The sequence below is a fragment of the Cinclus cinclus genome, chromosome 2, assembly GCF_963662255.1.
Source record: "Cinclus cinclus chromosome 2, bCinCin1.1, whole genome shotgun sequence".
Classification (NCBI taxonomy): Eukaryota; Metazoa; Chordata; class Aves; order Passeriformes; family Cinclidae; genus Cinclus; species Cinclus cinclus.
In genome coordinates, this window is record NC_085047.1 from 15,731,395 (window position 1) to 15,875,573 (window position 144,179).

At 41.5% G+C, this 144,179-nt stretch overlaps 2 protein-coding genes and 1 non-coding gene across 3 annotated transcripts; 2 read left to right on the plus strand and 1 right to left on the minus strand.

Moving 5' to 3' along the window:
- Positions 1 to 29,457: 29,457 nt before the first annotated feature.
- Positions 29,458 to 29,661, plus strand: LOC134041474 (U2 spliceosomal RNA). The gene has a single exon (XR_009933016.1). It is a non-coding gene; the product is annotated as a U2 spliceosomal RNA (small nuclear RNA).
- Positions 29,662 to 63,854: 34,193 nt separating this feature from the next.
- On the minus strand, positions 63,855 to 77,737 carry THAP12 (THAP domain containing 12). The gene is made up of 5 exons (XM_062511791.1): positions 77,649 to 77,737; positions 69,415 to 69,535; positions 67,885 to 67,992; positions 66,900 to 66,936; positions 63,855 to 66,639 (listed from the first exon to the last, which is right to left on the minus strand). The coding sequence occupies exons 1-5, from the start codon at positions 77,735 to 77,737 to the stop codon at positions 64,694 to 64,696; spliced, it is 2,301 nt and encodes a 766-aa protein (XP_062367775.1). The 3' UTR covers positions 63,855 to 64,693.
- A 13,747-nt stretch (positions 77,738 to 91,484) lies between these two features.
- On the plus strand, positions 91,485 to 131,785 carry EMSY (EMSY transcriptional repressor, BRCA2 interacting). Its single transcript, XM_062515350.1, has 20 exons — positions 91,485 to 91,577; positions 94,976 to 95,075; positions 95,716 to 95,790; positions 97,989 to 98,164; positions 99,414 to 99,566; positions 103,631 to 103,890; positions 108,295 to 108,559; positions 110,576 to 110,854; positions 112,946 to 113,095; positions 114,791 to 114,964; positions 117,223 to 117,359; positions 118,870 to 119,043; positions 119,946 to 120,144; positions 121,432 to 121,596; positions 121,875 to 122,030; positions 123,039 to 123,051; positions 124,805 to 124,991; positions 126,422 to 126,985; positions 127,841 to 128,353; positions 129,969 to 131,785. The coding sequence occupies exons 1-20, from the start codon at positions 91,508 to 91,510 to the stop codon at positions 130,161 to 130,163; spliced, it is 4,005 nt and encodes a 1,334-aa protein (XP_062371334.1). The 5' UTR covers positions 91,485 to 91,507; the 3' UTR covers positions 130,164 to 131,785.
- Positions 131,786 to 144,179: the final 12,394 nt, after the last annotated feature.

The window sequence follows — 144,179 nt, forward strand, 5'->3', positions numbered from 1 at the left end:
TTCTATTTCCTCATTTTTCTGCCTTGGAAGCCCATAAGCTCATAAAACCTTCAGACTTCCATAAAGAAAATGATGGATTTGGAAAGCAAAAGTCATGACTGGAATGAAGACCCTAGAAGAACAAGTGAGTTATTTTTCACATAATTAGTGGCTTAATGACATCATGACATGCCAAAGAGGTATTGCCATCAGCATTCAGAACTACACCTCGTTAAGTTCCTATTCACTCTGTTTCTTGATGGCAAACAAAAGGCCAGCCCCACTCTGTGCATATCTTGTCTATGGGGTGAATTTTACCCACTAATGAACTACACTACATTCTTTCTTTGGACAGCAGTGCCACAGACAATGAGTCACTGGTCAAGGAATATAAGGCCAGTATTTTTAATTTGGTCTGTGTTGTGGTTTGATACTGGCCAAACACCAGGTAGCCATGAAAGTTTTTTGCTCACCCTCTTCTGTTATAATTGGGCAGAAGAGAGGGAAAGGCAAGAATAATGAAGAAAAGATTATCTCATGGTCTGAGATAAGGATTGGGAGGAAAAAAATGCTCAAAGGGAAAAATAGGTTCAAATTTTAAGGTATAAAATAAAATTAGTAATAAGGGAGTCAGAGGACGATAGTGAGAAATAGAATAAAATAAGCCTTTAAAACACTTCTTTCACTTCTTTCCCCCCCTCCACCCCATCCCTTCCCTCCTTCCCACCAACAGCACAGGAAGACAGGGAATGGAGGTTTTGGTCAGTTCATCACTCAAGATCTTGTGTTCGCTCAGGGCAAGGAGTCTTCTCTCTGCTGTGCTGTTGAGTCCATCCCACAGGCAAACAGTCATCCCAAAACTGTTGTGGCATGGGTCATTTGTCCATGGGGTGCAGTGTTTTAAGGATAGACTGCTATAATTTGGAAGCAAGGACCCTCCCTCTCTACCTAAGAAGCGAGGGCCCTCTCTCTGTTTGGATCTCCCACTGGATCACAGCTTTCTCTGGCATCCACCTGCTCCAGCATGAGCACTTTTCCCATGGGCTGTGAGTGGATCTCTGCATCCCCTGTGGACTTCATGGATTACAGGGGGACAGTTTGTTTCACCATAGCCCTCATAATGGCTTGCAGAGGAATTTTGGTTCTGTCACTTGAAGCATCTCCTCCCCTTCTTTCTTTTTCCACTGACCTTGGTGCTGCCATGTTGTTTCTCTCACACGTCCTCACTTCCTCCTCTTCTCTGGCCAGAAGAAGAACTGCTGCTCGTAGGTGCCATTGCCATCAAGTTCCACCAATTCAAAGGTTCCTACAGGATCCCGCAGTGCCGAGAGGTCGATCTCGTTTGGGTTCCATGTTGGGAGCCGCTCGCCTCCATCGCGTGGGCAGCGGCAGCCGGCGCGGAGCTGGCGCTGTTGAACGCCTCTCGCCATGTGGGGAGTGGGAAGGGGAAGCTGCCAGCGCCACCCCTGCCCTTCTGCCTGCAGGGGACGGCTGGGGGCGGCCAGGCAGGCAAGGCTGGACACGGGTCACACTGGCATGGTGACGGCCACCGCGGCGCCTCGAGACCCCTGGAAAAAACTGTGCATGCGCTCTTTTGATTTTCCTCTTAAATATGTCATCACAGAGGGGTTACCAGCCCCTCCAGTTGGGCCAGCACCATGTCCATCTTCAGAGCCATCAGAGATTGGCTCTGCCAGACATGGTCACAGCTTCCAGCAGCTTCTCACAGAAGCCACCCCTGTGGCCCTCCCCCATTACCAAAAAAACCAGGCCGTGCCAAATCCACACAGCCTGAATTTAAACGGCTTGGGTTTTCACAGGTGACAAGTGCCAGCACCACCTCCAAGGTGCATCACTGCAAGCTTGGAAATCATATTTTCTATTGCTGTAAATGCTCAAATAACAAATATTTTATCTGGATTTCATCTTTCAAAATCATGATGAAATAATTATTTTCATCTATTAAAACTTATGATAATATGTTATTAGTTCCTGGCCAGAGAACACACTCAGACAAACGCAATACTTAAGCAGTGCCAATTCTTATGATTTTTATCTGGACCTTTATTACATGTTCTAAAAACCCCAGACTTCAGATCAGGGGATTAGATATGTATCTCAGGTTCCTCATCTTTATTTTTCTTTTTAATACAGGGAAAGAAAGAAAGTCTGAAAAGTTTTTTAAGTCTATTCTATTGATTCAAAAAACAAATGAAACACTGATTGGCAAAGAAAAGGAATTTAAATTTAAATTTAAATGAAAATTGGTAAACAATACTGTAAGTATTTAAAGAAACAAAGGCCCACAGCAGAAAGAGAAGAAAAAGCTAGGGTTTTATTTTTTTAAACTCCTTTACAAGGGCAGTGTATGCTGCTATGGAAAGAATAATAAAACTCCAATATGCAATAACCAGGGTAGTTTAAAAGCCAAAATGAAAAATCTACAAAGTGTAGATATTTTTGGGTAGAGAAAGGGAGAAAGGAAAGATGGCACAATAAGTAAAACATCTTAATAAATACAAATCAGAATGAATCCTAAGTGTAATATTGGCTCATGGACAGACAGATAAATATAGAAAGACAGAACAGACTTAATAACATAATTCAGTAGCAATCAGTGTCTTCAGAAAACATTTTATTCCAGTTTGGGTGAAATATATTTATATTACACAGTGATGATTAAATACTTAACATTTAAACAGGAAAAAACACGTGAAAGGATACCTAATGATATCAGATACATAGATATCTGTGTAACTGGCAGCCCGGATTTACAGAAGAACCACCTAAGGACTGATATGTGCTGTTTAGTTTGAGGAGTAACTTGCATCCTGGGAACAGAAAGAGTCCTTCTGGGACAGAGAAACAAAATAACCTCAGTAAATTTGGGCTATCAGCCTAACTCCAGTCATGGAAAAAAACAGTGGAGTCAATGACATCACTGAAAAAAATAACACTGATCCACACAGAAAACAAATCACATAAAGCCAATCTCATATAAGTTGTGATAGGCAAAATGACTGTATGGATGTAGCATATTTACACAGGAATACTCTAAATTACACCAGAACATTTCTCTTATGAAATTGGAACCACCAGATAATCAACATAACTTAAATTTGAAGGGATAAAAGTATCAGAAATGTCTGAAATGAGGGTATAAATGCTTAGGCACATCTTCATCCTAATACATTTAATATCTGTACTCCAGATGGATTTGTCTCTAGACTTACAAAATATAAGATTTTCATCAAAGGACAAGAAAAAGCCTGAAAATTGTAATGGATAGATATCGCAGATGACTCTGGGATTGGCAAGGGCAATAAAAATCAAGAGATTGCTAACAGAAGGCAATTCGCCATGGCTGATGTGAAAGCACAAACAAACTACTTTGGTAATTGAAAGTAAAAACTACTTCAGTAGTAGAAAGTTTGGTACTTTCACATGACCACATATAATTTTACTGCACACTAAAATGACATGACATAGGGTCATGATTTACAGGGTTGGGGTAGGACTTTCCTGGAAGTCAGCAATTCCAACAGGGATGTGCAGGTCCTGGAAGGTAATGGTTGAACCTGAGAAGTCCTGTGAAGCTCAAGTTACAAACAGGGGAAGTACACACCTAAAGTGGTGGGAGTCAAAGCTGAGGCTGCAAATTTGGCAAGGGTTAATAGCAGGGGGAGATAAGAGTTACTGTAGAAATGGGAAAATGCAGTCTCTGCATCAAGAACAATTCACAGCAGTTTTATTTTGAATACAGATGTGAATTAAAGTCAGTCTTGTGGTTCTGGCCCAGGAAAAAGGCTCACCACCTTAGAGATAGCTCCTGGAAGCCAGAAATGGGGGTGCTTAAGTTTCACATGAGCCAGCTCCAAATACCTGAGGTGTCTGAAAAGGTCTGGTCCCCAGAAAGTTTGGGGTGATCCTAGGGGAGGACTGGGTTCCTCAGTGCCCAGTCCATAGCACCTTGTCCCAGCCAGCTGGTGAGATGGTGATGGGGTGGTTTCCTTCAGCAGACAGCTGAGGTCACTCCAGTAATTCTCAAGGAGGATTATTTCTCTACCAGCCTACCACATGCTCACAGATTTTTACCTGTTTTTCTTGCAGTCCTGATGTCAGTCCATGGACTTGTTCTTTCCCCCAGACTTTTCCTGGATGGTATACGAATTTCAGGTAGCAAACCATCCCCTGTCCCATGCAACCTGGTTTCTAGGGAGAGCACCTGCCCGGACTCCCTGCGGTGGCTCCAGAGGAACCTTCTTAGGCTCTTGTTTCACCTTGAAGTTGTGTTGTCCTCTTCCCCTTTGAAGATCCAGGTCCTGACTAGCATCTGACACCTTTGGAAGGTTAAAAAAATTAGTACTTGAAAGAATCTGAGCAGAGCTGAAAATCTGAACCAGGTCTGGCTTCAATTACTCAGTCTGTGGAAGACTGAAGTCAGGGTAGGGCTGGAAAGTGGGAAAATCAGGGAGTGCTGGAAAGAGAATGCTCAACCCTTGGGTATTTTATGGGCTGGTGACATTCATCCTGTGCAGCCTGGGTACTCTGAGACAGCACAGTGAGGACCAGGGGAGAACAGCCAGAGGACAGAATAGGCAAAAGAGGTAGAGTTATGGTTGCAAATAGAATTATAGAACTATTTAGGCTGGAATAGCTTGGATTAGGTCTCTCCAAACAGGTGCTCAGTGTCTATGGATTGTTTTTTATTTCTGCTAGTCCCAATCACTGTTCCTGTGCACCTCTGTGCACTTCTTAAACCAGCCCTCCAGGAGATGCCTGTATACCAACATGCCACCAGAGGTAGAGCAATAGTGGGAAGGAGCAGAGGAAAGAGCTGGACATGAACAGAAGCCTCTGAAAACATCAGCAAGTGCCACGAGGTGAGGGAGGAAAGAATAGGCAAGAGGCCAAGTCTTTCAAGCCAATGGCTTTCAAGTGCTATTCCTTTCTCCTGCCTTTCACTTGACTGTCCTGATATAAATCCTGTGGGAAGGATTTGTCTTTGGTCCAGTGATGCTGCTCTTCACACTCATTTGTGCCCCAGCTGAAAGTGTAATAGACCTCCTTAGTGATAAAAATTAGGTAGGGGGATTTGTAAAATGCATGACACTGGGGATTTGGAACTGCAGAATACCTGTCTCTCAGCTTGGCAGCCCTTCTGCACCTCTGCTCTCCATCTGCATGGAAAATGAAGGCTCCAGGGAAAATAAAAGCTCTGCTCACACACTAAAGCAGCACAGCTTACTGGAGTGAAGGGGCTCACAGGAAAAAGTGGCAAAATTCTCATTGCTTTCAGAGAAGCCAGGACTTTGTTTAACACTTTTCATTGAGGTTTTGTGTATGGTTCCCACTGGTTTCCGAGTGGGACATAGATCTTTTAGGGTGAAAGAGCTTGTCAGTGATCCTGCAGCAAAAAGAAGAGAAGGAATGAAATTCAGTACAGGGGGTGTGATGGAGCTTGCTCAAATTCCTCTGAGGGAAGGAAAAGGTTTTATCCTGTTCCTGGGCATATGGCAACATAGCAGACCCCTTTCTGCTTGCTATATCATACGGCTAATAAAATTCCTGTGCTCCACACTCAGCAGATGGTTTTGTGGCTGATGAATGAACCAGAATGCGATCCTGTTCCCTTTCCCGCAGCTTTCCTGGCTGTGCAGTGCTAGAAGGAGCAAAGGTCACCTGTGAGTTGCTGTATCTGTCGATAATGTAGCAGAGCAGGGCTGTTAAACCTTGACAGCTTGAAGGAGGGATCATCGAGAGGCGGGGAAGAGAAGAGAGATGAGTGAGATTTCAAATGCTGTGTTGAGAGACACTGCAGAATCTTTCATCAGAAAGGAGAAGGTATTTTAAAAGCCGCTTCTGCTGAGTGAGCTTTTGCAGGACTGCAGTGACGTAGCAGACTCCGAGGCAGATCTTCCCAAACTGGCCTTTTCCCTGCACCAAAAATATTTCCAGACTGGACACGGAATCCCCATGCAGAAAATTGCATCTCCATAATGAGTGATCCACTTTTCTCAGTTTCCTTGTAGTGGCCATGGGGCACCAAAAGAGATCCTCCACTGATAGGCTGAAGTTCCTGGAGTCTTACTGGCTTTGCCAATCACTTTTACTCCCTATAGTTTAGTCACAAGCCATAATCAGCCTCATAAAAGTGCCTGGAAAACTTAACATGGAGTTATACATGGGGCAGAAGAAAGGTTTTTTTGGCAGCTTGAACCAGGACTGTATGTGCATAAATATACTAGAAATTGTTATCCCTTGGGGCATAAATTTGCCATCTCTCCATTTGCCATGCAGGAGAGAGGTCAGGACTATGTAATGTCTGAAGGAACAAACTGAAGACTTTCTTCATAATAAAGGTTGAACAAGAAAACACAAAGGGTGTAAACAGTGTAATGATGATTTCTGAGTCTGCAGTTTGAGGGTTGAGCAGTACCAGCTCACAGAGTGGTGGCTTCATGGGGTGCTCTTCATGACTTTACTCTTCACCTGTGATGTCTGTGTGGGGCAGGAAATTATAAGGATTCAAAAAAGCCCTGCAGAAAACCTGTGGAAAAGGAGAAGGAAGAATTCTCCACATTGCTGAAGCCCTCCCTGCTGCTTCCTTCCTCATTACTCCATTGTGGACTCCAATAAATAGCAAACAGCTGCTGGGGCTCATTCCTTGCTGTCATATAACAGTAAGAAGTGTCCAAATGGAGCTTAAAAAAAAATAAAATCTTCTAATAACAGCATACCTCAGCTAAACTGCTTCCAGCACAGCCATTCCATAAAAATCATCCCATAAACACTTTTTGAAGATCCCAGTAAAGCATGAACAGCCTCCACTGGTATTATTAGAGGACTCCTTGGAGTAAACTGAGAGCAGGCAGCCACTGCTGGTGCCAGCTTCTCATTGCTCCATTCTCTCTTTTTCTCCCACTCCACCAGGGTTTTTCATTGCTTCAGTTAGTAAAATGTGTCCTGTGATGCTGAAATTATCTTTGTATTCATCTGGTGACCTGCTCTGCCTGTGAAATAACCCAGGCTCCCTGCCAAGTTGGGACAGCTATTGCAAACCCCAAGCCCTGGCTCTGCAGAATAATTCTTCCCTGTGTTTCAGCAGGCATCACTCTTCTGGGCCGGGGCATCTGTGGGGGCAAAAGAAGACCCAAGAGATGGAAGTAAGCAGATGTTACCCTCCCTCTTCTATTGGTGCTAATAAAGACAGCCCTGTGGAGTCCACCCAATGTCTGACCCCTGTAAATAAGAGACTGAACTGCCATGGGTTGCCATGAGCACAGGAGAGATACTATTGGGATGAGAGCCTGGGCATGAAATCAAACAAGTGTCTTCAAAACAGAAAAGGAAGTCCAGCTTTCAAACTCAGCAGCTGCCTTGAAACAGCTGAGCAGGGAGGAAAGGGGGAAGGCAGCTTCCCTGAACTGGGAAGCATTGGTTTGAAAGAGGCTGCAGGGCAATAGGTAGGGAAGACAGGTCTGGCAGCAAGTGGGACCTGGTGCTGCAAATCATCCCCATCACCAAGAACCTGGGCCTGGCTCACATTCACTCATAGGCAACCACAGATGGACCTGATGGAACACATTTCTTGAAACTGCTGCCCTGACAAAAGGAGCTGATGCATGAGCTGCAGAACCTGTGCTTGTGAAGCTGGTGTTATTGCATGTCTCATAAATCTTAAGATTTGGCTGGAAGTTTTCCCATCATCAGTATATTTTTATATACTTTTTAAATTGTGATTATCTGCTGCTTAGTGACACAGCAACTTTGCTGCAGTAAATGGTGGATTCTCTCCCTTCCATCAGTTTTCACAGAATTTTCAAACTTCCCCTCAGTGAGTCCTTTTTTGCTCTGCCAGAGCTGGACCAAATGACCTTTGGGATTTCAAAGCTCTGCAGAGGGAGGCAAGTATACTCACATATTATATGATCAATAAACATAGTTTCCTTTGGAAATGCTGACCACACACATTGCTGCTGCACTCCATTTTCCTTCTTTTGCAGCACATTTCTGAAAATATCAGTTTCTGATAAAGGCTGTCTTTATTTAATCTGGTTAAAATAGTCCATGTGGAAGATTAGTCTGAAGCTGAATTATTCTTATATCAGTGTAAGCTTCATCATGAGAAATAAAATTATAAAATAAGGGGTTTTTTTTATATACTGGCATTTCCCAGGTCTTCATTTTACAGCTGTAAAGTTCTGTGGATGTAGTGTTATTTGTAACAAACACTGATGAGAATAAGAATGCAGGAATGACCTTTCTGGGACAGATCAAAGGGGCCATGTGTCCTGGCAACTCACTTCTGACATTGGCCCATGTTGAGGAAAAGGGTATTAGAAATCAGGGACCCTTCCCCCAGCTTTCCTTCAGACTTTCTCAGTTGCAACTTTCTCAGGTTGTATCCAGACCCGTGGACCAGCTCTCTATGTGGTCTTCTGTACCCTCTGCACAGGAACAGTGAAAACCTGGGCTTCATTTGAAATCCCAAACTCAAAAGCAGTTGGTTCAAAATGCAATAAATCACTGAAATTAGACAGCAAGTGTTGAGATTAAAAATTATCTAAGTCAGGCTTATAAGGTTTTACCTCTCGCTCTGCTTTCAGGTTTCAAAAGGATGTTTTCTTTCATCCTACAATATACATGTACTCTCAGAGTTTTATTGGAGAAGGCTTGGAGTAAATCTCTTTATTATTAAGGAGAGAGTGGGATTCAGGGCTTTGGATAGGGGAGATTTAATTCAGCTCCCTCTATCTCTGGGACACTGCTGCAGTTGCAGCATGAGGCAGAGCAGTTTTGTCTCCCATTTCTTCCTGGCAAATTGCTCCAAGAGGCGTTCACAGCTCAGCAGGACAGGCATTAGCCCAGGCAAAGGTCAGCAATGCCATCCTGACCCAACATGGGTGTGACATCCAGGAGCCTGCCTTTGACTAGGACCAGCACATGTATTTTCATGGGAAGAGGCAAGAAAGCATGGAATAACCTGCCCATTATGTCTTTATAAACATTAGTTTATTTCTAGCATCTAGTATCCAAACACTAGTGAGACAAAAAAAATATATTACTTTCAACCACGCATCTGGGGATCAGCTATGACTATTAAATGCTTCCAGAAGAAAATGAAAAAAGGCTGAAAAGCCAGCCCTCAAAAATGAGGAAATGTCATCTCTGCCCAGTTTCTCTCTCCTGGAACATGAACAGCAGGAGGTTTCAGGCCCCAAGGGAGTGCTGGCCCGGCAAACCACCATGGTCCCTTCTCAGAAACCTTTTCACAGTCCTCTGCTTGCCCTTCAGACTTCAGAGGTACTCACCCCCCAGCTGATCCAGTCTTGGGTTTTCTGGCAGAAGCAACTCCTACAGCTCCAGCTCTGTCACAGACTTTGTACATGAGCTTAAGCAAGATGTTGACTTAAGGAGTTCTCAGAACAGAGTACCATCACCTCCTTGGACCATTCAGTCCAACACAAACTGTATTTGCTTGTACAGTAGTAAATGGGGTTATATCTGCTCTTACTGAGGCCTAATGTCACACAAATAATAAAAATAATTCCACTTTTTTAAGTGGCTTATAACACAAAGAGTGATGCACAAATGCATAATTTAAAAACTAGGCAGATTATTTTGTTTCTCCTTTTCAAAACCTTGTTTTTCCTTTTCAAAGGCCATGGTAGACATGAAATCCCAGCACATAAAGGGGAGCCCGCTTGCCTAAACATTTTGTCTGCTTTACATTCACCACAGACACTGAGCAAATGCAGTAAGAAGATATGTACATTAAACTGGTTCAATTTTATCGTCTACCTATGACTTGCCCCTGGAAAAACCATTTTGAAAATCTTTGATTCAGATCTATGAAATGAGCCCTTGATCTGCATGAATCCTCACTACATGACTGTGGATTTTCCTCACTCTGAGATGAGATGCAAAGTCACTTGGAAACAACTCAATTTTCAGTCTAAATAAAAGTCAGAGACTTAATTTGCAGAGTCCTCCATCAGCCTGAAAGGTTTATACAAATGGAGCAACAGTTTGGACAACGTCTCAATCCCAGCCATAAATCATCAAGACATTAAAGCTCCACAGAGGCTTTTAGATCTTGCAGCAGGTTGAATGACATCTCATAGCTGCAAGGAGTCCTTTAGGGAAGACCAACTGATCAAATTGGAGATACTGAACATTCCCAAAGGATGTTGTCATTAAACTCAACCAGTTCTTAGACAACGGGACTGGCTGCCCTCCCAGGAACCCCCCAGACCTCAAGAGATTTAACACAGAAATGTGACGTTTCATGTCATGAGTGGAATAACCCCACACAGCAGCCCAGGCTGGGGCCAGATGAATAGACCCAAGGAGAAGGTACCCAGAAGCCAGCACTGTGCACATGCAGCACAGGATGATCACATCCACAGATCAACCAGCAGGCTGAAGAATGTAACTCTTCTACTTAGGAGATCTACTCTGGGTACACCACACTGTTATGAGAGAAAAAGGAATGGGTGTCTTGAAAAAGAAGTGTCAAAGAAAGCTTGTCAGATGAAAGGTTGAGATCACCAAACAGGATACAGGTGGTCTCTTGTCTAAATGGCACCAAAGGGGAGGACATCCATTTAACAGATAGGTGTGGGTTGGATTTGTTGTTTTTTTGTTAGAGGGCTTTATGGCTGTGACTGTTGCAGACAGGCAACGACTCGTGGCTTAAATTACAAAGGGGTCAAGTAAATCCTATACTTGAAGCTGCAAGTGCCCCCAGCCCTGGTCCAACAGAAGCATTCATTGCCTCCCACCTACAACTGGTGTCTTTCAGCACAACACATCTCTTACATGTACAGACAGGGAAACATTGCCCAACTCCACTGATGGCTCATAAGTCCAGGAAATGTCTGAAGCTGCTGTGTTCTGGACAAGGTGACCAGCTCCTTGGCTTTGTCCTGTGACTTTCCTAGTGTTCATGAAAAAATTAAATGCTACCCTACCTGAGAAACACATAATATATTCCAGCATAAAGGAAAACATCAGAAACACATGGAGATAATAACTCTTCCTTCATGAAGGAAATTAGTAACTCCAGAAATTATATACAGCTTCTTAATGCAAACAGATCTTTTCTTTGGATAAATATAAGTTTTGGGAATGGTTTTGACCTTGGAATGCTGTTTTTCCTTTAATCCACTAATCCCTGATCTCTCCTCCACTCTCACTTTCTTTGTATTGACTTGTCAGGACATGGATGATTTATACTTTATAAGTATTTTGCTGTGGTTTTGTATCACATTTTGGGTCATACTAGAGATGAGATTTCCAAATGGAAAGAAACTCACATCTTTTAGTAAGTTTTTCATATCAGCTGCCTGATATAAAGAGCTTCTTGCCTGGTGATTCCTGGGACAGCATTTCCAAACAAAGCAGGTAAAACCCCTTTCCCTAAGCTGAATGTTGTTTCTGTAAGAGTAGCTGTCTCCCACAGGAAGGTCTAACATGACATCAGAGCCCAGCATTCAGCTCCCCTTGAACAGCAGAGCTTGCTGAAGCCAGGAAAGTGGCAGAAGAAGAAGAGAGGCCCCAACATAAGAGGGACATGGAGCAAATCCAGAGGAGGCCGTGAAGATGTTCTGAGGGTTGGAGCCCTTCTGCTTTGGAGACAGGCTGGGAGAGCTGGGGGTGCTCAGCCTGGAGAAGAGAGACCTTAGAGTCTTGGGAACACCTTAGAGTCCCTGCCAGTGCCTAAAGGGTCTCCTAGAGCTGGAGAGGGACTCTGGAAAAGGGTCTGGACTGACAGGACAAGGGAGAATGGCTTCCCACTACCAGAGGCAGGGTTAGATGGGATATTGGGAAGAAACCTCTGGGTGCAAGAGTGGTGATGCCCTGGAACAGGTTTCCCAGAGAAGCTGTGGCTGCCCCATTCCTGAAAGTGTTCAAGGCAAGGCTGGACAGGGTTTGGAGCAACCTGGTCTAGTGGAAGGTGTCCCTGCCATGGCAGAGGGGTTGGAATGAGATGCTGTTGAAGATCACTTCATACACAAGCCATTCTGTGATTCTGTTTCAGGATTCCATGACTCATCCATGGCTGCTGCCATGCTCCCATCACAAGTACTGGCAAGGCACCAGCCAGCACCCAGCTCCTTGAGAACCAACTCCATGGTGAGACACTGCAGTCAGCTTCTGACCTGCTCCAACTTACTCAAGCTCCCACATATCTAACAGATATGCTTTTATTAACTGTTGTCCATCTAGTTGCCAATCTCCAGCCTGATTCAGAGCCCCCAAGACAAGAGAAGTCTCTCCTTGTCAAAATCTCTTTTGATGCCTCAGTCTCTCAAAATAATTCTTGAAATTTATTATTTTAATTTCATGCATTGTAAAAATGAATTATGATTTCCAATACATTTTGGAGAAACTCTGAAAAACATATGAAGTCACTGACTGAGATATAAATTATGTGTCCTTTGTTGCTGCTCTCAAAGCAAGATTTTATCAGTGTGCAATTTAGCTCCTTCCAGGCTAAACTGTTTTCACTGTGCTTATTCATGTGAGTGACTGTAAAGCAGTCCAGTTTTTTTTTTCTTTTTTTCTTGGAGTAGCTCTTTTTAGTGTAAACCAGTCATTTCCAATTTGGCCTTAACTAGTAAAGCATTTCCTCCAGTAATTTATTATTTATTTAACTTGTTAACCACAAGAGTAAAATCTGCTCCTCCAAACCCCATCTTTTTCTTCAAGACCTGCTCTGAAAAGCAAAATGTAGAGCCACAAGGGTCATTCATATCTGGTTTTCAACCACCTTGAACAATGTAATGTTACTTAGATGTTGCCTCCTGTTTTCCACAACTGCTCTGCTGCTCCAAAAATGAGCAACCCAGAGCAAGGGAAAGTGATCAGACACTGTTGTGCTGTGTCTTCCAAATACCCATGACCTCCACTGCTTTTTCCTTTTCACCCCAGCCATGAGCGAGGAGAAGATTTTGACCAGCCCCTGTCCCACAAGCAACAGGCTAACACCACCAATCAACAAAGAATTTTGACTGCTAGTTAAGAAATTTCAACATCAGTAACAGGCAGAATGTCTCTGACTGCTCTTGCTTGTTTTCAAGACAACTGCACATGAAATTAATTTGACACAACCAGCTGCACTTATCTATTTTCTTAAGTCAGGTTTGCTTCTCTGTTTCTGCTGCAGATATGGCTCTGACATTGTCTCCAAGCTTCTGATGCAAGGGAAAGTCCATGTTTTCTCCTGAATTATACAAATCTGCTTACAAAGAACAGTTTCTACATTCCTAGTGAGAAATTACAAGGTTTATCTCCAGCCACACACATCCATTCCCTAAAATTTTGTTACTTCATGTCAGACCCACATCTGCACATCATGGTGCACTCAACCCATTTCCATATTTGCTATATTAAATATAGGTGCATATGTGCCCACCTATACATACTAAACTTCTGACTGCAACGATATCTTGTGGTATGAGAATCAAGGGCTTGAGTTCCAGCCCCTTTGCTAAAAATAATGATGACTTCTGTGGCCATCCTCAGAGGTATAAAGATAACTCTCATTATTTGCCACTTAATTAACTGTTTTTCAAGTGCTGAGTATCGACAGATTAACATTTAGAAAGGTCTTATATAAGTGTTTAGAATCTGGTTTATAAATGCACACCTACTATATAGTTCCTTAAATATTAAGCTGTAACCAGGCTACAGGAAATTGTTAAGGCAATTGTAACAGGTAAGGTAATTATTATTATTTCCTATGGTGGTGATGTTTTATTACCCTAGAGGCAGTCAGCATTTGTATTAGATGTAGATCATAAAGAACTATGAACAGTAACCTATATTGTTTACTATGGCAGCTCAGGTATTCCCTTCAGCTTTGTCCTGCAAAGAAATGCACCACTTCCCCATCGAGGTGCCTGATGAATTGTAGCTCCACAGAGCCAATGCTGATGGAAATGATGTCACTGTTTACCCGGCTCGGTGGACCAGAAACTCCTCCCAGGACCAGGTCAGATTCCACAACCATTTACACCCAGTGTAAATCACACACTGATTCAGGCTGTACCTGAGGGGAGATGCAAGAGAGGGGCGCATCTTGTCTCTGCATTTAAGAAATCAGCTTTTCCCCACTGTGATGCTGCCTGCTCATGCTCCCCTTCCTTGAGGCTGGGAGAGCCTGAAGGATGAACCTGGGGCTTAAACAGCCTGCTCATTGCTGACCTGGGAAGGTGGGTAAAAGAGATTTTAATTATCTTTCCAGCTGTTGTTAAACCCAGAGGCAGTGTAAAGTTAAGGGGAAAGCAGGTGTTATTGCAGAGGTTGGCAGAACAAGCAGGGAAACAGCAGAAGTTGCTGCAGACTGGACAAAGACATCAGCAAAGAGCAGAAGACCCATCCTGCGTGCCTTGCATGGGGAGATGGGATCTGTTGTAGTATGGGTGAGGGACAGAATGCAGCCCACTGTTTAGGATTCCAGATCCACTGCTAGCAGGTGAAGTCAGTCAAGCTTTGGCTTTGGTAACAGTCATCACTCTCAATAGAAGCGTTTCCATGTGGGTAAGCTGCCATTTCTCTACCCTAGAAGCATTTCATCAGCATGGTGATCATACTACACAATCCCAGCCATGGGACAGCCTCTTCCAGTATCTGTGATGGTGGAAGAATATGCTCTTCCAGATCAATCACAGCTGCTCTACCTCCAGCCATCCAGGTCTATCAGTAAACCAGTTTTCTGGATGATCACTGACTTTTTTCCTACTCAATGCCTGCAGGTTTGCCACCTAGACACCTAGCACAGATACAGTCTCTGGGAATGGGGGTTTGGTGAATCTCTTACCCACAGATTATGGCGCTCAGGTCTAACACCCAGGATATGGGACAGAGAAAAGCAATTCACCTTTCTTTCTGCAGGATGTGGGAACTCCTGCACTCCTCCTCCTCCTCTCATCACACACCACCCATATACTGAAGATCACATTCAAAGCATAAGCAGTGGAATTCATCTAGAGAAGTCTCCCCAGATGTTAGATTGTTTCTTCACCCCAAGACCACCAGGCAAAGAAGGCCCAGGGAGCACAGCCATAGCAGAGAGAAACAGCTCTTCCCATAACCATTAACTGATTTGCCCTTTGGAAAGGAAAACTGATAATGTATTCAAAAGTGTTACAGGCTTTCTACAGAGTCATAACTTGGAGCCACTATTTACACCCTTACAGATGGCACATTTATCAGCTCTGCAGGCAGCCTTCCCCCTTTGGCCAACATAGTCAGAAAACCTCCATCTACAGCTTCTACTGATTTCTACTTAGATAATCTACTGCTTCAAGGCTTCTGTAAGACGCAGCAAAGCCATCAGCATGACCTTTGAAAACAGGTTTCATCTGCATCACATGAGGTTATTCCTTTCAGTGGAGACAGAAGGGAGCTTGACTTGGTAACAGGGGGGGATTCCTGATTCATGCCTTTCACACACCCCTCACAGCTGAAAAGATGACGAGATATTGAGAGCAAAGCACAAAGTTCATCTCAGGTCCTGGTTTGACAAGACTTCTCAGTACAGAGATTAAAGAGGAGAGTTGTGTGCCTCAGTTGTCCCTCAGCCTGAGACCAGCACCAGGTTTGGGCATGACTCAGTCCAAAAGGGATGTGAAGTAGGAAATATGAGACATACAATTAATCTGACGTACAGGAGAAAACTCTGGCTATGTCAAAAGTGATGGCAAATTGGTGCAGGCTCAGCTGTGCTGCAGACTGCACAAATTCCACCCATTCAGGGGCACCTGCAATGGCTTAAAATCAGCCTTGTCATGTCAGTAGGGTCATTTCTGCCTCCCACTGGTGCCCTTCCCATGAACAGCCCTCCCAGTGTGAGATGCTCACAGTGCCACTGACCTTGGCAATGGTGTGCACCATCAGGCCATGGCTACAGCAGGACACTAAGAACCCGTGAACTGTGGTTTTGCTGCATGGAGTGGCTGAAGAAAGCTGGGCTAGGTCTTGTGGCTTCCCAAATCTTCATCAATGTCTTTAGAGGGAAAGCAGTGAAGTTTAAGGGCACAGTGGGACTCACAAACAGTGCTGCAGATTCAGTCCCAGATGCTCAGCTCTGCAGTTCCACATTGTCCAGCACCTTATGCTCACTCTCACTCCTGTGACATTAAAAACCCTCATCTTAGTTAACTCTGTGTGATTCATATTGAGGAATGAGAACATAAAATTCTTTGAGTCTTCTCCTTTTCAGTTGCAGTCTATTTTCAGCTGAAATTCTCAACAGAAAGGTCAAGAACTGCAGATGTTTTTTTTCCTGTTAAAATTTCACAGAGCCTTTTGTCTGAACCAGCTGACAATATGTCAGTGGAATAGCTTGGGTGCGCTGGAGTCAGCAAATATTGGGGCTGGCAGGAGGCTTCATGGACTGTGGTGCTCATTGTAAACTAGTCTGAGGGATGGTGAAGTGACTTCAGACCATCAACTGCAGGGACAGCCATGATTCACTGCTGCTTTCATTTCTATCCTGATGCATTTTGCATAGTTGGTTTTGTCTCACTTGGGTGTGATCCAGGCACACATCCTTGAAATGAAGGAAGCCCACACTGAGCACCCCTTTGCTCTTGGGAACTGGGAGCCTGCTCTGCTCCACGTGTCATTTCGGAATGTGCCCAAAGATTTTTAACTTTTTAGAGCTCAAAGTGGGTATTAAGAGAAGACTGGAGCCAATGGAATCCTTTTGAAGGAGATGCCAGCAATGCTCCCCTCTGCAAACAGGCTGCCCTTGGCCACAAAGCCAGCACATCCTGCAGCTCCCACTAAGCTGGGTGGGCCAGGCTCCTGTCTCTGCATGCTCAAGTAACTCTTTCATAAGCAAAGTGTCACCTAATCTGCAGGGAATTTGCATTCAAATTACACAGGGCTCCTAGCAGCAAAGAGACTGCAATGGCAGCTGGCAGCCTGCTCCTCTGTCTGTGGGGACTTCAGTGCTGCAAATATGTTCCTCCCCATGCCAATCTGTGGCTTGTGGCTTCCTGCTGCTGGAATGACTTAGACTCCAGGCTTCCATCTGTGTCGTGTAAATATTGCAGCTGGCATAACTGCAAACACACACATAGATTAGGGTATAGCAGGTCAAGGGTGCAGAGCATCCTCCCCAGCTCCTACCTGGACTGTGCAGGACACCTTCTTTTTGCGTGTTGACACAAGAACATTGCTGCTCTCCCTGCTGCTAGTGCACTGCAGGTCAAGTCCTCATCCCTTTAGAAAAGCTTGAAACTGCAACATCAAGGTATTCTCCGGGGTTTATTCCAGCACTAAAAGACCCTGCAAGGGACCTAACCTCTTATTTGCAGTGCCGGACCCTTCAACACTGCTATGTATCCTCCAGAGAAGACAAAAGGCTCTCAGGAGCTGGCAGCAACCCTCATCTCATCTAGATCTAAGATATCAAGGACTCTTTTCACATCCCCCATTAAGACTGTACTGGTTACACTGCACATAAAGTATTTCTCTGACCCCCATCCCTCTACTCCTCCTCTGTGGCATAAGGGAGAAGGAGGTGAATAGATATTTCAGCCCAGGGAAATGAATGGTGAAACAGAGCCCCCATGGATGGATTTGATGGCAGAATGGTGGAGCATACAGAAAACTGAGCTTTCTGGCCCACCTCTCAGAATATCCCAAAATGCTGTCTGCTGGTAAAAGCATTTACCTGCAGTGCTGAGGCTGTGCTTCCAGCTGCTGGGGAAGCCTTCTGACTGCAGACACAGCTCGAGAAGGCCACATTAGGTCTTCAGGTTCTGGGTGAGACCATTGTGGGTATTTGAAGACTGGATGTTGATGGAGCTGTTCATAGTAACCAAAATGAGCTAGGTTCCCTCTCCTTAGGGCTTTGATAAGACAATTACCCACGAAGCCTGGAGGAGGCATTTTTGAGCCTTCTTGGCAAAAAGAACAATATATGAACAGTGGGGGAAAAGCAAACTCAACACTCTTCAAAAAAGGAAAGGAAGAGTGCAAGCTGAGACAATCCGTTATCCAAGGTAAGAGAAATTGTGGATTAAATGTATATCCTTATGTATTGCTGGTTTATCAATCAGATATCCACACGGAGTGGAAGGCAGCAGGAGGGGAGAAAGATTTCTCATGGCAGCTTCTCTGGCAGCCACTGACTGCTGTTTATGAACCCCTGAAAATGTTCAACACACTTTACAAGGCACATGTGCTGAGGGCTCTGCACCAGGGGTGGTCTGTGAATGTGGTTCCTAAAGGTCCTTTTGCTGCGGGACACCTGGAAATTGGTCCCACTAGCTGCAAGTGTGAGGGCTGTGGATCACAGACTCATTTCTGCAAGAGAGAGAAGAGTGAAATATCAGGAGCCCATTAAAAATATAGAAGCAGAGGGAGTGTGAAAGTGAAGAGCAGGTTAGGACACATTTAGCTCAAGTTACTGAATCCAAGGGCTGCTCTGTAAGCAAACAAATTCACCATAACTCATTTTTCAGTGGAAACCTTCACGTCATCCAATCTAGCCACTGAGTCCTTGCCTGGGTCTGGGCTGCTGACCCACACTGAGCATCTGAAAGAGGAGATACCAGAGAGGGTTTAATTAAAAACCTCAAGGAAGCTTGTGAATGCACTGATTTTTATCTTCAACCACCACTTTCAGGCTAGAGAAAGCTCGAAGGATGTATGTGACACCCCAGCTAGAAGAAATAGTGCAAGGCTTAATGATACAAAACTAGAGATGCCCTGAGAGAAGGCAGATGAAGTAAGGGGAAAGACCTGTTTGTTTTCAGGATTTTATTTAGATACCTCAGGGCAAAGCATAAAACTTAAACACTTTTTATTCTCAGGCCATTAGGGTCTGAAGTTTTGTCTCCTAACTGAGACAAATTTAGAAGAAAAACACTCTGGAATGAGTGTTTCCTCTAAGAAAAGGGTCACAACAATCCCTTTCTGCCAATAAGAAATGAATACTAATGGATGAAAGTGAAAAAAACCGCAAACGTTTACTGACAGAGTGCCCACGTGGCACTGGAAAAGGTAAATAAATGCTAAATATTGAACGGTCAGACCTTACTCCCCCACAAACATGCACACCAGAACAAAACCCCAAAATGCCAGGGAAAGAAAAAAAAAAAATAAAAAAAACAGTGGTTTGCCTTGTGGTGGGTAGAAAGTGTGGCGGGCTTTCAGGGAAAACAAACAAATGAAAAAAACCAGAAGATTCAAGCAACAGTTCGGGCAAAGAGATGTGAACATAGTGAATATCTGATGTCAGTGTCCCTGAAGACCTGAGGACAAAACAGAGCAGCCCCTCACCTTTCCTGCTGGTCCCAGCTGACTCCTGGTCATCCTCTCTGACCTCAGACCAAATCCGAACTGTCCAGTTCACTCCAAAAAGCCACTGAAGTATTGCTGCTGCAGCCAAGGCCAGGGAAGGGAAAAACAAACTTCTTGGCCAAGCTAACAAAAAACGAAGCTAGCCAAGCAAATACCCAGACCACACAGCACGCCGGACACCAGGCAAGTGAGGCTTTGACAAAAGCCCATGGAAAAGCCCAAGGCTCCCCCATCCCACCACCCCTCCCCACCTTAAAAATACAGCACCAATTTTTGGGTATAAAGCAGACGATCAGGGAGGAGGCTAATCATCATAAATAACCCCAAGACAGGTTTCAATTCAGAACCTTCATCTCATGGTAGCATTTATCTTTTCCAGCCCATCCCTCTGCAGAATACATTTTGGCATTTAACTGGCACCAAACACTTCCAGCATCTGACCTGAAGTAAAATATTAAGAATCAGATATGGCCAGGTTTGAAACACCACCAGCATTATTATAGCAGAAACACTCCCTGATGGCATTAACGAGCTCTTTGAAGGAGGCTACCAGCAGGATAATCCACCCATTCCTGCAGACATTGAGCCAGGTGAAGAAAAAAGATGTTTCAGCTTTTCCTAAGGAACTACTGCAAAGTGAGCAATTATCCACCAACAAAATGTGACAATGGCCAAGGGGGATGGTGGGTCAGGGTGAGGGGAGCTCTCATGTGATATTTCACATTTCCTCAGGCAGCAGTAACTAGATGCACATTTTTTGTTGCTGGCATTCAAGAGCCTCCAGAAGAGGGGATTATGTGGTAGGATAAGGCTTGCCTGCCTGTCTGATAAAGCCTAGCTGGAGATAAGGGCTCCTTACATGTCTAATTTTAAAACTGGCCCTATCATCCTTTGCTTCTCTTGGTTCAGAGCCAGCTGGTGATACCTAGGTAGCAAAAGAAACTGGGTAAAAGCTAAGAAATTTGCTGATAGGGACTGAGAATCCACCTCCTCCTTTCTACCCAGCCATGAAATGAGCCCCCAAAACTTGAAGTATATTGAGATGCCATGCTCTTCCACTTGAACAGCCACCAGAGTCAGAAAACTGTCTTTGTAGTACAGATGCCAGGCACTTGGGACTCTAGACCTGCCTCTTCCATACACAGCACCAATTTTTGGAAAGATAAGAAGCCTTGCAGAATACACACAAAAGGGATAGGCGGATGGGATCCTACCCAGCCAGCTGCTGATCTGTCCCAGATTCTGGTCATCTATGCCTCAAGACTTCCCTGTTACATTATTTAGTTTTATTTAGATTGCAATAGACCATCCCTTGCCATGGCTTGTGCTACAATACATGAAAGGATACGTCCCGCCCTGGAGCACATAGAGGCTTCTTCCAATCAGGCATTATTTCCATTCAGAGGTAGAGATTAAACTAAGCTTGTCTGTCCAAGCCTCAAGAATTGCCATTGATTTATTTACCCTTGCCTTAAGTGCCATGAAAGGAACCCTAATGTATCCTTCCCAGGAAAAGTCATCTCCCTGTCCTGACCAGCTTCAGATACAGAAAGGTTCATCCCATCATCTCCATCCTCACACTTGTAACACTCAGAGGTATCACATCACTCCTGAATATTATTGCATTGAAACAGGGAAGAGGGTGAGCTACTGCAAACCTGTACTGCCCTAGTGATAGAAAACCCTGATTTACACCAAAGAGACAACTGTCACCTGCTTTAAAGTGTGGTTTTGAGAACAGAGCTCTGACTCTTCTACATGGCTTGCTTTTAAGCTGCATTTTTTACCAACAGTGGTCAGGGAGAGGGAGAAGGGAGAGGAGGGAAGAAGAGAGGGAAATGAAAAGGAAAAAGGAGAAAGGAAATGGAGAAGGAAAGGTAGAGAGGAAGAAGGAAATGGAGAAGGAAAGGTAGAGAGGAAGAAGGAGAAGGAGGGGAAGGGGAAGGAGAAGGAGAAGGAGAAGGAGAAGGAGAAGGAGAAGGAGAAGGAGAAGGAGAAGGAGAAGGAGAAGGAGAAGGAGAAGGAGAAGGAGAAGGAGAAGGAGAAGGAGAAGGAGAAGGAGAAGGAGAAGGAGAAGGAGACAAGAACTCACAGTTAGTAAAGGTATGGTAAAGCAGGAAGATAGTAATACTCCATATGGCTCAGTTTGGAGAAGCCAGCAAGGACCCTGCTGTATATAAATCTCACCATGCCTGCCTCCTCATGCTTTGATCATCAAGTATGATTGCGAAAACATGCAAGCCACAAACTCCAACTTCCTGGCAATTTCGCATACCCCATTAACACCAGGTCCTGAAACTCAGATAATCCCTCAGTTGGAAGCAAAAGGAATGGAGGAAAACATTTAACCATCAGAAGGTGCCAGGAAAGCCCCATGGGGCATGCCACCCCAGGCTCACCATGTGGAAAGAGAAGGAGAAGTGAACTGGAGAGGAGATGGAGCACAGAGCAAGTGAAGGCAGCAAAGAGGATCTGGGTGACCCCAGATTGTGAAAGGTGATGGGATAGAAATATTGAAATTCCTACAGAAATCAGTAATATGTAAGAGATCCTGATCAGGCTGATGTGTCACCCCTGCCAGCTATTATGTGATGGCTGGTGGGACACCAAGCACATATTGAACAGTCTGGCACATTCATGGTCCAGGGGATCATTTGGTACATCACCTGCATGTACCTGCATACTGGGGTTTAGAAAGCCATGGCTTCTCCAATGGGATGCAATCCTAGCTCCATCAACTTGGGTCCAGGCTTAGTTGGGTCTACAGGAGCAATGTTTTGTAGCTTCCAAAATTTTAATTGCCTAGTTTTGGATTTCATCAGGATCCTGCTATGACCCCTGGCAGCAGCCAAGGCTTCAGCTTTGAATCACACCAACAGGGCAGCACTTAATGATGCAGTGGAGATCCCAAAACTGACTGTCCCAAAACCATGTGTTATGAATTTGATCACCAGCATAACTGTTTGCCATTCCTGCAGGAAGGGCTTTTATCCCCAGGTCTTCTGCCCCCAAAAGACCTTTACAAACACACTCACACAATTTCAGCAGAAACTGGATCAAAAGCAACATAAAAAAAGCAGTCATATATCCACATGAGTAAAGGAACACAAAGTAATACACAAGAGCAGCAGAAACTCATTGATCTGGAATGGTTTCATTTATAACTTTCCCATGCAAGCCTTCAAAAGAAAACCAGATTGCAAAGAATCGTGTCACGCTGACAAGTACCTAAAATGTGTCTGCTTCTCCAAATGATCCATCCAACTTAGTTTGGAAAAAAAAAAGAAATATCAGGGTACTTTAGGAGCAGTTATGCCACAATTTTCCACCACTATTTTGGCACTAACTCAAGGCTTGTCTTCTGATGGCTTCAAAACTTCCATTTTAACCTTTGAAAAGCAGCCCCGATGCATACTGCCAGCTCACATGGCCCTTTGAAAAGTTGGCCTCAGACTGGTCCTTCAGAGTATTTCCAGGGGGAAATACATTTCACCTCCTCTCATTCTTGCTGTATGGTTCTTTATTTCTTAGTTTGGTCTCCTCTCCAGATTTGCTGTGCTCTGTACAACAGAAAGCTGCCTTTGACTGATGAACAAAGTGACATTTGTGCATGAGAAAAAAAAAACCCTTTTGGGTTGTTTTGTGGTCAAGGAGGCTACAGGAGTCCAAAACTAGCTATTGATTAATATGATGGAGTCAAACCCAGAGTCCTTTCAAATCCCCCTGGTTTTCCATTACATTCCTTAATGAACCCACAGGATGGTCATTTTCTCCCTGTCATGCTTTCATTTGAAGACCTCCTAAGACAATTTGGGGAGGGGGAAGGAGGAGGGAAATGGTTTAGGGTTTTTTTGGTATGGGGGTTTCTTTTTGGTTGGCATCCCCACATGTCATCTTTCAGTCAATGTGAACCAACACAAGTCCCCAGTCCTCCACTCCAATACTACCTGGATCCAGCTTCTGGAGTCTAATGCAGCACTAACAACAAGGACTGAAAGCTGAAATCCTTTCACCCAAAGCAAACACAGCCTGGCACAGATTTTGTCATGAATGCCATAGATCTGCAGATTTTCATGCAGAGATGAAAAGAAGGCTTCTTTCCTCACCAGCTGCAGAGCCTTTTCATGGTCAGCACTGGATCTGCTCAGAAGGGTTAACAGTGCTGAGTGGAACCATGGTCATGGTCACATTTGTCTTTATAACGCTTAAAAAACAATAAAGTCTGTCTTTCCTTCTGTAGCCTGGACCTTGGAGCACTCAATGCCAAGCTGCAACAGGAAAGAAGAGAAGACATGGGATAATTGGACCATACACAAAAAAAAAAAATTAAAAATTACTGCTTTCAAACCCAGCACGGATATGGGGAGGCAATGGGATCTGGTCTCTGAAAGGATCATTCATGGTGGGTCCAATTCCATGTTTCCACACATAAGGAGCTTGATCGGTTTCCCAGTCATTGCCTTTATTGTGTTCATCTTTTTCAAAAGCTTTGACAAGACAAGCTGAAAAGAATCCCCCAAAAACACCTTGGAGAACAAACCCTTGCTTTTAAAATAAGATGAACGGAAAATCAACTGTGAGTAGCAATTCTGCCTCAGCAAAATGAATGGATCAAAATTCTCCAAGGTCTTTTCCAGCTCTTACTCCTGGGAGACTTGAGCCTAGGCCCCAGATGCTCTTAATATGTCCCATGCCATGGAGTCACATACATTTACCCTGGCTGAAGGTTTGGACCTTGTGTTGGAGAGCTGGCTGAGAAACGTGTCCTTTAAAGCACTTCACAACTTGTTGGTGTCACCACAGATGAGTGGGTCACAGTCATCCCTTGCTTTTTGGGATGGTGAGGTTCCCCCCCATTTTATAGTCCTCATTGAAATTTTTCTGTGTCTTTCTCAGTCTTTTTTTTTTTTTCTGGGGTAAGTGTTGATGGTGCATGTGTGAGGCCTACAACAGCAGCAGGAAGGGTATTACACCTTGTGCATTGACTTGCAGTGGAAATTTCCGTAGCTATCCCTAAAGTTGAAGGGATAGGAAAGTCAAATATGAACAGCAATATATAAGGGAGACAATCTTGACAATCAGACCACCCCAAAATTTTGTAATGTGAGTTGTGAAAATCTATTGCATAAATAAATGCTGCAATCCTCCTTTTTATAAGGAAATTGAACAAAGTGAAGCTTTTGAGATACTCACCAACTAAAAAATCTGCCTGAGGTGCTGCAAAGATGGCATGGGTTTCTTTCTCTTCCTACCTCTGCTCCCGATTCTTTCTGTGCCAGGCATTGCGCCACTAAGCATCTCCTCAATCCTCTGAGTGTGACTTTGCTGTAGGACCAGGGGTGCACTACTAGCCCCTCACATCCCAGTGTCAGTCATCCCATGTGCAAACCCTAAATGTTATCCCCAAGAGCAGTCATTGAAGCCAGATTCAAGACACGCCTTAAGACAGTGACAACAATGAAGGGGGTTCCAGATGGTTTACTGAATTGGAAATACTCCAGAGGTGCATCCTCAGACAAGGTGCTCTGGCTGACCCCCTTCACCTGAACTCCCAGATACCTACACACATCTTTGTTTATATTTCCCCTGATTTCTATCTCAGCTCAGTACCTATGCCAATAGGACTCATCCTCTTCCTTTGAAATCTCAAAGGGGACAAGTCTTGATTTATATGGGTGATGTTGAAAGGCACCAAAAAGAAGATCGTCATTTGGGTATTCTGAAACATTCCAGAACCCCACAGCCTAAATCGATCAAAAATTTACAGTGGTTGTACCAAAGAGGGCGCTTGGTTGGAGTTGCATGCCTCTGACTTGTACTGAATGCAGCCAGGGAGGGAAGAAGGACTCATCACGTGCTTACACTGATATTTGTTCCCAACCTGAGGAGTTTCCTGACTTTTGTGCTACACTCACCTACCCCTACTCATGCCAGATCGAGCTGTTTTGTATCAAGATCCCCAAATCTAAGGCCTTCTCTAGGTCACCAGGTTAAAATGTGTATTTCACTACAACAGGGCATGGGGATGCTCAAAGCAGGGATTTATCTTGGTCTTGTCAGAGGAAATAAACCAGCTTCAAGGTATTTTAATGTGTGTCCATCTATATTCACATATTCCTGTGCAAACACAGGAAAGAGCTGCAGCCCACACCTAAGCACAGTCCAATGAACACACAAACTCTGGTGTGTAAATTGGTCATATATGTAAGACATATTATTTCCTCACAGATAAATTAATTTTGACTTTCTGCTAACTGCTGAATGCTTTCTTGTTTTTGAGAAAGAGTTAGGACTTTATTTTATCCTGATGAAGAATATTAAACAAGGACATAGGTGGTGAATATTTTTCTCAAAAAATTTCCAGGCAAATGTCTCAAGCTTGTCCTCTGCACAAAGATTAGAAAAATGGGCTCATTCTGTTTCCTTTCCAGCTCTTATTGTTGTACTTCTGTTTGTGCTCTGCAGCCTCTAAGCACCAACAGGATAGAAGAGAATGATGCCAAAAGATGTGGAAGATGAAAGAAATAATCCATGGATGAGGGCATTAGAAATGATGAGTTCCTTCCTGGCAAGTGTTTATTATCTTGACGCTAAGTTTGTGGACCTGGGAGGATGTAGATGGGCAATTCAGTGCCCAGTCCAGCCATCAGGTCAGCCAGGTGCTTTGAAGTGGGGACAACAATTTACCCTCCACCCAAAAGCTGTGTGGACTGAGCTCTGCTCTGAGCTGGGCACAGACAGAGCCCTCCTTCACATTTCAATCCATCCTACCCCAGCAGGACCCTGTTTTGACCTCCTGACAGTGCCATGCAAACTGAGCTAAAGTGAGAGGGGCTGCCAGGAATGGATCAAAGCCTTGAGTAAATCCATGTCCTGTCTCAGACTCTGGCAAAGAACAATGTGTTGGGAAAACTGCAAAAAAACCAGAACAAGCAAATGTGGTTCAATAGCAGGAATCTCTTTCTAGCTTCCAGCAAATATTGACTTAAACTCCCAGAGCAGACATGGACAAATATTGCCTCATCAGACCTTTTGGGGACATTAAAAATGTCTTGTCAATGGAAAAAAAAAAACTACTCCTTTTTGTTTGTTTCTATTCAACCGTTCGGAGTTTTTCTGAAAGGAAAGCTCAAGTATTTTAATTTTTGGTCTCTCTTTTCAGAAATCCTTCTACCTCCCTCAGAGAAAAAGCATGACACATTAAAAAGAAAAGAGTAAAAAAGGAGTAAAATTGGAGTTTTGCATCAGATTTGTACTGGAGGCAAGATTCATCTCCCTTCAGCATCTCAGTTTTTCTTTTTATTGTAAAAGCAAATTATTTTATTTCCTGATGCTCTTGTTATATGCATAAACATGCACTGCCATGCATCATGGCATATTATTATAGTATGTTGTATTTTTTCTTGAGGCTGATAATCTCCTAAATAGCCAGTTCTGACATTTAAACATTTGTGGAAAAAAAAACAGAGAAAATCTGTCCAAAACTGAAGCTGGCTGAATAAACAGAGCAAGGCAAAAAAATCTTGAGGTGCAACAAAGACAAGACTGAAATAGAGAGAGGAGTTAAGTGGGTTTAACCAATAACTTATACATCTGTGTCAACCACATATAACACCAGAACGTTCAACTGCAGAAGAGTTAGCAATACACACCTGTGGCTGGCAAAGCCATCATCTTACCGCTATTCAGTTCTCATATCCCTCAGCTAGGAAATTCATTTAGCCTCTTTTTTAAATTCCCTGTATTCACCCTTGTCTGTGAATGCCAGGCAAGGCAAGTGTCAACTTCTGCCCCATCCCTTGCTCCATAATATACTTCTTCTCTCCTTCAGATAAATTACCCTCCACAGGATGTTGTGATGTGTGTGTCAGTCCTATGTCAACCTGCATATCTGTATCCAAAAATTACCACAGGATCACAGTATTGTTTGCTGGGAAATTAATCTCCAGTCCACTTTCTGGTAGGTCAGAAAATCACAGCCTTCGCCTATCCCTGTAGAGACAGTGAGATGACACTAAAACACTGGGAGAGCTGGGGCTGCTCTGCCTGGAGAAGAGATGGTCCCAGGCAGACCTTAGAAACCCTGCCAGTGCCTAAAGGGGCTCCAAGACAGCTGGAGAGGGACTCTGGACAAGGGCTTGGAGTGACAGGACAAGAGAGAATGGCTTCCTGCTGCCAGAGTGCAGGGTTAGGTGGAATATTGGGAAGAAATTCCTGGCTGTGAGCGTAGTGAGGCCCAGGCACAGGTTTCCCAGAGAAGCTGTGGCTGTTCCATCCCCGGAAGTGTTCAAGGCCAGGATGGATGTGGCATGCAGCAACCTAGGATAGTGAAAGGTGTCCCTGCCATGGGCAGGGAAGTTGAAACAAGACGCTGTTGAAGATCTCTTTGTACCCAAACCATTTGCTGGTTCCATGGAAACAGCGTTGCTCCCTTTCCCTCCAACACATTGCTGCTGGTTGTCCCCAGAAGTCAGGGGATTGGGCTACTGCATAGATGGAGGTACTGGTGAGTGATGGTCCTGGGTGAAGAAAGGCTACAGCACTGTCACTGCTCAGTGCACAGAGGGAGGCACATGTCTTCTAAACCATGCACTTCTCCAGGAGAGGATGGACAGGGTGATGAAGCAGAGACCATACACACGACACCCAGATATGAGCAGTCAGGTAACCTTGCAGGCACATCTCTGCAGTGGTGAACCACAGAGGTTCTCCACATCTGCTACCCCATTTGAGGCACAAAGCAGGACAGAAATCTTCACACCAGCTCTGCTGTAAGGGCAGCTCTTGATAGGCTGGGTTTGTGGCAGGAATAACTTCCCTTACACACCAATCTGCTACTCATTAGCAGGTAAGATTTCTATTACACCAGGTCTTCTGCAGGTTTGGAACGGGAGCAACAAAATTATGTGGTGGTTATACTCTGCTAGGAAATGCTCAGAGTTGAACAAAGTGTGTTGATTAACTTGAAGGAAAAATTACTTAGTTGCAAAGAGGGTGGTAAAATAGTTATCAGACCTTTTTGGGGGCATTAAAAACATCTTTTCAATGGAAAAACAAAATCTACTCTTTTTTGTTTGCTTCTATTCAACTGTTCTGAATTTTTCTCTTCTGATTTCCTATTAGGAAAAAAAAGATAAGAGTTTATCACTGGTGGGAAATGGAAAGCTTGATAGCTTCATGGAGAAAGAAAGGGTCTTTTATTTCTTAGTGAAAAAACAGTGTGAAGAAGAGAGAGAACAGAAAAGAGAAACTCATCATATGTCTTCTGACCTCCCAGACTTCAGTCATACTCTGGGTTTCCCCTATGGAATAAGTCTCACATCCAATCCCAAACTGGCACAAAACAACAACCAAAACAGAGAAAGTCTAATGCATTTTAGTTGTGTTTTAGATTACCTTTGAGCATTGCTATCTTGATTGTGTGTCTTCTGACATTTCCCAGGCTAGTTACTTATTTAAATTATTGTATTTATATGGAGGGTTTTTCCAACACTATTTGAAGACCCTCTCACAAGGATCCCAGGTAGCTGCCAAGGGTCTGGGGAAGAAATTACACCCGCCTGCTGCCTCCTGTGTCTTTATTTATGGTAAACTTTGAGGAGCTGAGCTGAAACCAAGCACCAGGCTGATACCTGACACCATCACTGTGCCAGATTCTGCCTGATTTACACTGAGGAACAAAGCCAAATGGAAATACAACTGTATGAGGAGAAGGAGTTGGAACTGCAGAATATGGATGTATGCAATCAGCCAGTATGTGAGTGGAGGTAATCCATTTCAGAGCAGTAATTTTGCTCCTTCTGTACTTTTTTTTATGTTGACAGAAAAACATCCAGTAGCTGCTACCTGCTGCTAAAACCTTCACATTCTTGCTGTCATGGAAGCAACTTAGTCTGGGGCAAGAAAGGTCAAAATGCTGCTTGGATTTGCATCCAAAATCTCCCATGAATTGGACCCATCCCAGCAAGGGATAGGGCTTGACATTGTACGAAAAACCCCAAAGATGAGCAAAAGGAGAACTGAAGTGGTTTTTCCTTTCACGAGCTCCAGGCTAAGAAATAACAAAACAATGATAAGATTGTCACCAGCTGGGTCATCTATATGCATCTATCCACTCTTTGAAGGAACCATGCAAAAAGAAAGGGTGGATTTGGTCTGCTGGTGTTGGCCAAGTGTAGCATCTGATCTTAAAAGTTTAATATCTGATATGCCCTTAATAAGAGGATTTTATATTAAACAGGCTAAATAATTTTATATTAAAATTTGGGGCATAGGAGTTGGACCTGGAGCTTGCTCTCTCTGCTTCATGCATTGCCCCAGAATTGCAGTGACTCTGGGAATGGTGAGCTGATAGGTTTGAGTTGCACCAAAAGAGAGGTGGCCAGAAGGTCAAAGAAGGTGAATTTTTCCCTTTACCCTGCAAGAGGAAGAAAGCTGGCAGGAACTGCAAACCACATTGACAAAAGGACTTCTGAGGCACCACAAGGAGTTGTCTGGGTCACAACAGGCTCTACCAGGTCCTGCATTATCCATCAGCACTGCAGGAGGTCTGGGTTCCTGGTGTGTTGGCATGAAATGTCAGACTGCATTCAGGACGAGATGGCCCAAAGCATGGCACAGCAGTGCTGCCAGGACCACGAGGTGTACTGACTTCATCTCCAGATTAGTTAATGTGCCGTGAAATGCCTGGTGGCAGTGCTGAATGATGATCCTCAGCAGAGAAAATTTGATATTCAGTAGGTGAAAACACTGATTTCAGCTTGGCTGAGATTTGCCATGCACAGTCCCAAATATGTCTATAATATAAAAGCAAATAGCAAGGGGAAAAAAAACCCCAGACCACTTGCCCACCACTCCTGCAGCCCCCTCTACAGTCACCTTAGTTCATCTCAGAGGGAGGTCGTTCAAGCCTGCCTTTCATTATAAAAATGATTAATCTCCATTCTTGCAAAGAACAAAGGGGGCTACAAGGGGCTTTGCATCAAGCAAGGAAAATCAAGGAAAAAAAGAAAAAGAGTAATATTTAATTTTATTCATCATCAGTCATAGGCTACTAGTTTTTGATAGAAGAGCTAACAGCAGCTGTGCCAGACCCAGAAGGGACTTGCTGCAAACACAGCTTCTTAGAAATGACCAGGGAGCTGTGAAAACTCACCTCCTTTGAAATCAGTATGAAACAGTTTGATTTTTCGCTCCATTTAATACAGGCTCAGCAGGAGCTGGAGATGGGTGCCAAAGTGTAGCCAAGCAAAAATCACTCAGATGAGCCTTCCCAACATCTCTGCTCCTTGCTAGTGCATTTGGTTACAGAAGCGTGAATTCCTTGTTCTTGTGCCAAACATATTGCTATGGGATGAGTGATTCTGCCTCTATAAATTGAGTCATCACTGGAGTTAGGCAGACACTAACACAACAGAGTATTGCATACAGTCCTCCCAGTCCTTCCCACTCTGGTATCTCCGTAGTGATCTTGTTAATAATACTGTTCAAAGCACTTTAATTTTAAACATTGTCCAGGATTTAAAAAAAAAAATAAAATTCCCAAAATAATATTTTCAGAGCTGTGGAGTTGATCTTTCTGAAGTCCATCTCTTTGCTCTGAGAAACATGTTTTTGCAGATTTCAAAGTTGGTGCTTGAAAGAAATTGATTGACATGCTCAAGGTTCTCCATGAAGAGAAACTAGTTGGGTAATAGCAGTTATGGTTCATTTTCTGGAACTTGAAAAATTAGTTAAATAAGTAGGAGGGTTTTTTTCCTGTGATATTAAAGCCATGTGTAATAATAAACAGCATGACTAAAGAATAATTTTTCCAGCACCTCTGTTGTATCATATCAGATCTTTTAAAATATTTTTCATTTCTATCTTACATTACATCTGAGGAAGAAAAAATATGCCAGATCCTAATTTCCACTCTTAAAAGCTGTTCTGCTTTAATCAAATTAAGCTAATTCATAATAACATGGTACCTCACATTTCTTTTCTCAATGCAGAAACCTAAATCCCTTTCTGCTTGCCTTTCTAAAAAGAGTTCAAATTATTTTCTGAGAAAAAGCAATCCATAAATACACATTAGTTATGGAAGAAATTTTATCTCTTCATCTGAGCAAATATGAATAAAAATTACAAATAAAATACTATTATTGTAATGGCTTCAATGATCAAAGAACTGGGGAAAGAAGAAGGACAGGTGAAGATTTCAGTCATAGTTTTGTGGGAATATCATACACTGCTTTTCCTCTGGGCAAGGATTTTCATTAGAGTATGTCCTTGTACTAATTGTAATAGGACTTTTCTCTCATCTATCTCATGAATATGTCATGATGGCCATTTCAAAGGCAGACAGTATTTTGGCAAAAAAAGAAAAAAAAACTTGGCAACAGGGAGAGACTAAAGACCACTCACTGTTATATGATAGTGATGTGAATTTGAATGTAACAGAGATGAAACTGTCCATGTACACATGTCTATGTCCATACATGCACTCCATGTATGTAAAGGACATAATTTCTTCCCAATAAATGGATTTAGGTAACATACTAGAATCTGCAACTAACTATATGCCTTTTTTGTAGCTAATGCCACATCTGTAAGATAGATGACTGTGTGCCACAGCTGGGAGAAACTCTAAGACCAACCAGAGAAAATAGGCTACAGCAAATGCATTCGGAATGAAATGCAGAGAAACCTAACAGGTTGTAAGGCAGGGAAAAAAAAAAAAAAGGAAAAAATATACACCTTTGGGTTATATAAAGAATGAATTGTCCCCAAAGATTTGTGTTCATTTCTTTGGCAAGATGCTTTCTCTGATCAGCCCAGAGACCAATGGAATGTCTTGATGGAATGTCCATTTGTGCCCTGAGGATTCAGGACTTCAAGCTGCTCCCAATGGTAAACCATTCCTCACTCTGTCTATATTCCAACTTAAATCTGGTGAGTAGAACAGGAGTTGAAAATCCACATCTCAACTAGTACTCCCCTTCCTATCAACTGCTTTGTTTTCATGCGATATTGCTGTCATTTTTGGACACAGCATATTTCCTGCTAAGACTCGTTTCCACTATAATTTATAGTCTTATTTCTACAGCGGATTGAAGGTTCTTCAGATTGCAATTGAAAATATGCTGTTTGTCGTGCTCATTGGTCATCTGTCTGAGACATGGTGAGCTCATCTATCCAGGAGATTATTAACATTCTATCTGTCTGTCTGTCTGTCTATCTATCTATCTATCCATCTATCTGTTATATCTATCTATCTATGTGAGCTCATCTATCCAGGAGAATGCCTCGATTAACGCAGGAGCTGTACACAAACCACTTGTGATACTCCTTGCTGGTGGATGGTAATTTTCACACAAGAGGTATCACACCCTTCTCCTGTCAGGAGGCTGCTCCACCAGAAGTCAGGGGAAAAGGTGCTCAAATCGGATTTCACAGGGATGGGATGATCTGGGAGATGTCTGCAGTTGGCATATGATCATGGTTGTGTTTTTTTCCATTTGTAGGCCATTATCTATGCTACAACTAAGGCCACTGTGACTGTTACTAAGTTTCTAGAATGAGTAGATTGGGTGAGGAATTCAGTGTTTGTAAACGTCTCTTTCAGTGTGTGCAGGTGGCTATCTAACTACCACAGCCTAAACTGGGGTTTCACTAATGATGGCTCACTTGTTGTGGGGCAGGAATGCAGAGGGGTGTTTTCTGCCAACACTTATTCAGGCCTACCCTGACAACTTTTGAAGGGTTTCAATTCCCTCTAAATGCTAAAGATACCACACCCTTGCTGATGTTTTTGCTAAGTTTATTCAATACAGTCCATTCAACACTTAAAAGACAGGATGAGTTTGTTTCAAAATCTGCCCCAGAGACTAGGAATGCTGCCCAGAAACCTGCTACAGAGGCTGTAGACACTGCACAGCAGTACCATAGAACCCACAGATATTACATCCATCCAGGTTCCAGCTAAACCACAAGGGCAGCCACAGCCAGAAGCAGTCACCCCTGTGCAGAGGAAGTATAAAACCAAGCAGGTACAGGGACTCTCACAACTAACAGAGGAGCCAGAGCCCAAGATCATCACTGAGTCCCTGTCATTTGACAGTCTCTGCAGTCTGTGAAAAGATGTTACATGACAGGTGGCCAAGGCTACTCTGGCCTGATTGACTCGAATCTGGGACCTTATGGGCGCAGGTGTACAACTTGATGGTACCAAAGCAAGGTTTTGGGGTCCTTCACCCTGGAGGTGGGTATCAAGAAGGCATTTCTGAGAGAGCCAGGACCCTTTGTCTCCAGGAGCAGCTCCTAACAAATATAAGAGAGAGGTTTAGACAGATACATATTTGAACTTACAAGGAAAAGCCTAAATTTTAATTTGATTTATGCCTGTAACAACATTTATGTTTATACTAATAAATATAACACATATATGGTAATCCCATATAGTGCAATTATCCACTCTGAGCTGAAAATAGCCCAGCTAACCCCTGATAAAATCCTGTGCACAGAGCCTGACAACATCATCTCCTGTTACTTGTCTTTATCCAAAACACTAACAAAAGTGTCCAAGGAATGGAAAATGAGGTCTCTTGTACAAGACCTTTCAGAGTGCATTTGATAGAACAACAAATATTGTTTGGGGCTGAATTTCCTTCCAAGTGCCCATGAAATCCGTGTGTCCATCAGTGCTCATGTATCTGTCACCTCAGATTAGCAAAAATTCTGTATTATTCTTTAAAAGGCAGCGTTGACTTATTTTCTGTGTAATTTATCATTTTAGTCTAGGACACAGACTTCTACTGATGCAGCCTTGTAGGCAGATGAAATACAGCCTTGAATGCTAACACATACCACTGCCAGTCCAAGTGGTGTATCCCCAGCAAGAAGAAAGAAAATTCCTCTAAAGAATTCCTCTAAAGAAAAATTAACTTCACCAAAAATCCTGTCATTTTCCCAAAGGTGGTTTCAGAAATGGAAATCTAATTTTTGATGCTTTTTCCATTTAATCAACAGCTCAGAGTTGGCAGTCAGGAAATCTGGAGTTAATTCCCAAGCCCATTATGGGGTCCCAGTATAGCTGGGAACACATATCTGCCAAATGGTGTAGAGATACCAGGTCGGTTGATGTCTACTGAGCTGGAAGTGAGCCGGATGCTGCATAAATGTCTTTCTGTGTGGTTCTTCTGGGTCAAGTGCCCAAATATTTTTAATTTCCACATGACCTTTATTTTTCAAAGTTTTTCAAAATGTGCCAGAACAAGCTCCCAGAATGGGGTTAATAAGATATACACACTGCTTAAAATGCAAAAAAGATGCCTCATGGAATTATCGAAAGTACCAAGACACGTAAATCCCACCATCTTAAGAGACTGGAGTGTACTCTGTTTGGAAGCTTTTATAAATCCCAGCAGTGTCACTCTGAATTTTTAAGCTTTCATTGCTTTTTCCAGGACAGGGCCTGGTTTCTGCTACATTTTCTGACGGTTTGGGCTTGCTTGCCATTACTGGAAGGTTACCCTGTTAGTTAGACTTTCCTTTCTAGGCTAAGGAGGAGATTGTTTTACACAAAGCCTTTCATCTCCCCTAATATGTGCCATATTATCCTCTTGATTTCTTCCATCTGGGCAAATCTTTTGTTGACCTCACCTGAAATCTAAAACCTTTCAAAATAAGCTCTTCCACTTCTGTTCTCTGATCTAGTAATGTTGGATGTGACTGGAAGGTCAGAAGTCTGAGATTAGTCCTGACCTAACTTTTGGGCTTCACACTGGCAGCAGGTTAGAAGCTTTGAACTTGGCATCCTGACAAATTGTTATTGCTACCTACCAAAAACCAACTCACCCTCGTGTCTGGGGAGAGTGTGAGGCAAAAGAGAGGGGAGATAGACTCCTTCAAAGAGTGAAGCTTTTCCACACAGCATGACATGGAGACAGGAAAGGTTTAATGCAAGCTAAAATCTTGACAGACACTAACTCCTAAAATACATCCCAGAAATGCTCTTAATTGAATCCTAACCAGGTTAGATGATGTAGACAATGAATTTCACTTTAGTTTTTACTTAAAGAGGGTGAGCTGCCAACCTCTCACGAAAACTGAGTAGGGACCAGATTTCTGCACTGATTGGCTCTCACATCATACAAAGTAAAGAATAAATAAAGTCAGGTTAACACAAATATTTAGTATATAAGCCTAGCAGACAAGATCTTCAGGGTCGTCTGATTGCTATCAGAGGCAACTGCTTTGACAAAGAATGTTCAAGCACATCAGTCTCCATCTAAAGAGGAAAATTTTCCTTTAATGTTAACTTTTATCATTCTCTATTTTTAGTCTGGAGAAATGAAGCTACTGCAACCTTCTCTCTGTCAGACTGTGAGAATGTGTGTGCTCATGTCTGTCCATTCCCACTCTAACAGCATTTGACTCTCTTGGCCAAGCTCAACCACTCCTGTGGGAGATTAGAGGCCAAAAAGGCTTTGTTTGGTGTCCTCCTGAGAGCAAGGCTTTCTCACCAGTCAAGCAGAGAGGCAGATCCATAACCACATTGGAAACCAGACAAATACAAATTGGAAATAGAGTCTGCTATTTTAAAAGCACAGCATAAAATGAGAAAGCCTTCAATCAGATTTTGTGTCTTCTTAGGCAGCAGAGTTAGCCTCAAAATACAAATCCAGAGGAAACCTGGCTCCTTTTGATCCAGAACTACCTTTTTCTTAGATTTTAAAGTCATAGTGGGCCATAAGATCATCTAGTCTGAGCTCCATATAATATGGACCATAAAATTGCATGCTCCAATAAGGAAAGTAGTAACTTGTGTTTGGCTGAAACCTGTGTTCCAACAGGCATCTGTTCACAATTTGAAACTATCTGAAGAGAAACACTACTACTTTCATTGGTATTTTTATTTTCAGCACCTAATCATTCCCACTGTTAAAGCTCTTTTTGAAATGAAATGTGTCTGCTTTTGGGTTCCAGTCTTGGACTTCTGATAGACTACAAGGCTCTGTTGCCTCTGGCTCTTTTCTCCCAAGGATGAACTTCCACCCCTTCTGAGCCTCCTCTTGCTCTTCCCTTGGTAAGTGAAGCAGGTGGAAATCTACCATGAGATTTGTTTATTTCTGAACTTTTGGAACTTTTTGTGACTTTTCACTTTTTTTGAAGGGCCTTTCAAAATAGCCTGACATAATAATATCTGGGACAACTTACAAAGTAGACTTTTATTGATGCAGTCAATGGACATGAAGGAAAAGGGTGAGGGGTGAAGAGAAAATAATTGAAACAACCCAGGAGTTTAATTTCTCTGTCTGGTAGGGACATTGGACAGTGTGAAAATGTTGGGGTTTTTTTATATAAGATCATCTCCTCTCCTAAAATTATAAAGCCAGAAACAAGTTTTCAAAGGGAGACAGAGGAAGAAGCTCATTCAGGGCTCAGAAGAGGTTTCCAATCAGGATGGAGAAGGGTTGAGGGCACAGATATGATAATGTGATATTCTCATGGCTTGCTGAGCATACCAATGATGGCTCATATAGTTTCACTTTTGGAGCTCTTCTGGCACAGACTGGGCTGGATCTCTTGCTCTAAAGGATGTCCAAATTCAACTGCAATAGACAGTAGAGGTTATGCACAATCAATCCGATGGAGTTCATGGAAGGTGAAATATAGAACTAGAATATTTGTGCAGACTAAGTTCAGCTCTTCAGGCCCTCACTTCCTGGCCCAGTGGTAACATAGCCCGTAAATCTCTCCTTGCATAGTTTTCATTTTTAATATCTGCTTTAAAACAGGAAACCTACATCTGGTGGAAGAATAAGCCAAGTATAACAATGGCTCATGGGGTGTGGTGGTAAAGCAGCAAAATGTCTCATTGTGGATGAGGAACCATATATCAGAGCCTTCCCCTAGATTCAGGACACTGACCACCCACAAAACCTTCCTCCATCAGAGAGCACCAGCAGATGGATCATGGGATACACAGATCAGTATGAGCACCTTTTGCTCAGGGCCCAGCTCTGGCTTTCAGCATGTGACCCCACCTGCAGCCCAGCCTGTGGGAATATCCCAGCTAATGCCAGAGAGACTGTTCCCAGGAGCTTCTGCATCACAGTCACCAGCAGAAAGCAAGCTGAGCCCTAAAGGGGAAAATGATTAGTCAGAAAGGGAAATCAGTTCAAATAGGTCTAGGGAAGTCTAGACTGCAAAGATGCAGTATGTCCTTTGCTTAACACAGTGGTTTTGTCTCCTTGGTTTGGGAGAATTTCTGCAGCACTGGAGGGAGCAAACAAGGTTGCTAACCTGATAAATACATGTGTTGTGGTTCTTGGGGTGTCTTGTTCAGGCCCAGGAGGTGGACTCAACAATCCTTGTGGGTTCCTTCCAGCTGAGGATAGTCTATGATTGTATGATTTTATCTCTATCTTCCCGAGCATTCTGTTGAGTGAGCAACATACTTTTGCATGGGCAAAGAAAACAGGGACCTACCCAGCACTTTGTGACAGCCTGGTGTTATTGTCTCACTAGGATATAACACAGAAGCGTCCTGCTGCTGTCCTGCAGATCCCTTTTTTTTTTTTTTTTTTTTTTTTACTCCTTCTCCACTTTCTGTTTGTGGGTCTCCTGAGATGAGATTGCCACACATCTCCCTGACTTAAAGCACCGCTGATCCAAAATGAAGAGAAATTTGGATTTTTTGGGACTTTGGCCAACAAACTCTTCCAAGTGCTATGGCACTGATCTATGTGAAGTGTGTAAAACAGCACTAACAAGGAGAGGAAGACCATTCAATCATTATTATAGAATCCATAAATCACTATCCAGAGGGTGAAAATTGAGTAGCAATTCTATGGCTATAAAATCCACACACTATGCTAGGCTGAGAAAACAGCAACATTGGAAATAGCAGATTTTCAGAGCCCAAAAGAAACTCAGTGCCTTTCTGAAGGGATTAAAGTGTCTGTAAATCATCTTTGGCAACTTTAGCAAGCTTCCTTTCACCCCTCAGGGAAAGAAAGAGGCAAGTTTTCCCCATTGTGTTCCCCCATTCCTGCCAGCTCCTCCTCATGAAATAAAAGTGAGAGTCAATGAAAACAGGAATTTGCTTCCATCTTGCACATGTCCAGGCCACCATTATCAGTGTAAATAAATTTCTCTCCTGATCCCTCAGTCACAGAGCCACACTATCTTCTTGGGCATCCCTAGCTTTGCTGCATTTATTGTTGTTGGGAGTTTAGGATTTTTCCTTATGTTTTTATTTTCTCTTAGGTAATTTTCCATTTTTTGTTGTTAAGACACAGTAAGGATTGATTACTTAAGAGAGATAAAAGGAGTTGCCAAGCTCAGGGGAGGAGGGCATCTGGCTGCACCTCTCTCAACTGAGGGTTTCTCTTGGAGGGGCAGAGATACCACAAGAATTGGGCTGAGGAAAAAAAAAGAAAAGGGGGGGGGGGCACTGGGGCAGCTGCTAGTTCTCTCTTGCTCTCGGCTTCAGAAGAGGATGGTTGAGCTGCTTGGAGAAGGGACGGGATGGGACAAGGCAAGGAAGGAAGGGCTGCCAGTGAAATAGGGAAGGCTAACAGGTATGAAAACCTACAGCATCCCAAGCTGGGGCACAGGTTTCATGGTTTCTCTGTCTATGGCAGGTCAGTCGTTTTAGTTGACTGGTGCTCTACTTTGTTAAGGTTGATCCCTGAGATGTGGATTAGGTAATGGTTTATAAACTTTTCACTTCTGAGTCACTGTGTACGGAGTCCACAAAAGACACAAAGGCCTTCAGCTGTTCCTAGATATATGTGCTGTAGAAACATCCAAACCGCGTGAAAAAAGCAGCTGTAGACTGTGCTACTGGAACACAAAAGTATTTAACCATTTATGATTTATGCCAAAATATAGTGGCATAAAATAGGACCATCCCATTTTAAGCAGCTGCACTTAGCAAGCCAGTTCCCTGAGAGCAGATGACATTAAACCATGGCTCTCTCCCATGCAAGCTGTTTTGTGAGCCCACTGTGACACCAAAATCTATCTCAGTTTCAAGCCCTGGCATGAACATTATGTCAACCAGCTCTGACCCAGTTCATGCTCATATACTTCCAGCAAGACATGCTGGCACTTTACCACATATTTCATGGTATGCTTTTATTAGTCCGGGCATGTGCATACATTCTGGGTTTTTTGGGTTTGGTTGTTTTTTTGGGTTTTTGGTTTTTTTTAACTGCAGGTCATACATGGTTTTGAACATGAAAGGGAGGGATTTCTTCGCTTTACAGGTCTGGATTTCATCCTCTGGTTTTAGGGTTGTATCTCTTAATGAAAACAAAATGCTGGAGTCCAATCTGTCAAATTAAAGCAAAGATTTACCACAGGAAAATATGCTTACAAAGTAAATATAAATTAATTTAATTGGTTCCTATTATCACATCTATTGGAGCCCACAAGTATAATCTGGTGCTGAAATAATTAATTGTGTGTGAAGTAGCTACTGTGCCAAAACTTAATTGTAGGAGGTAAAACTCCCAGACTTTTTGGCCTGACTTTTACCTGCAGCATCTTGGCTTTGTTATTTTGTAGAAGGGAATGAATTGAGTGCCAAGCTCTGCGAGCAAATGCTCAGACAAATACTTCATTTTGTGTTTTTGTGACTAGGTGGTTACAACTACAGTCGTTTTCCCACCCAGGTTAGCTCAAAACTGCTTTCAGAAGGGAAGTCAGCAGATAGGTTTAGCACTGCTGGGATTGCAGGCACTGATTTTTGTGGTTTTCTTAATATAGTCTCAGTTTTAATTGCTCTGATTATTTTCCCCTCCCTGCTCTAGCTGTACAATAAAGGAGCTTTGTCTGGTTGTTTGCTGAGGGGATGGGGAACAGTGGTGGGTAGAGGATGCAGTGTTGCTACAGGTCTCAGCAGCAGCATTGAGACAGCCACCACTCATGGTCTTTCATTTCATTTTGCCAGAGCAGTCACTCATGCAAAATGGGAATTAGCTCAGGAAGCCCATCTGGATTAAAATAACCCAGGCTCAAGTACTAAAGAGATTTTGAGATCCTGACATGTCCTGAGAGGATGTTCACCTACTGCAACTGAAGAAAACAGATGATGCTTCTTCCCACCTCCTGTACTTTTGGGATGCTGGGTGTTTCATCCCATGCATCTCTCCAGCCTCCCATCACACTTTCCAGCTATTGTCATCTGCCACTTCAGGCAAGTCCCTCCTTCCTTGATGGCAGCATCCACAAGTAGAGCTGGGCACTGCTCTCCCATTCATCACTTCCTTCATCTTGAAGCATCTCAGAACAAGAGGAGTCCCATGAGGTTCACAAGCCAAACTCTTCCCTGAACTGGATAAAGATGGAGCCCAGCTTGGGAATTCACCCTACACTTAAGCATTTGCTTTTTCTCTACTGTGTCTATCCCAGGAAAGCAGAGGTGAGGCTGGAATGGTGCTTGGCAAGAAGTGCTACATGGCCATTCCAGAGGCCAGGTTGTACTTAGGGTGCAGGAGCTAAAATCAGCTCCAAGCACACTTTCTGTCCCCTCCCCTGCACCTCATGCTTACTGGGTCTCATAATCAGCTTGTGGCCATGTGGCTTTTGGGGACTGCTTCAAGACACACACAAAAATTTTAGAGCAGTGAGACAGCACCAAAAATACAAGGGCTTTGGGGTGATTGCTGCCCACGCAAATTCCTGATCAAGATTAGAAACAGACTGATAGAGACAAGTCTTTACATGCCAGGACACCAGTTCTGTTTCCTGGAGTCTGCAGTAAAATCTGCTAAGACAAAAGAAGTGCTGCTATCACTAGAGCTAACAAAAATGCAGATTTAAAAAAAAAAAAAAGGAGAAAGGAGCTTTCTGAGCAAGAGTCCAACCCCTAATAGGAACAGCCTGATCACTATTTTCCAATCTTTCCTCAAGGGAAAGCAGAGACTGACCCTTATCTTATAGACTTTTGAAGTACCATCAGTTTCTGGTTTTCATTAAAAACTTAGTTTATTTAAAATTGTTAAAGTTTTGGTTTGTGAAACTTATTTCTTTCCACCTCTCCTTTTCTCTATAAATATTTATGTGCATATTTAACCAAAAACTTATTCTTAAATACGTATTTCAGCAAGAGCCAGCATCCTCTGTATGAGTCTGCAGTTTTTTGCTCAATTTCCAGCCCTGCCAAGGCCTCCTCTGTGCATCCTTGAGACCCTCCACAATTTCCTTGTACCTACATATTTGGCTAATGCAATCTCACATCACTGGTGGGACAGTGAATTACTGTAATTATTGTTCACAAGCCACGCTAATTCTCCTGAATGCTTGCTGAGGACCAAGGCAGTCCTGTGGGATCACAGAATCCCAGATGACAGAATAAACTGTGTTGGAAGGGAGTGACAAGAATCATCAAGTCCAACTCCCAGCCCTGAATAGCACCATCCTAAAGAATCACACCACGTGCCCAAGAGCATTGTCCAAATACAAATCCATGATCACAGTGCCCTGTTGTATTTTAGGGAGAAAATCCCAGGTCAGCAGGAACCAAACTCACTCAGGATGGTGTAGATGCACCCCAGAGTGAAGGCACCCCAGAAACATGGGTTTGGTCTCCACCCAAAGTGCCCAGACCTTACAAAATGATGGTGGGTATTTCCCAAGGGCAGCACCACCCTCCAAAGCCCTGATGGACAAAAAAGGAGTAAAGCACACAGACAATTCCCAGTAGCCTCACCGTGAACCACTGAGGCTAGGAATGATTGCAACTCATGTGCCAGCCCAGGCTGGGGAATCTCATAAATCATGTGGAAGTGCAGAGTTATGAGTTTCTTCAGATAAAGACCACTAATTGCAGTCTGCTGTCACTGCTGGTGGGAGCCCATGCAACTCACTGGCGAGACTGGGAGGAGAGGTCCTGGACAGGGTGATGCAGTTTCTGAGGAGGGCAGATGGGCTAACACCCCTCCTGAGGTGCAAGGCTGGAGCACAGCTCAGATGATCATCATTCCCTGACTGCGCTGTCCCAGAGTTAGCAACCTCAGCATACAAAGTCTTAGCCCTGAAAATTGTCTGAATGTGCCGAATTTACTCCTGTGAAGGCTGGCACTTCTGAGTAAAGCAAAAAGCAGCTTAAACTGGGAGGAAAGGCTGGCTGTGAGACCAGCATCAATGGGAACTCTGTCTGCAAAGAGTGATTACTTGGTGGTGCAAATGCTCCAGGGCTGGGTCTGTGCAGTAAAGCAATCCTTGTGATCACTCCACGCCTGAGCTGAGTGACTCAGAGTAAAAATAATTAAATATGTTAATAATTATCAGGGCCCCCTTTGATTAAAACAAATAAAGCTTGTGATGTGTAAGCAAGGAGGAATGTGTAGGTTTGTAGGGCTCATCTCACAACCAGGCGCTGATAGCAAAAGCAGACATGGTGCCTGAGTCAGGAATCAAGGGTGCTGGGGACAGGGTGAGAGCACCCCAGCCAGAGGTGTCAAGGGTGGTCAGGCTCCTGCTGTAGTAGTTGCCTCCATCCTTGATCCCAGCGCGCAGTCTCGAGGCCAGAGACGAAACAGGGGCCTAGAGGCATCATAACTCCACACCTCAGCCCATCTAAGTGGGAGACCTGCTAGGTTTTGGGTAACTGGTCCTGGAACCAGCATCATATGGATTGCTGAGGGAAGGTGGGAAGCAATTTTGGAAGGTGAAGAAAATGTTAAATACAATTAACTGCACCGTGAAGCATGTTCTTTCAGGAGCTTGGGGCACCCCATGAGTGGAGGAAGGCACCTCTCAAGGGAGATTTATACCTCACATGGCTTTAGTTGGACTTCTGGGGTGCCCAGAGGAATGCTAGGTTGATGGCTTAGAATGTGGCTTCAGTGCCATGATTGTCAAGTAAAGCAGTGTCGTGAAAGAACCCTTCTGGTCTAACCCTTGCCAAAAAGCTGGTGCTGCTTGAGAGGAGATATGGCTTGGAAGGCAACTGCAAAGCACTTCAGTAGAGACAGACATTCCCAGGCAAGCCCCTCTTGTCCTTGCTCTGTGTGGGGCACCTGGAGCCAAAGGCAGCGTCTGCACCCACTGGTTGTTATGGACAGCAGTGCTCTGTCACATTCTGCAGATCTGCACTTTTGGCCAAGAGAGGAGATGGTGGTGGTGTGGTGCTTTCAAAGGAGAGTGTGGAGCTCATCTCCTGTGCTGGAATGTGGCCAGAGCAGGCAGGCTGCAGGGCACTCACAGCAGAGTCTGGAAGTGCTTTCCAAGGCTGTTTTGATCTCTCAAGTGTTCAGGTGATAAGAATCAGTGTCCGACAGTACTGGAAGGGCATTTATAGACAAAGCAAAACATGCCTGTGAGGCAGGAGGGTGAGTTCAAGTCATATCACACCTGAGATCTGTGATGCTCTAGGGAGAGCATACCACAACTTCCTGGCAGGCTGTGTTTCCCACATGGTGCTTGGGTGGCACCACATGGCACCTGGGCATGTAAAGCTGCACAATAGCCATGGTGACTGCCGGGAGCAGGAGAGGATCCATCTGCCTCAGCTGCACCACAGGAAGGCAAAATCTAGGCTGGGTGGAGTTGCAGCCATTGCATGAGCAAATACAGCATCCCAGGATGGAAACGTTCTTTGTATCCCAAAGTTTTTTTAATCCCAGGATGGAGCTCATTTGAAATGTGGGATTCAAGTTGTCCTCTCTGCATGTGCAGTGTCCCAGCTCATGAGCAGATGCAGATTTTCCACTGGAATGCACCCTCTCTGGGGCAATCTGTGAGAACACAGCAAAGTGTTGCATTCACTGGGGAGAAGAAGCAAAAAAAAAAACAACAGCTCCAGTTCAAACCAAGGGGGAACCTGAGGATATTCAGTGCATTCCCCCTCCCTGGAAATCAGCCAGGGCCCTGGACCTACCATACCTTTGCAAGCCTGAAAGGGACACAAAGACAGAGAACAAAGAACATTACCCACAAACAGCAGACAGCTCCCCAAACTTTTATTCCCACTAGTGGAGATGGGGCATGCAGAGGCAGGGCAGCCACCACCACCATCTTCTGCCACTCGGTCTGTATCTGTTAGTTTGCCTCACTAATAAAACAATGTCCTTGTAGTGCTTTCCTGGGGGGAAGCATAAAATGCATTTGGCGTTAGTTTATTTTTTTTTTAAGTCCTATTTAAGAAAAGGAGAGGAAAGGGATCCCTGCAAGGGGTGGGTTTGCTAACATGAGAGCACAACATGCTTGATTGCACTTTCTTCTCCCACGGTACCTCACTGACCCCCTGGAAGGCTAAACATAAGAGGGGTTAGGTGATGGCAGCTAAACCATGTGTAAAGCAGCAGCTCCTTAACATGTGGTTGTAGTTACGCAGCTGGGGAGCGGACACGTATTTCGGGAAGATACCTAGCCAGTGTGTAGCTAGCTGTGATCTGACATCCAGGGTAACTGCGCCACCTATGGCTCCCAAAGTCAGAGTCCAAATATGGGAGTGCGTAGTGACTTGTGTTCGCTGAGAAGACCCTTCACAGCCGCCTCTGAGGAAAGCTGTAGGAGCTTTATTGACTGCAGTGAAGTCACCTCCTTTAGTAAGGCCAGGTGGGGATGTGCACCATGGCTTACTGCCTTATTTTGACAGTACTCAAAATAATCTCCAAAGGAACTCTTATCCTTCTAAAACAAAATAAGAGCCAGAGATGACCGTGGGCACAGTTGTCTCCTGCCTGTTCTGGCACTGTTCCTTAGAGCACACACACATCCAGTCCTTATGGCTTCTGCTGCCTCACAGCAGATGTGAGCTCACAGCCCAGCAGATCCCATCCTGGAGGAGGGCAGTCCCAGATTATCAGGTTCTGTTTCCTTTTCCACTGGTTTGGCACCCCAGGCAGCCCTTCTTTTAGCCTTCTATTCTCACCCTTCACACTTGAAGCTGATTATCAGCTGTGTATCTTACAGGCTGTCAGTTGGAAGTTCAACTGGAATTGACAGGAATTTCCCAGTTTTTTCCTCTGTAAGAGATGTGGTGGGAGTAGTTTACACCTGCTTAAGTCCAGCACAAAGCAGTCACCTAGTGGTCTCCCACAATAAAAGGGGAAGCAGTGTAGCACCAGGGTTAGGCAAATCCACCCCAAGCCAGCTACCCAACAAAATCCTGTGAGCTCTTCTGAGAATGCCTCACTTGTCCCTCCTGCTGTCTCCTCCTTAACCACGTTCAGCCATGCAGTTTGCATTTCTGTGGACGATTTCCCTTTGCCTCAGTTATGCAGCACCAGCCCTTGTCTGCAGTGAGGTGACAATAATGATCACTGTTAATTTATGACAATGTCATGCACACTGTGCGTCCACATATCACCGACTCTCGGCATGGGTGGTTCCTGGCATCATGAAACACACGTACAGTGCAAGCAAATGGAAATGTGTTGTATCCTAAATCTAGATGCAGCTACTACTTTTTGAACTTCCCCTCCCTGCCCTCCATGCCAGTATTTGTTCATACAAGAAGGCTTTTGGAGAAGATGCAATTTGCAGCAATGGGCTCAGAGCCCTTTTGATCATTGTTCTGTGTCATCTTCCTTATTCCCTTTGTGTGTCATAGAATCCCAGAATGGTTTGGACTGGAAGGAACCTTAAAGCTCATCCAGTTCTACCCCTTGCCATGGGCAGGGACACCTTCCACTACACCTGGTTGCTCCAAGCCACATCCAACTGTCTTAAGGTGATTTTATGATGATACTCTATTCCCTAATCATCTGTTTTATGACGAGAAATGGATGTTGTAGCTTTAAGATGGGGTAGGGTGTGGGGAGCCTTGGGCTCCTGTGCAGATTTTATTCAAAGCAGACTGGGACATTGTGTTCTTGCTTTCCCTGGATTGGGTTTTGCTAGCTTGAAGCAAGTTTTCTTTTTTCCCCTCTTCCCTTCACCCAGTGGTATTCATTTCCACCACTGGCAAAAGGGATTACTGTAGTCCTTCTCTTTGGAGGAAACACTCATTCCAGAGTGTTTTTCTCCTAAATTTGTCTCCAAACCAAGACACCAACCTGGCCTTGAACACTTCCAGGGATGGAGTGTCACAGCTTCTCTGGGAAACCTGAGCCAGGGCCTCAACACCCTCACAGGGAAGAATTTCTTCCCAATATCCCATCTATCTCTGCCTTCTGTCAATGGGAAGCCACTCCCCCTTGTCCTGTCACTCCAGGCCCTTGTCCAAAGTCCTTCTCCAGCTCTCCTGAAGCCCCTTTAGGCACTGGCAGGGGCTCTGAGGTCTCCCTGAAGCCTTCTCCAGGCTGAACACCCCCAGCTCTCCCAGCCTGTCTCCAGAGCAGGGGGGCTACAGCACTTGGAGCATCTTCACAGCTTCCTCTGCACTTGCTCCTGCAGCTCCCCATCTGTCTGATGTTGGGGACCTCTCTTTTTCTGCTGGTACTTAGCGGGCTCAATGAGCACTGCTGTTCAGTGGGAGCTGAATGTTGGGCTCTGATGTTGTGTTAGAGCTGGCTGAGGGTGACGGTTGCTCTTACAGAAGCAAAATTCAGCTTGGGGAAAGAAGCTGAAGGAAGCTGCTTTGTTCAAAAATGCTATCCCAGGAATCACCAAGTAAGTCCTTTGGTTCAAATCCATTTATCAAAATTCACACAGTTGGTTACTTGCAGTTTGGAAATCGCATCTCTGGTCTGACCCAAATAGGATATAGAAAATGTGAACAGAACACTTACAAAGCACAAATGTAGCAGTCCCTGTGTACAAACTCTTCACAAGGCAAAGGAGGCAAAGCAACTGAAATACCACCAAAGGAACCTATTTCAGGGTATTTGAGAAGCCATTTGTAGACTTCAGCCAAAATCTTTTCTGCATCCTTGCCTTTACCATCCACCACGGACATGATGTCTCACTTTGAATGCAGTGGTTCCTCCTGGAATGAAGACCTAGGGACAGTTGTAAAGCAGAGAGGAGTGACTGATTGATCACCTGCTGCCAAAATCCATGACTTCATGCTCAGAGGGAAGTCATGAGATGCAAGGTGTCCTTGGAAAGTTGGGAACGTCAAGTAAAAGTGACCCCATAAATACAATTCTGCTTTTTCTTCACTCTTTTCTTGCCAGCTTTAGGATTAAGTTCCTAAGCACACTTTATATGAATGAAGCAAGAAAACTGAAAAAACACATAAAAACTGTGACCTCTGCAGCTCATCTTTGCAGAACATTTTCTAAGGCAGGCATTTAAGCACCACAGTTGTCCAGCGAAAATGGGCATTGCCAAGGTCCATCCCCTGCCCTGATGGCCAGATGAGATGCAAGGCCCTATGCCTTTATCATTAATCTCTGTTTCTTTACAGAACAGGTTGGTCATGTCCATTCTCATTACCAGGAAGGCTACTTGGCCTGTGCAACTACAGGACTGTTTGGGACTGTTCAAAACTGTTCCAGGGACCTTGCATAAAATTCAGCTGTAAAGTCAGCTGTGACCTGCACTGGCTATTAGTATGGATGTAGCCAGGGGGTTTTTATTTACTTGAAAGAACATTGGTGCTGCAACCTCATCAGTGAATGCTAGTCTAATCTTACCACAGGAGTGAAGGTCAAGGGGTCAGATTGAGCTCAAGATGTTGCCTAGAAGCAAAGAGAGACAAAGAGTGAAATGAAAACCTAATTGGTATTATTATTTATGAGGAGGAGAAGGAAGATGCTATTAAAAAAAATAAAAACTCAGTCCCATGTCTTTTTCCCTTTATGTTGTGCTTAGGTTGGCCTTCTCTGTCAGTAAACCAAGCATTCTAATACACTGCACAATGCCTATCATCATCTGTCTGGAATCAGCTACAGAATGAATGAGCTGACAGGGATTAGAGAAAATGTTCCCATTTGAGTTCCATCTCTTTGCTCTAATTTAATGAAGCAATGAGCCAATTTGGTGTCTTTGTGCCTGTGGCTGTAGTGTCCTGACTCCATCTATGATCGAAGGAGTCCAGGCACCACAAGCTTTGGAGCATGTTGTAAGAACCACTAAATGAAAGTCAATGAGCTGGACAATGAATTAAATCAAACTGGATAATTAAACTAGACTCAACCATTCTTCAAATAAAGGAAAAATCACCATGTAACTCCTCCTAAGTGCTAAGGGTGTTATCAGTTCTCTAGGAAAAAGCACATATGAAGCCATTTAATTCTGTCAATAAAATCAGAGGTTTATGGGCAGGGGGTTTTGTATGGTGTTTGACTATTTGATTCCTGGAAATAGTCTCAGTGCTGGAGCACGATTTGCACATAAAACCTTACCACCTGTTTTCACTTGGTGTGCCACAGGAACCCATGCAGCATACTGTCATCTCTGTCCCCCAGGACTTGTCAAGCATTTAAATGTCACAGGCTCTTTGGGTCACTACTGCTATTCCCTGCTTTAAGATGGTGAAACTGAGGAGTAGAGATGTACAGTGCATTACCTTACCCACGAAACAGGAAAGTATTCCTTTGCAATTCAGAGCAGTACTCTGTACTCATTCCTATGCCAAGTTTTGCCACTGATCTGAGTCATAATAAAGAAAGCAAAGAGAATAAATGTGGAAGGCAGAAAACAGCTTTTCCCTTAATGGGAGCAGGCAAAGAGAGGAGGCACCCACACATCCTCCCATTCTTAGGTCTGTTATTTGGGATGCCATATCAGGCTTGGGGACCAGCCCAAGCTCTGGATCCCACCTTCTAGTCCAGCAGCTATGGGCATTACCCTCAGGCTGAGTGTGCTGTCATGTTTGTTCAGAAGATATGCTCACCATTTTTGTCAGTCTTAGAATTTATATCACACTTGTTTGTCAAAGCCCCACCTATCCTGTACAGCACTTCCTTTCTGATAATTCCTGCTGAGATACAGAGCTAAAATAATGGAAAGGGAAGAAAACTCTCACCATTGTCTTGAGGCAAGTCTGTTAAAACATGAATTCTGATATTTTCTTCAAAGCTCCTCCCTTGCGATAGGATTCTGAGCATCCCTGGAATTTCCTTGCATTTGGACACTGTCCTGAACTGTCATGGGAAACATACTGAGATTGGGAAGGTGCCATTTGATGTTGAAAGATTCTCAGTTTTGTTAAGAAAGAGTGGTGAGCTGCTCTTAGTCTACAGCACTCATGCAAATGAGACCCAAGGAGAACAAACCCCCAGGAAAGGAGCAAAGAGACCACCAGGGAGATGGGATGTGGAAGATAATCAAAATATCAAAGTAGAAAACAAGTGCTCCAAAACAGGACCAGTGATGGATGACAGCAAGAGTCTTATTCCCACTGTGACACTTGAAAAAAGGAGGCAGATAAGAAAGTTCTCACTGACTCTTTGTGTTAAGAAGCATTATTAATCCAAAAATATTAATATTAAATAAGATTTAATTTCCCTAGGAATTAAAAGCTACAAGCAGGTTTTGTCACAGCTTGATTTCCACCTTGGGCTCTGCTGCTCACCAGGGAAAACGGCTCATCCCCTAGTCTGTGAGGTCAGCAGGACATCTAGTGGCAGAATAACACTGAAATACACAGGGGAATATACTCGACTCTGAAGATTTGCTTCATTTTTTGGACAGCTCGACTATCACCTTCTTTCTACCACACATAAAAAGGACTGGTTGACAGTTCAACGATGTATTTTGAACTTATCAGCTGAAAAAATGCATTGAAATTATGTTTTCCTATATCTCCCGAACTCCAGCTTTATGGAGATGAAACACTACTGTAACCACTGTGCTTCCTGCCTGTCAGCCTCCCAAGACACTGTTCACCCTGACTCTCTCCTTTTTAAGGAGTTGGACAAATCACTATTGTGTCTGGTTCTGGTTATGTTTTTTGCCCACATGTGAAGGGTTCTATATGCCATTGCTGCTGGGCTGCTTGACGTGATCCCGCTACACAGCTCATAAGAATTTTTTTTCCATCTGTTCTTTCCAAAAATGTTTTTAAGAGCTTTTTGTAATTTGGTTTTGATGGTACTGGATTTTGTTTAAAGGCTCCATTACCTGTTACATTGAAAATCTTTTTGCAGCTGCTCCATTTAGTCCAAGTTTGCTCTTCACTGGAAACAAACTAGTCACTATTAAGCTTTGGCAGCTGCTTAAAAAACAAAAAGAAAAATAAAAACAAAAATAGATAAACAGAACAAAAAATCCTGATATTTGCAATGTTGATATTTAATTTCTTAGTGGAGCAGGAAATACTGCCATTTTGCCTGTGGTGAATCATGGAATCATAGAAAGATTAGGAAGGGACCTTAAAGATCATCTTGTTCTACCCCTCTGCCATGAATAGGGACACCTTTCACTAGACCAGGTTGCTCCAAGCCCCATCCAACCTGGCCTTGAACATTTCTAGGGATGGGGCAGCCACAGCTTCTCCAGGCAACTTGTCTACCCTCCTTCAGTTTAAAGTAATTTCCTCTTGTCCTATCAGGTTTATAATATGATTTACCTTTATAATCTTCCTTACTCAGCATTTATTCTGCAGTTACAGACAACAGTAAATCCATAATGGGTAATCCATTGAGTGCTGCAAATGAAAGGTGAAAGATGTGAAAACTGTCTAGGACAAGGTAGTCTAACTCTAGGTAGGAATTCTCATTTTTATAATTACTTTGCAGGGTTCACAAAAGACCTTTGGCCAATAATGGGAGACTGTTTCTGCAATAGCAGGACAGTTGCTCAAGCAAGAGTGGGCTGTGGCCCAAATTTTAATGGGTATTTCACAATGTTCAGTACTGCTATGCCTAAAGTAAGCAATCAAAAGCTAAAGTGATCAAATCTCTACTCATCACCTGGTCTGTGGTACCCAACTACATCCATGGTCCTACACCAACTCATTTGCAGCTGAAAGCCAGTAAACTGCTGGCTCAGTTTGAAAAATCAAATTTAAGCTTTGAAGTCAATTAGGCATTGCAAAGTGAAACACTGAAACCCCTAATCACCCACTGGTTGGGCCAAAGAGACAGCTAGGGATCTTCAAAACATTTGGAATCAGATATTTAATGTGATTCCATGTCAGCTATGAAACATTAAAAAGTTTAGAGGAATCAATAGAAAAAGAAATACAAGGCGTTTTTAAAATTACCCTTTCAACTTTAGTAGTGATTTTTTAGTCGTGATTTTTTTTTTTTTGGGTAGTCATGTTTTTGCAGGTGTAATTCCAACATTTTAATTTGCAAAGAGAAACACTACTTTTACTAGCAGTGTCCACATCAAATCCATAAAGCAAACGAATGAAGACCACTTTTAAGTTGTCTGCAACCTTTCAGCTGTGCGCACAGGTGCTCTGCTGAATACCTTGTTTCTCTCACTATCATTCCTCCTCCTTTCCTTTTGACTTGTTACATCCAGTAGAGAAGGTCTCCTCCACCTCCAAGCACAACTGCAGAGAAGGAGACAGAAAGTCTTCCAAACATTGTCTGTGCTAGCAAAAGAGAACCACCTCTCACAGGGCAAAGGGGGTATCCCCCAGAAGAATCTGGGGAGGATGCTCACCTTAGAAAGGGCTGCTGTTGTCCCTTCTCCTGATCCCTTGTGCAACACAGACTGCAAGATCCCTGCAGAGAGCAGCAAACAACAGCCTGGGCTTGCACCTGGAGGCAGGACACAGCTGGAGTGAGCTCCAGCCACCCTCCCTCCACTAATGCCTCTGCACCCAGTTGGACTACCATGCTACAGAAAAATATCCAATTTAACTCTGAAGCCTCCACTCGATAAAGAACCCATCCTGCTTTCTAATGACCTGCTCCAGTGCTAATTAATCACCCTGTTGACAACAACCTTCTTCCACCATGAACATTCCTGCCTTCCCTGTCAAATCCTTGTCTCCAAGCCTGTTAATTCCCGCAGTCCTTCTGTCAGAAACTGAAATGTTATCACTTACGGCTTAAACATTTTTATGAAGGACTTTTGCCTATTATAGTAAAACTATTTAACAAAAGCTGCATGGAAGACCACCACACCCTGAGTGGGCCTCCTGACTGAGGCCCTGGACTGCAAATTGATGGAGATAAAATAAAATTACTCAGGCCTGGGCTGAGGGGGAAGAATATATTCACAGGAGGATTAAGCCCAGCACTTTGGGGTGGAGACTGCAGCCCCAAGCTTATCTGCTGCCAGGCTTGCACAGACCCTCACACAAAAGCAGGGAGGGAGGAGAGGTTTTGGGTGTGTGGTGAAAAAGCCTCTGGTCCAAGGCAGTGAATGCTCATCCTCTGCTGCGCAGACCAGCTCAGCTCTGGGGGCCCCCACACCAGGAAAGTCACACCTACAGCAGAGGGGGTGTCATGGCCCATCAAGGACCCCCAAAAAGGGTTCCCAGACCCTGCACCAGAGCACTGCACATAATGCAACATGATGCACCAGATCCAGACTCTTGCAAAGGACAGATTCAAACCTACCCCCTCAGGGGAGGCACCTGTGTGTTCCCAACTTCCAAAATGTGTATTAATCCATTGGATTCTCTACTCTTCCGTGTGGGAGACCCTCACCACCAAGACTAGATGGATGGAAACAACAGTGCTGGAAATGATACAAAGTTTAAAATTTTTTTCCTAACTTTATTCAGTTTTATTCCCCTTTGCCCTGAGTGAAGGGAATTGAAGTTTCTTTTCAAGGGACTGTTCCACCAGGCAAGATCTAATGGGTTTAATATCCCAACAGACTGGGAGTAGCACAGAAGATACACAAAAAGTAACAACAATTAATGACCATTAATGAACATAACTCCAAACATCACCCCTGGCACAGTCGGAGACATCTGGTCTGGGAAAAAATAAAAAGATAGGAATGAGAACTTAATTAGCATCAGAGGTGAATAAATCCATATCCAATAGGAAATCAAATACTATGAGCTGTGCAACTTGGGACCAATGAACATTGAACCAATTAATTTCTACGGGTTTTGACTGTGTAAAATATATGAAAAATCTAGTAAAAGCCATGTCTGATGGAATGATTTTCTCTGCACTACCTGGGCAACATGTGGATGAAATTATTTCAGTTGCACATCCTGGCCAGAATAAATGCCTTGATTCTCTAACATTAAAAATGTTGGAGAGTTTTTTCATTTTCCCACAGTTTTGGTGACAATGAGACATTAAGACCCTCAAAAAGGTGATGTATTTCTCTCTTCTCCCTGTCACTCCCCCTTGTCTCTCCCTCCCTCCCTTCCTTCTTCTTTTTTTCTTTCTTTTCTCTCTTCTCTTCTCTTCTCTTCTCTTCTCTTCTCTTCTCTTCTCTTCTCTTCTCTTCTCTTCTCTTCTCTTCTCTTCTCTTCTCTTCTCTTCTCTTCTCTTCTCTTCTCTTCTCTTCTCTTCTCTTCTCTCCTCTCCCCTCCCCTCCCCCTCCCCTCCCCTCCTCTCCTCTCCTCTCCTCTCCTCTCCTCTCCTCTCCTCTCCTCTCCTCTCCTCTCCTCTCCTCTCCTCTCCTCTCCTCTCCTCTCCTCTCCTCTCCTCTCCTCTCCTCTCCTCTCCTCTCCTCTCCTCTCCTCTCCTCTCCTCTCCTCTCCTCTCCTCTCCTCTCCTCTCCTCTCCTCTCCTCTCCTCTCCTCTCCTCTTGTTTGGTTTTAATCAAGTTTTGGGGTATATTTTGAACCTTTCTGGATCTTATCTGTTTTATTCCCAGTCTTAGTTTTATTTGCTCTTCTGTGTTCAGATAGGTTCATAACACCTTCTCTGTAGGCAGGCAGTAACCTGAGGGCAACCAGCATCTCTGCAGTTCAGAGCCATGTTTATATTAGTGGTTATATCTCTCCTAGTAAATATTTTTGGGTCCTGCTTTTTGCCAACACCCTCCAAAGGAAAGATCAGCTGTATAAGGATAAAAACAATATCCAAAGCTGAAATCAGTAACATTAATCATAAGGGAGGCTGTAAATACCTATGGCTTTATGTGTGGCTGAACTTCAAGCTACTATGGAAAAGGAAGAGGCCAGGAGAAAGCTTTTGCTTCAGGTGTCTCACCTTATAGTACATCCTATTTGTGATTTTCCCTGTGGTGTTGAGTCTGCACAAAGATACTGAGCTACAGTTTTAGCAAGAATGACAATTTTAGAGACACTGCAAACCAAAGAGGCCCATCATTTCCCAGAAAAAAAAAATAGACAAGAGAAGAGCTGTCCAGCATGGCTTCTCTTTTGGGAATGGGGAGGATACAAAATAAGTAACTGTTTAGCTCACAAAACTGGGAGGATCTCTTTCTCTGTACTATTGCTCTAATGCAGGAACCAGTGAATGTGGATTGTCACTTGATACTTCATTTTCAGTGCAAACCTCTGAAAAGGTTCAAATCCACAACTAATCAAGTTCTAAGTACTTCCTCTGGACAGACTTGGCTGCTGTTCCCAGAAACCTCTTCCTTCTCTTCCCTCATCATTTTTGGACTTGCTTTGAAAGTGTCAGCCGATGAGGTAAAGGAAAATGCATGGCCAGAGACCAGAGGATTCTTAGGTTTTACAAGGCTCCTTGGCACCAATTCCAGCTCCCAAGCTATTGCTTTTCACTCCTTAAGAAATATGAAAAGTCAGTCCAAAAAGGCCAAGGGAGAATTAAGACAACCACTGAACTATCAAAAACAGGCCATTTGTCTAAGTATTTAGAAATGACCACTGAAGCAGACAATCACTTACTGAGAGCAGGTAACCAAGAATTTTGTTTCATAGAATCACGGAACCATAGAACAGTTTCGGTTGGAAGGGATCTTAAAGTTCGTCTTGTTCCACCCCATGCCATGGTCAGGGACACTAGACCAGGTTGCTCCAAGCTTCCTCCAACCTGGCCTTGAACATTTCCATGGTTTCTCTGGGAAACCTGTGCCAGGACCTCACCACCCTCACAGCCAATCATTTATTCCTAATCTCTAATTTAAATCCACCCTTCTTCAATTTAAAGCCACTCCCTCTCATGCTATCACTGCACACCCTTGTCACAAGGCCCCTTTCCAGGCTTCTTGTATTCCAATAAAACCAGTTATTACAGTCTTTGAATCCCTTTGATGGTCTTTCAGTGCCACCATTTCCCAGAACAGATAAAGTGCTCAGAAATCTGAAATTACATGAAAGAAGACATTTTAATGGAATCTGATTTTAAAGGCACTGTCCATAAACACACAGCTAGGGGCAGGAGGCTGCAAATTAACCAGCTGAGACCTGAGGCATCCATCACCAGCATAATTATAAAATCTGGATACATTTGCTAGTAACAGATGCTCTCCCTTCTGGTTTTCCTTGTACATCCCTAGTTGTTCTGAGCACATTCAGATTAACGCAAAGAAGGTGGCTGTTATTTAAATGCAGGTGGCTCTCTGCAGACAACTCCATAGGGCCATGCAGAAGCCTGCCAAGCAGCAATTTAGCATTGTCTCTGTTTGCACAGAAGGACCTCAGTGACTTGGAAAGCATAGAAGAAGGAAATGTTTTCTCCATGACATACTATAGGCTGTGTACAATCAGCATCCTTCCTCAGCAGCTGCACCTGATAAACCTTGTCAGCAGCCTGAGAGTCCTTTAAGGCTGCCAGTGTCAAGAATGACTCTAAAGTAATCATGCAGGGACAAAACCCCTGCGTCAGAATCACACTGGTCATACTACAATGAGTCTTTACTTGACTGGGCCGCAAGACTGAATTCTTCAGAATAAATTCAATTTCAGCTGCTTATTGGGAATCAGCAAGTCCAGTGATCTAGTCTCTAGTAAGCTATCCAGTCTGAGCATGCACATCATACATAAAACCTAAAATAATCCTAATATGCCTGACTTTTCAGTGGGAAAAAAATTTAAATTAATTACACTGCTTGTCTGCTAGAATATACTAAATTGCCAGACTGAAATGGTGATAACAGTTTTGCATGCTCTTACATATACTACTCTTCAACTTGATATTTTCAGCCCAGTTTCTAAAAGAAAAATCATTTTTTAAACCCTGTAAATGTCTTGGGCTATTTGTGTAAGCTTATCAAGCTTCCACTAGAATCTTTGAACCAACTGACGAATTTCATACAAATATGGGGAAGGAAGATGGGTCCTGCAGAGCAACAAGAGAGACAGACTCTGAAGTTCACCTTGCTAGAGCACACAGCTGGATGTGGGTTTACCCCCTTATCAGACAGAGAAACAACACAGGTGAGCACCCCTTGGAAACACAAGTGAGAATGAAATGAAGCTTTGGCTAATCCCAAAGCAACTTAATTCTTCTGTCACAGCAGCAGTCCCCACCTCCATTCTCATTTCCTACCCCAATCCTGTGACAAAGTGACAAAGTGACACTTTACAAAAAACAAAGAGAATTGCCAGTAATTTTTCATCCATAATGGGATACAGGCAGAGTTTATTCCTAAAAGTAAATAAACTCAGGAAACAGCCAGAGCTGTCAAACACAGACTTGGCTGCTGCAAGCTCCAACCTGGCCTTGAACTTTTCCAGGGATGGGACAGCCACAGCTTCTATGGACAACTTATGCCAGGGCCCCAGTACCCTCACACCCAAGAATTTCTTCCCAGTATCCTACCTAACGCCTCCCTCTGGCAATGGGAAAGCCATTCCCCTAGTTGTGTCCCTCCATGCCCTTGTCCAAAGTCCCTCTCCAGGTCTCTTGGAATCCCTTTAGGCACTGGCAGGGACTCTAGGGTCTCCCTGGATCCTTCTCTTCTTCAGGATGAACACCCGCAGCTCTCCCAGCCTGTCTCCAGAGCAGAGGTGCTTCAGCCCTCAGAGCATCTCTGTGGTCTCCCCTGGATTTGCTCCAGTAGCTCCATGTTGTTCTGATGTTGGACCCCAGAGCTGGAGGCAGCTCTGCAGGCAGGGTCTCACCTGAGCAGAACAGAGGGGCAGAAAGCCTTACCTGACATTCCTGCCCACACTGTAGGATCAGCCCAGGACACAGTTGGCTGTCTGGGCTGCCAGTGCACATGGCCAAGTCAGGTCAAGCTTGGAAGCCAGATCAATGCACACTCCTGGAGATGAGGAGATGGTTCCAGGATTCCTAGTTGGCTAGGGACATAGCTGGACTCACTTTGTTCTGTATGCAAAAAAAAAGTAAATACTAATCATAGATATTCATATGACCCCCCCATTCCTGAAATGTTTTCTATGCAGTTGATCTATTTGTTTTCATAAAATCTCTGTGATACAAGGCCCAGTTATCAAATATGTTAAGTTACTATGACCTCCATCTGATCACATGAAAAATTTGCAGTGAAACAGGATAGTCTATCAAGGTCTTCCAAACCCCTGCCTAGTGCTATTAAACAATGTCTCTAGTCCAGTAAACATACAGATCTGACATGATGAGAGACAGCAGAAACAAGACAAATAACACTTAGAGAGAAGGGGTAGCAGGGGTGAGTTAGTTTGGAGTAAATGAATGTTCAGCTCACAGTACTCATAAAAATTAAGTGACTTGAAGTGACTGAAGTGACTGAATTAAGTGACCTAAGTGACATGACAAGGGGAATGACTTCCCACTGCCAGAGAGAGTGGTTAGATGGAATATGGGGAAGAAAATCTTGGCTGTGAGGGTGTTGAGGCCCTGGTACAGGTTGCCCAGAGAAACTCTGGCTGCCCCATCTCTGGAGTGTTCAAAGCCAGGCTGGACAGGGCTTGGAGCAACCTGGTCTAGTGGAAGGTGTCCCTCCATGGCAAGGCATGGAATGGAATTATTTTTAAGGTGTCTTCCAACCCAGACTAGTCTGGGATTCAATGATTCAACTGCAGGTTCCTGGTTTCCAGGCTCCCTGGACCATGAGCTGAGCACAGGGTTAAGTGCCTACAAAGACAAGAGACATGTACTACACCAAAGCAGGCCATGCTCAAATTAGTAGGGAGTGGCACATAATGATACAAATCAACATTTTAAAAGCTGAGAGCAAGAGCAGAGAAAATAAAGAGACATGTCAGTGTAAAGCCTAGGATATTTTTTCATCCGTTTGATATGTATAAGGTCACCTTTTCCCCAGAGCACAGCTCCCTGCACAGGCAAGAATGCAGGTGGAAAGCACAGATCTTTACTTAATATTTGAAGAATATTGGCGTTTGAAAAAAAATGAAAAGGAACTTACCACTTATCTACATTTAGGTTCCATAAAAGCATCATTTTAGAATGTAGGGGAAAACAGAATGATAGAGAAAAATTATGGGTTTGTTTATATAAACAGTAAACCTAACCCAACATACCTTGCAAATATATCCTGATCAGAATAGAAAAAAGTCTTCTAAAGATCAGAAGCAATGACTGGTCAACATGTGAATTGAAACTGAGAAGCAAATGTTACCTTGTAGGCAAAAATGGAGATCTGTTGGCCTGAATTTGGGAAGGGGAAATGAAAGGGGGTGAAGTAGGAAAAAGTACAGCACATGTAATATTAGTAGCAGAAATGTAGTACAGTCTGATTTCTTCTATTCTCCAATCCACCATTAAAATGAGTGGATATATCAAAAAGGCAAATTTTAAAATTGCTTAGAAGGATTTGAGTTTCCCAGTAATTACAGAAAGCCATCTGGGGAATGAAATTAATTACCAAGGTAGCTAAACAAAGATAGCCCCAGTGCTCTATTCAGATGTTGAATTTTGCTCCTGAATGGAGATTTTCAAAGTCTGTGCTTTTTCCTGCTTTTGACTGTGCATGCCCAGCTTGACACCACTTTCAAGCTCCTTTCCAGAGAGAGGGGTAGCACTAAACAATTTCTAAAACCCACAGCCTTTTAATATATCTCCAAATGGGAAATGTTAAACACAGGCAGCTAAGAACACTGACCTTCAAAACACATGATTAGAGGGCAGCAAGTTGGGCATGAAACAATGAGGCACGCAGCTGCAGAAAAATAGCACCTAGATCTGGAAAACGACCTGTCCTCTTTGCAGTTCTTTGCCTGTCAGTTCTGGAAGAAAAGAAGACCAGTGAGACTTGAAGGACCACACCAGCAAGGTGTTCAGGAGCTTATGCATACCTTGGAGAAGCAAATAGGAGAGAAAACGTCTGCATCTGCATTTTCAGCACATTTTTTCCTTGAAGTTTCCCAGGAACTGTGTTGCACTCTCAGATGGGAAACTGCATCCAGCTGTACTGCACTGTCCTGCCTGAAGGGTGCAAAGAATCAGGACTGACACCGCTGCAGGTGGAGATGGAGAAGACCAGGACTCCATGTGGGCTTAGTTCTGGTGCACAATTTATACCAGCTTCCAGCATCACACTACCAACGAAACGGTGCCCTTAACCTCTCTCACATATCTCCCATCCCTCTCCCACTTCCCTAATGACCCAAATCCATGTCTAGTAGTTCCCAAGTATCTTTCCTTCACCAAGACAGCAAGTGCTTACTGTACAGAAGTGTCTGTGTACACTATGACCTTCCAGAAAATGCTTCACTAGGAAACAGCTATGAAGACTGAAGTGATGTTCCAGAAGTAAGACAGAACAAAAACAACCCAAGGCCCTGGTGAGTTCTTCTCCTCAATCTCTGTGTCCTGGTGACAATAGATGGTGAAGACTCTTGGCTGCCAGAATCTACTTGCTAAGAAATCAGCCTGAAGTTCAGGGGCAATGCAAAACATATTCTCTTGCTGATCTCCTAGAGGTTCTTCCAGGAGCAAGGAAAGACAGACTCATTGCTGGCTGAAGAGGTGACAAGCCGAATTTTCACTCTAACAGTGGTGTGTGTGGTCCCAGCTCCAACTGTAGACTGCCACAGATGACGAGAGACTCAGCAGTCCCCTCTTAGTGGAAGATGCCCTAAGACACCTGAAACTATTGGCAGAAGTGCTGAGCTGCCTCCAGCACTGGCTTTCACAGGGATCTCAATTTTTAAATGTAAATCAGTGTTTATTAGTACCTTTTAATAAAGGGGGACCTGCCACAAGCCCATCTCTTGGGGGCTCTAAGGGAAGCCTGGGCTCCAGTTGGGACTGCATGTGCCAGACTCAGAGCATGGTATCCTAGCAAGAAGGCACCCAAGTAGGTGCCCATATAAAATAACTATTTTTGAAAAACATCTTTTTATTATAGTGTTGCTCTTTGGAGGCTGTGGCCGTGAGGATTTGAGGAAGGTCTGTAGATTGCTTGGGTGACGCTGGGGGATGGTAGCAGCCATCATCTACTCTGCAACTCAAGTTCCACAACTAGAAAACTAATTTCTTCCTAAAGTACTTACGTCAGCTAACGTGCTTGGGGGGAGCATTGGGAGCCTTATACAACACAAGAGTATCCTTTACCTTAAGATCACATGGCCAGTTTACTCACTGATAGATTTAACTTTGGGACACTACAAAACAGGGGACTAGGGGATGACAGAGACATCTGCTCTGTCACTGCTGCTTCTCAATCTCCCTGAACAAACTGCACCAGTACTTGCATTGACTGCAAGGACACTTCCAGGGATTACTCTTGCCAGCTAAAACAGAAGACCCACAGGCACAGGTTTAAGAAAAAAAGCAAGCTTGCTGCAGGAAACTAAATAATTAGAAACACTGCACAATATGGCAATAATAAAATTAACTATTATGGTCTTAGGGAACATGCATATTGAATTCTATTTGATTAACAGTGTTATTTTTCAAAGTAAAGAAAGCTTTTAAAGAACATGCACATGTTTTGAAACTGCTATAGATGTGTTTAAAACTTCCAACTCCATTTTATTTTCTTGCTGATGTTTCACTAATAACATTTAGGCAAAATGTTGGGGAGATCCCTATTCTTTGTTGGAACTGTTTTCCTTAGAGAAAGTAGGGAGCACTACAGGTCTGAAAATGACAGAATGTTAAGCTTCTTTAGGATAACACCTACAGTTATTCTAGGTTAGTTGTTGTTTCTCGAAACAGGTACAATAAAAAGATTTATTTTCCTCTGCTTGAGAGTAATTGGGATGTTTCTGGCCACTCTGAGATTTTTCACTGTTGCACAGGAAGTGTGGAAGACAGAATAGCTGCACCTAGAATCCCTGAGTGGTTCTGCTCCTCCACTTCTTTACAGCACAACCTTGGCACCCAAACAAGTGGATACAGAATTTCTGAAGACAATGACAGAAATAACACCACAGGAGACAAAATTATACTCCAAGTACTAATACTGGTTTCTAGCAGGAATTCTGTGCATGGGAAAAGGAAATACATTTTGTGTATTAAAACAAGCATTGCTTTCACAGAGCACGATAGGCTGAGCAGTTATGGAAATCCATTTTCACTAAAAATAATATCTGAGCAGCAATACTTATGCTAATTTTAACAGACCAATTCCTTCATTACTTCATAGAGTGTGCCAAAATGTCAGGTCAAGTAAAGGGAAATGCTTCACACTCACCTTGGAAATACACACTGCCCTGAACTGACAGAGTATTTAAAAACTGTAACTCCCTGTCTCCAGAATCTGTTCAACAAAGCAGAATCAAAGTTCATCTTCAGTGATTGTTTCATTTTCAGACACATTTGTATCAGTCTCAGACCTGCTCTAGCAAACTTTTATGACTGGATTACACTTGAGTTGCATTCCTTCTGTGCAGCCCTAGAAATCAGATGGGAAACTATTGTTTCAGTAAATGGTCTTCCTCCACAGAAATCTCTCCCGTTGAAGAGGCACCTGTCATTGCAACCTGCTATGCCTTTGCTCCTCCACATCACAGACCAGTCCTAGAATCCCAGAATTATTTGGGTAGGAAGGGATCTTACAGACCATCTCAATCCATGCCCCTACCATGGCCAGGGACACTTTCCACTAGACCAGATTGTTCCAAAGCCTGTCCAGCCTGGTCTTGGACACTTCCAGGGATGGGGCAGCCACAGCTTCTCTGGGTAACCTGTGTCAGTGTTTTACCACCCACACAGACAAGAATTTTCCCCAACATCTAATCTTAATCTCCCTTCTTTTAGTTTTCAGCTATCATTGAAAGCATCACTATTCAGACTAACTCCTATAGGTGTCAAAAAATCAAGAGATTCCTCACCAACAGGACAAATCAAATTGTAATAAATCAGGAGCTCCTGATTTATTACAGACAAGTTAAATAACTCTGTGAAAGGCAGTGCAAAACCAAAAGATTGAGGCAACTGATTAGCAACACTTACCACAAACATCACAAGTGTGTGTCTTCAGCTGAGCTCCAGCAGACACTTAGTAACTTAAGGAGAGTTTTAATGCACTCCCCTTCTTCAATTTATCCCAGTACATTGGTTAGAAACTCAATTTACACAGTCAGAAATCAGTCTTCAGCTCTTTTGGCCAATTCTGTGGTACTGGATATCAATTTTCCTTCTCTGATTGCACCTGTAAGCCCAGGCTCATCCAACCTGACTTAGGGCTCATGACCACCACATTGCTGTGTTTAGCAGGGGAACCCACAGAACTCTAAGATGGGAAATATTTTTAAATTTATTTTATTAAAATTGCAATAGAGTTCACCTTTAAAAAGAGCCAATTTTCCGTATGACCTTTAATTTTAAAATGCTTTTTTTATAACATTAACCAAGATTTGGGAGCTATTTTCATATATTGAGAGGAACAGAGAAAGCTATTAGCTAAAACACTTTTTACTAGTGAGACAAGAATTGCAATAACATGAAAGCATGTCAGAAAGCATTTACAAATACTTGTGGAAAGAAAAGATAATGCTTAGAGAAAATGTGTGTTTTTTCCCAAATTTGATCTTATTGTTTTGACTACATTAGAACACTAAGAACTCACAGTCTTTAGAATAATTCAGTTTGCTGTTGCCTTTCTCAGTGCAACTGTGAAGTACATAAAAGTATTGTAATTTCCCACCTACCCCCAACATAAGAAGGACACACAGTTGGTAAATGGGAGTGGACCACCTCCCCTATGGAGACAGGATGAAAAAGTAGTGGCTGTTCAGTCTGCAGAAGATTGTGCAGAGACCTCACAGCATCCTCCATTGTCTGAAGGGGCTACAGGGAAGCTGGAGAGGGAATATAATTTCATCAGGGAATATAGTGACAGGACAAATAGGAATGGCTTTTAGCTAAAAGAGGGGAAATTAACACTAGATATGCAGAGGAAATCCTTGGTTGTGAGGGTGATGAGGCCCTGGCACAGGCTGCACAGGAGAAGCTGTGGCTGCCCCTGGAAGTGTTTAAGGCCAGGCTGGACATGGCTTGGAGCAACCTGGTCTAATGGAAGGTGACCCTGCCCATGGTATGGTGGAACTGGATGAGTTTTAAGGTTCCTTCCAACCCAAACAATTGGATTTTAGATGTTTGATTCAATCAATAAGTTATAAAACTGTCATGCATCAGGATAGCTGCAAAACTTTACTTCTGAACCCTTTCAAATTTAAACTCTTTCTGCCTGATTGTCAGAACTTCCATTAGTAAAAGCACTGTAGTTAGTGCTATCTCAAAATACTTTAAAACACCTTGCAGAACATGCAGATCAGCAGTATTGTATATATAATTATACAATATAGTTCCTCCATTCAAAAAATGCTGCTCACTAGAATTGCAAAAAAAATGAAGAAAAAATTGCTAAAATAAAGGCATCTTTACATAACATATTCCCAGAGGCACAGCTTTACTAAGAAATCCAGTGCTATGTAAAAAGCAATTCACATTTTATTTTAAATTTCCATAAACTGTACAAAAATGTTTCATTCTCCCAAAAATAACAGCAATATTTTCAATCTTACTTCTAGACAAACAACAAACTCTTATTTTAATCTTTCCAGAGTGAGTTTACAAATAAACATACTATAAGATGCATGGGTTTGTGTCAGAGTCGGGGCAGACCAGACAGATTTAAACGTTTGTGGAATAAATTTTAAGTTTTTAGTGTCTTTTAGGAATTTAAATACTCCTGCTACTCCTGTAAAGCCTGAAGAAAAAAGTTTTGTGTCTGACACAAAGGAATGTAAACAGTCATCAAGAGATTAACAAGGTTGACTCTTCCAACAAAACCATAAAGGTACCCTTATATCACTGACATTCACTTTACACTTTACACTGAAACCTGTCCACAGCACGGGGATTGTGCAATAGCCGAATCCACTCTCCAAAATTCCACTTAAATATACATCAAAGACTTTCTTAAAAAGTTTTAAAAAAAAAAATCCTAAGTAACAGAACTGAAATAGATTATGCCTTTTAATATTTTGAGCTTCTTTCTTATCCTAATTAATCAGTGAATATGTAACAGCCCCATCAGATCTACAATCATAATGTACTTTTTCCACGATGCAATAAACGAGCACCTAGTTAAGCCAATCAGATGTAGAAAGCACCTCTGCCAAGAGCATGGGCTTGTGTCAGGCTTTATTTTGTTTGCCAAACACATTTAGTATGGACTAACAACACATAATTTAGGTCATCGACCACAGCTTGTTCAGTCCAAGGCCTAAAATGGAAACACAATTGCAGTGATTTTTTAATATTTCACCTGTTTTTCTCCCCAGCTTAATTAAGAACAAACTGTTTCAACAGATTGGTTAGAGTTTAAAAAGTTAGGCATCATCTGTTACTTCAGAATTGTTTGAAGGAATGCAGTCTTGAAATTCCGCTTTATCGGGATAGAGTTTAATATAAGTATCCACCATCAAATCTAAGTCATGCTTTATGTCAAAGTTTATGTTCAGCAAAGCAAGGTTGCTTGACCTTTGCCCTGTCAAGGTGTTTTTCAGGTATGCCTTTAAGCGCTTTCGTCCTATTCCGTATCTTTCATTCTCCACCTTCATCAATGGAAGCAAGCACAAGACTTTAAGCAATGCATAAACATTAGGGAAAAACTTTATGTCGGGCAAGTGAAGTGCTTCATAAATAGTAGCTGGAAGTTCAATATCTTTTCCTCTGTGCTTCCACTTGATTCTCCAACAGTGAAGCTCAGCAGAAAGCGTGTCTGGATTGGGCAAGTCATTTTTGAACATGTCAGCATGATGCTCCTCAGATGTATTGAATTTGAGTTGTCCCATAACTGAGGGCACTAATGATAAACATTTAAGAGCTTTTAAATGCTGTTCTGAGAAAATATCTTTCAATTCTTGAATAATATGTTCTACTGTTGGGACACTTAGGATTTCTTTGTAGTAATTTTCTGATGTCATATCAGGGTCAAAGTTCCCCTGTTGTGCCCTCCGAAATTTTCCTGGGAGTTTAATTTGTACATCCAGTTTTGTAGCCAAATTTGTGGCTTCCTCAAACCAAAATTCATGGTAAACTTCAATATTCTCCATCACTTCATTCAGAGAGTGCAATACTGCTGTCAAGCTGCCAGCTGCAAAGAACACATCTGATGTTTGTCCCTGGAGATTTTTTCCAAATGCTCTCGTAAAAGACAGAACATTTTTCATAATTACAATAGTGACAATGAAATCAAAATCTGTTAATGCACTCGAAAGTACAAATGCTCGACCAACAATGAAGTTGTTCCACCTGACAGACAAGTCACTGCTCACAGCATCCAAGCACATTACCAGTGCTTGCAGGAGGTCCACTAAAACCTCAAAAGTATCATGCCTGCCTGTCCACTGAGAACGGCAGATCTTCTTCAACTCGTTACCCTTCTCGTCATTGTCCTGAAAAAGAGCAGAAATTGTGTTGTCCAGTTCTACTAATAATTGTGGAGACTGATTAAAAAGACAACAAACTTCTTCAATTGTTCCTAATGCAATGGAAACACCAACAACAGGAACAGATTTTGCCAGCCAAACATTTAAGGCACACGAGGAACACAATGTATACACAGCTTGTGGATACTTTTCCAAGAGTCTTGTTGCCACAACTTTCATTTTGGAAGCAAATCCACTGGAGACGATGTAGGCTTGACCCCGACAGTACTCCATGTTTAGACCCCACTTTTCAGTAATAGTTGCATGGAACTTAACAGCTAAAATTTCAGGATCAGCCTCATATGGTAAAAACCCTATGAATTCTTCTCTTAGATTGTGAGAATCATCAACAAACCTCACCAACACTGGCAAATGCTCCTCGCCTGCTATGTCTACTACTTCATCAGTGACAATAGAAAAGAAGTGCGAGTCTCTTACTTCCCTCAGTGTCTCCTCTCTAATGCAGTTTTCACAGATCTCAAGCATTTGTTTCTGCTGAGTTTTTGAACAATACTCAAGGTTGACTGCAGTCATCTCAAATCGTTTCCTCAGAACTTCATCACCACCATTTATTCGGTATTCCAGTAGAGCCTGAAAGTTATCTGAAGCAAAAATACCTTCTGGAAGTTCATCAACATTATGGCCATCCAGTGGAATATTTTGTTTACCCATTAAGATCAAAATTTCAAATAATGATTTAAGGTAATCTTTGTTTTCTCTTTCTTCCAGTGTTAAGGGGACAGCTTTTTCCTCCTGTTCTTCTCCTCCTTCCTCTGAGACAGTATTTTGTTCATTGTTTTCATTCAATTCTTGAGTTGCCTGTTTCCGTTCAAAAGCTTCATCAACTACAAAATGAAAAATACTGTAAGTATCAAAAATTAAATGCAACATTTACTTGCCCATTACCTCCAAGTTACGAAAAGTCCAGAGAACAATGTTTTCAGTTTAAAAGTGAAGTATTTTGGAAACAATTTAGACTGGCTGGCTGAATCAAGAAAGAACTCAATTATCCTCCTGCTACATATAAACTAATAGTTATGAGTTTTGAATTACCTTGTCAGCCTTAGCAAATAAAGTTATTATCTCAATTATTTTGATCACTTACTCTTTTGCTGCTTCAATGTTCTTATTTCATCTTCGCTCTTGGAAAAAACAAACAAAAATAACTTATATTGATGACAATGTCTAACACGCGACCTTAAACTATTAAAGCATCAAGATCAGATACAAATACTGTAAATGAGACCGTCAACATTTGCCAAAAAGTGCTAGAAATTCTAAGACCAGGAGCTTTCTTGAGGTAGTTTACTACTGCCATGACTAGTATCTACTAACTACATGAAAACAGTTGTATTAGGAGGTTCTTCAATATGCATAATTATTAGTAAATAGATTCCATTAAATAGATTCTATTGCAATTTGATAATGTACTTCCAGCAGACAGAACTATCTTTAACTATATTTTCAGTCAACAGATGCAATCAAACTCACAAAGAAGTATCTAGAAATTGTCTGTAATTTTTCAAGTATAAACGGAGATAAGAAGAGGAATTCCTCTTGTCAGGATACTTATAACCACAGAGACACTTTCTCCCTAAATGACACACAAGGCATAATCCCACAAAAAATATTCTCGATCTTGGTTTTATCAATGGACCATTTTTTAAGAACAATAAGCTAAAACAAGCATGTCTGAATTGACTTAGATTTCAGAAGTTTAACAGGTGAACAGAAGATCACGATTAATATGTAGCAAGAATTTTGGGATAACATGCATCACTTGTGTTTAGTTGGCACTGTAGTAATAAGGAAAAGAAAACTATACATTTGATTTGGATGAAAGAATCAGCTCTGGATCAACGCATTTAATTTTCCAGATTATTTCTCATAGACTTCCCTAGTAGATAAATTTTTTATCATGCATTTAACCTATAATCAACAAAAAATACACAGGAATAGGCAGCATAGAAAATACAAACACTCAAGTGCTAAATATTTTTATTTTACTTTTTTTGTATAAAAGTTTCACTTTAACTTACTTGCCTTTTTTCTTGTAATTGTAAACCAATATTTTTGCATTAAAAACTTACCAGCTCTTTTATCCTTTTCCTATGTCTGCTGTGGGGATTGTTCAGGTGACTTGTAAGATCAAATATAGTTGGTACAGCATTATCCCGTAAAACTGTTCTGTATGGGCTCTGTAAGAAAACAGACATCTAAACAAGGGAGTTCTTTGAGGAATTTCAGACACTGTGCCCTTTTGTTTCTCTCCTTTTCTTATTTATGTTATTATTCTAAAGCACTTTGACTTTTTGATGTTACTAAAGATAAAGCTAAGCTATGCAATTCACATTTCAGGGATATTAAAAGAACTCTGAAAATACGAAGACAGATACTACAGGAAACTCCAATCCAAACTGCAAATCCTTTTTTAGTCCCCATTATCTTCATATCAAAAACCCTGGATCCAATAATTTTAATTTACTGCAATACTATATTTTTTTTTAAATAAACATTCTGGATAAAAAGAAATTTACACATCAGAAAGGAAACATTTTGTTACTATTGTGTTTTGGGTTTTATCACTTATTTCACAATTCTAGAAACATTTAATTGTGAAAATGTTCAATTGCTTCTTTTTGTAGAATTATGAAGTCTACTAAGCACTTCTGTGAAAGATCATATTGAGGGAAAATTTATCTGTAAATTTAAAAAAAAAGAAAAGACTTCTAGATGATCATATAATTGCTCCCTGTTAAAAAAATATTTTAAGTAAAATTTTATATTTCTATATACTGTAAACCTGTGTTGCCTATACTGGCTAATTCCCACTAAGTACAAAATTGTAACTGATGGCATCTGTCACCAGATTAATAAACATTTCAAACAAACCCAGTTGCATAGAGGTTAATTTCATAACTCCTTCCAATTTTCATTTCTTTCTGGGATAATGGCTGATTAGAGACCTCATCATGTGTAATACCACCAGGACTTCAGTTTGACCTGCACATTTTAATTATCCTTCATAACTAAAAGATTGGCTTTGCTTACGTACCAGAGTGAAATTCAGCCTAGAAATTAAAACTTTATACAATAAAGGCCAATTCCACCCTTCCGTACTGTCATGCAAGCTGTTAAAATCATACTGTTGACAAAAAGAATTTAAAGCTATTACTTCATTAACAGAAAACTGTGCCTTGATTTTAGCTAGATGAAAACGTAACAGGAAAAAAAAAAGCTTGACAGATGTAAAGAGTATTTAAATGTTGTGGCAACAACAGAGTGTAATTTAACCAAATCACACCACGTACACACTTCAGGACCAGGACATTAACACATTTAAATAAATAGAGATATGCAAATTTACACCAAATAAAAAAAACTTATATAATACTAAGCACCACTTTTTCTCTCTCTTCTGACTGTCATTGTCGCTATCATTTTCAGTGGTTGTGAGCTTGTGTGGAGCCCCAGACAATGGCAGTGATCCTAATTAAGACTAAGAAATTAATTTTCCTATGGACCAGTTACCCAGGAGCTGAAAGATAAGGCAGGATTCTAGTGAGAAATGTCAGTCACATTTTCCAAGATGCAGTAAACAAATGCTTGTTCTTACTTACACTTCTGCATATCATAGAAGTCTCAAAATGTTTAGCGCATAATCGGTAATGCTTGTTGAGTTGATCTGGAGTTTTATCTTCTAAATCTGCCCTTCGACAGTTCTCTACCCATCTCTGACATCTGCATGTATGGAGAGGAAGTAAATAGTCTTAGAATAAAACAAAATCCCTTATGATTTCAAACCACACTCAAAACTGGAGCACAAGCTCAGGAAAGTTCTTTACAACTTCCTTCAGAACATCCCACCATATCTTTACAAAAACTACTTTTTCTGCTTTTGCTCACCACTCAACATCACACCACCAAATTCAGGAGTATTTTTCCCTTAATTTTTGTATTTTTGCCTTTCTCTCTCTCTCTCTCTCACACACACACACACACACACACAGCAGACTGCAGAATAGTTGCTCAGGAAACCTATTTCATTCTAAAGAAATTGCTCTTAAAAAGAAAAATTAAATGTGCTTGCAGTCTAAAGTCACAGTTCTCCTAATATATATATATTTTACATGTATTTACTTCTGCTTTGGATTAGTTCTCCAAGATATAACACAAATATAAAGAAATATTTCCCTTACTGATAGGACTCCATTTAGATATGAAAGAGATGGTTTCCTCTGGCGAGTAAACCAGTCGCAGTAATTGATGGAGATGCAGTAGTCAGCTCTGACTTCCCCTAATGGGAATGCCTTGACTCTCTGAGCAACAAAGTAACTTGTTCTGTTGCTAGAAGTTAGGAGAAAGCAATTCTACTATTATTTTCAGTGCAAACATTAAATTGTTGTTTATAGCAGAAAGGAGGGAGAAAAACAACTAGTGATTACTCAACAATATAGGAACAAAGGCTGTTTTGTCAGATGTTTTGGTGGGCAGCCCAAATGAGGAAATCACAAGTCTGAGTGGATTCACTTCGACTTCAGCTCAGTAAAAGGGGGCAATTGTGCAGATGAAAGAGGGGAATCTTGGATTCTGATCTCTGCTGGCTGAAGTGTTTGTGAATCTCAATTTTTTGCTCATGCAAAATATTAAAATGACAGGGATGGCAAATGCCGTAAGTCAGGAATAATTTCTAATACAGCTCTTGGACATCCATACAGAGTATGCTTAGTAAAGACATAAAATAAGGAAAGAAAAACAGTGTTTAAAAAAATCAGATTTTTTGGTGCAACAGATCTTACACTCTTGTCTAGGCATTGCAATCACCCCAAAAAGAGAACAGGGAGCTTTCTTCACTTAATCAAATTATATAAACACTCATTAAAAGTGGGAGATCTGTAGCATATAAATTACATTGACACTGGCTCTCAGACTTTCTCAGTGGATGTCAACTAATAAACAACTCATTAAACGTGATCACAAAGGCTGATCAGCCGCCTCTGTAGTTAGTGGGGAGGGTTTCAGTCCAGAGAAAGAGCCTGACCCCACGATCTTACCTGCTTCTCTCAGTGATTCAGGGAAGCTGACAAACACCGGCAGAGAGCAAAGCCAGAGCTCCTTACATTAACTCCTCTAAATCACCTCCTTGCAATCACAGGGAGACAAACTGGTGGCAGGAATAGTGTATTCAGAATTGGCACACAGTTGTCAAGGGCTTAGAGTTCATTCACTATCTTTTGTGGGGTTGTAAAAGTATTTCCTTCTTCTGTAAATAAATAGGCAATTGGTTCATAGACAAAACATATTTCTGGAAGACACAGAAAACACCAGCTGAAGTAATTGCTCACACTGATGTGATTATGCGCACATGGATTTCCTTCAGAGAGGGGGGATTTGGAGAGATCTGCTCGTAGAAAAATGCTCATCTTCAAAATGTGTGCTATTTGTGTCCTTTTTAATGGAAAAGTTACTCTTTTTGTGAATTCAGATTTAGTTGTAGCTATTTGGACAGACTGTCAGGCTGTCAATTTGATGTAACCTGCTAAGAGCAGATTCTCCAGCAGGTGCACATCAGGTGAAACACTTTTTTGTACAAACACAATTATTTTCTGTGGATTAGTATTTGCTTAAAATGGTGGTAATTTCACACATGGTTTTAAAGCATATTTATTAAGAGGATGGTAAATCACTTTCTCTAGAATAAAGGGAGCGGCTGTTGTCCCAAGATTTGGTAAGTGTTATTCATAAATGGTAAGCATCACCTGTGACCAAGTTCAGCAGCACAGTCACAGCAGCAGGAAATGTCTTTAATTTTCAAAACAATGTTATTTATATTAACTCAGAGAACGCAGTTTCATTTTCATCCAGGACAGAGATATGCAAAGGGTCCTGTCTGAGCAGGGAACTGGGGTTTTGTTGCCTAAGACTTTATATTGCCTCTTCAGCAAAAAGAAAAGGAAAAAAAAATTCAGTTAATTTAGAAAGAACAAGTAGATATGAGAACATGTATTAAAGGTCTGTTATGGTCTTCAGGAGGTAGATTTATGTCCATTTTTATGCAGAGAATTTTTACACCTACACTGCATAAAACTACCACGTGAATTGATATTTGTAGAACACGTAGATTATCTGTTACTTGCCAGCAAGGCACATGAAGATTGAAAGATACTACTTGTCTATGCACTGCTTCAGCAGGAAAAGGCCACTGTGTATCTCTTTATAAGCTTCAGCTGTGTTATCAGGAAGTAAAATATTTAGGATTTATATTAACAAAAGGACAAAGATTAGCAGACCCAGAAAAGGTTCAGGCTATGGTAACCAGGCTATGGTTACTCAACCAGCAACCAAGAAAAAAAGAATTCCAAGGATTTCTTCAAGACAGAAAGGTATCAACTGGATATACCAGGGGTAAAGTAGTTCAGCAAATCATTGGCAGAGGGTACTGTTAAGGAAACTTCCCTGTTGGACCACTCAGGAGCCACTCTGGCAGTCACACTTGCAGGGACCAAGGCCCCTTGGCAGCTCCATGCTCCACTCTCCAAAAGTCAGACCAGGGGCTTGACCCCAGGTTTCCCATAGCACAGTCTCAGTCACATCAGTCTTTAAAATAATTGCAATCATGCTACAGTAACAAAATCACAGCTCAAGCTGGTGCCTGCAAGGAGGGAACACAAGTCTAAGTCCTCTCACCAGTCTAAGTGGGAGAAAGTTGGATGTTGTCAGCTCCTACAATGTCTCGGAGTGTCCCTTTGGCTGCCTGTGCCACAGATCCCTGTGCCCATTTGTTCTGCAAAGGGTCAGCAGTTGCCTCTTGCCTCCAGCTTTTGCCACCAGAGCTCCATCTGCAGCTGGTACTGCAGAAACAGAAAAAGCTTTCCAAGCTATAAAAAGAGCTTTAGCTTTGGCTCTGGCACTTGGATTGCCAGATTACACCAAGGCCTTCTGAACTATTTCTGCATGAGAAGACAGCTTATGGAGCTTGTGAAGTCCTTAGTGAAACCTACATCTACAAGACTGCCCTGAGTCTTACTGCTCAACTCAACTGGATGCTGTAGCAGCTGGGAATAATTCTTACATTAAAAGCAATAGCACTAACAGCAATTACCATAAAAAGGAGCAGACTTAGGTCTGAGTCACCTAACAACCACATATACATGAAGTGGACACGATTCTTAAACAAGCACCATCCCCACAAAGATGTGAATAAAATATTTTAAATGCACAAATTATTTTTATATATTATTTTATTATTTATATATTTTTTTAAATCCAGAACTTTATTGCCTGTTCTCTTCAACAGTGAGCCGCATCATGATGTGCTCAGGTAGTGTTTCACTCCAGACATGTACAGGGAGATATGCATGATCAATCTCTAGAGAACTTGGATTTAATCCCATTTGCCAATGGATCCACGTGAATGGAAAATGACACACAGGCTACACAGGAATGAGAAACATGGAGGTACTTGAAGCAGAACCTCTACAACCCTTGGTGAATGCCCAAGGGGCTGAATTAACTTGCATTAGGAAGAGCAGCCTAGTGGGGATGTAATTAATGAGTGACTAAATCTAAATATGCTTTTGGAGAGTGTCATACGTCTACATGACAGAAAGAACCATTGTTTTTTATGTGGGCAGAAAAGAATGTATCTAATGGAACTGAAATAAAAGTGCTGCTGGAAGCTACCAAGCTTACCAGAGAAATCACTTTAGTCCACTGTGCATCTCATACCAAAGGCTCCTGTGAAACAAAGAAATAATAGAACTGCTCAAACTTGTAATCAGGTAGATTTAAAATGGCCTGCAGTTTAGGAGTAGTACTATGGGATAGCAAGATAATTGGAAATAACTCCCACCAAACTCTAGAGTGGTCATCAAGTGAAATAGTGTTTGGCAGAATTATATTCAGGACCAGCCTCTTAGAAAATAAATGGTTGGAAGCCACTTCACACAAAATAATAAATGACAACTAGAAAAAAATGACAAGAAGAGCTACATGACATACAACCCGGAGATGAAGGATTAATGAAGGTATTTTCAGTAAAACAGGAAGTTAAACAGGAAGGACCATATACTGCCACATACTATTTGCTGTCAGTTTTAGGTAAGGAAATTGGATACACCATTTTCACATCAAATGAGTAGTGGATGGCCAGCTAGTTGACTGTGATTTTTTTTATTGGCAACCATTTAAGTATTTATGCACAAGATTCTACAATATTTTACTCTACCCTATGGTAATCCTGCTTTGTTATATTTGTACTTGGAATAATGCTGTTCATAAGGGCAGCAGTTACAGAATGGGTGCACAGACTGTAAGGATATAAACGCCCAGGGATTTCTTGGTTCAGGGTCAATCCCCAGAGGCATCAGCTCAAGCTGTTACCACGTTATGATTAAAGTGCTGAAAGGAATCAGACATCTGAGACTCTGCTACAGAAAACCCAGGGTCGAGGGTGAATGGGAAACCTGTCTGCCACCATGTGTGCAGCATGTCCAGGGAGTCAAACTGCACTCCTTGCTTCACTGGAGCCACCTGCCCTGGAGTGCCTTTGGTCACAGCAGTCAAAGTCTTGGGTCATGCAAATGGCACTCCCAGCATGGCTCCTGAATGGTCAGGCAGGAAAGTTTCCTTGATAATGATTAGCCATCACTCATCAGCTTTTAAGAAGGTTTTCTTCAGTCACAAACTTAACATTTTCAGAGATCTGCTGACATCTCATGGAAGTTGAAATGGCATTTTACTGACATGCAGCTAGAGTATGTATTACCTCAGTACTGGTCAACTGCAGTAGATCAACATCTCTTTGGCTTAAGAAGTATTTCATTCTAAACCCTCATACCTCAACTGTAACTTAAGCCACCATGATGAACAGAGCCACAATCACAGATGAGAGTTAAACAAACATATCTTACCGTGGGGATCACTGCCTAGACTGCACAAAACTATAAAATACACAACCTTATGGACGCAACAGAGGCTACTTACACTAGTTTGATATGAAAAGACAATATACCACCTATTAAATGCTGGTGGCTCTTCTCCAAAGGTTGATCTCTAAACCCTTTATCTTCTCAAGTAGCCAAAATGAAAGAAGGTAGTCTTAACAGGTTAGCTCTCACAGACTTCCTAACACCTGAAAGATCAGACTCGGAATGTCTAACTGGAACTGCTTAGCAGTGAACTGGGAAAACATTAAAGACAATTACCCAGTTATTATGGAAACACTGAAAACAGGAAGGTAATAGAAACAATTTAGCCGAGACTATCCATTTACCATCTTTTTTTTAATTAAAATTTATTTTAAGGTGTATTCTAAGAACTTTATTTTCAACTTTCCCACTCTAAACTACCAAGTGAAAATAACATTTTGGTACAAAGTACTTTGCTCACCATCCCAGTCTGACCTACAAAAGTGAGAGCAAGCAGTACATGGAATATATTGCCATTTCCATCTGCAGACTGCTGTAGATCAACCCACAGAATAAACCAACACCTTCAAGTCTGTAAAACCAAAAGGATGCATGGATTTATCAGTCTCTAAATGCTCTTGGTAAAATAGAATATATGATAAATTTTGGACAGAAAGTTGTAAGATATTAAGGGGGAGAACTTCTAGAGAACTTAGAACATCATCTTTGTCCTCACAAAAACAGTCAGTGACAAAGTTTCTTTTAACAGTTTACGCATAGTTTCTCCTTCTTCTGGACAGAGGATTCTGTCCCTTCCTTGCGAAATCCCATCTGCAATACTGTGTACAGTATGCCCCAATATAAAGAAAGACATGGAAATGTTGGACCAAGTCCAGAGCAGACCACAGAGTTGCCAAGAGAACTGCAGCACCTCCCCTATGGAGACAGGATGAGAAAGTAGTGGCTGTTGAGCCTGAAGGGGCCTTACAAAGAAGTCAGAGAAGAACTCTGCATCAGGAACTGCAGTGACAGGACATGGGGGGAATGGCTTCAAACTGTAAGAAGGAAAATTTAGGTTAGATATATGGGGGAAATGTTTTACAGTGAGGGTTTGGAGGCCCTGGCATAGCTTGCCCAGAGAAGCTGAGGCCACCCCAATTCCTGAAATGTTCCAAGGCCAGGCTGGATGGGGCTGGGAGCAAGGCAGTCTAAAGAAAGATGTACCTGCCCATGGCTTGGAATGAGATGAGCTTTAAGCTTCCTTCCAACCCAAACCCTCCTAGAGTTTACAAAACAGAGTTAAAAAAAATTAATCTTTAAAACGCAATCATTTGGTCACACACCTTTAACTATATCTCTGCACTGCTACCATTGAAAACATTCATTCAAAATGTCCCTCCATAAAAAAACTACAAACTCAAGAGAGTATTTTCTTCATAGTCAACTGTCACCTATTGATGAATTCTGTACAACTTGATGTGGCTCACATTTTACAGCACGGACCTCTTACAAATTAAGACTGAAGCTGAGACAGCACCGAATTTCTTCAATTCCACACAAACTGCAGACATTCCTTTGTGTGAGATCCTGAGGGTCTCACAGGACAGAAGGTAGAAAGAAACAACAGTAGCAGAAAATCATAAAAATGAAAGAGCATATAAGCAACCAGTTTGATTTTAGTTCTTATTAAAGCAAAAGCATGTGGAATGTGGATTGTACCAAAATGCCTTTCATGTACTAGGCATCAAGAAGAGGTCTGGATAGCCAAGCTTTACAGCAAGGCATTCCATTCATCCAGGAGAACTTAACATAACCAAAATCACAACTTTACCGAGCAGCTACTACCTATATAAGCTTTCTGTATCTTCATTTGAAATCGCTTAGAGGGTCTGTTTCCTTAGAAAATACTACATATGCATGATTCCCGTGGGGTTTTGATTTTTCCAAAAATCAGGTCAAGAAGCTTCAAGGAAGAAAGTAAATATCATGTATAAATCATTTAAAAATTCAGCCTTAACTATCTACTCTTAGAAAAGACATAACTGGTATTGCTCTATGCCTATATTTTCAATATTTTGAGCATCAGGTAAAATCAAGCGATTTGAAGAGTGTTATCTCGATTTAAAGGTGAATCTTTACATGGGGTTTTCTATGTCTAAGTACATGATTTATGTTTCATAGTATTTTCCACTGCCTCTCACACACACACTTTCTGCTGTATCAGTACACCACCCCTGCTTTTCGCCCACTGGGAATTTCTCCCATCACTTCTGCTGTTGCTCATGATGCTTCGCCACCATCCCAGCAATCCTGTGACAGGTCCTCCCTGTCGCAGCAGCGTCCCGTTTGCCACGCACACACCTCATCGCCTAACACACACACAGCAGGACCGACTAGACCTCCACTGCTTGAGCCAGCGCTGAGCCAGCGCGGGTCCCCCACAGCGCAGGGCTCCCCTACCTCAGCCCATGGCTCCGGCCCCCCTCCACCTGCCCCACACCTCTCACAGCCACACACCGCATTGCTCCGACTCACACACAGCCACCCCCACCCCCTCCGAGCCAGGCACCCGCTCCCCGCCGCGTCCCGGAGCGGCGCCGCTCCCGTCCCCACCACTCCCCCGAGGGGCGGCGGCCGCAGCCGCTGCCGTCCCGGCGCAGGCGCAGCCGCCCGCCCGCCACAGCCCGGAGGGTCCCGCGGCCCCGCCCCGCCGGCGCCAGAGCGAGCGCGGCCTCTGCAGGCACCGTCGGAGGTCCGGGCGCCCGCCGGCCCCGCGGGTAAGGAGGCGCGGGGAAAGCAGAGCGGTTGGGATGGAGGGATGGAGGGAGGGAGCCGGCTCCCCAGCACGGCGTCTCCTCAGGGCAGGCAGCGCTGTGGGCCGGAGGGGCCTGAGGGGGAGCGCCGGGCGCCCCTCCCCCAGCCCGCCCCTGCCGAGATGGTCTCACCTGGCCGGATCCCGAGGGAAGCGGAAGAAGGCCAGGTCGGACTGGGTGCTCTTGCGGGTGCAGTTGGGCGCCGCGCAGAAGTTCGGCATGGTTCCCCCGGCCGGCGCCGCTGCCCCTTTAAATCCGCGGGCCGGCGGGGGGGGGGGGGGGGGGGGGTGCGTGTGTGGGGTGGAGGAGGAGGAGGAGGAGGAGGAGGAGGCGGCGGCGGCGGCGGCCGGACGGGAGATAAGGCGGGAAGCGGCTCCACAGTGCTGTGAGCGGCCGGGAGGATTCAGCGCCGCGCTCCGCCGGGCCGGGGCCGCCTCCTTCCCACACTGCACCGCGCGCGCCCGCGGCGGGCACGGCACGGCGCTGCGCGTGCGCGCGGGGAGCGGGACCCGGCGGCGGCGCGCATGCGCGGGTCGGGGGTCTGGTCTGTAAATTCAGCCGGGTGCGCCTTGTGTTCTGTGCGCGTTTTCATTGCACCGTGTGTGTTACGCCGTGTGCACGGATTATGCCGCATTTGTGTTACATCGTGTGTTAAAACGTGCATTTGTGTTATACTCTGTGTTACGGCATGTGTATTAGTGTTATACACTGTGTGTGTGTTACGGCATGTGCATTTGTGTTATACTGTGTGTCTGCATGTTACAGCACATTCATTTGTGTTATACCGTGTGTGTTATGATATGTGCATTTATGTTGCACTGTGTGTGTGTGCTATGGTGTGTGCATTTGTGTTACACTGTGTGTGTGTGTTATGGCATGTGTATTAGTGTTATACCGTGTGTGTGTTCGTGTTACAGCACGTGCATTTGTGTTACACCATGTGTGTGTGTTATGGTGTGTGCATTTGTGTTACACCACGTGTGCAGTGCCCTGTGCTTGTGTATACCAAGTGTATGTGCACATGTTAAGGTGTGCGTATGTTACACCGTGGCCCCTCCAAAACCCAGTGCAGGAGGGATATCATAACTTCCTTTCGTATAGACAAGCACTTTTCTCTCCTCTCCAGCTCTTTCTTCTCCAGTCCAACTTATTCATGTCAGCCCAGTCTTCCTGCTCTCTCCTGCCACATTATCCCTTTTTCTTCATTCATGTATTTCAGTCATACATAGTTTTCTCATCTAATCCCCAGTCTCTAAGCACAGTACCTCCTGTTACCCCATTAACTCTATGACTGGTTTCCCCCCACCTCTTTGCTCACAGCTCCTGGACATCAGCCACAGGTCTCCAGCTAGCCAGTCTCAGTGTTAGAGTTCCGATCACTTGTGGTTAAGTTTCTCTTAGTTTCCCTCCCTGAGGAAACTCACAGAGGTGGCTGCTCCCAGTCTGTACATATGCTACACTGTGTCTGCTTTAAAACCAGGCATTGGGTAGATATCCAGGGCCTAGCATTGTTCTTTTCTCTTACTTTCTTTTGTTTGGCTCTAGGAGGATGTTGTTACTCTACAGCCTGATGGATAATCCCATACACAATCACTGAATCAATTAGGTTGGAGAAGACGCTCTGCGATCACTGAGTCCAGCCTATGACCGGTCCTAACCTTGTCAACTAGACCAGAGCACATCCAGGTTTTCCTTAAACACTTCCTCTACTGCCTCCCTCAGCAGACCCTTCCAATATCTAATCGCCCTTTCTTTGAAAAAAATTCCTCCTGATGTACAACCTAAACCTTCCTTGGCACAGCTTAAGACCTTGTCTTGTCATCCTTTCTCTGGTTGACTGGGAGAAGAGGCTGAGCCCCACCTGGCTAAAACCTCCTTTCAGGTAGTTAAAGAAATAATGATAAAAGCCACAAGCTTTTAAAGTAATGAAAAAATTAGATAGAGGTTGTACTGCCCAGAAGCCGTTATTAGGTAAAAATAAAATAAAGCTTAGGAAAAAAACAGGATGCAGAAAACTGGATGGTACGTAAGGGTTCCCTCACCAAGTATGTCCTGTTTAAAAATAGGTAGAGCACCTGTGAAATTACAAATGCTGATGGCAAGTGATGATTGTTTCAGGCGTAATACTGCTGTAGTTTTAAGACTTCAACTGTGATACATCCTTTATGTGTCTTCACATAAAAAGTCCTACTGTCCTAGAGATGTGCTGGGCTTTAGGAAGGATAATCCAAAGACATGAAATGGTCACTTTTTCAAAAGAATGCATAAAGGAAAAATAACCAAAAAAACCCCAAAACCTACTTATTTGATTCCTTCTGAGCTTCAAATATTTAAAATTTTTTTTGTTTAGTGTGAGCAGGATTAAACCTGTCTTTTACATGAGGAAGTCTTGTCACCAAGTGTTCCTGACCAATTATAATAACATCAGTTTATTTGGTGTTAGTTGTTTGCCTGAGTTCTACCTTGGGTATGTAACCGAAGTAGTTTTGAGTAGTCATTTAAGCTAATGCTAAAGATAACTGTAGCTGCATCCAATTGGTTTGACTTTACTGGGCAGTCACCAACATTCATGGACAGTGAACTGTATAAATGAGTTAATCAGGTAAGTAATTTTTTAAAAAAATAAACTTGAGTTAGATTTAGTCCAGATAGCTGTCATCTGATCTGTGATGGAGGTTGCATAAATGTTCATGTTCATACAAGGAAACAAAAAAAAAGAGAGCAGGATCATTTTCAGTTTTAGTAATAGCACAGTTGCATAATGTTAGAGTAAATTTTAAAACACTTAAATCTGTTTCAGTAAGAAAAAATTACTACTTCTCACATAACTAGTAAGAAAATGGTATATTCTGCCCCAAAGACCTTTTCTCCTCCAAATTGCTTCACCAAACAGAAGTACTGGCATGCTAAACTCTTTTTTGGGGCTCTGAGCAAGCCAGACCAGGGTGTTACCATGGCAGTATGAAAATTAAATTAGCCATTCAACATATTTCTGAGCTGCCACTTCTGACCAAAGTCTCAGCTGATATTGGTTGTGTCATTTTAAGCATTATACAAGTATGTTATGGCTGTTACCTTCCAGATGTGTGTATATTTGCATAGGAGCTATCCTAATGAAATGAAGGCAAGGACTTGTTTATAAAGTGGACTTACTGTGGTCTGGATGGTGGTTTTTATGTGGAGACTAATCCTTAAGTACTTTCTATGTAATGGAAAGAAAATGATCGTAATAGTTTTCAAAACCCTGTAGTAACACTAGAAGCATTTCATTGAAAAATAAAAATTACTTAGCATTACTGTTTAGTGGGAAATTTCAAAAATTATCTTCTGTTGTAGAATGCAGAAATCCCTGAAACTGTTTTTCCTGCACAGTAGCCTCTAAAGTGTACATATATTTTTTAAATAATCTTCTTGATTATTCAAGTCTTATTCACAATATGTTTCCAAGTATGTCTATGGAACATTTAATAGGGATTATATACTGTATTAGTGTTGAAAATATAATCTGTACTCTGATAAATTATTCTTAAAAGAGTTTTGTGTGTTCGTGTTGCTTTTTTCCCTGTGTCTTCAAAGGTTAGCTGTATCTTAAATACTGGATTTTCTTTCACATAACAGTGGGTATAAAACAACTTTTTCTGTGTGCTTCTGGAAATGGACTGTATGTCTCCCAAGGTGAAAGTTGGTATGCCTTAATTTTCTGAGAGTACTGTTATTGTGACAGTGTACTCCTGCAGGCTTCCTGCTATGAAAAAATTTTTTGCAAACAAATATTTAAAGTCTGAAGTGCTTACATGATTCTTTTTACAACTACTTTTCTCTTCCAAGCCTTACAGCCTTGTTGTTGAGATAATCTGAGTATATGAACTAAATGGACATGAGGTTAATCCCACACAGCTAGTTTTGTACATTTGTATCCAGAAGTATTTCTTCACAATAACTCTGTGACCCCCAAGACACTTCTGTCCAGAGTTCACAGAATCACACAGATTGACAGAATGACTAGGTTGGAGGAGACCTTCAAGATCATGGAATCCAACCCATGCCCTAACACCTCAACAAAACCATGGTACCAAATGCCACATCCAATCTTTTTTTAAACACATCCAGGGATGGTAACTCCACCACATTCCCGGGCAGACCATTCCAGTACTTTGTCACTCCTTCCATAAAAAACTTTTTCCTAATATCCAACCTAAATTTCCCTCGGGACAGCTTAAGACTGTGTCCTCTCATTCTGCCAGTGGTTGCCTGGGAGAAGAGACGGATCCTCACCTGGCTACAACCACCTTTCAGGAAGCTGTAGAGAGTGACAAGGGCACCTCTGAGCCTCCTTTTCTCCAGGCTGAACAACCCCAGCTCCGTCAGCCATTCCTCAAAGGGTTTGTGTTCCAAGCCCCTCACCAGCCTCGTTGCCTCCTCTGGACACAACTCAACCATCTCAAGGTCCTTCCCAAACTGAGGGGCCAGAACTGGACACAGCACTCAAGGTGTGACCTCACCAGTGCTGAGTACAGGGGAAGAATGACCTCCCTGCTCCTGCTGGCCACACTGTTCCTGATCCAGGCCAGGATGCCACTGGCCCTCTTGGGCACCAGGGCACACTGCTGGCTCATGTTCAGATGCCATCAATCAGCACCCCCAGGTCCCTTTCTGCCTGGCCACTGTCCAGCCACTCTGCCCCCAGCCTGTAGTGCTGCAGGGGTTGTTGTGGCCAAAGTGCTGGACTCAGCACTTGGACTTATTAAACTTCATTCCATTGGACTCTGCCCATCCATCCAACCATTCCAGGTGTCTTTGCAGAGCCCTGTTACTTTCCAATAGATCGACACACACTTCCAGCTGCAAATTTACTAATAATAGACTCAATGCCCTCATCCATGTCATCAATAAGAATATTGATCAGAACTGACCCCAGCACAGATCCCTGAGGAACACCACTTGTGCCTGGCCACCAGCTGGATGCAGCACTGTTCACCACCCCTCTCTGGGCCCGGCCATCCAGCCAGTTCTTTACCCAGCAAAGAGTGCTCCTGTCCAAGTCATGGGCTGACAGCTTTTCCAGGAGTTTACTGTGGGAGACAGTGTCAAAGGCCTTGCTGAAGACCAAACAGACACCATCCACAGCCTTTCCTGCATCCACCAGGCGGGTCAATTGGTCATGAAAGGAGATCAGCTTGGTCAGACACAACCTTCCCCTCCTAAACCCATGCTGGCTGGGTCTGATACCCTGGCCATCCTGTAAGGGCCGTGTGATGACACTCAATATAAACTGTTCCATTACCTTAGTGGGTGCTGAGGTCAGGCTAACTGGTCTATAATTACCAGGATCCTCCTTCCCACCCTTTTTGTGAATGGGAGTCACGCTGGCCATGTGGAACCTCCCCAGTGATCCAGGACTGTTGGTAAATGATGGAGAGTGGCTTCACAAGCTCATCTGCCAGCTCCCTCATCAACTGGTATGGATCCCATCTGGTCCCATAGATTTATGAACATCCCAGCAGCTCAGCAGTTCTCTGACTGCTTCCTCCTGTTTAACAGGGGGACATTCTGCTCCCTGACACCATTTACCAACCCAGGAGGACATTTGGCCTCAGGACAAGCTGTCTTCACGCTAAAGATTGAGGCAAAGAAGGTGTTAAGCACTTCCACCTTCTCCTCATCTGCAATTACTAAGTTCCCTCCCACATCCAGTAGAGAATTCAGATTGGTCTTACCCTTCCTTTTGCTATTAATATATTTGTAAAAACATTTTTATTATCCTTTACAGAAGTTGCCCAATTAAGTTTGAACTGAGTTTTGGCCTCTAATTTCTTTTCCTACATGCCCTAGCAACTCCCTTAAATACTTCCTGAGAGACCTGGCTCTCCTTTCCAGAGATGATACATCCTCTTTTTATTCCTGTGTGCCTGCTCTTCTGAAGAACTGGGAAGCAAAGGTGGGGAATAACCAAGTCTTGCAAGTAGTGTGTCAGACCTCAGGGGACAGGTAAATTCAGGCTGAGTAAGCAATGCTAGTGACCAACATGCAATTTAATTCCCACTCTAAGTTATAAGTTACAGTAATGCATCCTCCCAGCTCCTCCCTCGAGGTTAGCTTTTTGCAAATTAAAGTTAACCATGTCTCTGATAATATTAAAAAGTTATCTGACCGAATTGCCATTGCATTTTCCTTATTTCACTGGGATCTTTTTTCTTTTTATGGTTCTGATTCAAAGAATGGTGATTTTCATAGGTGACCGATCGGATCTTCAGTATGAGGAAACCCAGAGAGCCATTGTCTTTGCAGCACTGGACTTTGATGTGAGGATCTACCCAAAAAACATGGTTTGTGCACAGGCTGTCAGTATTCTTACCTGCTCTACTTCTTACACCTTTTACTCACCTGTGTATTCTGGCCTATTCTGGCCTTCCCTCTGCTGCAGAGGGAAGCAGCTGTCTGAATTCCAAGTGGCTACTCTTAGTCTGGGCTTCCACCTGAGCTGCTGCAGCTTCTGAAGTTCCAGCCAGCACAAGATCACAGCCTCCCCACCCCGTGTTGTGCTGCAGATACACGGTTACACCACCATGAAGGAGTTAGGAGTGAGAGTCTGACTCTTCCCTATTTGCTTGCCCCTGCTCAGGGTTGTCTTTATTTGTCTGCATAAACCTTGCTAATCCCCAGTGTTAACATCAAACTCTTAAAGAACATTAACTTTGCCCAAAATTTCACTGAAAACTGCACAGTGACAGTAATGCTAGTTTCTGGTTTGCAATTGCTGCACCAGCTTGCTTTTCTGTTGCTGTTGTCACCCTACAATACTATATGTTTAAACGTCCATTTGCAGGGTGTTCCAGGATCAATATAATTTCTAATACTTACATTAGGATTATATAATCTGTGATATTCACTTCCTTCCTCAGTATTTATAGCATACCCAGCCTTGTAAAAATAATTAGTCAAAATCAGGATCAATTTGTTGTTGAGTTGATTTGAACTTTAAAGCAATCGACGGTCTGTTGGTGGGTAAAAAGTGTAACTTGAAAGAGAAAATGAAAGCTTCCCTAAAATACAATGAAAATTGGGTCCCAGTGTGATTGAATTCTGCTAATTGCTGAACTGGGATATATGAATGGCAGAAGCTTGTTCTTTGAATGGCAGAAGCTTGTTAGAGATACCCAGTGTTTGTATAACACATATGTGGACTCAAGTGGCTCAGTGGAGCAATAACTTCAATACTTAGCCTTATTCCTTAGCTTCCTATTCTAGCAATCAAGTTTATATGTTCTTTGCCAATACAGCAAGTCACAAAGAGGATAGAGGCTTTCATCTACCTGCCAAGATTGCGGAAAGTACCAGGTTGTTTCTTCTTCCACACGCTGCAGGACACAAGTGATTCCTCTCATTAGCTGAGGTTAAGTAGTTGAGTTTTTGCCTCAGTGTAGCAAAGTGTTTAACTAGATGGTCAAATCGATACACAGTGGCATTTTGATGCTTTTCTCTTTTTTAATGCTTGCTGAATTTAGATACTTTCAGTTCAGAATTTGTTTGGATTCGTAAAACAAAAGCACTTGTTGAATAGAATATGTATTACTTACAATAGGCGGGAAATATCTATTAATTGGCAACACAAAACTGTCTTTAGTGAAAGTAGTTGAAATATCTTTGTGAATTTAAATACAAATAGTCCTGAGTGACAATCTGTCTGACAAGGCTGTGTATAAAAAGCTCCTCTGCAAGCTGCCAGCACATTGTTGAGGCTTCTGCTTTTCTCTTAGCCAGGAGGAAAAATGTGATGGAAAAGTGTTTGAAGAGGAAGAGAGATTTTAGCAGTGGTCTGAAGGCAGAAGAATGACATTAAAAGAGAGATGCTTATGTCAGGAAAATTTATCAAGTCACTGAATAACCTATTACGAGAAGTGGAAACTCCATTGGTTAAGCCACTTGGAAACAAAAAAAAGGCCAAGAAATAATTTAAATTCTGTTAGAATCTAGGCTATTTCTGTCTTATGCGAAACATGGAAGATACTTTAAACCATCCTTAAATTCCCTAAAATTTGACATTATCTACAGTGTTGCATTCATCTGAGTATCAAAAACATAATGTATTTTTTACTTCTTTCTCAGTTGCTGTCAGACTGAAACAAATCCATTTTTTCCCTTGATTTTCCAATTACACTTTTAAAATTACTAGTGTAAGTCTCTTGGAAGCTGGAAATTCACCGTTTACCTCATAAAAGCAGCAGCTGCGGTAGCTGTGCCTGGTTCCCATACGGGACCAAGCTGAAGCAGCTCTCTTCTACCCATGAAAGGCTGTTCTGAAGAAAAGGGATTATTGCAGAACCTGTATAAATCAGATTGTAGTGATGCGAGGGGAGATGCAAGAAATAACGCAGGGAGAACTACAGAGGCTTCTCCACTCATTTCCTATGAGTTCCTAAATAGCTGAGAAACACAGCTTTGTGCTGGTGACCTGAGCTGCATACAAATCATCTCCCTGGGAAAGTCACAGCTCTTTCTTAGGCCATCTCACTGCTGAGGCTTCCAAGCTTACTTACTTCTCTCTTCCATTGTCTTTGAGGATAAAAATAAGTGTGGTGAGGCAAAGAATATTCTGTTAGCACCCAGAAAGTGTGGTTAATTAGACCAGCGTGTGTTATTGATGAGATTCATATTACTTAAGCCACTGGGGAATCTGAAATTGTTATGTTGTAGAGAACACAACAAAAAGTAGTCGAGATTGATGGTCATTTCTTTCCCTTCCTAAGGAGGAACAGATTTTGTTCAAATGCATGTTATTGAGCAAATTCTTAAAAAGAATACTTAGCAGCATGCTTTTATAAAATCAACCATGGAGCCCCAGAGTGGTTTTGGTTGGAAGACACCTATAAGATCTCCTGGTTACAGCCCCCTACCATGGGCAGGGACACCTTCCACTAGACCAGGTTGCTCCAAGTCCTGTCCAGCCTGACCTTGACCACTTCCAGGGATGGGGCAACCACAACAGCTTCTCTGGGAAACCTGTGCCAAGGCATCACCACCAGGCATATAATGCCTAGGTGTTGTATGTCATTATATATATTTATATAATCTGTCGAGAGTTTTAAAAATGCTTTAAAAAGTGGGAAATAAAGGCACAAGAGAGATCATAACAACTTGCAGAGTGTTGCTCCTCAGGCCACTATCAGATTTGATAATTTGAGATCTTAGCTCCCCTTGACTGATAAATTATTTTTTTGTGGGTTGTTTTACACTGATGAGCTTTGCTTCCTTAGGAAAGATTACAAAATGCTGCTGACAACAAGTTTGTATCTTGTTTTACTTTCTGGATGCTCAGAAAGTGCTCTGTAATTTTGGGCCTCCTTAAATGATGACTCAGAGAGCAAGGATGTAGGTAATGAGAAATGAAAAAAAATATTCGTATCCATGACGCACCTAAGGCTAGAAAAAAATACTGGCATTTTCACACTGCATTTTTTTCCTTTGCCTACAATGACCTCATTTATTTTATGTGTGTTTACTAACAGAATGTGGGACATTCAGCCACATTTCTGTATTAACAAAGTATTAATGAAGTAAGCCTAAACTATATAGTCTTTTTGTCTTCTCATTTTTTTAGTCTGTAACTGGAACCCTTGCTATTTTGGTCATCAGACAAGGAAATGCTGCCAAGTCTCAGTCTCCTGGACTGGGCTAGGAGATCTGAGCTGGCTGCATGCAGTCATTCTGAGTTCAGTCAACCCTAGTTCAGTTTTACAGAAAGATCCATGCTGTTCTTGCACTGTTTAAGGCTGTACAGCAGTGTAGTGATTTCTATGGGATGTGGGTTTTGACTAGAGAATACCCTCCTGACCAGACCTTGCTGGTCTTGGGGATAATTCTGATGCATTGCTTGGACAACCTTGGTTATTGATCCAAGCTGATCAACTGCTGCAGAACTCTCTGGCCTTTTTATGCTTTTCAGGACTCATTTTTTATGTGCTTTAGGCATTATTTTGACTTTTTCCATGATATCTCATCCCTCACGTTTTTCTGGGTAATGGAGAATTGATTGTAGCCTAGTCTGACGTAAATGGTGACCTCATGGCTTTAACTACAAAGAAAATTTGTATTTTGGACTTTCTGAACATCTCATACATCTCCAAGTCTGGGTCTTCATTCTTAATAAAAATAAATATTCTTGGAAATCATCTTAGGACATCTGTAGAAATGCAGCAATCACAGCTTCAGATATTTCATACATACATAACTGACTCATTTTTTACATTGCTTTTCTGTTCTGTGTGCCAAAGGAAATGAAACAAAAACTGTTTTCTTGAATACATACATATGAGCATATGTGAGCCTGTGTGTGTCTACCCACCTTACCCACAATAACTTTTGATTCTCTTGGCTATTTTCATCCATGTTGGAAAAAAAAAATAAATATAAAATAGATCCTATTACATATAATGAATTTAGCTACTAAGGAGGTCTGAAAAAAGTATTTCTGCTCCTTCTGGGCTGCATCATTAGCAGTAATTTCATTCTGAGAACAGAGCATTTTCTGAAACACACAAACTCAAACATAACATGTGGCTAAAGTCTAGATCTTAGTAGATAAGTTTTCATTAAGAAGGCAGGTTTGGAAGTTTCTGCTCATGAAATAATTTATTCTACAAATATTGGGGCTGGCTGTTAAACATCTTGGGTGCAATAAAACTCATACTCTCCTAGAGCATCATAATTACAAATTACAAATAAACCTCAAAAAGGTTATATTCTGGTAAGTGGCAAGGCTATCTTTGCCTGTTCCCGTTGACCAGAGTAGTCTGACTAAAAGAAACATTTTGAGCCACCTCGTTTAGTGGAAGGTGTTACTGCCCGTGGTAGGGGTTTGGAACTGGATGAGCTTTAAGGTCCTTTCCAGCGCAAACCATACTGGGATTCTGTGATTTCCAGATCTGGAATGGAGTCTCTGACCTGGAAAGGAAAACTTCAACTTCTGGCACAAACCTGCATCCTCCCATTTGTGCAAATCTTAGGACGTCTATTAAGCCATATTATGCAAAGATGATGCTAATTGCCTTCAGTTCATTCTTATTTAGGAAGGCATTGAAAGGAGAAAAAAAAATTCTATCTGTCTTGTACTGTTCTGCATAATTGTTTTCAAGTATTTGAGATTTATACTGCAGTGAAGAATAATAGGAAACTGCAAGTGAGAAAAAATTCATCATCGATAACTAGGAAGAAACATTTCTCTCTATAGGGAGATGGAAAAAACAGCCCTTGCAAATCTGCTGGAAATAGATGTTATGATTCAGTGCACACCATCCACCCTCCTCAGCAAAGGTCCAGCTTTTTCTGGCATTCTGAAAGCAAACAGTAGCGCACAATTTTCTGGGAGAGAGCAGAATGAGGAGCCTTTCATTCAGCATCCCAAAAACCCGTGTCCAGAGCATGTCCAATATGGGAAGTGTGTTAAACAAGTGCCTGCAACAAAAAATGGAGCCCTGTGCTAATGAGAGCCAGGAGCAAGCCACATCCTTGAGAGGAATGATGTCTTTACAAACAATCCGTGGGTCTGCTGGTAGATAAAACTAGCACTGACAGATAAAAGAAACAATGGGAAGAATTCCACTGATTGATGAATGGAAAAAAGATATTCTCCTTTACAAAAAAAAAAAAAAAAAATTGCAGGTTTGCTGAAAACTGAAATTGGATATTGAGATTGAAATGGAGGGAAACCATGAATTCTGAAAGAATTAAAAATTAAAAGGGAGGGTTATACATTAGAGGGGAATCTTAGGTTAATCAGGCGTTCTGGGAAGTCTGTACCTCTCAAGCACCTCAGCCCATGGGGAAAGAGAGAGGGAAATTAGGATAAAAAGGAGGCTGTGTCCTCCAAAAATTTGAGACATCCCAGGGAAAATGCCCCATGGCCTCTCCCTTTATTCGAATAAAGTACAAGGACTCCTCCGTCTCCTTTTTGGACATAAACCTCTGGTGTTTGTGGCTTAATTTTCCTGACAATCTGAAAGTGCTTTGGGTGTGATTTTTCATAAATTTCCTTGCAGGCAGTCTTATGGATCCGATTCTTTTACGCCTTAGCGCTGCAACACGCAGCCACAACCGGATGTGTTGCTTTTCAGCTGCGCCCCAGCGACATTGTATTTCCTATTTCTAACGTGATCCGAGGATTTTTCAAACTGATAAAATTTACTGATTTCCATGGAAATCTTTAGGAAAACAAGTTATAATCGCTGTAATACCCAGAAAAGCAGCCAGGCCCGGTGTTGGGGTGCTGGTGGCTGCTGTACTCGGGGGAGCAGAGACACCCCTGTGAGGGGGCTGTAGGTGCGGAATTTATTCCCTTATTGTTCCCTACAATATTTATTCCCTTAGTGCTCCCTATTGTTCGTTACAGCCCCGCGCGCCACTGGCGTCCGCTTTAAGTTAGAAAATTGCAAACGACCAGATGGCGTCGGGGTGATGTTCTCCCCTTTCAGGTTTCGTTCCAGGAGCGGGGACCAGCTGTTAATTCTTAAAGAGTTCGGGGGTACGCGGCCGCGTTCCAACCGCGAAGCGCACCCCAGCCCGGGCAGAGGACACACAACGTGTTTTGTCCCCTCCGGTTGCCCGTACCCGCCCGCCGAGCCATGGCGGGACGGTGGGCGCCGCTTCCCACGCATCGAGTAACGCCGAGAGAACTATTCTTCCCGGCATGCCTCTTGTCACTGCGCATGTGCAATGCTCACTCGAGTGCCCATCTCTGCATCCGTTCCTTCCAGCTCCTCACGGTCGAGGGGCGGCAGAGACTACAATTCCTAGCGGACCTCGCGGCGCCCGCGCATGCGTAGCGCCCTCGTTCGCCATCTTGGCCCGAGTAAACGCTGTCGCCGCCGCCACTAAACAAACCCGAGCGCGGCATTGGCGAACGGTGGTGGGAGGGAGGGGGCTGCGGCCGCCGCGGAGCCTTCGATGTACCGGGCACGGCCGGGCAGGTGGGTCCTGCTCCCCGCCCTACCCGGGGCGGTCCGCCTCGGGGAGAGGGGCAGCTCCGTTTCCGGGACGGCGGAGACCCGCCGCCCCCTTTACGGGCCCAGGGCAGCGCCCCGGCCCCGGCCCCCTCCCGCCGGCGCTGCCGCTCCGCCCGATGAGGGGAAGCAGCGCCAGCCGCCTCCCGCTACCTCTCTCTCTCTCTCTCTTTCCCCAAACCCGGCGGGCACCCAGGGCTCCGGCTGGTTCCCCGCGTCCAGGGCCCGGGAAGGGCGGGCGGGGAGTGCCGGGTGGCGGCTGCCTTCGGGCGCCCTCGTAGGAGACCCTCCCCCCCCTCCAGCTCCCCGCTGGAAGCTGCGACGGCGCCAGGGCTTTTGTTCCCGGTGCCCACCCCTCCCCACCCCCACTGTCGTGCCGTTCCCTGCCCGGGCCGAGCCCCGCTTGCCCAGGTCGCCTCCGGCTGCTCTTTTTCCTTTATTATCCTCGTCGCATCGGGGGGATGCGCCCTCTCTCACCGCCGGCCCCGGAATCTCGCTGCGTTGGGATCGAGGTGTTCCCGTGTTTGGCTTATTTTTGGGGGGAGGGGGCTGGTGTTGGTATGTGGAGAGCAAATTTTCACACGCGATGTTTTTGCCATCCTGTCACATAATATAAGCTGGCGCAAAACGTGTTCTCCGGGGGGAAGGGGAGCGTGCGGTTCGCTGGAAGAATTATTTTAATAGGTACTCCGCATAAAGAGAGGGAGGAGACTTGAACATCAATTCGGAGAGCATTTCAGCGTGAAAAAAAAAAGCTTGGGTGATGCATTTAAGCTGGAGAGTATAGGAAGTCCATGCCCTTGCGAAACTGCCGAATTCCTTCATGCCACTACGAAGACTGGGGCGGGGATGGAAACGAATGTGAGGTGGAGTTGTGAGCAGGCTGAGAGGAGTTTACATTAATCGGCTTCGGAAATCAATAAATAACGGGCTTGAGCGTTTATATTCTTTTTCCAGTGAGGCTGAGCTCTGTGGGAGCACAGAAACAAGGGAAGGATGCCTGTGGTGTGGCCAACTCTTCTGGACCTCAGTAGGGATGAGTGCAAGAGGATCCTTCGCAAACTGGGTACAGTAAGATACAATTTGTGGGTCTGTATTTTGCCCTTTTAAGATTCGCTTTCATGCTGCTTGCATGAAATATTTTAATATGTCTGCAGGCAATTTGCAAGTAATTTCCTGCATTTTCCATGTGTTGTTGGTTCAACAGCCCTGGCTTAAAGTTATGTTTGGCTAACACTCTCAGCCCTAGCAAAATGAGTATAGAAGAATTGTTTTGATTTGGTCAAATCTCTCTTGGATGTCCTAGCTGCTGTGTTGCAGAGCTCGGTTTTTCTGTCACTATTAACACGCAGCAAAATTTTATTTGAAAGGAAAACCTTCGGCGTTGGTTTTCTTCCTTTTTATTTTGTTGTGTTTTTCGGTGTTTTTTCCCCTCAGTTCTGTATTAGGCACCTTTTTGTACCCCAAAAAACCATAGTGGTGGAATCCTAGTTTAACTGGCACTGTAGGGATGAATTCAAGTATTGAAGTTACTATTGTGAAGATGTAAAACACGATTTTTAAAAGTGCTGTATGTGATTTGCAATTACACAGGTTGTCAGGAAAGTGGGAAAGCTATGTTCTCTCTCAACTGTCATGACCACAGGAGCCTTTTTCATTGTTTCTGATGTAGCTCAGTATTTGAGGCCCCTGCCCAAGAGATAGACACAGGGAGATATTACTGTGCTCTGTCTTTGTAGATCTAAGTGTATGAGGAGAGATGCTTCTGTGTTTTGAAAAGTAATAAAATCCTTTGCTCTTCCCTCACATATCTGCTTTTGGCTACTGCAGGGGAGAGAATCCTTCCTTAGACCTTTGATCTGATCCAGCATATTTGGTTTTGAGTTGTTATGGCTGAATTTGTATAATTAAGGGTTTGGGGTTTTGCCAGTTAAGTGATTCTAGATGGGGAAAAAAAAGCCTTAGAGTTTCTTCTGAGGACCATAATCTAGGAGATGTCAAGAAGAAAGTTGAGGCTACCTCTAACTAACTGTGACTGTCAAATGACAGCTTTTCTTTGACTGCTAAGAGCTGGTGTTCTGTATTTCTTAACTGTGACAAGGTTCTCATACATTATAGAGCCATCCACTTTATTTTTGAGAGTTGAGAATTTATTTTCCCTCCCTTCACCTTTTTTATTTCATTTCTTGGGAATATGGGATTTGCATACTGTTGAAACAGTGATGCCAGTGTTGCACACAACATTGCAACAAGCTGTGCTATCTGTTAAGGAGACAGCCCTAAGTCTTAAGCAAGGCTCAAGAATGACAAAAACTAGGAGAAAGTGCAGAGTGCCAAAAGCTTTTGACCAGATCTGTGCTACTAACTTTCATTAAGGTAGCTGCGCTGACTGGAAGCATGGAAAAAAAACTTCCACCCGAGCTGACAGGAGTGTGCTGGCAGAACGTTGCTAGTGCAGCTGAGCCAAACAGAACTGCAGCTACACCTCCTTCAGTGACATAACCTAGGCTGACAGGAAGGAAGAAAAAAATCAAAAAATGATAATTTTTGTTTTGCTGGCATGAGCTGTGTCCCCACAAGGGGGCCCTGCCAGCAGCTCTGTGAGTTGAGAGGAGGCACACCACGGGACTGGGAGATGAAGGAGCGCAGGCAGTGGGAGCAGTAGTTCTGTGACAGTCACATTCAGCAATAGCCATCTGCTTTAGAGGGTCCTGCTTTTCCAGCTCACAGCCTAACATCTAATTTGGCTGGTGGTACAGCGGTAGTGGGACTACTCTGTAAGGAGTGAGGCAGGGATGTAGGGGAGGCTGAAACACAGGCATGCAGGACCTGGTGTTGATCCTGGTTTATTACTGAACGAGGTGATGATGGTGGCACCTAGAACTAGCAATAATAATGTTTACTTACCAAACCCATTTTAGCTTTTTCATGTGTTTTGTGTTGGAAAGAGAGCGCTGGAGTTAGTAATGGCTGCATAAACACAAAGGGGAGGAAGTTACAGCTGTTCTGTAATCCTTACTAGCTTCCAAAAGACCAGACTGTGCATTTTTGCAGCTCTAGTGTAGAGGATCTTTATTTATAATGCAGAAGGAAAAAAGTATGCCCTTGGTAAATAATTATATGGTTGCATCTGAGAATTACTTTAAGTTGTTAACAGGAAAATAATTAGTATCGTAAATATTGTAACATGATTGTCTAAATAAATGTTGATATTAGTAATAATCATTGAAATAATTAGTGAATGTTTTATAACTGAAGCTGTAAATGCATTTGTAGGTCACTCAGCATCCCTACACAGGCTGCATAGTTAACCAAAATGACTCTGCTTTTTGTTTTATCTGCTTAATTGGGACAGGAGAGCAGAACTTCTTTTCAGCACAATTCCTTGATTTCATTTGTAAATTAGCTCTTTGGAATCCTAACGTGAAAGCTTTTCAGAATAGCATCTGTCTTTTCTTTTGCAGCAAACTTAGGCAATGTTAAGTTTTGGCCTGCACCTTTTATTCTTGGTTTTGGTTAACGGGGGTCTGTTGTGAGGTTGTTTGAGCTGGCTGCTAAAATGGAGGTGTCAAATGAAAGGCACCTGTGTAAGGATCAAAATAATTTCTGTTTCTGGTTTCCCTAAACTGTGTGAAGCTGAGAATAGCAAGTCATTCTTTCCCAAATTAGCAGGCTTCATTATTTGCATTAGGAGTATCTTTACCCTGTTTAGTAGGACGCAGTTCAAAAATATCAGTAGCCTTTTACAGTTCCATTTTTTTAAAATGCTGATGGCATGACATCACAGTTGCCTGGAATTACACAATTCTCGTAAATCAGAGTTGCATTTTTGTAAATTAGTGTTTGTGGTAGCTCTATGTTTAAGAATAGCTGGATTGTTTATTTTTTGTTTAGCAGGTTTAATTCAGTGCGTTGCATTTCTTTTGCATTCAAGCAGTTGTATAATATCAAGTAAAAAAACATAAAAGATTATGATGATCATATATAAGCAACTAGAGCTCATGTTCTCCATGCTAATTAAGAAAAAAAACATTAAAAAAACCCAAAAACCCCAGTTGCTCTTTTGATAGTGAATTTCTTTTCCAAGCCAAGCTCTTCCATAAAACTCTTAATAATGACTGGTGTTAAGAGAATTCTGAACTACTCTCCAAATAGTTTCTTCAAGCTTTTTGCCTGAGTTGTCAGGTCAGCAAGAGCTTCACACATTCATTTGGTTTTATAAACTAGATAATCCTCTGTGATGAGACAATTGTTTCATAGAAATGTTTTATGCTGCAGAGTAATTGACTGAGAGAGTTCCAAATCATCAATCTCTTTTGAAAAAGCACTAAATAATTGAAAGACTTGTTCTTCTTAATGATTTTGAAAATAAGTAGAATACTGTCAGTAATATGGAAAACAACTTTTTTCCCCCCCTTTTGCTGCAAGCATTAAATAGAAATGTTATTTGCTCTAATTCTTTAGAATTGGAGGCCTATGCAGGTGTCATCAGTGCCTTACGTGCACAGGGAGACCTTACAAAAGAGAAGAAGGATCTTCTTGGAGAACTCTCTAAAGTGCTTAGGTAACCCTGATATTTTTAAACTAAAACTATGACCTGTTTTGTTTTAAGGTGTTACATGCTTTTTCTTTCACCAGAATCAAAACTTAAATCTGAATTTGGTGAAGTAATGCTCCATGTTGCCGTGGTTTCATTCCTGTTCTCCTTGGAGTTTTTAATAAGGAAAACAGCCATCCTTCAGTGGTAGAAGCCTTACCGGTTTGTTGGTGCTTTATGGGATACTGAGTGTTGAAAGGGTTACAGCCAGGTCATGAAAGTACACTGGCTTGTGGTTTTGTCAAGTAGAACTCCAAGGTTGAGCACAAGGTACCTCAAGGAAGAATGCTGCATGTTGTGTGTGAATTTTTCTGCCGTATCCTTTAAATGCATTGCCCTCATTAGGAGGTTGGGTTCTAGCTGTTTTTCAAGGATACTCTGTGAACAGTAATTTTTTTTTCATTCTTCAGTAATATTTTTGAGCAATAATATGATTGATTCTCTTTGTGAAAGCAAGGATTAAGTGACAGTCTCTTAAATGTAAAGTCCTATTCCCTTTCTTCTCTTAGATAAATTATTAATAAATTCAATTTTAGCTGGAATTTTTAGATGAATGTTCATGTCTTCCTCTGATTAAAATATATTGCTGTATTTTTTTTTTAAATAGTATTTCAACAGAGCGACATCGTGCTGAAGTTCGGAGAGCAGTAAATGATGAACGACTAACAACGATTGCACACAAGTAAGTTCCACATAATTTTGTCGCCGATTTCCAAGAGTACCTTTTGGGAAATCCGTTATGCCTTAACAGAGTGGTAGAATATTGAAGACTGATGGTGGTTTAAAGAACCAGTAGTTAAAACACTGTGTGGATGAGGAAATTGCTGTATCAAATCTACAGGGACCTAGAAACAGTTATTTAGTACTTCTACATTTTGGATCCAAGGCCATCCCATTCACTGCACAAGTACAATGTAAGAAACAGTTTTTTTGGCATGGAGACCTTTCTGTAAGATAGACCAGAATAAACAGAGAATGGAGAAAATAGAGAAGCTTCTAATTAGGACGAACATGTTTGCTTTTGTTTGTTTTGCCTTTAGTTTTATTTTAATCGGTTTGGAAAGGCTATATTAAGAGGAAATAGTAAACTGCATAGGAAAGACAAAGAGAGGTAAAGAGGTGGCAGATTAGTGGAAAACTGTATCAACGCAGAAAGGAAAAAATGGTCAGAGTAGAAAAAGCTGCAGCAAGCTGATGACATCAGTGTCCACCACTGTCTGCGGTGCAGCTGCTGTGCTGGCATCAGCTGGGCTCATTCCTCCTTGTGTTTGCTTTCACAAGCTCCATGTGATTTTGAGAGGTAGAGGAACAATAGATCAAGTGGTTACGTATCTTTGATAATTACTTAATAGTCTTACTGTTAAGGACTGTCTTTAAACAGCTGCATTGTGTCTGTATTTTTTTTCTTTTTCTGTGTTACAACTGTTGACTTTTTAAAGTTTGACTGTTGTAGCTTAGGTGTTGTGAAGGGGAACAAAAGGAGATAATGTGAATAGCAGGACACTTGGAGTTAGCAATTGTTTGATCCAAGTCTGGTCAAAATCAGCATACTAGATTAGTGCTGTAGAACAACTTTGAAGTTTTAATTTTCAAGTTTAAAGACATAAAAGTATGCTCTTCACCAAACAAAATCCCACCAACTCCCTTATATCCCTTTAAAGAAGGTGGAGGGGAAATATTGGGAACATCGAGTTGTCAAATCAGTGTTTCAAGTCTTCCTTTTAAATGTATTTCTGGTCTTAGCATTTTGCAGAACATTAATAGTTTATCCTGAGGTGTTGCACTTCAATGAAATTTTACAATCCTGACAAGGTGCAGTTTTGAAGTGCTGCTTTTGTTTTTCCTGTGGTGATTCCTTATGAGTGATGGTTGGTAATAAAGTATTTGACTTACATAATTTTCTTCATTCATTAGGAAAGCCTACTTTTCTAGCTTTTTTACCCTTTCTTTTTTGTTTTTGATATGTATTTTTACCTCAGCTCTCTTTATATGATATGCATATGTATGAGGAATGCTGAAGCATAGCAAGATTTAGCAACAGAGCAAATATTCTGCATTTTACAAACTGCTTTGTAGTAGCTCTTGCTGCAACTTGCTTGAAATGTTTCATGTGAGAAGTTGTTTTTTAGAATATATTAATACATTAAATGGATTGATTTGCTTAAAAACATTACAGCACTGAAAAATAATCTGCCATTTTGCTTTTGCTGGTTTGACAAATGAGTCATGTAAAACAGTAAAAAATATTTCTCCATCTAGATAAGAACAGTGTTTTTATGAAACAGTCTTGTGTGGGTGTAAGTACTAGGGTTAAGAACAAATCAGAGCAGAAGACTGCTTTCTGTTTAGAAAGATGCTTGGGGTGCATTTAAATAATTTCGTGTTCTGTCACCTTGTTTGAGACTACTTTAATAAGCATAAGAAACTCTTCTGTTCAGGTAAAACAAAATTTGCCTTAAAAGCTGAGAGTTTTTCCCTGTAACATAATCAATTTCTCTAGTGTTTATGATTGTTTGGTTTCTTGGTATTCTTGTAATTCAGAAGTAGAGAGTATACCCAACTGTACCTGAAGAGTGGCTAACCTAATGTGGGGGGTTTGAGTCATGTGGGGGGCATTCACACACCTCTGGCCCTTGAACAGCTCTGTAAAACAAAACAATAAAAGAAGAGTCAACTCTTCAGTTTAAAATAAGAGGGTTTTTGTATCAGGTGACAAAAATGCAAGGGCTTTCATGAAATAAAGAAAGTTGAGTGTTAATGCTCTAGTATGTCTTAAACTGCCTTTTAGACTTGCACTGCTGGAAAAAAAAAGTACTTAAATAAGATACTGAGTATTTGGAAACTCGTCAGAGTACTTACAGAACATGCATTTCTGTTTAGTATGTCTGGACCAAACAGCTCTTCTGAGTGGTCCATCGAAGGTCGTCGGCTGGTGCCGCTGATGCCACGACTCGTTCCACAAACAGCTTTTACTGTTACCGCGAACGCTGTCGCCAATGCAGCCGTTCAGCACAACGCGTCTCTTCCAGTTCCTGCAGAGACTGGAAACAAAGAAGGTGAGAGAAAGATGGGATTCTGCTGCAATCTGTGGGAATGTAAAAAAAAAGAAAAAAAAAGGTCACAGGATGAGTTGGTGTCTTAGATTTTAAATATTAAATGTTAAAGAAGTTTTTTTGAGGCCATGTTGGGTGGGGCTTGGAGCAACCCAATCAAGTGGAAGGTGTCTTTGCTGATGGCAGGGGGTTGGAACTGCATGGGCTTTAAAGTTACTTCCAACCCAAATCATTCTATGAACCTATGAAAAAACATCCAAGTCTTTCTTATCGAATCTTATTCACAGAAATATAAAACACCCTTTTTTTTAAAGATACCTTAGTGGTTTCTGCGGCATTAATTTGTCTGCTTTGTGTTATTGATACTCTAGCAACTGAAATACGAAAACAACCCAGTTTGTCAGGAAATGACATTCACTGATTTACCTTCTTCAGCTCTGTAAGCTTTTAAAACTTGGACTGATGGCTAGATTTTGTAAACCTCTGTAATTGATGAAAGCTGTTTCAGAATGTTTTATTTTAAGAATGCAGGTAGGTTTTGGTGAAAGTCAAGAAAATATTGCTTTGGGCTTCTTCCTTCAGATTAAATGTACTATGGTAACAAGTAAAAAGGTTGCTTTCTGCTTTCCCTATCCTTTTTAAATAATGGTCACATACATTCCAACTAGCTTGGCTTGAATTCGGCTTCTTACAACTGGAGAATGTGTAACACGTCTTGAAACCAGCTGTTTTACCCTGGTTTTGTGACAAATACTGTGTCCTTGTGACATTACTTAAAAGTAGTGACTTAAAAAAGCTGATTAGCACAATCGGTTCTTCACTACTGAAAGATTTTTTTTTTCAACTGATGTACTGTTGAGGCAATAACACTTTTCTATCAGTTACTAGTCTAGATGTGATCACTGACAGAAAAGCAAAAAGATTGATGTATTGAATTAATGCTGAAATTAAAAATAACAAATTGTAAAGTAAAACAAAGATTAATACAAAAAAAAAATCTCACATTGGCAGCACAGATTTTTGGGGATGGGAGGACGGGAGTTTAGATTTTTGTGTTGTCTCTGAAGACCATCAATTCCATGGCCATGCTTAGCTCAAGCTGGGAAGTATTCCACAGTAACCGAAATGCAAAGGCAAATACACAGATAATGACCCAGTAAGTCTTTGGCTTCCATTTCAGTTGTAAAAATAGTGATAGAATAATGGGAATCTGCACTTCAGTTATATGGAAGGTGTCTTTTCTCCTCTTCAGTGGTGGTTTGCTATTCCTACACAAGTACCACTTCAACCCCAACATCTACCCCTGTTCCAAGTGGCAGTGTAGCAACAGTGAAGTCCCCCAGACCTGCCAGTCCAGCCTCCAATGTAGTCGTCTTGCCAAGTGGAAGTACTGTTTACGTCAAAAGTAAGTGATACTAGCAACTGATTAACAAAAGGGAAAGAAAGGGAGAACATGGCTGAAGCCTAGACCAAGTTAAACTCTCCTTTGTGCCTTCATTTAGTCTAGAGAATTAATTTATTGCTTCCCTTTTTCAGATAAACAGTGTTCAGGGTAAATCCACTCACTGCAAAATGCTGCAAGGAGCACTAAAGCTACAAGGACAGCAAGTAAAACATAGTTCGGAAATTAAATATAGAAATTTCTGTGTATCAGTGAATTTCTGATCCATCTGGTTGAGAACTAATGCATAGCCACTTACTTGAATTAGAAAAGGTCCCTCTTCTCCACTTACACAGTTGACGTAGAATGTTTTTGATTTTGGATGCAGTTTGGCAAGGGTTTGTGCTTACATACTATGTCTGGCCATTTTGTGATTTACCTAGAAGTCAGTGAGGCTTGTGTTCCTCAGCAGCTGCAAAAACTTCATACAAATTGCTACCAGAGACCCATCTTCATGTGTTTAAATCTGGAAATCCAGGACATAGACTCTAGAAACAGCCTTTTTGTCTTGAGAGTTTGTATGTGTCCCCATCTTTGTTTGGCTAATAAGTCAGCTAGTTCTAAGAGCAGATTATGTTCTCGTATATATGCTCTCATCATGAGTAGTTTTATTTTACTATTAAAATGTTTCCTTCAGTTTTTATTTGATTCTATCAAAACAAGTAAAGATTAGTAGTGAAGTAGATAAATGCTTGCTCTGTATACCTTTAATTAAAAATTATTTATTATTTAAATATTAAAAATTATCTTTATGCTATATGTATACATCTTTATTAGGTTCTGGCTAATCAGAAATGCCACATAGTACAAAAATATAATGTTAATTGCAAAAAAGCATTGTTAATGGCTCTGTCAACCCATGAAACCTGTTACATTAAGGTTTTTCATTCTTCTGATATATGCACTAATCACTTGGCTTTAGTTTGTAGATTTAGGGGAATAATGTTCTTAACATCTTGAAATTTTAATGGAGACTTCACTGACACTCTACATGGTAATGAGTACCAAATAAGTCTAGACACATGATGCAGGGATGGTAATTTTTATTGTCTGTCCCTAGATTTAATTTTTTCCCTGCTTCATGTGCTTCATTTTGTTGCTACTGTTTTTACTGACTTTTTTTAAAGGAATTGTGTGTCTTTCAGAATATGTTACATCAGTCATATTGGTTTTAACAAACCTGCTTAGAAGCAGATTTGGGAGATCTGAATTACAGTCAGGACTTCGCCACTGGTCTGTGGTGTAACCTCTTCCAAGTCACAGTCTGATTGAGCCATTAACCTTTCCATGCCTCTGCTTCCTTACTTATCAAGTGTGAGTTACAGTCAAAGCTGTATGTAATTAAATGGCTGTGGAAAACTTTGTACAGCAATTTCTACCATTAAATGATAGGAATAAAATTCTTGCAAAACCTCAGCAGTGAAAACAGGAGGTGAATTGAGCCGTACTTAACATAAAATAATGCTCTGCTAGTTTAATGTTATTTTCTTATGTCTTGATTGATTGGTTGATGGTTTTTTCTGTGGATGAGGACCACAAAGTTTTCTCTATTTTTTTGGTGCCCCACCAAAATAGCAACTGTGTCCTCATGTGCTAGTTGCATGTGGATTTTGGATTTAAATGGATTCTGAGATTTTTTAATTATTGGACACGTTCAAAATGATTAGTGCACTCATAGTCAAAGGTTTCTCTAGTGCACTCACAGTAATATTTAGAAGCCTGTCCATAACAAACCTTAAAGTTATGTAGTCAAACCTCTGCTTTGTAGAGGGAGGTCACCATGAGGCTTTTTCAGGGGCATAAAGTAAATTATGGATTAGAGCTTTGCAATCTGGTGTTGTAGATTCACACTTCAACTTGTACTGCTACAACCAACTAAAGCTCTGTTTTTTGAAGTTTGCTTCTCTTCCCTAGTTCAGTTTCCTGTCTCTGTAGATACAGCTGTCAGCCTTTGGACACGTACCTGCAAATAAGCTGCTATTCCTGCTGAGAGAGAACACCATTTTTTAGAAATTGCCTGTTGTGGTGCTGGGCAGTTTCTTGTCCATATTAGTTCTTGCATCTTCACTCTCTGAATGCCAGAATATTTAGTAATTTTAATTAGCGATTGGCCATAATTAGATCCTGGCTGTAATTAGAGATTGACTACCAACCAAGTTTGCTTTGATTACCAGCAAGACTGCTTTTTACTGTGATGGTGTTCTTTGTCTTTAAGATCCAGGCATATGGAACAAGATTATCAGTAATCTTTTGCATAGGCAGGGTTGTATCTGTTCAGCTTCTCTCTGGTTGTTTTTATTTTTAAATGGTTTGACACAGGTTAACATGATACGCATAAACAACAGGATTGCCAATTTATCAAGGTTGGAAGAGACCTGCAAGATCATCTAGTCCAACCATTAACCCATCACCATCATGATCATCCCTAAACTACATCCCCAAGTGTCTCATTGAGATACCTGCTGAACACTTCCAGGCTGTTGTCTCCCCAGGCAACTTACTCCAATGCCTGTCTACTCTTCTAGTGAAGTTTTTTGTCTAATATCTAAGCTGGTCCTCCCTGGCACAATTTGACGCTATTTCCTCTTGTCCTGGCACTCATTACCTGGGAGAAGATTCCAACTCTTAACTGGCTATACCCCCCTGTCAGGGAGTTGTTGAAAGCAAGAATGTGCCCCCATAACCTCCTTTTTTCCAGTCTGAGTCCCCCCAGCTTCTTGAGCTGCTCCTGATGCTCCAGACCCTTCTCCAACTCTGTTCCCAGCTCTGGATGTGCTGCAGCACCTCAGTGTCTCTCTTGCCAGGAGGTGCCCAGAAATGACCTCAGGACTGGAGATATTCCAGCAGTGCCCAGCACAGGGAATGGTCACTGCTCTGGTCCTGCTGCCACACCAGTGTTGGTACAGGCCAGGTGCCATTGTTCTTGCCCATCTAGGCACACCTGGCTCATATCCAGCCAGCTATTGGCCAGCATCTCCAAGTCCCTTCCTGCTGGGCCACCCTTAAGCCATTCTGCCCCCAGCCTCTAGCTCTGCATGGTGTGATAATGATCCAAGGGCAGGATCTGGCACTTGGCCTCATTGAACCTCAGCCCATGGATCCAGCTTGTTCACATCCTTCTGCGGAGCCTTCCTGCCTTCAGTGCTACAGAGTAGCTCTAAGAGGTTTGCAAGGTTATTAACCTGTGTCTTTCTGTAATTTATTAATCTGTTGCCTATTTTGGCAAGTTTCATTTGGATTTAAGATCCATTAATCATGCTGTTATCCTTTGTTGAGCTGAATATTGCAGCAGATTTTTTTTCTATGTGTCTAGTATGTGATTGTAAGGAAGAAAAAACTCTTTCTGAGTCTGGACTTTGTTAGTTTTTCATGATTGTATGTTAGGTGCCATTTAATATCTGTTGCACAAAATGCACCAAAGAAGGCAAAAACTGATGAAGTGAAGCTCAAACTTCACAATTAAACTATATAATAAAAAAAAATTATCTCAAGATGCTGTGTTGAGGTGAAAGGCAGAAAGGTACTGTAAGGATAAACATGACATGGAAGTAGGTGCAAAGGCTGAAGTCTAAGGAAACTATAACTTTGATAGTCCAGCTGCTGTAAACAAAACCACCACCAAAAAAACCCAAAGTAGTGTAAAGTTTTAAAGTAAAATGTGTGTGGCATGATCCCAGTCCCCTTGTGTGTGTTGTCTCACTAGTCAAACTCCTGTAGACAGAATGAAAACCCTGTACTGGCTCTTATGTTCTTTTAATGTCTCAAACTGAAATGAAGTAACCCAGTAAGTGAGTACCTTGAAGTTTGGGGTGACTTGTCTTTTTTTCATGGCACTGTGAGTGGGGCCCATATCAAAGACTAAGAGCATCTGAGGTGTGATACAGCTTGGTTATGACCATAAGATGTAATTTATTTCTTTTTATCTTACTTGAAAGAGGGTGTAATACTCAAAAAGGATGTAGTGCTCAGAAGAGATCTGAGATCTGCAGACAGGGGAAACATGATTTAGAAAAATACTTCTTTTCCAGGTGTCAGCTGCTCAGATGATGATGAAAAGCCCCGCAAAAGACGGCGAACAAATTCTTCTAGTTCTTCCCCTGTTCTCCTGAAAGAAGTCCCGAAGGCAGTGACTCCCATCACTAAAACTATCACAGTGCCTGTAAGTGGGAGCCCCAAAATGAGTAATATAATGCAGAGCATTGCCAACTCCTTACCACCACACATGTCGCCTGTGAAAATAACCTTCACTAAGCCCTCAACACAGACAACAAACACCACAACACAGAAGGTATGTGGGGGAAGCTGCCAAATGTTACTTTATTCTGGTTTTATCAATGAATAAGATGCGATGTTTGACTCTTCCTTTCTGTGATCTGACTAGCTGTTTTTTAAGGATTGCAATTGGGATAAGGTAATCCCCTCTTTAAAACAAACAAAGGGAAAACCAAACTCTTGTATGAATTTAGTTCACCTGTGTGTGAAAGGACCTGGATTGACAGCTGTGGAGACTGAAGCCCTCTTTTTATCCACAGAACAGGTACAGCACAGGCAGCGGGAGTGCAAGCTTCCCCCAGACTGCCCCACCAATGTGCCTCAACCCTGACCTGAAGGGACCACTTCTAGGGATGAGAGGGGATTCAGTCTCCATGCTCATTCAATTCTTGGCCTGTCTGGTGAGACTGCCAACAAGGTTACCAGTTAGTACCATTTGTGGTGTTGGGTTTTGTGATATGGACACTAGTCCACTGAGAACTGGATCACATAGGCCACTGAACAACCTTCAGATGGTAACAGCTGTTGGTCAAAGGTAATATTTCTTATTTCTATTTTCCTTATTTATAATTATTCTTTGCAGTAATAGAATTCCAGGAGAGGTGGCATGGGCTTTCCCTTGCCAAGCCTTTTGTTTAGAGACCAGTTTGTTGGGGTCTATAACGCTTATTCTTGGAGCTGGTCTAAGTCTGGGGGGTTTTATTTTCCTTTCAGTACTAGTGTGCCATTTCTCATTCTACATTAACAGTGTTACAGTGGTCAAAATCAGTTGCATTCTTTCAGCTGAGTGTGTGTAGCTTTCACCACAATGCAGTGTGCAGAAGAAGTTTTCCTTGTTTCAGTTTTGTACTGGACTTAAGTGCCTAATCTATGGCATGACTGTAGTACCATTCTTTAGAAGACATTTCAGTTGTGTCTATTTTTTTTCCTTAGATTTAAAATAAAGATTAATGGTTCAGATGAATATACCAAGCTCATTCTTGGTACAGTTATTAATTACAGGAGACTTCAGGAGAGGTAGGGTCTCTGTGGAATTAATTTTGCCTTGATACCAGCAGACTTATGGTAGGCTAGCCAGAAACAAGCATTTTTTTCCAACTGTGAGAGTTTGACTGTTGAGCTCGAACCTTTGCATGGTATTTGTCATACTAGTTGTTTTTAATAGCTTTATGATTCTTCCTGGATTAGCAGAGTGCCTGTGTCTGAAATTTTGGAAACTTTAAAACGAAGTAAGATTAACCGAAGTAATGTGAAATAAACATCTTGCTTTCTGACCTCATTCTAGGGAAGACGCTTTCAATCAATTCACTGTTCATTAACAGTGTCCTTAATCAAATTTCATCTCTGAATACATGAGTGTATAAGAGAAATCAATAAGTGAGCACGAACCATCAAATTAAATTAGGTGTAGCAAGTCCACAACTACTACAGGGCTTAACCTATCCATCCTGTTGCCCATTAGGGTTATAATTTGTGCAGGACGAATTTTTTGCCTTAAACATCTGTAGGGTTGTATTAAGTATGGGTGTTATATGTCATGGAAGTTAAAGATGGAGTGTACCAAGTCTCCAGAAGATAGGATCTTTCCTGCAGTTTTACCTCTCCACTTGTTCTGACATGGAAATTTTAGTGTTTGCTTTGCATTCTGTTATTTGACTGTCTTACTAATCTGCAATAACAGGAAAATCAGTGCTTGTTTTGTTAGGAAGCCAGAGTAGCATTTGTATCTGAACTTGTCACAGTGCTCTCTTTTGTTGGATTCAGATATGCCAGAATATCTAACTAGTTGATTTTTGTTGGGAGAAATCCCCTTTAGTAGTTTTGAATTAAAAGTCAGTCTTGTTCATTCATATCCAACAGCACATTTCCAATTTGAGTATAGTAGTTAGATATAAATGAAGTTGTTAGATATGAATGAAATTCTGTATTTCTGCGTGCCAACTCTTTGAATTGCTTTGACATTTTAGTAGGTTGGAGGAAGACTTGTCATAACAGCTAATAGTGTCATAGCTGCAGTTTCTGGATTCTCTTGTAATAAAGTCACCTGTGTAGGACATGGAAGGGATCTAGCTAGTGAAGCTTCTGGCAGTTACAATTACCTTATTTTTTCAGGGACTAAGTTTTGACATCTCTCAAAATTGAGCTGATTGGACTAAATTCAGTACATATTGGGAATTAGATTTTACTGTAACAATTAAAACCAACAACAACAAAATTACTACCTTGACTTGGGTGTGTGTATGTGTGTTTTTAAAGTCAGGCAATTTGTCTGCTGTAAAACATGGGATGCAGTTTTTGTATGGTGAGATTATTTGGATCATTTCAAAATACATGACAAAGTAGTATTTCAGAAGTACAATGACTGTGATTTGAACTTAAAATTCAGGTAAAAATTTAAATATTAATGTTTTCTGGATATACATCATACTGAACTTTGCTCTGCTCTGTTAATTTTGAAAGATGAATTAGAGTAGACAGACACAAACCTGCTTAGTCACACTATAGCAGTCACTATTGAACTGTAATGATTTACAGGCTTTATTCCTTCTTTGATTAAATAAAGTATTTTTAAGTGATAATCTTGTATTTAAGGAAATGCAATGGTCTACAGGAGTTGCAATTATGCCCAGATTCATTCTACGTATCTGTACTTAGTTATGATGCTGAACTTGCCCTGTTGTAGTATAGTTCATAATCACACTAACCTATAAACTGCCTTTTTGAACTGCAAATTATCCTTTGACCGTGTTCCTAAATTAGTTACCCTAGGTGGAATGGAGCCAACCCTAAACTTCAGACAGTTGGAAGTATTATTCCTAGTGTAAACTGACAGTTTAAGAAACAGGATAAAACTCCAGAGGCATATCATAGAATCCTTTCATTTCCAGTTCTCACACTAGAACAAGCTGTGTCATGTTCAGCTCATCTGCATGTTTGTAGCCTAAGAGCAGTTTGAGAAAGATGTTTTGATTAAATCAGGATTAGGCAGAATGCAGAAATAAGACTGGTGCTGAGAAAACGTTCTCGCTGGAGAATGCAATCAAGTAGAAAAGCATCAGAATGTGTCCTTCAGACACTGGTTAGTTGTGGTCAACCTGCTATAGCTTGTGGGGTAGTAAGGTTTTGATTTTCCTCAGATCAAGATATGAAAGGTTTATCTGAGCAGCAGAGGCCATCAAACTAAGAACTAAAGGAGAGGCAGAACGAGCCATGGTGGTGAAATTTGCTGCATTTATTCCATCCATGTGGCTTTTTTTTTTCATTTAAGCAAATTATAAACTCATAATCTCTTGCTGCTTGATTTGTTGTTTAAGTCTATTTCTGGTGCTATTATATTCTTTATCAGGCAGGGTTTCAGTAGTGCTTGGCTAGCAGTGTAAGACTTTCTGTGTGAGCTGACACAGGTTTTCTTTGCCTCTTATTTTTCTATCAGCTTCTGTTACATTGAATCATTAATAAGTTTGAATTTTCAAGGTTTTCATAAACAAAATTTTTATTGTGACAACAGCATTATTAAAATAATTTGTCAATATTCTTGCACGATAGACTGAAAATATTGTATTTTTGTGCTTCTTTTTCTACTTTAATTATGTAAGTACAAGAAGGGACATATAAATTGAATGAAAGTAACTTCTTTACATAAACAGTCCCTATATTCAATACTTAATAAGTGTTTAGTTTTCTAGGTCAGTTGCATAAGGACAGACTTCTTCCAATGCTGTCATGAATTCTGTGCTTTTCTATGTCAGATAGCTTCATGAAGTCATAGTTGTAACTTGCACTGAGGTGGTGTTTATTCTCTTCAGACAAATTAGAATTTCTTGTTACTGAGAGCACTAAATAAAGCAGAAATTGCTTCAAACCTAAACAATTTTTCTTTCACTGATGAAATATTGTTTACAGCCTTGCAGATCAAAAGCACTTCCATTTACTGACTCAGCAAGTGCTTGTTAATTGTTCAAGAAGAAGCAGTCATCTATTTTCTCTCATTGCTGTTTCTCGATATTTTTGCAAGGTTTGGATGAATAGCACTTAAAACTTGCTGGAAATCCATTCAGTTTCTCTTAAAATGGGTTTCAAGCTTTCTGGCCCAGTTTAATAAAGTAGAGTTCATTCCTGTCTGTTTGCCTTCAGACATTAGATAATTCTACTTTAATTGCTCTCCTACCAGTAATTGTTTTTATTAAAAATCCTAATTTTAAGGAAATGTTAATCACCGCATCCTCAGAATAGTTATAACTTTTTCTTGTGAGCAAATGTGATTGACAGTCCAAAAAGCTGTTAATAAACATGTATCCCTAAAACTAATACATAGACAGACATGTTACTGAAATTCTGCACTTCTAAATAGATTCAAGGAACAAATGAATTTCTTCTTGTTTTGTTTTGTTTGTTTGTTTTTTTTTTTTTCGTTTTTTAGGTCATAATAGTAACCACCTCTCCAAGCTCAACTTTTGTACCCAACATCCTTTCCAAGTCCCACAACTATGCAGCAGTTACAAAACTTGTCCCAACATCAGTCATTGCTTCAACTACTCAAAAGCAGCCCGTGGTTATCACTGCTTCCCAGTCCTCCGTGGGCAGCAGCAGCAGCTGCTCCACTCCCTCCTGCACTGCAAATACTATTGCTGTGACTGCTGTAGTGTCATCCACACCATCAGTGGTTATGTCAACAGTAGCACAAGGTATGGCAATTCTCTTATAAAGATTCTTTCATTGAGGAATTGGACTTTGCACTGGGGAGGTGCACTTTTGTTTACATGTGAGTAAAGCACAGGACATGTGAAAGAAATCTGGTGACAAAACTAATCCCAGAGATTCCATAAAAGTTCTTGTTGAACTGTTTTCCTCTCTACTACAACAGTTCATGTGCAGATCTTTTTTTTAAAGAGGATGTGGTGGGGTGGTGTGACCTAGCTGTAAAATGATATAATCTCAAAATGGCTGGCTTTAAAAACTTTGTCTGGTGCATAGAAAAATGTATATTTTCAATATTTGAAGGTGATTGCTTCTCTGAAATCCCAGTTTACAAAAATACGCCAACTTAACATCAAGTAAATGCAACTTACTAACGTGGCCAGATGACAATTCTGACATGTAGAGAAGTGTTTACACCTTTTTATTGCTGTATTTTTATCAGCATGTCAGTTTTAAAGTCCTTTATAATTAAGACCTGAGTGGGCCTGATTGAAATTCCTAGGTTTCTGATTTCAAATTCCAGCTATGTATGCTAGCCTGACTGTTTCAGCTTCACAGCCACCAGCTAGCATTTGAAAGGGAAGCTATGAATGAATGAATGGGCCTTAGTGAGTAGCACTTGAAAGAAAAACTGCCTGACAATGACAAGTGTCACATCGCAGTTTTTCCTGGTCTGTATTTTCCCTTGTTCCATTCCACAAAACATTGGGTAGCTATGTCAAGGCTGAGGAGGTATTTTCCTTCCCTATTTATTGTATTAATATAATCAGATATTAATCTACGGAGCAGAAGGGCTCACAGCAGGCTTTCTTATTGTTTGAACTGTTGATTTTTAGTTGGGTTTGATCATGGAGGAGATTTTAATTCTAAAGTACATTAGGTGGAGTATCTCTCCAACAGTTTTTTTTTTCCAAGACTGTCAGTGTCATTGCAGAAGGTGCTGGCAAAAAGTTTTGTGACATGAACTGATAGTATCTTCAAATGTAAAGTTAAACTCCTGAATGAAAAGAGCTGCCCAAGGAAGTGGTGTAATCATCTTAAATGATGCAGTGAGGAAAGGGTTCCTGATTTAGATTGCCAGAATTGTATCTTTACTATGATTTCTGTCATTATCACTGCCCTCTGTTTCTGTTTTCCACCACAACTGGGATTTAGTTAAAAAATAACTTCATAAGATATGGACATTGTTTGTCTGTTTTGGTGCTTATGGATGCATAGGTTAGAATTATATACAAGGCCAGATTTTCCTGTAAATGTTGTGACAGCTGTGTAGGGGAATGACAGAAATAAATATTTATTTGGGAACTGTGTCTTTCCATCTTACAGCAAACTTCTTTTAATCATTTTTACTTGTAAGATCACCTAACCTAACAGTACCAAACAGGTGGCCCACAGTTTTATAACTTACATACAATTCCTTGATCTTTTTTTTAAAATGCAAACCAACTCTTTTGCTAACAGATACTCCCTTCCAATGTTGATAGGTTTGCTATTTGACATTGTCCTGTCACCAGCTTTTTGTCATTGTGATTTTTAGAATCATTGAATCACAGAATGTTTTGGATTGAAAGGGTCCTTAAAGATCTAGTTCCTGTTCCCCTTTTAGGGGCAGAAATATCTCCCACTAAACTAGGTTGTTATAAATATTTATAAAAATATATATATATATTTAAAATACTTTCACTGTAGGTATTTTGCTGTCTTGAAGCTTAAAGATGAGACCTTGCAAATATTATTGAATTATTTGTATTACAAAAGGTGCAGAAGTAGACTGAGTTTGTGGTCTTTCCATTTCCTGCTGTTCTGCTACCACACTGAAAATCTGTATAAAGCTCTGTTACAACCTAACAGAGCACTTCTGCTACATGGGAGCTTTATTTCCTCTCATATGTTAATGCATTTTTCAGTAGTAAAGATAATTTAAATGTAAGATTATTTTAAAAATTATGGTATTTTTCTTTATCATTGTACTGTTGAATCTTAAACCCTTTACTCTTTCACAGGTGTATCTACATCAGCAGTTAAAGTTGCCTCTACCAGACTACCTTCCCCAAAAGGTTTGGTTGGGAATCCAACTCAGATCTTAGCACAGTTTCCCAAACAGCATCAGCAGTCTCCCAAACAGCAGCTGCACCAAGTCCAACAGGCCCAACAGCAGCAGCAGCAGCAACCTCAGCAGCAGCAGCAGCAGCTGGTGCCGTGTTCTGTAGCCCAGCAGCAGCCACAGCAGTCTCAGTTGCCAGCTGGCATCAAGCCCACCATTCAGATCAAACAGGAATCAGGTAGTTGGAGTTGATCTTGGGTCTCATTGATGAGGTCTGACTGCAACTCAGGAAAGTAGGGCAGAATTCTGTCCCAAAATGTGCATGCGGGAGTGGTCACAAAGGCATAGTTTCTTAAGTACAGGATTTGGCTTTAAACATGAATATAAGTAGATAGTGAAGGATGTTTTAATGTTTTCAAGTAACAGGAATTAAAGAATTTGGTTCTTTCACTCTTCTTGTTTGGTTCCGGTATTACAGACCATGCTTTAGGTATATTTGTGTTTTTATCTTAGACGTTGAGAGGTATGTAAATAAATTCAAAAGTAACACGATTGGCAACCTGAAACACACCAGTTTTCTGAAGATCCAAGAGTTGTTCAACTCTATCACCTGGAAAAAGAAGTTGCTCCATGTTTTAATTATTTATTTGGTCCAGAAATCAAAATGCACTTTTGAGGTACTTGTCAAAACAAATACAGTTAGACTGGATTCTTTTTGTGACATTGATTCATTCAGCTGACTTTGGGCAAGTCATGTAATCTTTCTTTCCTGGCTTTTCTCTGCTATAGCACACAGCAAGAAGTTTTTTATCTCAGCAAGAAGTAGTAAGAAATAAAGCGTGCAAAGTTATCCAGTTCTTGAAGTGCTATAAAAGTGCAAAGTATTTTTATGTATATTAATTTAAAATCAGTATTTTATTTTATTCCTATCAGTAAAATTATTTTATATCGTACTATTTAGATCAGACTATTAAAATAGATCATGGAATGAAAAAATAAACAGCTCTACTCCTGTCCTTTGAAAAAACTACTTTTTGGATTATAGGACCATTGCTTAAGAAAAGTAATAGCTACTAATTAAGATATAAAAAAACCTTCCAGCCACTGAATAGTATCAATATGAGCTTCATTTCCTTGTCTTCTACAAGGAATTTAGGCTCATGGTGCTTTTTAGTTAGAAGTTTCTTTGGAAATAACATCTGATACCAGTTCTTTCTGGAAGATGTAATTCAGCTTTAATGGAGACTTTACTTTTTATCCAGTTTTGTATCTGGATGATGCAGATACTTCAATTTCTCTTTCAGCTTGGAGCTTACTTGCTCTGTACTGCTTTTATAGTGAGTGTAGAGAGAAAAAAACATCTCTGGAGGATGTTCCACATCTCAAGTGGACAAAATTTTTCACCTAGGAATATTTATGTACGAACATAAATGCTTCATCTGGATGGGATTCATCCAGGCTCTGTGTTCCATGGCATTTGGCCACCACAATGCAGTGCATTTTCCTCATCATGGAACAGATCATAAGATGCACATCTCCTGCATGTACTTTTGAACAGGTGTTGTGAATCCACTGCTTTACATCTGAGAGGTGAATCTTGCAGAGCTACCATTTCCCAGCACAAAACTGGGAGAGGGGGAGCAGAATCCTGGAGGTACTAAGGTGCCCTCATCCTTCATTCTTACTGATTCTACTCATAGCTTAAGACAAATTTCTTTGTGGCTTTAAGATAACCCGTAAATCAAAGAGAAAGAGAGCATTTCACTTAAAGTAACCTTCCCTAGCCAGTGTCACAGTTGCTTCATTACAGTCCCTTATACTCCTTGTGCAGAAATGTTTTTACTTTATTCAAGATGAAGTTTGTCTAACCTTATGACACATTAGGATTTGCAGACTGAATTGATGAAGGATTACTTTGCTTCTAGATGTTTCACTGTATATGAACCAATTCAGTCTTGGTTGTAACCTGTTGGCTCCTGGGAAAGTTCTTGGTTTTTGTATCATGGACCAGGAAAAATAAAAAATTATGTCAACAAATCAGTGATGGAGTGGACAGTGGAAGTAGCTAGGAACTGAAACAGGCACATGAAAGGCAGAGTTGATGACTTTCTTGGTATTTGCAAAACAAACAATAAACCTCAACCAAAACTAAGCAAAAAAACCCCCCAAAACCTCAAAAATTAAATAATTTTTTTCATGATCAAAAATACATGGGCTCAGAATTGAAGCCTTGTGGGGCTACTTGCCCACTAGGCTTTGGTCTGAATAAGCATTTCAGAAAGTAACTTATCGTGCCTGTATTTTAACAGTGACCTTTCTCCTTTCCTAGGTGTTAAAATAATCACTCAACAGGTGCAGCCCAGTAAAATCCTTCCCAAACCAGTTACAGCGACCTTGCCCAGCAGTAGCAATTCACCCATTATGGTGGTTAGCAGTAATGGGACTATCATGACAACTAAACTGGTCACTACTCCCACTGGTAAGTTATGGCTCTGAGAAGGGAAGGGAGGGTAAACCCAGACATACAGGTGATCAAACATGGTTTCTTAGGGTTTAAAAAAAAGGCACTTACCTCTTCTGAACAGTGGGCACAACGGCACATTCGCAATCCTGCTGTTATTTATGCTAGATCAGGATTTTTGCACTGAGTGCTCTTTTATTCCTCTGTTTGAATTGGTACACAAAAATACCATTGTTCATTCCCCTCTGGGTTTGTTTTAAAGGAAGCTTTCATGCAACCTATACAGATACTTTGCACTTCTGTAGTACTTTGTATTATGTGATTTATACTGATCTAACTCAAGCAGACAGGTCAGCACCATTTCTGTTTTGCATAGGTGGACTTCAAAAAACGTGACTTGCTCATAGTCCTGCAGTGAATTTATAAAAAGACCGGTATATTGAAATTTAAGCTCCCAGTGTTTTTCTGGGAATCTGATTGTATTTGTGCTCATAATAGATAATAACACAGACTGTTCTGATTGTAAACTTGCCTGAGGAAATCTTAAAAGGTAGCTTTATCCTGACTTTCAGAAAACTTCATTTCCTGGTTTCTTTTCTAGCATGGGCTGGGAATATTAAAACCATCAAATTGTTACAGTTGGAAAAACCTTGTAAGATCATCAAGTCTGACCATTAACCTGGCACTATGATGTTCACCACTAAAAACCTTGCCCCAAGTGCCACGTCCTCATGGCTTTTGAATGCTTCCAGGCATGTTGATTCCACCACTTTTCTGGGCAGCTTGTTCCAATGTCTTGACACCCTTCCCACGAGCAATTTTTTCATAATATCCTACCTGAACCTCCCCTGGCCCAACTTGAAGCCCATCTCCTCATGTCCTTAGTATAATTTAATGATTAGTACTCTGTACCTTTAAGTACTCCACAGGTGCATTTTTGAGAACATTAGAATAAGCAGAAGTTTTGCAGTTGATTTAGTTGGTAAAATCTGTATTGCGTTCTCTTGGATGTGAACGCACCTTTCTTGACGAAACAAACTGCTTTGCTCTGATCTTCAGCAATTAAGGGATGCTGTCTGCAGCAGTACAAGCAGAATGGAATTTCAGTGTTTGACTCAGTTTTCTTTCCATTCAGAAAAGGATTAGTTCTAAAACACTCTGCATTTATACTATGTTGAGAGGTTTCTTTTGTGTTGCTGTTTGCTATGTCCATAAAATAGCATCATCATTGTAAATTATATTTTTTCTAAGGGTGTTACTTAAACCAGTCATTGGTTGTTCTCTTTATAAGCAATCTGTCATACAGAAGTATCATTCCTGAGAGGAAGGGATGAGTTCTCGTCGTGTCATCAGGTGCCTGACTCCTGGGCATCTGAGGGAGTAAGAGGCAAACCTACAGGCAGAATCTGCACATCTATTGAAAATTAAAATCTTATGCACAAGGACACAAATTAAAATAAGGCAGTCATGGAACATTTGTTAAAATACTCAGAAGACTGTTTTATCAATTTAAATTTAGTATATGCTTCAATATTGCTCTGTGGATATAAAAATTATTAGCAGAATTTTAAACAGTGGTAATAAGTTGCTGGCTGGGATAGCTTTGAATAAATATGACACTTTTTTCCTAAACTAATATATTTTTCCACAGAGATTTATAGTGGATTGTGTTGTAACAGTGAATTTTTTTTCCCCTCTCTCTCTTTAAAACAGGAACTCAAGCAACATATACACGGCCAACGGTGAGCCCCTCTCTGGGAGCTCGGGTGGCTGGAACTCCAGGGGCTGCTACTTATGTGAAAACTACAAGTGGTAGCATCATTACTGTAGTACCAAAATCACTGGCTACTTTGGGAGGGAAGATCATCAGCAGCAATATTGTTTCTGGTAGGCATATGAGCACTTCTGTTACGGTTAAGACTTTTATTTCAAAAGTAAATCGGGCTTGCTTTAATTCTTCTGTGGGTTACATGCACAAATAGTTATCAGGATCTTTATTGGAGAATTCAGAAGAAAAATAGCTGAGCATGAAGAAGAAGGTAGTAGGCAGAATTTTGAAGGTGAACTGTTCCTAAGGATTGTGGTAGTTCTTGTGTTTAAGAAGGAAACAGCAAATGTGAAGGAAAACTGAGGAAAGAAATGTGGGATGGGAACTAGTGTGTTGTACAGAGGGCAGAAAGGTCAGAGAACACTATTGGCCCAAATTTAAAGCATTTTATAATCTTAATGCTGCCCTTCTCTGTTCCACTGCATGTCTAAAGAACCAGAATAAAAATGGACTGTGTGTGTTAAATTCAGTTACGCAGTCACCACCTTATTTGGATATTTTATCAGTGGCAGCCTGTCTTTCCTTTAGCCCATGTTCTTCCTTAAGGTTTCCCTCCCAGCTTTATGCAGACTGTGCTGATATCTTTGTTGGTCTGCTGACTAGCCCTGGTTCTCCCTGCTGGTTATGTACTGGCACAGGTTGCCCACAGCAGCTGGGGCTACCCTAATCCTGGAAGTGTTCAAGGCCATGTTGGAGAGGGCTTGGATCAACCTGGTCTAGTGGAAGGTGTCCCTGCCCTTGACAGGGGTGGAACCGGATGAACTTCAAGGTCCCTTCCAACCCAAAACACTCAGTGGTTCTATCATCTCTAAAGATAGGGTCTCTTTGGGACTGGGACCAAGCACACTAATACCAGTGACAATTTCTTGGTATATGTTTAGGACTTTAACTTTGTTTAGCAAAGACCTGACGTGGCACCAGCCAGCTCCAGTCACCAAAAGATGCTGCACAAGCTATCCAGTAAATGCAGTCTTGGGCCGTAATCTGTTAGAGCAGTTTTGTAGGTTTTGATTTCCACAAAGTTATATTTCGTGATGATATAGCATCTTCTTTGGCAAGAGGTAACCTTTTTTTAAGCCTGTTGTGGGTATGGTGAATTGTTAAGACAATTTCTAGGTCTCATAATGAATTGTGCACAAGTGGAAGTATTCTCCTGAGCAGCAGCTAATGTGGAGAAACCTGAGTGATCCTGATTAGGATAATAATGATTGTCTTGAAAGAACACAACTTTGGAAATAATGTCTGTTTTCTTTCTTTTGTTTGATTAATTATTTTTGCTAATGGAGCAGTCATTAGATGCCTGTGAAGTCAGTAGGACTAAATAAATCATAATCTTGTCAGCATATCTTCCCTTTCCCAGAATTAGTAGAATTGCTAATCTGAAATAGGTTGTGAAGTATCTACAGGTGTGACTAATGGGTAGAAGGTAGTAAAGGGAATCCTTGGAATCCTTGCAGCTCTGTTGTAACTGAATGGTGCTTTGCTCTGGAGAAAGGAGAAATTGTTGATCAAAAGCTGCCTGGGTAGCTACTGCAATGGCAGTCCAGTAGCACTGACGACTGATTCCAGTGTATGTACTTTTGTGGACTGTGAGAAGCTGACCAGAATTACCTGTCACTGCAGGTAACTAAAAACCTGATAAAGGGTTAAATCCTAAGATAAATAGCCAACTATTAAAAAAAAAAAGGCAAAAAAGAAACCAACAAAAAAAAACCCCAAAACAAAAACAAACCAAAACCACAAAAAAGCCACCATGCTTCTGAACTTAGCTTTTATGGACTTACTGTGAAACAATACCATGTTTTTCTTTTTTCCTTCTTTCAATCCACTACTCATCACTTACATTACAACAGAAAGAGTTGTTTCTCTTGACTGGAGATACATCCTTGGTATGTAGATTCTATCTACAGATAACCTCTGTAGAAGAGTATTTGTCTGTGCAAATAGGACCTTGAGTATTAGTGATGTCCTTATCCCACCCTAACTCTGGCCTTTGAAAAGTTCTGCGTGTTTGCCTGAGAAAGCTGTGTTAGTCTGCTGTGTAATTTGTGAAAAGGGTTGCCTGTCCTAAAATAGAATACATTATGTTCCCCTGGGCACACCTGTTTTTACTGTAGGTGAAAGATTTGTTAAGTTGGCATGTAATCTTTCCATGCTGAGTTGGGTGACATGAATTCCCATTCCAGATGCTGCTGGTTTCTTGATGGAGTGTCAGATTTAAATACGATTCCTCTATAGCTTACCAGCTTCTATGGTAAAAGGAAATAACACAAAATGTGATAAATAGTGTGTTTTTTCTTTTCCCACAAAAATTTAGGAACTACAACCAAAATCACTACAATTCCAATGACATCGAAACCCAATGTGATTGTTGTGCAGAAAACTACTGGAAAAGGAACTACAATTCAAGGGCTTCCAGGCAAAAATGTTGTCACAACACTGTTGAATGCTGGGGTAAGTAATTGTTTCTAGTCTCAAATGGAGAGCCTAGTGACAAGCTGTGTGGTGGCTGCTGCATTCATTCTGCTAAAGGCTCAATTACAAGCAACCTGTGCATGAGCTCCTTTAACAGATCGTGCATGCCTTGATGTGAGGGATGTTTGAAAACTGATTGTGGTTTGCAGAATATGATTCCATGCTTAAAGCAAACTGGGGATGTTTTCGAAGGTAAAGGAAAATATAAACTTTAGAACTTGCTATGTTTTTTTTTTTCCTATGGATAATAATTTTGCAGTCCTGAAGCAATTAAGTAGATGAAAATTACTAGAATCTTAGCCTGTTTGCTCCAGTGAGAACCGGGGTCCTGTGTTAATAATTTGCATCTCCAGCCATTTGTGTTTTGGGTACAGAGGGCAGAAATGAACTGTATTGTCACAGTAGAGGAATCACTTTCAATTAATGTAGTGTGTAACACTGTGATATCCTGTGCCCTGGGTATTGCATAGGGGTGAATTTTTTTTTTTTGATAACCCTGAGGTATACCTAAGAATAAAATGAAGCTTCTGGCATCAGCTGAGCTTATCTGTACATACTAGTAAATAAAAATGATCAACGTTCCTGGATAAAACTGTGAGATTTAATGCCTTAGTCCAGTATATTTTAAAAGGTTGCTTGAGTAGCAGAACTACTCAAGAATCCCTGAAGAAGGGTTTTTTAAAATCTTTTTTGATTTTTGTTTTAGGTTTTGAACTTCCCTAGATTTAGAATTAAGGTGTATTTCCAGACAAGTGAAAATCTTAACGATGTTACACAATAGTAGCTACCAAAATGGGATGGTATGGTATGGTTTGGGGAATTTCCAGCTATTTCATGGATATTGGTAGGAACAGGCTACTGATGTTATTCACTTGGTTTGTTACTGTGCAGAGCTTAAAAAAAGCATGCTCAATGTCTTTGCTCTTCTTAAGCTACCAAGAGTCTAGTCAATAGTCACACTATTCTATAGTCAAATGATTCCTGTGAAACAGCTGTGAATCTGCATTTTTGATGAAGTGAACTTTTAGTTGGAGAAAAGTCCATACATAATTAACGTCTTGGTCCTAAAGACAATGCAAAAATCTATATTTTAATAATTTAGAGTCTCAGTTCAAGATTTGTAGATGTCTTGCCAAAGTTAGTGTTAATAGAAATTGGTGGTTTTCAAAAAACATTTGTGAAGGCTTTGAAGAAAGTTCCAATGTTAAAAGCTTAATCTTTTAGTTACTTATTTTTATTCACCCCTTCAGAGCTGCTCAAAAGGTAAGGTAATGGAAAAGTGAATTTTGGGAGCTTTTTCCATTCAGAACCATAAGTTCTTTTGTTCGTGGTCATGTAATGTATTTTGAATCAAGTAAATGTAGTTGTAGGAGCAGATTTATTTCATGGTACACACACTCACATATAACTGTATTTTTTTTTGTTTTGAAAATTGGGTCTCGCTGAACAATTCTGTTAAGTTAACCTGTAAACTTTGACTTCTCTACAGGGGGAGAAAACTATTCAGGCAGTGCCAGCAGGAGCAAAACCTGCTATCATCACTGCCACAAGACCCATCACAAAAATGATTGTTACACAGCCAAAAGGAATAGGGTCCACGGTCCAGCCAGCCACCAAAATCATCCCAACTAAAATTGTTTATGGTCAGCAAGGGAAAACACAGGTACAGTGAGGACCCCTTTCTGTCTTGGAATGTACCCCTAAATTTTAATGGGAAGTAAATAATTTTTCAATGTGTTTCCTCATTTGTTCCGTGTTTAATATATATCTGTGGGGAATGAGACTTAGTGGTATAATGAGGTGGCCTCAATACTGATTTCTCAAGCACAGTATCTGCATCTGTTAGCTTTTTCTGAAGGCCTAGAGCAAGCCAAAATATTTACAAAGCCTTTTCTGTAGCTGAAACTGTCTGGCCATGGCTCCAGATACTCGTTTACATCTTACAGCTAATGGTTAGACCATTAGAAATAAAGATGCAGAATCTGGACTTAGATCATCCATCAAATCTGAGGTTTTATTGAAGTTTATTTTCTCCTTAATACCTGTTCTGGCTGTCCCTGCAACCTTGTGTAGTTGGTTGGGATGTATGCAGAAAATCTGGCTTATTTCTGGATGCTTTCAGTTTCAGCTTTTTCTCTGGCTGCACTTAGTATCTGAAAAAACTAAGCTTTTATCAGATGTAACATTTTGTGTGTTTTGATTGTTCAAGACTGTATTTATTGTGGAAGTGCTTGTCCTTATTAGTGCAGTGCATGTTCCAGCTCACTTGTGTAGCTTTCTCTTATCACACTAGTTTTACCTAGTCCTGAAAAATAGCTGTTTAGTGGTTTATTGGGTTAAACACTTCAAATTACTGAGTAAGAAGTACATTCTTGTGCATTGCCATTTACTTGGACTTTGTGGTTTAATAATCAAAGTTGCTGAATTTAGAGGTAGACTTTCTAAGTAAAATATTAATATTATGTATGTGGTGTACATAGATCTGAGTAGCACCCTCTACTTTGATTGTTCAGATCTGTTCTCTGGAGCGCTTTTACTATAAACAAAATTTACCTTTCTAATTAGGTCCTCATAAAACCAAAGCCAGTGACATTTCAAGCAACAGTTGTGAGTGAACAAACCAGACAGCTGGTGACTGAAACGTTACAGCAGGCTTCAAGGGTAGCAGAGACAGGAAACTCATCTCTCCCAGAAGTGAAAGAAGAACCACAAACCTACACTGACAGTAGCTCTTCTTCTACAGAGTCTTCCCAGAGCTCTCAAGGTCTGTGTTGGTGTCACAAAATGTATGAGTGGACTGTCTCCCAAGCATGCCAGCTTGCCTCAGAGAGCTCTGTGTTTCTCCTTTTAGCATAGGTTTAACCCCATCTGTTTGCAGTGAAGCACCATTGTTCCCTTACTTTAATATTTTTCTTTCTTTTGAGCTACTTACTATATGCTTTCATTAATCCTGAAAAGTGGTGATAAAGGTGTCTTACTGGGCTCCACCTTGCTGTTAGAATGCAATCTGTTCCCTCTTCCTGGAGAGTCTGCCAGAGGTAGGCAGGGCAGCAAGTTTTGCAGGTTACTTTGGCAGTCCATGCTCTGCTGCTCTCTTTCCAGAGTGTATAGAAGCATCTCTCTGCTGCATGTCTGAAAGCTGCCATGGGACCCACACAAATCTTGGTCCTTTTATAGATGTGTATGTGCATCAGGACATATATCAGACATGCAATCCTGATGGGAATTCTGCCCTGGCTTCAAGCCGTGATACTGATGCAGCTCTTTGTGTGTAAGAGGAGCATAAGTAATAGGGTATAAACAAAATCCAACCTGTGTTGGGAGTGACCATGATATACATCACTACAGTAAATAAAAGCAAGTGTCTCAGTGAAACCTTTCTATTTTTTCTATTTAATTTTGTAACTGTTGGTCTATATGGCCATTTAAGTAAGTTTTTAAAAAGTTCTGAAGATTCAACCAACTTAGCAAAATTTAGTTGCTGTTAGTTGAGAATACTGAATACATGCTGATCACCTGAACTGCTAAAACCTTCTGGGAAAAAAAGTTCAAGGCAAATTCTACATACAGAAAAACCTGCTGAACTTTGATTTTTCAAACAAAATCTTTTACAAAAAGCTATTTTTTTTTCTGGAAGTTGTCCATAGCATAACAGTGTTTAACTTCAAGAATCAATTGAAGTAGAAGCTAAAGTGTTGCAGAAAGAGTGTATGCATCCTTGGCAGAGTTCAAAACTAATAAGTAATGAGTAATTTGGTGTAATTTTGAACTATTGCCCTCTTTTAAAGCAAGAGGTTGCATGAGAGGCCTCCAGCCCAAAATGGTTCTGTGATGACTTGAACTGGCACAGGTTGCCCAGAGAAGCTGTGGCTGCCCCATCCCTGGAAATATTCAAGGCTAGGTCAGATGGGGCTTGGAGCAACCTGGTCTAGTGGAAGGTGTCCCTGCCCATGGCAGGGGGTTGGAATGAGCTTTAAGGTTTCTTTCAACCCAGACCATTCCATGATTTTATGACGTGCCTTTGTTTGGTTTTTTTTTTTTTTGCAAACAGATTCTCAGCCTGTAGTCCATGTGATTGCTTCAAGAAGTCAAGATTGGTCCGAACATGAAATTGCTGTGGACACAAACCCTACAATAATTTACCAGGACGTATCCAGTGAATCTCAGTCAGCTACTTCCACAATAAAAGCTTTGCTGGAACTTCAGCAGACAACAGGTCTGAAACCCGTGATATTGTTTAGGATAACCTCAGAGGTTACTTTTTGCTTAAGCAAAAACTACAAAAGCTTAAGCTTTTGTACTAAGTTTTGTAATTGAAAAGCACTTACCTTGAATCAACTTGATTCCTTCCTTTTTATCCTGTATCTGTTTGCATTTATTCTGTAGTGTTCACTGTATTTAATTAAACTGGTACATTTATATTGTAGGTTTATTTTATTACAAAGGTTTATGTATTAGAGGTTGATTTTATGCTTTGCTTTTCTTCTAAAGCAGTGAAGGAAAAGTTGGAATCAAAGCCGAGGCAGCCTACCATTGACTTGAGCCAAATGGCTGTTCCAATTCAGATGACTCAAGAAAAGAGGCATTCTCCAGAAAGTCCTTCAATTGCTGTTGTAGAGTCAGAACTCGTGGCTGAATATATCACAACTGGTAAGTGGCTAAGGTAGTGTGAGCATGGCTTTGCAGTTGAAGTCTGAGGATTTAATTTTGGGGTTTTCTTACAATAGGTTTCACTTTTGTGTTTTTGCCGTAATTTTCTGTTGAAGAACTGAGTCTTCCACTCCTGAGACCCTCTGCAGGGGACAGAGATTGCATCTGCCTTGCTGGGGCATGAGGAAACATGTTTCTAACTGAAACAAAGGGTGGTTGTTTCAGGATAGCCCACTTGAGTAGGTCTTCTGTTCTCTGGATGTAGAAGACAGACTGTCCCACCTCTCTTAAAGGAAAATCTCCAGTAAGGAGAAAGCAGAAAATGAAGCTACAGAAACCATAGCTTGGTTTTTGTATGTACTGAAAGGAGTCAGACATTGAGTTTGTTGAACCCCATTTAGTCCCAAGTTAAAGCCAGGTGTGCATTTAGCATGCTAATGTAGCCCCAGTTTCTTCCTTTGCTAGAAAGATTTGAACTAATAAATATGCTCTTTAAAAATATATTAGTTACTCAAATTAATCTCTTTAAATTCTTGACTCTTCCTGTTTGGACATCCATTTTGTACAAGTCCTTTCTCTTGTCTCTCCGACGTTCCCTTCTAACCCAGAACACTACATACAAGTCACTTCCCATACATATGTGAAAGGATCAGATTACCTGTTTTTCATTGTAATTTCTTAAACCCACATTGGTGGTCTCTATATTATTTGGAAAATGAAAGCAAAAACATGTTGAAAGTCTACATTGGGAAAGAGAAATAAACCTTAATAGTATTAAACTGTATTACTATATATCTGTAGCTCCAGTGATTTTAGTGCTAAATGTCTGATCTGATATTTTCATTTTGTTATGTACCTCCTCCCCTTGCTTCCGTCCCTTGAATGGCCTGAATTTAAGTTGTGTGAAATTGCAGTTGCGGGATGTTATTGTTATTCCTTTAAATAGCACTTATTGTATCTGGCTTCACTTTCAAGTGTTTGACTCATGTTCCCTTGGATCTCCTTTAGAGCAAACTCCTGAGTATAATATATGGTGTTAAAGTGCTTTCCAATTAGCAGTTAGATATCTTCACTTACACAGATATTGTGAATTGAGCTTCTCTTTGAAATTCAAGTTTTTGATGGGTCTTGCTGTGCAAGTTGATTTATAAGAGGGCCTTTGCAGTGAGGACGGAAAATTAATCAGTGTCTTTGTAGGCTTCAATACTTTCCTGAAGCTTAGAAGCCACACAATGTACAATGGCTGAAAATTTCCTGGAGATATGGAGATATTATTTTAAATATTAGGATTTCTGTAGACATTGATTTGAAATGTGGGAATCTACCAGACACCTGTAGGCTCCTATGGGTTGGCAGCAGCAGATTCTTCTGCAGCACTAAACTGCGTGTTTTGCATTTAGATTTTTGTCCCTTCCCCCAGTTTCTCTGAACATTGCCAAGGAATGCAAGTAATTGAGTTTCTTTTTGGTTTAATTTGTGCTTCTCTGAATTTATCAGTAACCCACATAGCTGTATGTTCTACTAAAAATTCCATAGTAATATAGTAAAGAAATTACAGTCTGTTGTGAAATGTCCTGCATGGGTCTAGACCGGAGGATTATGTATCTGGGAGCTGGGATTCAGCATGTGCTTCCTCATGAGATGAAGGGAGAAATTCACACATCTTAGTGTCACCATTTTTTGTCTGTCTGCAGACTCAGGAAGACAACACTGTATTGGTTCACATTCGGAAGAATATCTACACAACCATATAGGTTAGAAACTTTATTTTTAAATCAAATTTTCAGTTGTGTAGGAATTGTTGGGAGATATCCAGGGTAAATCTGGCACAGCATGCAGGCCAGTATTGATATAAACCAGCTTTCTTGGAGTGAGAAAGTAAAATTACTATTGTTTATTCAAAAGTTGACCCTTCTCTAAACTTTCAGAAAGGTCACTAACTTTTAATTTTAAGGTACATTACAACTGAGTTTAAACTTTGCTTGTTCTCCTTCAGTGATTAAATACTTTGTAACTAAGAAATTAGGTTACACAAATATTTGCTTCTTAGTATGGATGGGCATAAAGTGGTTTGGATTCTTACCAGTAACTGGAATATAGAATTGGTTTTTTTGTGGGGTTTTTTTTCTTTTTTTCTCAGCAGCACATGATTTTTCTGTCAATCCACTGTTCAATTTCAGGCCTATCACTACAGCTCTGTAACTCAAGCTAGGTCTGTTCTCAGAAGTGACATAGACCCATTTTTTGATCTGTCATTTCTGATCAGCCTCGCTTGTTTTAATAATACCCAAACATTCTGTCTGCTAATATTTCAAATTTAGTTTATCCTCTGGGGAGTATTGTGTGCAGTTTATCAGTAGTAGAAACCTGGTGAGCAAGGCTTGCTGTTCTTAATTGCAGTCAGTTGTCGAGGCTTTGCTTTCAACTGTGCAAAAACCACAGAATAACTTGTGTTCTACAGCAATATTTTAGTGCTGTACAAAGAACCCAGAGCTAAACATCAGGTATGAACTCTGCTTGCAGAATTGGTGTATGGGGAAAGGGTGGCCAGAGGAGGTTTGGACCAGATGGGGTTACTTAGGAAACAGAGACAAAAGCAAAACCCCTAAGTTGCTACTTCAAGAGGTTTCTCAGAATAGATTTATCCATGAGCATTTTATAACTGACACTAGCACACAGTGAAAGACATTTTCCATACTTAGATCTGCTTCACTCATGTGTGCTTTCATTTGAAGCTTAACTGCAAAGCAAGCAGTTTAAATTCCTGCAGTTAGTTCTGGAGAAGTGCCACTGACCTCTTTACTTTCAGTCAGTCATCGGTCCCAGCCCCACCAGTCATCTCAGCCCCAGAGGACGCTGCTGCAGCACGTGGCTCAGTCTCAGACAGCAACGCAGACTTCTGTTGTGGTGAAATCTATTCCTGCATCCTCCACTGGCGCCATTACCCATATCATGCAGCAGGTTGGATCCTTTCTTTTCCCAGCAGTCTATAAACAGCAGTAGGTCATATAAATTGCATAGGACCAGGGCTTATTCTGAATGTATGTATCATGGTCCTGCCACCAAAAATGTTCAGCATACAGGCAAATTAATGATTTTAATATCGCTTCAATAGCTGTAAGCCAAAGGAGGAGAGGAAGTTTAGATTAAATATTAGAAATAAAATCTTTACTGTAGGGGTAATGAGGCACTGGCATGGGTTACTTAGGGAAATTGTGGATGCTGCATCCCTGGAAGCGTCCAGGGCCAGGTTGGATGGGACTTGAAGCCACCTGATCTAGTGGAAGGTGTGTCTGCCCCTGGCAAGGGTGTTGGACTAGATGGTCCGTAAGTTTTTTTCCAACCCAAACCATTCCATGATTGTGTTTTAATGGTGAGGGAGGTTGTAGTATTGCAGTGGCCTGATCTCTTTGGGTTATGTTGGTGGTAAAGAGAAGAGGGCTGAAATGGAATTTGGTCAGTACACAGAGCACACAGTATCTTTTCCATTTGATGTCTTTAGTCTGTGATTAGGAAGACTTCTCTGAATCAAAAACTCACATTTAGGTCAGGACTGTGGGGATTCCAAACAATTGAAACAAGCAGTGCAGCTTATGGTGAAATCTTGCTGAAGCCACTTGAATCACTTTGATCAGGACCTGCTCAACTCTGCAGTGCTTTGTCTTGTGGGAACTTCAGCTGCAGTCCAGAACATGTGACAGTTATAAACTCATGTCAGACAGTACATTTTTACAGGTGTTGGATTAGGCTGTTGGATCTTGCTAATGCCTTTTGGCAGTACATTTATACATTTTGGTTTAAAAAGCATAGGTTGCTCATTCCCTCAAAAAGTCAAATGTTAGTGTAATTCCCAAGAAAAATTGCAGTGAAATTTTGAGAAAGGAAGGAGAAGAGAGGATCTCTTCTGCCTGAAATAGGACAGCCTGTAGGTATATGGGGCCCTGCAGAAGAAACCCTAGAGAAGATGATTAGGCTTTCCAGAGGCAGAATAAAAATTTATTGTGCAGAGGGGCTCTGGCTTGAATGAGGAGCTTCTGGCTAGCCCCCTGCTACTTTCTCCCTGCTGCTTCACATCCAACTACCAGGCAACCTTAGGAAACTTTGAGCCTCAGTCTGACACAAGCGATGTCTGCATAATCCCACTGAGGGTTAGTAGCAGAGCTCATGTTCCCACATAGAGATGTTCCACAGTTTAACATGATTATAATAGATCTTGATTGCTTATATATTGCAAAATACCCTATATAAGAGTGTCTTTTTATACTTGAATTGGGAGTCTCTAATGGTAAAAAAGTTAAAGTAGTCCATTGGAAACATTTAAGATTATTTCTAGATTGTGTATTCTCATATTTCTCTTCACTGACTTGCTCTAAATTCTTCTTCTTCTTAAGGCCTTAAGCAGTCACACTGCGTTTACCAAACACAGTGAACAACTTGGAACTGAGGAAGGAGAAGTGGAAGAGATGGACACCTTAGATCCTCAAACTGGCCTGTTTTACAGATCTGCCCTGACACAACCACAGGCACAAAAGCAGCAAAAACTGAGTCAGCCACAGCTGGAACAGACTCAACTGCAAGTGAAAACTCTGCAGTGTTTCCAGACGAAGCAGAAGCAGACAATCCACCTGCAGGCTGATCAAATCCAGCACAAACTCCCACAAATGCCCCAACTTTCCATAAGGCATCAAAAGCTAACCCCCCTGCAGCAAGAGCAAGCACAGACCAAACCAGATGCACAGCACCCCCCCCACCATATGATGGCCAAAGAAAGGCAACTCCCTACCTTAGTGGCACAGCCACAGCAAACTGTAGTACAGGTGCTTGCAGTAAAAACCACGCAGCAGCTGCCCAAACTGCAACAGGCACCAACGGCACAAAAAATCTTCGTGCAACCCCAGCCCCCCCAGAGTCAAATGCAGCTACCTGCCTCTTCAGAGAAACAGCCAGCAAGCCAGGTAACGGAATATTGATAGCATGCAAAATACACGTCGCTGTTCAAGGAAAAAAAAAAAATAAAACACCGACCCTGTTGCTGTAGCAGTGTTTTGTCCCGGCAAGAGAGAATCCCTCATTCCGCTGGTAGTAATTACCCCAGCAGAAGGTTGACACTAGGAGAGAGAAGCACATGTTATAGGGGAAAAATCCATAGAGCTCACAAACGTGTTTTGTTGGACAGTTTTTATTAATTTCAGCCACACTGGTGCATGGAACTTGTCCCTAGTTATTTTCTTTTAATTTTTAGATAATAACAAATTAGTAATTTCCATTCCCGTAGCACTTTTTATTTCTGTAGAAATAAAGATGAATACACTGCAGTCTCCTAAGGCTCTCCATTGTTCCTCTTCCTTTGTAGTTTACATCTTCCTGAAGTTATATGGCTTTTGTGTACAGGAGTGATTTGATTTTTCTTGGGAGGGAAAAAGGCAGAAACTGAGGAACATGGCAAAAAATGTATTTTAACTAACTCCAGAAAAGTACCTTTTTTTTATTTTTTTTTTTTTTTACCCCTTCAGGAGTAGATGAGAAAACTAGCAAACATACCAGGGAACTGTAAATCCCAAAGAAAAATTAGGCTGCTGTGGTATTCTACTGCTACAATCCTTATCTAGCAGCCTAAAAAGCTGCTTTTCCCTAGGCTTCAATTAACTGTTGCCCTATCAATGCTAATTCCTTTGTTAAAACACTGAGTTTCAATTGTCTTCCTAATAGCAAGTATGTTGTTTGTGCCATTCTGTCCTTGGAAATACTGATGAGGATTTCAATAAAAAAAATATTAACTATAATATGCACAACAAAAATTTGATTTTCAGGTGCAACATCTAACTGTAATGCAAGGATCCACTGTTACAGAGATAACTTTTGAGGGGCACGAGCCTCCTTTTGTTTCAAAGGTAGCAGGTGGCAGCTCTGTGCCCAAACTGGCATTGCTGGTTACCAGCCTATTTCCCATGCAGGCATCCACGGAGACATCAGTAGCAGATATATTGAGAGTGTCTATGGTGGAAGCTCAGATTGATGCAAACATAGAACATACGATAGTGGATCCCCCAAACAAGGCCACGTCCACTAGTAAAGCTGCTAGTGAAGCAGAGTCGTCACCTTGTACCCAGGGCCCGAGGGTGGCTGCAGTAGGGATGACGGCACCTTCCATCCCCCAGCAACAGACACATACAGAATCCAGCTCAAGCCCTCCTGCTGCTGGTCCTACTTTGTCAGAGAGGAAACTTGATGCACGAGGAGTACCTACAACAAACCAGTTTATACACATTCAGAATATATCACAAAAGAAAGCTGAAGAGAGCTCATCAGAAATTGTTGTCCAGGTAAGAGAAGACTGAGCAAATAAGGCGAAGATTGAGCAGAGCAAACGTGTCTGATGTGATGATGGTCATTGAATGATGTTTGAGTTCTTGTGGGTTTATTCCTCAGGTTTTTGCTCCATTTCTACTCTTAGCTTGTCATCAATTGCTACACTGAAGTATAATTCCTTTTAATTTGGCTGAGGTTTCTCTAGTACTGTATCATTCACTCTTGTCCTCAGCGTCTTCCTTCTTTTGTTAAGAAAGCAAGCAAACTCATCTCATTTTACAAAGTACTTTCATTTCCAATGCTTAAAACTGCCTCAATACTTAGCATGGAGTTACGTGCTAGAATCTTTTCTATTGCCTATTAAAGTTGCTTCTGAGTATAAAATTATTGACATAGTAGGGTTGTGCTTACTGGAAAAGTTCAGCAAATAAGGTCTGAAATCAGAAAACTTTTTTTTTAAAAAACTTCACTTAGGATAAGACTACTTCTGAGATAAAAATACTATTGATCTTTAGCCTAAATGCTTTGAATAATTTTCTAATTGCTACACTTGATATTTTCATTGATTCTGCTGCCATAAATATGATGGTTTATGTTGTAATAAGTTGTCAGACTGTCAGCTGAGGAGGTATTTAAGTCTTCCAAGTGCTATACTGTGAATCTTTGTAGACAAGTTGGCATGGCATATGTTCACACAAATGCTAGTGTGGATTGAAATTGTTTTAGTATGTTATCGTAGTTCTGTTACAGTGAAAATACTTCTGGTGTGGGAAAGAATTTGTGTGCAGAGGTTTTAAATTTTTCGTGCTATTTTGTGAAGTCTTTACTGGGGCTAACTTCTCTTCTGTAGAAATTGCCAGTTCTGTATTCATTTTTGGTGCTCCTTATAGACTATAGACAAAAGGCAAAAGTAGATTTCTGTTTTACTTCAGACCTGTATCTTTTGAGAATTTGTACTGTTTGTCATTGTGGCGTGTTACCAGCTGTTTTGCAAATCAAATAATGGCCAGAATTTCAGCTGTATAAAGTCAATAGATTTATCTTCTAACCTATGAAAGTAAAAGTAAAACAAAATGACATAATAGCCATAATAATAATCTTAGAAATAAATAGTTACTGTGTCTCCTCAGCCTCTGAGCTGCAGCTCTGAGCAGGGACAGAGCTTGAACTCTGTTGTATACAAAAAACGTAGTCCTCCTGGAGTGCTTGGACAATGCACTGCCTGGTAGGATTCTTGGGGTTGTTCTCTGCAGGGCCAGGAGTTGGACTCGATGGTCCTTGTGGGTCATTTTAACTCAGGTTATTCTTTCATCGGCACATCTTGTCTGAAAAAGATCAGGCTGAAGCAAACGTTATCTCTGCTTTGGGTTTGCAGAATGGTGGATGATGGGCATTGGTTATGCTGTCATAGACCTTTAGGGAAGATCAAAAGCCAAGATCACTGCCTGGAGAGCAAGATTATTCAAATTTCACCTTTCACAACCCAATCCAGTAAAAGGGTGCTTTGAAGCCTTAGGGAAAATTGCCCTTAGAAACCAAAATAATCCCTTTTCCATAAATCTCTGTGCTTGCACAGATTCCTTTACCTTCAAAATTGTTCATTAAACTTAAATATTTTCTTTCTTTCAGACTATCCCTCACTATTCCATCCCTTGTCACTCTAGCTCCAATGTGGTGGTGGAACCCAGCGGGCTCCTGGAGCTCAACAACTTCACCAGTCAGCGCCTCGATGATGAGGAGACAGCAATGGAGCAAGATGTGGACAGTAGCACTGAGGATGGCACTGAGCCCAGCCCCTCTCAAAGTTCTGCTGAACAATCCTAAGGAATAGGGACACTGGAGTGCACTTTAAAGTATCTTGGGATTTTGAGCATCCAAGATGCCCTTCTGTTGTGATGTCTTAGAGCACTTTGCCTATTAGAATTGTTCATTGGACTCTTGAAGCTTCAGTATGTTTTAACAAGACAGTATTGCAAAAGCTGCATCTTAAAAACTGTTTCGGAAAAAAAAAAAAGAAGAGATGTAGGTACCAAGATTTAGTAAACCTGTGACAGTGGAATGTACTCCTGTTCAGAAATAAATCTGCAATGAATAGTACACCTTGTGCTATTGAAGCCCTTGCCCAGATACTGAAACAGCGTTTAGTGAAAAGGGATCATTATTTTGCTGTGTCTTTTCGGCTGTTGAGCAAAACACTGTAAAAAAAATAGAAAATGCTTAATTATTTTTTTTTATTTTCAAATAGCATGTGAGAGAAAAAATGTCTCTGACAGTGCTGGAAAGGCCCCAGGAATTTTGGAATTGGTTAGCTTTCTTGCACTTGTGCTCACTTAATTTTTTGTTTTCCAGAAGCTTAAAGTGTTTTTTAAAAATTCTTGTTGGTGAATGTCTGGAAATAAGCAAAACTGCTAAGTGGATTTGCTAGTGGAGTTTTATTTTCATGCTTTACAAGAAGTAGGGTAATGGTAGATGAGGCATTTCTTTGTGCCATAAGCATACAAATGCTCATCTACTCTAGTTAACATTTGATTATTTATTTAAATATAAAATTTAAAGTGAGACAAGTTGTTGAAAAAGTTCCTGTGAAACAGGCAGTTGTATTAATTCTAGTACAAACCAGGGAGAAGGAGGTGTATTTTGCTATTAATCAGTTTTTCAAAACTGGGGATAAATAGTTCAGCATCTTTCCAAGTTGAACTTGAGAATTTAGAAGTGAGCTAAGTGACTTTTAAAATCTATATTTTACTCTTACATGCTGTTTTTAAAGTTGACAATTTGGGGAGTTTAAAAGCTTAAATGGGTGTACAATGGTAGGTTTCCAAAGTTAGCCTTATGCCTTGGCTTGTTGAAGCAATACATTGGGGTTTTGTGATAGTTAAAAGTCACAGAGAGCGGTTTGGGTTCAGATGGGACAAGAGAACCAGTTTTAATACATTCTGGTGATCTAGACAATACATTTTTTTTCCAAAATGTATATAAAACCATGTTTTTAACTGTTTTGTATAGATTTCATTATAAATAACTAAGCATTTTATGACTTTGACATATCATTTAATTGTATATACATGTATAAGCCTAACTGCCCACGTTTTGGTGCTGAAGTACTGTAAGTAGATTTCATCTAAAGTCTAATACAGCTTTTTGCGTCATTCTTTCCTTTTAAGCTGTTATTTTACTGTTGATATTGTCGTTAAGGTGAAATTCCAGTTGAAGTAACTCAAACTGAAAAATACAAATCCTAAAAACCGTTTATCTTATCTGTCCTGAGTATCCACCTATGTTACAACTCGCAGCAACCCCTAGAGGGGGCTCTTGGTTTTCTCTAACCTCAGTTGTCTTACAAGGATCTTCATAAACTTCTTTTTTCCTTCTGTTTTCTTTTTCCATCAACGTTAGTTCCAAAATAATATAGTTTATAATTGTGGAAAAATGTCCTGATAAATTTGACATGCAAATACTGGAATAGTGGGTCATGACACTTAATTATTTTTTTGTTACCTTTGTATTGAAATAAGTATTGGTTTGGGTTCTGCTCTCCTTCCTGCTCAGGATTGAAGAGAATAACATTGTTATAAATGAAACATTCTGCATTTCTTTCTTACGTTAAATAATAACCCTGACAGTATGTCATTGTAGGTAAAGTTTTGGTAACTGTTCAGGAGATTTTACTCTTGTTTTAATGAAATCACAGCAGTCAACAAAAGTGAAGAAGTTATGCTCTAAGTTGTGAAAGTTCCACATTGCTACAGAATGACCAGGAGTGGTTAATACTGATGTTACTGGCAGTGGACAGTCTGTTGTGCTTTGTTTAAGTCAGCATAAGGAGTGGTCTGTATTTCCATACCCAGTTGTGGAAAGGCCCAAAGCAGGTGACACACAGTTCTTCTGGCTTGTATCAAATTTTCATTGTCATCTGGGCTCTTGCAGTGCTTTGAGTGTTCCTGGCATGTCTAAGGCTGGAAGGCCATGAAAATATAAGAGAGAGCAAGATTTTTCTTAAGCACTTATGACTAAGAACATTGCCCTGAGTTACAGTTCCAGTTTTAGGTGAAGATATATGCTCTCCCCAGCCAAAAATAGATACCAAGAAATGGCCTATGGTGAATTCAACACCTAATGCATTCACTATATTGTTAAGCTCTGGTCCAATTTATTCTGATGTTTTATGTAAGACTTTTGTTTGCTTCTTTAGTGATGACAGGAGCAAAGGTATGGACAACTACAGTGGACTATTTGACAGTTCTTTGAAGACAGCAATTTTTTTTAACACCTGAAAGCTTTTCATTTTTCTGTGAGATGGGATTGATTTAAGGTTGGCAAGTTGAAGCACATGGTGGGGATGTCTAGGGGTGATGACAGAAATTTAGAAGAAGAAACTTTGGTAATCAGTGTGTTCATTCTTGACACTCTTCTCTTGCTGCTTTCCCAAATTTCAGCCTTTTTTTCAGATTCTTTTATTGAATTTGTCTGTTTCAGCACTTCATCATATGAACACCTTCACAAATAAGAAGTAGACAAGGTGAGCTAAAATGTAGGGTAGATATAATTTGGGTTTTTTTACTTGATTTTTGATAATGACAGTAAGACAAGGTGCTTGGAGCATTTGGCCTTCTCTCCTTTGCATGAGCTGCAGGCATCAGTGCCTGTTCTTTAGTCCTGCCTGGCAGATGTGCAGCTTTTTCTTACCTGCCCTTGGCATACATACTTCATCCCCCTGCAGCCATGTGTCCACTTCTCACAGCCCTATAAAATAGCCCTTGCTAAAAATAAAACATCAGTATATGCATATCCCATGTCCTTTGTAAGTTGCATCTTCATTCCTGAAATTAATTTGTTGTCCCTTCTTGGAATAGAAGAAAGCATAGGTATGGTACTACTATGGTAGTTTGGTACTGAGAATTAGCAGACTTGTATCTTATCAGAAAGCTGTGGGTAAATTATAGAGCAAGTGAAATGGCACTAATGAGTTGCTTTGAATTCAGCAGTTTAATGAATGTGCTCTAGTACTGCAGTAACACATGAATTTTCAAAAAAATGCTAAGAAAGTGAATGAAATTAGAGGAGGTACTAAAATGAGGTGGGGGGGTGTGTGCTTTAAAGATGCAGGGAATCACAGAAAACTGCATGTTTTCTGGAAAGGTTAAACCATTGTGGTGACTGTATTTTTAGTCTCAGTCTTTCTCCCACTGACAAAACAAGCTTTTGAAATTTCAGGGCAAAATAGAAAAAGGACCCTTAGGGCCCTTTGAACAGAACACCTGACTAAATCAATGGGATTTTTAAAACAAACAAAAAAATCAAAAACCCCAAAAACACCTATCTAAAGCCTTCTGAAAAGAAATAAATCTTGAATTAAGACTATATGCTTTTGTTTCTAATGCAGAAATAGTTCCTGAACTCTGGTGATTTCACAGGTGAAGGTGGTTGTGCATCCCCACAGGTGCACACAAAAGCAGATGACTTCAGCTTGGCAATCCAGAGAAGACTGATCATAATTTAGGATAATGAACTAGAAAAATACTGCTTTGGGGTTTTCCTGTATTGGAAAAAAGTATGTTTAGCACCTGTGTGTCTGTGCTCAGCTCCTTTCCCAAAGTAAACCATGAAGAATGTTTGCGAACAGGCTGTACATGGTTTCCTTCCACAATGTGGGACTGAGTTTTTCCCCTACTCAGAGTCTGTCCTGAGAATCTTTGAACCTGTTTTCTTCCAGTAGAAAAGAAACACTTACCTTATGATAAAATTAGAACTTAACACAGCTTATCAAAGAGAAAGTTAGGGAAGAAGTACCTTTGGGTGTATTTGTAGGTTCCATTGCAAGAAGAGATTGTTGTTGGAGCATCAGTCTGGTATAGAGGCAGAGTATCATCATCAAATGATTTGGGTTGGAATGAACCTTAAAACTCAGCCAGTTCATTCCCCCAGAAATGGGCGGGCACACCTTGCACTAGACCAGGTTGCTCCAAGTCCTGTCCAGCCTGGCCTTGAGCACTTCCAGAGATGGGGCAGCCACAGCTTCTCTGGGCAACCTGACCCAGGACCTTGACACTTTGACAGAAGAAAAAAAAAGGAAAGAAAAAAAAAAAAAAGGCAAGGTAATCTTGAAAAAAATCAATAGTAAGATTGAGGATAATTAACTGGGATTGACAAGGGGTATTGTCTTTTCTGTCAGTCACAGTCTTCTCTTCAATCAGCACAGATGCTGCAGGTTGAAATCTAGTGGCCTCAGATCTCTGATACTGGCAGTGAATCGAGAGTTGCATTGGTATGCTAAAGATTTAAACTGAAAAACCAAAAAAGGAGATCTTGGTGGTACCTTGAGGCATGTAGAGCTATGACTGGCAAGCAGAGATGGTTAGTCATCTTGGATGGGTTGAGGGGGGTGGGTGTTTTCACTGTACTTTGGTGAAAAGTTGAAGTGTTAAAACAGGAAAATCAGTATCTGGGAACTTGGTCATTAATTCTAGAGAAAAGAGTCTTTGAATTATTTGGTACAGAAAAGATAATAAGTTTTCAGGCAATGTGGACTGAAGAGTAATCAAATGGTTTTGTATTGTTCTTGAAGCTCAGGACTGCCCCTGCAGAAAGGGATTGAAACAGGATCGTTTATAAGGTCCTTCCCAGCTCAAACCATTCTGTGATGGCTGTTAGAAATGTCCAACAAATACTCCAGATCTGGTCCTACTCAAAACTTCCTATGATTTTACTTTTGCTCAATCTTTGACCTCTTTTAAAAGAAAAGTTTTTTGTTTGGGTTTTTTTGTGTGTTTTTTTTGGTTGGTTTGTTTGCGGGGTTTTTCGTTTGGTTGGTTTTTTTGGGGGTATTGTTTGTTTGTTTGTTTTTTTGTTGGTTGATTGCGGTTTTTTTAGGTTTCTTGGTGGTTTTATCAGCTTTCCAGCTTAGTAAGGTTTTTAGCACTTTTCAAATTTTCTGTGATCCTGGTGATCCTGTTTTCTGTAGCTGCCTTTATTAAATGGATTTTAAATAGCTCCTGTTGTCACTCAACTGGGAGTGGGTGATTATGACCATGGGCTTTTTGGGCTATCATTGTCTCCTATGGACTGCATATGGGTTTTAGACTCCATAGAATGGTTTGGCTTGGAAGGAAGGACCCAAGATATTCTAATTCTGTCACTTGAATGCCCAAACTACCTAGCATGAATCCTTTTTGATGTCACTTTTACTAAAACTTTGGTAATCCTTGTAAGAGCCTAATTTATTACTCATTAGAGCAAACATTGTTCAGAAATTGTCTTTTATGATAAAAGAAAAAATCAGCTTGCCACAGCTCATAGCCAGAACTGCCCCTGAGGCTCGTAGATCTCGAGTACTTTGTGACTTCCTTCACCTCAGGCTCTACCAGAAGCCAGCTAAAGGCTCTGGAAGTCTCTTTGCACAGGCTTGTTTTTCTGTTAGGGGTGCTGCCCAAGACCTGCATACAGCAAAGAGCTGGGAGCAGTGCTTTGTGCCCACGCTTCACTGAGGTTGGCAGGAACCTCTTGAGATCATCTGGCCTAATCCTCTTGCTCAAAGCAGGGTCAGACTGCTCAGGGCCATGTCCAGCTGGGTTTTTGGAAACCTAGCATGATGGAAACTCAACAACCTTTTCCAGTGACCACCCGCGCATTCTTTTTTCTTCTTTCCTAGTATGTGCTGTGTTTTCTGGTTTTTCTCTTGGTTTGTTTTGGATGTGAAATAGAAATACTATATTGAGAAGAGGCTCACGATGGCATGAGAACAAACCACAAGGAAGAAGCACAAATTTAGTGAGAACAAAGTGTTGTTGCTGCAGTGTTTCCAGAAATAGGGGTATTTGTTTTCCTCTCCAGACTTCAACTTGTTCAGTTCTCCTTGCTGCCACTTCAGAAGTGCAGAGATGCAGGGTTCTAACAAAATACTGTCGTCAGGTGTCACTTGCTAGTATTTAATATTAAAAAGGTGTCCAGAGAAGGATTTGAATGCTTCAAATTCCTCACAATTTGAATGATTGGAAGTGTTTTTTCCAGCTGCCTCAATCTACAGGTGGATGCAATAAGTTGTTACTGAGCACTGTGCAGCCTTGGTTTTATGCATGAAAATATATAATGTAGACTTGTAAGTGACCACCGCACAGTTTTAGCTCTTGATTTACAGATTTTGTTCAAATCTACCATGTAAATGTAGACACATGCAAGCCCAGAATGACTGTTTTGAGAACTGGAGGGCTGCCTTCCCTGTGAAGCAGGGATTTTGGTCAGGGTGGAGCCCGGGAAGATGCTGCAAAGCAGATCTTGATAAGTACAGAGAACACAGGAGAATGCTTTACTACAGATAATTGTTATCAAATAGCTGTATTGCAAATAATTGCTGTGAAGTTTGATAGTAGGGCGTGGACTCAGTGAGCAATTTCATTGTCTGATCAGCCACTGTGAAAGTACCACGGAGCTTGGGGTTAGTTTTGGTTAGGATTAGCACAGGTGCTTTATGGAAAGTTATTGTTTGGAAATAAAATAGGAACCTCAAGCTGAAATAAACTGAGGTTGAGGAACAGGGATTGCAAACTTGAAACTTGAGGGTAACTGTAACCTGGATCCTTTAAATTATTTAAATCAAGGTGCAGATGGCACAAGAACAGCCCAGAGCTTTAGTCCCATTGCAAAAGTTGGGTAGAAGAATTGATCTGGTAAATTGCTTGATTTGGATGTACGTAGTATGTACAGATGGAATGTGGGAAATGATGGTGTCCTGTGCCAGGGGGACAACTGGAGCGGAGCTACCAAAATCCCCAACAGAGAGATGCAGTTCCTGTTATGGTGAGACACAGCCATAGTTTCCACCCAGGTGGTTGATTTGGTAGTGGTACCCTCATCTGCAAAACTTACAAGAACTCTGAAAGTTACTGGGTTCCTGACTGAGGTGGACTCTGCCCCCATTTTTTTCTCCTTACCTTCCACCCCTAGAGAATAAAGTTTAAATTACCCAACTTCATTCTTAAAGCTACTGGAAATCACTTTTCCTGTCCAACAACTTTTTTGAGAGTGAGGTTTGTTTTCATTACAAATCATATTCTTGATCTTGGTTCAGGCAGAAAGGGTGTCCTTTGTGTGATTTCCAAAGGGCTTGGTGATTTCCCTTTCCCTTCTTCTTTGTCCTTCCCAGACTTTGTGGTCATATTGCAGTAATCTGCAGCCTAGAGATTAGCAGGAGAGCAGTAATGTAAGGAATGGAGGTTCTCAGGTCAAATCTAAATTAAGTTCCCCTTGAAAATTGCCAAGAAATTCCTTTTTTGTTTAGGATGACTGTAGAAAAGCATGAGACAGCTTCCTCACCATTGGCCTAGAAGATATGGATTTCCATGCTATGGAGACTGCCTCACAGAACTGAGGTTTGCTGTGGGATGGGACACTGGAACAAACTGCCCACAGAAGTGGTGGAATCACCACCCTTGGAGATGTCTGAAAGATGTGAACGTAGCTTGGTGGTGAATACAGCAGTGCTGGGGTAGCAGTAGGACTCAATAATCCTTTCAAACCTAAACAGTTGTGTGGTTTATTATTTGGAGGAGGGTGTGTGGCACTCTGCATGGCACAGACCGAGGTGTTGATGTTGTGTTACACATGCACTTTTTCTTCAGGGAGACACATGAGCTACTGCACAGGTCAGTGGAGTTCATGGGGCCATAGAGAAGCAGGAAGGAAGAAAGAGAATGCCTTCTGTAGCCTGGTGAGCTCAGCAGGTAAAATGACACATAAAAGTGCAAATTTCAATCACACCACTGAGAGATGTGGTGACATCAACCATGCAATCATTGCCACTCTCCCGTGGCATGTGTAAAGAGTCCTGGATGTGATGCAATTAAGCAGTACAAAAGCAAAGACAGACATTATGACTCCCAAGGACCTGTAGAGTCTCCTGTAAGGAAACTAGCATGCTTTCATCCTTCACCTAGTTTTTTGGCAGGGTGCTACACGGTCCTCCACAAATAAATGAGTCGACACTACAAAAACACTCCCTGTTGCCGGACATCCCATTTGCTGCTGCATCCTATGACAATGTCCCTTAAAGCAAGGACACCCCTGCATTATTTTTTGGGCTCAATCGTGAACCCTGGAATATAATAGGCAATGGAAACACCAGGATGCACTTGGACAGCTTGGATTTTATTCCTGTGAAAAGTGGTGATAGTTTCTCTTACACTTGTAAGAATCTTAACTTATGTTTCAACTTTTTGGCTTGATGTTTTATGAAAATTTAAAGTCTTGTGTTTTGAGTGCTCTTTTTGTTATAATCCACCCATGCTGCTGATCATAATATTTCTTGTAGAGTCCCAAGTTTCCACCAAACCAGTGCAAGAAACCTAATGAAACAGAATAGTCCCACTCCTGAAATTCTGGTGGGTGTCTTTCTGGTGTGACTTATCCATCAGACTTGTCTTCTGCTTCCCTTAGCCAGGTGGTTTTGTAATAGCAATTTAAAAATAACACTCACTATTGCTGCTGTTGGGGTATCACCAAAAATGTTGTTTGGTATTTAATTTCTGCATTTAATTTTTTGACACCAAAATAAATTTTCCAACTGGGGAGAGTTTAATGTAGATATCTTCTGGTTTGGCTCAGCAGGAGCCCAGCCTACAGAGGTCCATAGCATGTTCCATGCTGTGTACAGTGTCTTGGCTACACTCTTGTTCCTCTTAAGTTTGTGGCTGTAACATTGTCCATTTTGCTGTTGTGGGGCATTCAAATTTGTCTTTTCACAAACATTTTGAAAAATTTCTTCTTAATGCTAGTGCCTTGTGTTGGTCCATCTTCTCCTCACCAGAGAGCAGTTACAAGGGGGACTGCTCAACCTCACTCCTGCTTCCTTTTCCTTTCAGTCTCATATTAGCCCACAGATTCAGTTTTCTCTTACTATTATTTACTATTTTATTACTATTCAGGTAACACCAGTCCCTTCTGAACTATGTAGAATACTGCTTGTTTGTGTAGTAAAAAAGCAAGGAGTCTCTGCAATTTCTAATGCAGTAAGGACAAAGAGTAGTTCAGGGCCATGAACGGTGTGGATAGGTTAAACCACAAAACTGAAGGCAAATTATACTTTGGATTTCATAGAACCATAGAAAGGCTTGCGTTGGGAGGGACCTTTGAAATCATCTCCTTCCAATCCCCTGCCATGGGAAGGAACACCTTTCACTAGACCAGGTTGCTCCCAGCCCCATCCAGTCTGGCCTTGGACACTTTCAGGGATGGGGCAGCCACTGCTTCTGTGGGCAGCCTGTGCCAGGGCCTCACCACTCTCTGGGAAATGAGTTTCTAATCTAAAATACTCCTCTTTTAGTTTAAAACCAATGTCCCTGATCCCCCCTGTATTTCCATGGGTTTCTCTGCCACAGCTTCAATTTCTGTTTGCTTTCAGGTACAGGTACTCAGAATTCATAGTTTCATATGAAAAAATGTAAATAGTTTTGCCAGAATAATATAACTTGATTATAATGGAAGTGAAGAAAGACTGCTGTTTGGAAAAGACCAACTCTTTTAATTGGATGCTTCATTTTTGAAACATGAGCTTATGATGTCACATGTTTCTGTTTTTCTTTTATGAAGGATGAAAGATTTAGCTGGCAGAAAACATACATGAGTTTTAAATTCAACATATGATTTCACTCTGTCCCCCTCAAAAACATACAATTATTGATGTAAAAGACAAATCAAAGGGTCAGGTGCCTTAATTGGATACCACCTGCATGAAGCTCTCTAGGAATGTAGCCAGGCTTCTCCAGCCATGCTGCAAGCTCTCTCTTGTTTTCCAAGAGTGTAAACTATCCCATTCAGATGTGTCACAGCAAACCTAAGCCAGAACAGCCCAAACTGCATCATGCTATAAATGGTTTCTTGTGAAGAACAATACCTAATCAGTTTTTATGTTGCACTTTGAATGTGGTAGCAGGCTGGTCTTCTTCGTGATCTTTTCACAAAATAGCTCCAAAAATCAAGTTAATACCAGAAAATCCCCGAATTATTTAATCTGGTTATGCTATGTACCACAACGTTATAAATACGATTCTTTCACAATGAGTATGAATTCTTCACTATGGGGTTGGAAGTAGATGATTTTTAAGGTCCCTTGCAACCCAAATCATTCTATGATTCTATGTGTCAAATGTAATAAAAAAATTTTGCTTCTCCATTAAATTTCTTATTCTGCTGTTCATGTGTCTCCCACATTCTGTTTTACAGGTGAACTTGTGTCACAGAATGTCTAAGCACAAAAGGCTTTTGCTGAAGCAAGGAAGACTGTGCTGTATCCAAATGATGGAAATATCACCTAGCAATGATCAGTTTTGTATCAGTACTGAACTGCCAGTCTAAAAGCCACAAGGGAGTGTTGTTTGGGGAGAATATGTTAACCTCACCAAACTGTTCAGAGGGTGCGAAACACAGCTGGACCAGCTGTGACTTCTAAGTTGAGAAGTACGCACGAGTCCTTTTCATGTAGTCAATGGGAAAAAAACCCCAAATGAATGGCTGTAGTGGACCCATATCTTGCCTCTCATCAGGACCCATCCCCCTACTGTATCTCATGAGCAGACCCAACAGTATGATGTAGTGTGAGCCCTGCCTCAGCTTGGCACATTTATAGTAACGTATTTCTTTTTCCAGTGAAAGACTGTTATAGTAACAATGTGGTTGTGGTTTTGTGTGTGTGTGTGTGTGAGAGACACTTCTCCATGATATGGCAGCTGGGGACATGGTGTAGTGGTGAACACAGTGGTGCTGGTTTAATGAGTGCTCAGTAATCTTAGAGGATTTTTTCCAACATTAATGCCTCTGTGATTAGTGTTTTCCTTATCCTCAGACCTTTCTTCAAATAAACACCTTAGGTTGTTGATCAGTTCCCTCCTTTGGGGAAAGCATCCCTTTGTGGTAAAGTGGCTTAACAAAGGCTCACATCACCAGAATCTCAGTGAACCCAGGCTAATAAATCACTTGCTTTGCTCTTCGCCTTGGCTGCCCAAGCCTCTGGCCATCTACCTTCTCCACAGGGTAGTGTAAAGAGGAAATCCATTTGTGATTGAGTCACTTGGATACTGCTGGCACTTAGGGCAAAATTAAAAGTACATAAATAGAAAAACGCATCTTCTGGAGTCTTTTCTCTGGTCTCCAACACTCCTGCAATTAACCAACCACTGTTTCTTTCCTTGGGCCAGTTTGACATCGCAAGCTGCTGCTCATCTGATGTCCTCGCTCAGCAGTTCTCTACAGGGCCCTGCAACTTCTCTCCCCAGCTATCAGCTTTTAATTTAACGTCCTCTTCCAGGGCTTTCCCCACACTTATCTGCTCCTCAGAGGAAACTGTGCTCAATTTGGCCTTATTTTGCTATTAGATTATGTTATTTATTAACATATAATCTATATGTCTATATATATAGAGATATATCTATCTATATATATTTATATGTCTATATATATCTGTAGACAGATAATTGCTGTCTATAACCCTTATTACTTTATTCAAGTCTAAGTTTATGAGTTAGACTAAAAAAATCCACAGAAGTCATGGCTATGACTGTACAAATACAACAATGTAGTGATGTCCAAGGTGTTTGTGGTTCTGATAGGAGATAAAGTGTTTTAGAGAGTTAGGTTAAGATGATTTAGCTGGGTTCAAAGGGACTGTACATCAACCAGTCCATGTTCATGGTATTAGAGCTACACTGGATAAAGCCTGCTTATGAGCTTAAATTCTATTACTCTTTAATATTTTAAACTGCCTTTTGTTCTATTCACCAATGATCTTCCCACTATATAGAAGGTCAGGCGGTACCAGTTTGGTGACTATAAAGGAACTGGAGGTCATTCTGGCTTTTTCTGAATTGTCAAAAGTCAATTTTATCTTTTGTTGTTCCCTTCCTTCTGACTTATGGCAATTCATGTGGTCTCAGTAGCCTAACTTCATGGGCTGCAACTCCCCCAGTAAGCCCAACAGCGTCCAAGCATGGTCATGTGGTTGTCAAGACCTTAACAGTTAACATAACAATTTCTATTCAAGCAAAGCAATCTGAAATGCTTATTCACAGATCTGAGCACATGCTTCAGAGTAAATTCCTCCTGAGTGTAAGCCCTGAAGCAAAACTCAGCATTTTGCTCCAATGCAAAAAGATAATTTCTTTATACAACTAAGCAAAATCTCACTTGAACGTTATAGAATCACAAAGTGGTTTGGGTTTGAAGTGACCTTAGAGCTTTCCCAATTCCACCCCATGCCTTCCAGTGCATCAGGTTACGCCAAGTCCTGTCCAACATGCCTTGAACACTTCCAGGGATGGGGCAGCCACAGCTTCTCTGTACCAGGGCCTCACCACCCTCAAAGGGAAGAATTTCTTCCTAAAATCCAATCTGTATCTACCTGCCTTTAGTTTAAGGCCTAATCCAAGTCTCCACATCCCTGGGTTCTTTGTTTTAGGCTTTACATGGTTCAAAGCTGGTCACATCTTAGCTGGTCTTCCTCATCCTTTTATAGCTGATCATAAATACATTGCAATGAATTCCATTTATTAGATAACATTTGTAGGGTACCTTAGAAGTGAACAGTGTTTTATAGATTGCATGTAAGACATACTCCCTGTCTAGGACACTTTGAAATCTAAAGCAGTCAAGTTTAACACATGGCAGGGCATGAGAAAATATTTCATCACAAGGATTATGTGAGGTTGCCAGTGATTAGAAAAGAGGAGTGCTGATTGGTGAGCTGAATTTTAAGCAGTGCTTTGAAGAAAAGAGGACGTTTGACGGATGAGCACAGAGAAAGGGCAAAGGCACAAGGCCAAGAATGTGCAGAGATTAAAACAATTAGATGAGAAGATAGAGATAAGCCAGTGCACTTTGAAATAATAGTCTGGATCTTGGTCCTGGGTGGAAGAACTCCAGTTATGAAGGCTGAGGAGTAGTGCAGGTAGAAAAGAAGAGGTCATAGGACAGCTGTGTTTATAACTTCAACTGTGTGATTGAATACTGTGTGCCTTCTTGGTCTCCAATAGGGAAATGTGGACTTGGGAATGAAAGAAAAACATGAGTGATGTTCTGCACCAAGGACAGAAAAGGAGGAAAAAGAGTCAAAGGTCTGTAAATCAATGCAAGGTAGAGAGGTGGGATCTGGAAGGAAAATGTGTTCACTTCTGAGAAGAATTGTGTTTGAAATGCTGGTCTTGGTAGTGAGAGCTCCCTGTGTCGATATAGAGGGGGAAGAGAAGTCAAAACCCAGTTCCAAGGTCCAGCATCATGGCTGAATGGCAGGAGAAGCATGGAATAAATACTTCAGGAGAGAAGGTGGATAGAAGGAAACATGGAGAACCAAAATCATGATCCAGCCCAACAACAATACGCAGAATAAGATTAGAGGTAGAGGAGCCTTTGCAGAAAAGTTTGTGGGAAAATGTTCAGGGACACCTTCTTTAACTTTGTTCTGTCAAAGACATTGTTCCCTCTGTCTTCTCCAGTGTAGAGAAGCCAACTGCTTCTGCCTGGATGTGGCCATTTTTGTTAATCATAGAATCATGGAATGGGTTGGGTTGGAAGGCCATTAAAGATCATCTAGTCCAGCTCCTTGCCATGGATGGAGATACCTTCCATTAGATCAGGTGTACTTCCAAAACCATAAGCCTGTGCTTTTCCATTCGGTGCCTTACCCTTGATAAAATTCCCCTTCAGATAAATCTACATCTTGCAGAAACCCTGATGGCTTTTGTTGAGCATGAGTGTTGCTTCCCTGTGCTCCCCTGTCTGTATTAATGTGTCTGCCCCTTGCTTTATTCTTTGTGAGTCAAGTAGATGCTCCAGATGACTTTCAGGGTGCTGCAGTGATGC

Excerpts from the sequence above, each read along its gene's own strand:
- THAP12 (XM_062511791.1), bottom strand. The coding sequence starts at position 77,737 with ATGCCGAACTTCTGCGCGGCGCCCAACTGCACCCGCAAGAGCACCCAG. Across the intron at positions 67,993-69,414 it reads CTTCTATGATATGCAGAAGT|AGCCCATACAGAACAGTTTT; the intron begins GTAAGTAAGAAC and ends GTTTTCTTACAG. Across the intron at positions 66,640-66,899 it reads AACATTGAAGCAGCAAAAGA|TTGATGAAGCTTTTGAACGG; the intron begins GTAAGTGATCAA and ends TTCATTTTGTAG.
- EMSY (XM_062515350.1), top strand. The coding sequence starts at position 91,508 with ATGCCTGTGGTGTGGCCAACTCTTCTGGACCTCAGTAGGGATGAGTGC. Across the intron at positions 114,965-117,222 it reads CAGCAGCAATATTGTTTCTG|GAACTACAACCAAAATCACT; the intron begins GTAGGCATATGA and ends ACAAAAATTTAG. Across the intron at positions 128,354-129,968 it reads CATCAGAAATTGTTGTCCAG|ACTATCCCTCACTATTCCAT; the intron begins GTAAGAGAAGAC and ends TCTTTCTTTCAG.